The 116,968-nt window shown below is 46.1% G+C and overlaps 1 protein-coding gene, 2 long non-coding RNA genes, 1 other non-coding gene and 8 pseudogenes across 4 annotated transcripts; 6 read left to right on the top strand and 6 right to left on the bottom strand.

The window, feature by feature from the left end:
• Positions 1 to 4,743: 4,743 nt before the first annotated feature.
• Positions 4,744 to 20,030, bottom strand: LOC121444213 (annotated as a pseudogene).
• Positions 20,031 to 25,957: 5,927 nt separating this feature from the next.
• LOC121444259 lies at positions 25,958 to 26,064 on the bottom strand. Its single transcript, XR_005973763.1, has one exon. It is a non-coding gene; the product is annotated as a U6 spliceosomal RNA (small nuclear RNA).
• Positions 26,065 to 32,108: 6,044 nt separating this feature from the next.
• On the bottom strand, positions 32,109 to 39,060 carry LOC121444212 (annotated as a pseudogene).
• A 3,088-nt stretch (positions 39,061 to 42,148) lies between these two features.
• Positions 42,149 to 45,074, top strand: LOC121444211 (sperm motility kinase 2B-like). The gene is made up of 2 exons (XM_041645995.1): positions 42,149 to 42,195; positions 43,370 to 45,074. Exons 1-2 carry the CDS (start codon positions 42,149 to 42,151, stop codon positions 45,072 to 45,074), a joined length of 1,752 nt encoding a protein of 583 aa, XP_041501929.1.
• Positions 45,075 to 56,111: 11,037 nt separating this feature from the next.
• Positions 56,112 to 59,630, bottom strand: LOC121444210 (annotated as a pseudogene).
• A 7,412-nt stretch (positions 59,631 to 67,042) lies between these two features.
• Positions 67,043 to 69,956, top strand: LOC121444209 (annotated as a pseudogene).
• A 4,520-nt stretch (positions 69,957 to 74,476) lies between these two features.
• LOC121444171 lies at positions 74,477 to 75,710 on the top strand. The gene is made up of 3 exons (XR_005973756.1): positions 74,477 to 74,495; positions 75,402 to 75,557; positions 75,645 to 75,710. It is a non-coding gene; the product is annotated as an uncharacterized LOC121444171 (long non-coding RNA).
• A 5,223-nt stretch (positions 75,711 to 80,933) lies between these two features.
• LOC121444208 lies at positions 80,934 to 84,454 on the bottom strand (annotated as a pseudogene).
• Positions 84,455 to 93,088: 8,634 nt separating this feature from the next.
• Positions 93,089 to 94,028, top strand: LOC121444207 (annotated as a pseudogene).
• A 5,285-nt stretch (positions 94,029 to 99,313) lies between these two features.
• On the top strand, positions 99,314 to 100,547 carry LOC121444170. Its single transcript, XR_005973755.1, has 3 exons — positions 99,314 to 99,332; positions 100,239 to 100,394; positions 100,482 to 100,547. It is a non-coding gene; the product is annotated as an uncharacterized LOC121444170 (long non-coding RNA).
• Positions 100,548 to 105,764: 5,217 nt separating this feature from the next.
• Positions 105,765 to 109,282, bottom strand: LOC121444206 (annotated as a pseudogene).
• Positions 109,283 to 116,695: 7,413 nt separating this feature from the next.
• Positions 116,696 to 116,968, top strand: part of LOC121444205 — a 2,914-nt pseudogene continuing 2,641 nt past the window's right edge.

The raw sequence follows: 116,968 nt of genomic DNA, 5'->3' as shown, positions 1-116,968 counted from the left end.
AAGAGAGATAATGGAATATTTTCTCTGAATTTTCCAGATACAAATAGACTGGACATTGTGAATATAATTCTTATCTGATAATTGATCTTACTTTCTATATTTTACTGTGTTAGAGTTAAAACCTTTCCTTTTTATTTAGACAGAAGGGTTGGAAATGTGGGAGATCAGTTTGTATTGTGACTTTGAAACTCCCAGTGGAACTAAACCTTGATCAAGAGAGCAGAGTGCACATTCAGCTGGCCGGGAATAAACCCGAGAGTTTTCTGGTGGGCCCAGATGAAGATAGAGAGACACGGGGAGGAAAATGAGGGGCTTGGAAAGATTGGGCTTTATATCTGGGAAAGTAGAGAGTAGGGTCAGCTGAACCTTTTCTCTGTCACTCTGTGGACCTGTCATGCTTTACCTTAATATCTGACTCCTCAGCTTTATTTATTAATAGAACAATAAAAGAAGCTGCTATATGTATCCTCTCAAGACAAACATTTTACTAACCGAGCTATCTCCAGCCAGTCTGCTAACACTGCATGAGGCTGTTCAGGACCTGACTACCCACTTCATGAGAGTCCACTCAGACAATCCCCGCTTGTGTCGACCTCTTGCAGTGTTCCTTCCTCACCCGTCCCCATCAGGTTGAGTTCTTACAGCGAGGTCTTTGATCCATTTGGGCTATTTCTGCACAAGGGAGAGGACTCGGCTTCAGTTTCTCTATGTGGATATGCAGTTTTGCTGGTGCCATTTGTTTTGAAGTTGACTTTCTCCCAAGTGTGCTTTTCAGTAACTTCGTCAGAATTCGGGTGGCTACAGAAGCATGATTTTATACCTGGACACTCTGTCTGCTTCCACTGAGTGTGTTTCTGTGCCAATGCCACACTGGTTTTGTTGCTTTGGCTTTGCAGTAGAACTTGAAGAAAATGTGGCCATCCCTCCAGTGGTTTTCTTCTCTCTTGAGATCTCTTCTATCTTTATGGCCTTTGGTGCCTCCATGTACAGTTTAGGATTGTTTTTCTAGTTCTGAGAAGAATGGTATCGGAATTTTGACGAGAACGCTATTGAATGGTTGAAATTTGCTTGTGTTTCTGGCACTTTCAACTAAAAGGATACGACAAAAGAATAATGGGAATGATTATACTAACATTGCTATAGGGAAGTAGGATAACAATAAATCAAAGAATAACATCAAGAGAGTTGATTTTGTGTATGTTCACTCAAACTCAGGTCCAGTGAAGAGGAAACATAGGAAATGAGGCCTCTGATCCACAGGCCCTGAGCAGTCACTCACACTGTAGGAGTGACCTGCTGTCCTTCGAGGCTATGAACCAAGCAAATCCCTAGGTCTTAGCAGTGGACGGAAGACTGGGGAAGTGGTCACCATGGAAGGTGAGCAGAGGTGATCTTCAAATAGAGAGGCTGATCCAGAGTATACAGAGTCTGCCCACCTACCTCTCTGTGTGGGGATCCCTGCAAACACTATAGCCAGCTGTGCCAGCTGTGCTGTGACCGAGGATGTCAGGAAAGAAATTGGTTCAGCGTGGTTGAACCTAGACTGGCTCAAACTGACTCTGACTCCTCGTAGTTTATTTTTGGTCTATTTAGGCACAGCACAGATTTGGAAGAAAGATTCCTTGTGACAATTATCACAACAAAGCTTAAGGCGTGGGCACATCAAAACTCCTTTGCAAAGTACCTGTGACCTCTTCTGCAAGAATAGGCTCTGGGGCTGGAGAGATGGCTCAGAGCACTGGCCGCTCTTCCAGAGGACCTGAGTTCAATTCCCAACACCCACAAGGCAGCTTACAACTGTCTGTAATTCCTGTCACACAAGCACACCTGTGGGCAAAACACCAGTGCACATAAAATACAAATAAACAAATTGTGTCTATTGACTGACAATGCTGGGAGTGTGGGGGATTCAGGGGATGCCTAGCTCTACAGACAGCAAATGATCACCAGGCTATAAAGAACATCCACACCAGCCTTCGCAGTAGAAACCAGGTGAGATCCCTTTTGCTGAAGAGAAAAGCCTGCCTGTATAACATTCTTTCTTTCTTTACTGCTTCCTGTGAGCAGGAGGTGGACATTGTGCTCTCTGCACATCAGGGCACCCTCTTGCTGGAAATCACCGTTCCCATTTCCTTAGGAGCGTGGACTCTGTGTTGTGGATGTTCCGTGAAACTCCTCATTCCTGGCCCTTGTGGGGGTCTCCTCTACTGTACATAAGTGGTTTTTCTGTAACTTGCATTGTGTGTAGGTATGGTCATGGCTGTAACGATCCCTGCCTTTTTTTCCCCGTTTCTTTCTTTTGGGTGCTGGCTGGAGCTTAAGTATGTTCCTCTGGAGCCCGGCAGTGGTGGCGCATGCCTTTAATCCCAGCACTCGGGAGGCGGAGGCAAGCAGCTCTCTGTGAGTTCGAGGCCAGCCTGGTCTACAAGAGCTAGTCCAGCACAGGCACCAAAGCTACAGAAAAACGTTTTCTCAAAAAACAAGCAAAAAAAAAAAAAAAAAAAACCAACCCAAAATGTAAACAACAAACACAAAAACAAAAACCCAAAACAAGTATGTTCCTCTGGTAGTTTGGGCATTTGCACTCTTCCTCTGAGATGTAAACCCTGCCCTCACCCTCTTCTCACTGTCTCCTGTGTGGCCACAGGCACACAGCATGGCTCTCTCCCTCTCTCCCTCCTTTTCCCTCCTCCCCCAGCTGCTATGATTTACAGCTTGCTTGCCTTGGTGCTGTCCTTCTAACTCTGTCAGAATTATCCTCAAGATTAAAAAAACCCAAACCAACCAACATCAAGAAAACAAAACGAAACTTACCGCCCATAAAAACAAAACTAAAAATAGTTCATAATGATTTTGATTCGCACTCCATGCGTAAACATTATCCATTTGTAGAAAAAAGATGTGAAAAGTTCCTGTCATTATCAATTAGAGGGTTAATTGCTGGATAATGAATGTAAGAGAAGAGTTATTCAGAAAAACAGACCCAAGTCACAGTATTGCAATAAATTCAATTAAGGTGGCAAGTATGGCTGGAGTGTGGTAGATCATATGGCATTAAACAAATCGGGCTTTGTGTCTCCCTGGAGACACACAGGACAGAAAACAGCAGAGGTGATGTACGAGGGTTATGAGCCTGTTTCCTATCTATCTCAAAAGTAGGAAGTAAGGTAGTCGTGTATATCAGTCTGCTTCCTGTTGCATAAACACCATGACACCAAAAGAAACTCAAGAGGAAAGGGTTTGTTTACCTTACAGCTTACAGTCCACTATGAAGAGAAGCCAGGGAGGAACCTGAAAAAGGACCTGAGGCAGAGGCCCAGGGGTGACTCTGCTTGCAGTGAGCTGAGCCCTTGCACATCAATCATAATCAGGAAAATACCCAATAGACATGCCTCCAGCCAGTTCAACAATGGAGGCCTTTTCTTCATTGAGGGTCTTCACATTTAACTCTTTCTGCATTAAGTTGACAAAAAACACAGCAACAAAGTCCAGGCAGGACACAGCAGGCACAGCAGGTGGGCACGGCAGCACGGGCACACCACAGGCACTGCAGTGCCTGCAAGGCAGCAGGCATAGGCACATTTGTTCCTGTAGAAATGGCCATAAGAAGCGGGAATGTGCACTCCTAGGTCATAGGTTTCCTGCCTCCTGATAGTAAGTTTCTCTACTAATGCAGTGGGCCAGGTGAAGCTGAACCAAAAATATGACAATAGGTTTATTAGAGCAAAGTAACTCCCAGGTGAGTTCTCTGGTCCCAGAGATTGAGGCCCAACAAGTTGCACCTCCAAGCTAAAGCACAGACACTTTATAGGTTTTAGGTGAGGAGCAATGATGTGTTCACCACAAGCTGGGCTTGTGCCCAAGTATGGTCAAAAGTTGACAGCTTAGGTGGGGATTTGGGCTGCTGGTGGCAACAGGGAAGGAAACTGCATAATTGCCAAGAATGTGGAAGTGCAAGGCAGAGAAACAAGGCCAGTAAGCAGCCTCCATCCATGTTCTCTGCTTCAGTTCCTGCCTCCAGCTTTGAACCTCAGCTTTCCTCATTGATGGATGGTGAAGTGTAGTAGAAAACAAACCCCAGTCTATCCGAGTTGCTATCAGTCATGGCATTATCACAGCAGTGGAAACCTAACTAGGAAAGACCCAAAATGAGACTAGATCCCTCATCTTTTCAAGTCCCTTGAGGGAGACTCCCATTGACTATCACAATAAAGACCAGTATTTAGTGAGGGTCTAATTCTCTACAGTGGTGCAACCACCCTAGAAGATTCCAGCCAGGGCTTGTTAAGATTAACCCCTTCTGGTCCTGACTGAAGGCAGGTTTTGCTGTGAGGCCACTCTACCTTGAGACCAAAGCAGGCTTGGTCCCAGCCATCCATCCCAGAAGGCTGTTCACGTCACCCCTGAGAGATAAGCAAAGTCAAAGCACTGACAAGAGTCAAAGGTCACCTTCCAGAGCAGATCTAGAGCTGGGAGTGGCTCTAGCAGATGTGATAACTCAAATGGACTTAACAGACATCGATAGAAAATTCCATCCAAACAGAAAAGAAAATACCTTCTTCTCAGCACCTCATGGAACCTTCTCAAAAATTGAGCACATACTAGGTAACAAAGCAAACCTCAACAGACACAAAAAATTTGACATACACCATGCATCTTATCGGATCTGCATGGCTTAAAATTAGACTTCAACAGCAATGCTAATTTCAGAAAGCCCACAAACACATGGAAATTAAACAATGCTCACCAGCCACAGGTCTCCTTGCCTGCCAGGTTGCTGGATGAAAGCAGGCTATGTAGATTCAGGTAGGGGTTCAGGGAGATGCGGTAGTCCTTTGGGGGCTCCTCCAACAGTGACACCCCAGGGGTGTTGGCAGGGGCACATTGTCTTTCAGGAGGCCTCTAATAAAGACTGGGGCCTCAGAGCCCCACAGGGTCTGGGTGTGGAGTGAGCTGGGATGCTGGGGGATGCAGACTCATGTGCTCCCGGTCACCCAAGAAGGGCCCAACAATGGAGGTAGTAAGGGATATGGCTTCCCTCTGTGGGTTGCAGTTCCAAAGCCAGCACCACCACCTGCAGACAGCTCCCCAAGGAGGAAATTGACAGGTTGCGCCCCAGCTTGGAGGGTACCCAGAGGGGCGTCTCCTAGGATCCCAGGCTTCTTCTGGCTCTGGGTGTGCAGGACTAACAGAAGCAGTGCAGTGGACAGGGCAGATCCATGAGCCTTGGCATGGAGGGGGCACACCCAAAAGGCCCTGCTGGCCACAGGCACTTCATGCAGCAGAGGATTGAGCAGCAGCTGGAGGGAGGCTGATGGGCCCAGATTGTTCAACAGCTGCAGGATGTTTGGCTCAGGCGGGAGTCCCTTGCCTCGATTGGGAGCCATGCCCTGGCAGCAATGAATGCTGTCAGCTTGGTGCGGCCAGTAGGACCTGGAGCACAGAAGGACACACGAAGGTGACTGCCACCCAGGGCCAGGCCATCTGCCTGCTGTTCTGCAGCCTCTGCCATCTCTGCTGTCTCATACTCCAGTACTGCAAAGCCCCTCAGCTGCCCACCCTGGCCACATGGCAGGTGAAAGAATGTGGGCATATAGACCGCGGACAGTGCCTTGCGCAGGGCATCCACATCATTGAAGCCAGGTGGCAGGTGGTCCACACAGAGGCACCGGGAGTGCAACAAGGCAGGGGGCAGCTGCCCAGCATCTGTGAGATGCACATACAGTGTGCGTGGGGGACTGTGGGAACTGCAGCCCCGAGTTGATATCCCTGCCCCCATTTGAGGTGCTTATCTGCAAGGAAAACATAATAAATTCCTTCTGCTCCTGGAGTGGGGAAGGAAGGAATTTTAAGTGCATTGTGACCAGTCCTTGATCCCTGCCAGGATCAGGTTACAGTCTCTTTGCAGCCCCCTCCTCATTTGGTGCCAAGTTATTAAACCAACCCAGCAGACAATAAAGAAAAGCTGTTCCACCTCAAGATCGTGCTCTGTGTATTCATTCAACCTGGACACCCTCTGCCTGAGACTCTTGGTTCCAGCCCACGCTGGCGTGGCATCTGAAGGTCCCAACTGAGATCGGAAAGTGAGGTAAGTGGACTGGGTCGTCCCATAAGCCGGCCGGGATGCATTGGGGAATTATATAGAATTAATTAATTAAGGGGCTGGAGAGATGGCTCAGAGGTTAAGAGCATTGCCTGCTCTTCCAAAGGTCCTGAGTTCAATTCCCAGCAACCACATAGTGGCTCACAACCATCTGTAATGGGATCTGGTGCCCTCTGCTGGCCTGCAGGCATACACACAGACAGACTATTGTATATATAATAAATAAATAAAAAAAGAATTAATTAATTAAGAAATATGGGAAATATTACGAGTAAATCGGAGTTAAAGTTTCAGTTAAAGAGATTGTTGAAAGAGCAGGGAACAGCTGTAAAATCTGACTTTAGAAGATTTTCTTAAAACTATAGAGACGTGGAGTCCCTGGTTCGTCACCAGTGGAGCCCTCAATATTTCTGAATGCGAACAGGTCCTCAGGGATCTTCAGAAAACGTTGAGAGAGGAAGGGCCAGAGGTCCTGCCCATGGCCACATTCTCCCTTTGGAGACTGATCAGGAATGCTTTGCTTACAGAGGAAGTCCAAGTTAAGCAGGCTTTGGAAGCTAGAAAAAAAGGTGTTATCTGAGATCCAAGATTGTGAGACTAAGGCTTCCTTTTGTTCTGAGATTGCCTCTGACACGGAGGCAGAACAGCTATCTTAGCCAGCTAAGGGAAGGCCCGGTAAGGTAGAGGAGAGAAAGATTAAAAGAAAGCGCAAACCTCCAGACGAGGGAGGGAAGTGAGTCCTGGGACGAGTTTCCTCTCAGAGCTTAGGGGCTCATCCCAAGCAAAATTCTTTGGTGCAAACACGCCTCTACCCTTCTTTGTCTGACTTTGAAGAGAGCTTGGGGGAATCAACAGGTTCAGAAGAAGTTTTGGAGGGAGAAATTGCAGACAAAGACAAAGAAAGGGGACCTCTGGGGAGCAGGAAAAGCCCCCTCCCTATCCTCTTTCTGACCAGTTCAGGACCTCTCCAGCCCCTCCCACTTGGTTGGGCTCAGAGGTGGCTTTGCTAGGAGGAGGCTCCCCGCGGAGGCATTAAGTGCTACCCAGTGATTGCCCCTGTTGTAAAAATTCCTGACCCTAACAATCCAGGACAGGGCTGCCAGTACTTCAATTTGTTAAATGTATGTTGCAGCTTGTTTGGATCCACTTAGGCATAAGTTTTCCTCCTTCCATATTGTCCATTATATGGACGATATACTTCTGGCAGCACCAACAAAAGAGGAAAGTTTATTAATGTTTGCAGAGTTACAGACCCTTCTAGAGGGACATGAGTTCATTTTGGCCCCAGAGAAGGTGCAGAGGCAGCCCCCCTATTCCTATCTGGGCTTTCAAATCCAATCCATTGGGCTTCAGCCTCAGAGGCTGCAGCTGGATTGCTCACATTTGCAGACCCTCCATGACTGGCAGCGATTATTGGGAGATGTTCAGTGGATCCGTTCCTCCCTTTCCATTCCTACGGGAGCTCTTAAGCCCCTGTATGACATGCTACCTGGGGACCCTTCCCCTGCCTCCCCCAGGATCATGACTCCAGCAGCAAAAGAAGCCCTATATGCCTTGCTTAATGCTCTTGAGCGAGCACATCTCTGCTGCCTTGATTATGCGCACCCTTTTTATTTCATGGTCTTTTCTTCACAATTTTCTCCTACTGCTGTTTTTTGGCAAGGGGAACCCATTTATTGGCTGCATTTACCTGCTTCCCCTAAGAAGGTGGTGACCCCATATTATGAAATGGTTCTACAGCTCCTATGGAAGGCATATGATTTTAGTTTACAAGTTTTTGGCAGAATTCCAAATAAATTTCTAATTCCTTATCAAAAAGAGGAAATAACAAGGCTACAGAGGGTTCGAGATGGATGGACCTTGTTCATTGCCACCGCTGGAGCGATTTTGATAACCATTATCCTGATTCCCATTTAATTTCCTTTTTTAAGAATCATCCTGTTATTTTTCCAAGAATTATTAAAACCTCCCCCCTTAAGGGAGTGTGCTCAGTGTTCACTGATGGTTCTTCCAAGGGCTATGCAGTGGTAGTCTCTGATTCGATTAAAGAAAAGCAGCCCCTAGATCCAATTTCTGCCCAAGCTGCAGAACTCACAGCCTGCCTTATGGCCTTTTCTCTTTTCAAGGATCAACCCTTCGACTTGTATACTGATAGATAGTATATATGTGGCAAGGATTGTTGGGCCATTGGAAACCTCACCATACATATTACCTGCCTCTCAGGTTTCCCACCTTTTGGTTCAGCTGCAAAGTCTTATATGCCAAAGAGTGTTTCCTGCCTTTGTTGGCCACATTCGGGCCCATACTGATCTGCCAGGGCCCTTGGCAGAGGGAAATAAGCTTGCTGATTCCCTCACTCGCCCAATGGCATTGTTCGTTTCTGAGGAACAACGAGCCCGTCATCTTCATGAAAAGTATCATTTAAATGTCTCTTCTCTAAAGTTTCACTCTGGCTGTTCTCAAGCCATGGCTACTCAAACCACGTCCCAATGTCCAGCTTGTGCTCCATTTCATAATGCCCTCAACGCAGGTGTTAATCCTCGAGGCCTCCGTCCTAACCACCTTTGGCAGATGGATGTTACCCATTTGTCCCAAGCTGGTAGACTTAAATTTTTACATGTCTCTGTAGATACTTATTCCAAGGTAATTTATGCCTCCCTACATTCAGGGGAAAAGATTAAGGACGTTATTGCCCATTGCCTACAGGCTTTTGCCTATATGGGCATCCCAGACTTTCTTGGACCAGCTTATACCAGCCAACGGTTTGCAAAATTTTGCCAAGAACAACAAATTACACATACCTTTGGAATTCCACATAATCCTACAGGACAGGCCATAGTGGAGCGCACACATGCTACCCTTAAACAGTTCTTTTGTAAAATAAAGAAGGGGGAGTATATCACCTCCCCAAATACCCAATTATCTACAATTTTATACATTTTAAATTTTTTAACAGTAGATAAACAAGGTCTATCAGCAATGGAAAGACATTGGCAGAAACCCTCCCAATCTCTGGGCTGGGTTATATGGAAGGATAGTATCACAGGACAATGGCAATCACCCACACCTATGCTGGCTAGGGTGAGGGGAGCCATTTGTGTCTTCCCTCCAGGAACCAAAAAACCCATCTGGGTGCCAGAGCGGAATGTTCGGCCGGTGGAGTCGAGCCCTACTGGCCTTGATAATATGGGTTCAAGTGAAGAACATCCAGGGAGGCCTGAGATGGGCACTGGTGAGGAATCCACCCATACTGATGCCGGTAAGTAAAATAAGCTCTGTTTTCCATCCTTTTACTCCACCAATTATACCTTGGGAGTTCCTGCAGCAAATACAGCATTAGAAAGAGGGGTAATTTAACGTTTGATATATCCCATGCCCTCTGCCTCCAGAGGATTAACAATATTTCAGTGATGCCTAGTGTCTCCCTTTCTGGACCGTGTGTGGTCCTTAGTAATTATTCTCTGGGAGACTTCTCTTCTAATTCTTCTGGGCATCCCTGTTTTGGATTGAGAGATATCTTTTACCCAATAAATTTTAAAAGAAGTGTTTAGGGACTCCCTACCCCTCTGAGACCGGCTCCTTTATGTTGGAAGACGCCACAGTCCTTCAAATTATATTTACCATTGCCTTGGGGAAATTGTGCTCCTAAGGAACCATGGAAATTGGAGGGAGATAAATATTTATGGTGGTTTGGTCACCGATCTACCTTTAAAAACTCCTTGGGAGGGGCCTTTGATTTTTCCTATAGAAATCCAAATATGGCAGGAGTTTCACCTACGTTCGCAGGCATGTTTCTCTGTGGCCCTCATGCATGTACAGATATTAGACCTTTAGCCCTTCAAAGGGGCTTGGCCTTCAATGCCACAGCCCGATGGAACACATCGGACGTCTTTGAAACCTCCCTCCAGATTAATTATGCAGCAGGAATGAATTTCTCTATTGTCAGCCTAGCTTGTGTTCTACCTCCCTTTATGTTTGTCTCCTTTAATGGGTCGGTCAGGGAGGATGGTGTCCTTAATTGTTCTTCCAGCTCCTGCTTTTTGAGCAACTGCTGGTCTCCGACGATGAGTCCGTGCTGATGGTGAGAATTCCTGCCCTGGTTCCCCTGGTGGTAGAAGACCCACATGATGGACGAGAGCTTATCTTGTATAGAGAAAGAAGAGACTTTGGGATCACCGCCGCTGTCATCGCAGCTATCGCCATATCAGCCACAGCCGCCACCATTGCAGGAATCACCGTGTCCCAGAGTGCAGTTACTGCAGAGACTGTTCCTCTTGCTGCCCTTGTTGCCCAGGCCTTAGAAACTCAAAATACCATTAACTCACATATTCAGTTGGGGATGTTAAATTTAAATCAGCAAACGGCCTTATTATAGGAACAGATTAATGTGCTGTGGATGGTGCAACAAGCCTCTTGTTCTCATTTTTATCATTCTGCCTGTGTGACCCTTATGGAAGTGAAAAATATGTCCTTTGAGGTGCAACGCCTTAATGCTTACCTTAGGGGGCCTTGGGATGATTCCTTTGTAAACTTTACCCACTCTTTGGTACATCAAATTATTGCAATTAATGAAACTCGTGTTGAACCTGTATCTGCTGAGGGATGGTGGAATACCATGGCCCAGATTGGGGGTTGGGCACAGCAATGGGGAGGTGCCTTAAACTTGGAGATCTTGGGACTAGTAGGGGTGGCAGTAGGCCTGCTCCTCTTAAAAGGAGTCTTAAATATCTTCACCCTGACTGAGCTTGTCCACCGTCAGGTGTTACTCAGTCTGGCGCATGACTCTTCCAGAAGTCATGAAGTGTGGCTACAGATGCTGAAAAAATGAGGGTCTCTAAGGACGGGCAACCTGTGGGAGACCCACCACCTAAGACAGGGCATCGGGGGCCCTATGACGGGTAAGGGAAGGTATTTCTCTCGCAGGACCTAAGACAGGACCCCTCATTATAAAATAAAATAGGGGGAATTGTGGGAACTGCAGCCCCGAGTTGATATCCCTGCCCCTATTTGAGGTGCTTATCTGCAAGGAAAACACAATAAATTCCCTCTGCTCCTGGAGCGGGGAAGGAAGGAATTGTAAGTGCATGGTGACCAGTCCTTGATCCCTGCCAGGATCAGGTTACAGTCCCTTTGCAGCCCCCTCCTCATTTGGTGCCATGTTATAAAAGCAGCCCAGCAGACAATAAAGAGAAGCTGTTCCACCTCAAGATCGTGCTCTGTATATTCATTCAACCTGGACACCCTCCGCCTAGACTCTTGGTTCCAGCCCAGGCTGGCACGGCAGGGGGCCCCAGGGGCTTGCCCAGCAAATCAGACTTGGCCCTGGCAGCCGAGTCTTTCTTCATGTACTCTGCAAAGCCATAATCCTTAGAGTGGCCTGTGTGCTTGCTGTACACTACGAAGTAGCGCTCCAGGCTGCCAAAGGGCCGCACCAGCTCCTCACACTGCCTGGGTCACGCTGGGTGGCAGCTTGGCCACATACAACAGAGCATCTGTAGGCTGCAGCTGAACTGACAGCTCCCGCTCTCGAAAGCAGCTTTGGTGTAAGGCCTTGATGGCAGCTTCAGCGTGCTCCCTGTTCATCATGGTCACGAAAGCTGTCCCTTTGTATTTGTCCACCAACTGTCCTTGAGTTTGTAGTCCCTCAGAAGATCGTGATTGCCTACTTCCTGGTTGGTCAAGTCCCCCTGAAGACCTCGGATCAGTATCATGGCAGTGATTACTTGGAACTGGCACTCAGTACGTTCCAGGCACTTCTGGATCTCTTCCGGATCCAAGGACAGCAGCTCCTGTTCAGGTGCTCATCAATAGGTGGTCCAAAAATTTCCCCTTTGGCCTCTGCCTCCAGGTTGAGCAGCGGCCAGTGAGTCAAGAACTTTAAATCTTTGAAGAAAGAATTTGAAGAAGACACTAGAAGATGGAAAGATGTACCATGCTCTTGGGTAGGCAGAATTAACATAGTAAAAATGACAATCTTACCAAAAGCAAATTACAGATTCAAAGCCATGTCTATCAAAATCCCAGCAAAATTCTTCACAGACCTCAAAAGAACAATACTCAACCTCATATGGAAAAGCAAAAAATCCAGGATAACCAAAAGAATCCTGTACAATAAAGAAACTTCTGAAGGCCTCACAATCCCTGACTTCAAATTCTACTACAGAGCTACAATACTGAAAACAGCCTGGTATTAGCATAAGAACACACAGGAGGACCAATGGAACTGAATCAAAGAATGGATATCAATCCACACACCTACAAACACCTGATTTTTGACAAAGAAGTAAAACATAAAATGGAAAAAAGAAAGCATATTCAACAAGTGGTGCTGGCATAACTGAATATCAATATGTAGAGGAATGAAAATAGATCCATATCTATCACCATGAACAAAGCTCAAATCCAGAAGGATCAAAGACCTCAACATGACACCAACCACACTGAACCTCATGGAAGAGAAAGTGGGAAATACACTTGAACAGATTGACACAGGAGACCACTTCCTAAATATTACCCCAGTAGCACAAACACTGAGAGCAACAGTAATAAATGGGACGTCCTGAAACTGACAAGCTTCTGTAAAGCAGAGAACATGCATGGTCAACAAGACAAAATAGCAAGCTACAGACTGGGAAAAGATCTTTACCAACCCCCACCCCCATCAGAAGGGCTGTTCTCCAAAATATACAGAGAACTCAAGAAATTGGTCATCAAAAGAACAAATATTCCAGTAAAAAATGTGATGCAGACCTAAACAGAGAACTCTCTACAGATGAATCTAAAATGGCTGCAAGACACTTAAGGAAATGCTCATCATCCTTAGCCTTCAGAGAAATGCGAATGAAAATAACTCGGATATAACATCATATACTTGTCAAAATGGCCAAGATCAAAACACTGATGACAGCATATTCTGAAGAGGATATATGGTGGGGTAAATGCTACACTCCTGCATTGCTGGTGGGAGTGCAAGCTGATACAGCCACTTTGAGCATCAGTATGGTGATTTCTCTGAAAAATAGAAAACAACCTTTCTCAAGACCCAGTAATACTACTTTTGGATATACATACATATACATTATGTATATACAAAGGATGATCAGTCATACCGCAAAGACATGTGCTCAACTATGTTCATAGCAGTATAGTTTGTCAAAGCCAGCACCTGGAAACAACCTAATGCCCCTCGACTGAAAAATGGATAAGGAAAATGTGGCAAATTTACACAATGGACTACTACGCAGCAGAAAAAATAATGACATCTTGAAATTTGCAGGCAAAAGGATGGATGTAGAAAGCATCATTTTGAAGGAAGTAACCCAGACCCAGAAAGACAAATATCATGCACTCCCTCATGACCTGACATAAAGCAAAGAAAACCCAGCCAATCGTTTACAAACCAGAGAGCCTGGACAACAAAGAGGACCCTAAGAGTGACACACATGGATCTAATGGACATGGCAAGTAGGAAAAGACAAGTCCTGAGTAAATTGTGAGCATGGGGGTCATAGGAGAGGGTAGAGGGGAGGGGGAGGCTGGGAGGGGAAAGGAGAAAATTATATCTTACTAAATGATAAATGATTGAAAAAAGTAGAGCTGGGAGTGGATAGCTGATCTTGTGGTTTGGTTTTGGATTCGACTGGCAAGACAAACAGGCAGGTGGAGGCATTTGGAGAAGGTGGGGTGTGGCTCTGAGGGACTGGAGGTCAGAGGGTAACAACAATGAGAGCCCTAGCAGTAGGAGATGGCTCAATGCAGGTGTCCATAGCTGGTATTTCTGAGGCACGAGGAATTAAAGGCCTGGAACTAGGACAGCACCAATTGTACCAGGGTTTAGAATCCACATAGACAGAGACACAAAACAGAACTAAAATCATCAAAGGGGCCATGAGAGCCAAAGGAGTCTAAACACACTCAGACAAGCTACTTGGGAGTTTCCCAAGCTCCAAGGTCTGCTCTGAATTTTCATATGCATTCTCAACGATTTTGGTGGTTATTTGGTTTGTTTTGAGAGGATTTTCCCCTCTACTTTTCCTAAAATATTGGCCCAGAACATCAGGTTTCATTAAAGAAACCACATGTGCCTCCTCCTTCAGGGGTGCGGATTCTAGGACCACTAATGGAGTTTTTTCCTCTGATCACTTTGAACATATCAACCCACTGCCCGAAGGGGACCTAGTTTTCTGTGTGGTGGGAAATTGGATGAAGAGTTTATGGAGAAAATGTGACAAAGTCTATTACTCTCAGCCCCGTAGAAGTTTGTAATTGCCCAGGAGTGTCCTGGGAAACAGAGCATTGCCACAGCATCCCAGAGTCAGTCAGAGGCTACCATGTTACTCTGATAAATCTGAATCTACTAAAAAAGGAATTGATTGCTTTGAGGATGGATGTGATGGGTTCCATGAGCCAAAAGTCATGACAGCATGTTAGGGTCTGTGAGAAGTGGACCATGCTCCCCATCCACTAATAGATGGGTGTCAGTGTGTGCCAGTTGGATTTTGTCAACTTGACACAAGTTGGAGTAATCTGAGGAAGAAGGAACTTAACTATCTAATAGGTAAGTTTATGGGGAATTTCAATCAGTGACTGATGTCCCTGGGCTGGAGGTCATGACTGTATGTATAAAATAAGCTGGCTTAGAGAGTCAAGGAGAGCAAGTCAGTAAGTGACTTTACTCCATGGTAACTGCTTTGGTTCTGCCTCGAGGTTCTGGTCATGACTTCCTGCCCTGACTTCCACTCATGGTAACTTCTGATAGGAAAGTGAAAGGGAAGTATGGCTTCCTTCCTCAAGTTGTTTTTGGTCATGATGTTTTTCACAGGAAGAGAAAGCAAGTATATTTACCTGCCCAGCAGGTCCAGTTATTCCAGGGTCTAGAGAGGTGCTACCTGAAAGAACATGGGCGCGTGAGAAGAATCAGGCCAAGCCAAATTCTCTTGTCAAAGCCTCCGTTTATTAGCCTAATGGCAGCGGCTTATATAGCCCCTGGATCGGGGACCTGAATTCGGGTGGAGGGCTTTGCCAGGGCAGCAAATGTCACTATTCATCACACCTGGTTAGTGGAAACATTATTTTTGTGGCTCTCAAGGTAGTTGGGATGTGGGGGCTCTCTACAAACATTCTTTGGACAATGGTCCCTGCTATCAAGATAGTTGGGATGTTAGGCAGGTTCTGTGAGCAAATAGCTCTCAAGGTAGAGGGGCTTTCTGCAAACATTCTTAGGACAATGGTCCCTTCTATCATCTTTGGGAAAATGGCTCCTGACAAATCCCTCTTCCTTGTATAAGGCAGGCAGCTATTAAGTGGAGGGCACCAGGTCAGAGTCTAACCACATTGTCAGACCTAAAATAGAAGGGACTTGAACAAGGAGAGACCCTCCTCTCGAGTGGTGGAGCATTTTTTCCTCTCCTGGGAACAGAGGGGTGTCTCATGGGTCACATTAGTTCCTCAGAGCTCCTCAAATAAGCAGGTCTTTGACTGCAGGGTCCCTGTCTTAGGCTATGTGGAGGGCGATCCTCGACATCTGACATCATGCCATGTTGAGCCGGCCTGTACGGCCTCTGTATGATGTGCTGTTCAGGGGAGGGCTCCACAATATTCCCGTCATTGGGCCTCTGCGTGAATCATTAATGAAAAGACTGCGAGGAGCTCCTCAAATAAAAGGTATCTCCTATAGTTGAGTAAAAGTATAATTTGGACACTAATGGCTTGATCTCTGGACCAGAAGAAAGAACACCTTCCAAACCCAGTATACACCTTTAGTCTGGCCTATGGTATATACTCCTTCCTAAGTACCTACTCCAACATAAAATTGTGAGTGCTGCCTGCCAAAAATTAAGGTAATGTAAAGGGATCAAAATCTAAAATTCTTAACATATGCATTAAACCCAAACATTTTACAGTGTGTGTCAAACTTTTCCCAACATCTATAAGCAGTTACAAATATCATTAGGTCAATTCCAGTAAGAGCACAACGACAGACGTTGTTAAACACCACCAGTTCCAGTCTCTGAGCAACAGTTAAAACCCCAATCTTCCCCCTTCTACGTGAAGAGGGGTTAATATTTTAATCCAAATGAGTTCTGTGTCCCAAAGATTAAAACAGTCAGATGTTTAGTCTGCATCTTAGCTCCAAACCAAACAGAATTTAGACTGCAGAAAATTATAGTCTCCATGGTCAGGTCATCTCAGCAGGGCATCTGTGTCTGCTCCCAGGTTTGGAAGCAGCTCAGCATTTGTGCTTCAGGGCAGGTGGGATTCCTGGGTGAGGCGAGCTGGATTCAGCTACCTGAAGCACATCTTGGCAATTCTCTCAAGCTTTGTTTGGACTCTGGAGGCAGAATGACACCCTGTAGAGAGGTGCAGCAGGTCCTGTTATCAGGCATTCCTCTCCATGGGGGCAGGGAAGACTGGATCAAGGATTCCTTTCCAACTCGTTTCTGGAACTCCTTTATGGGGTGTTTGCAGCTACAACATCATCGGGTCCAGCTTTTATTTTCTTTCTGTGAAAAAAGCATAAACATATCCTCGACCCCAAATATATATATATATATATATATATATATATATATATATATATATATATGTCGGGTCTTTTCAAAATTCATTGCAGACCCTTTCTTTTTTACCTTGCCTTAATAAAGGTCAGCTTGGTGTCATCATGTCAGATCTGTTTGCATCAGGGTCTGTTTGCAACTTTTATAAGTTGCTTTCAAGGAGCCTTGGTATGCTCCATAAATTCTTTTTATTATTAACCATATATGCAGTTCTTCCATTGGAAGAGCCATTTATAAAATATAGTATAAAATCTTTTAAGGGATTTTTAGCTATAACATTAGCAAAATACAGTTGTGTGAATTGTAGCAATGAACATCTGGGAAAAGATTATTGTTCTGGCCTTTGAATTGAGCAAACACAATTGTCCAGGAATCAATCTTAAAATTATCAATGAATTTATTGTTTAGTTTAAGAAACATTGATCATAGTCAATATTCTGTCAAACCATCTTCCAGATTTTTCTCTGCCCTTTTGTATCAGACAGGCTACTGTTCTAAATTAAGAGTTTAATATCTTAACTGGCTAAACTGGGAAGGTTTAGCCATAAAAAGGATTTTGTCTTTTCATAAAACTGTTGTAGAATAAGTTTACATTTACTACACATACTTGCCATAGCTGTAATATACTGTACTTGTTGATTATTGTATACTTTACCTGTGATTTATACTTTACTTGCTTGAGTACCTGTTAGGCAGCTTTTATAAGCTCTCTATTGGAAACTGGCTCATTGTTGTTTGTAAGAATTTTACCTAGTGGCTCAAGGTCTCCCATAAGAATATTATAACTAGGGCTTTAACCATTGAATATCTAATTAAAAATTTATAAGCTATCCTCCTCTTAAGTTATAAGTCTGCCTAGCAGATAGGAAAATGGGGAAAGGAAGCATTTTAACTAATGATTTAGACCACATTAGACATCAACATGTAGAAGAATAAAAATAGATCCACATCCATCTCTGTGTATAAAATTCAAGTTTAAATGAGTCAGAGGCCTCAACATATAAAAATTACATTGAAACTCACAGAGAAAAAATTAGAAGTACACTTTGCCACATCTCAAACACAGCCTCAGTGGCATAAACACAGAGAGAAATAATAAATTAGATCTCCTGAATTGAGAAACTTCTGTATAACAAGACTATAGAGTGGGAAAAGATCTTTACTTATCATAAACCCACTCCAAAAACATATGAAGAACTCAGGAAATTACTTATCAAAAAGTTAATCCAATAAAAATATATGTTACAGACCTAAACTGAAGACTCTCAACACACGAACTTAAAAATGACTGAGAGACACTTAAAAAATGCTCAAACATAACATCCTTTAGCCATCAGAGAAATGCAAATCAAAACCCTGAGATTCCATCTTATCCTTGTACAAATGACCAAGGTTAAAAATTACTACTAACAGTTTATCCTTAAGAAAATGTGGGTAGGGGGCTGGAGAGATGGCTCAGAGGTTAAGAGCATTGCCTGCTCTTCCAAAGGTCCTGAGTTCAATTCCCAGCAACCATATGGTGGCTCACAACCATCTGTATTGGGGTCTGGTGCCCTCTTCTGGCCTGCAGGCATACACACAGAATATTGTATACACAATAAATAATAAATAAATATTTAAAAAAAAAAGAAAATGTGGGTAAAGAAAAAACTCCATTGCTGGAAGTGCAAATTGACACAGCCACTTTTGGATCATACATAGTATTGAAAGACCTGGATAAATCCAGACCCCCCCCCCCAGCAGGAAGAGAAGAATCAAAAATCCAGGACCAGCCAGCTAAGCGACTGGGTTTCAGGAACTAGCTGAAGACAAAGCCAGACTGCAATCCCAAGAACAATCCCGAGAAACAGGGAGTCTCCCCCTTGCGACCATCACCATACTGTTCTAGGAACTAGCTGATCACGACCCTGGGAGTGGTCCTGAGAGGCAGGGAGTTGCCCCCTTGTGACCATCACTGGATTTTAGGAACTTTCCATGACCCCTCTGGATTACTGGGCAGTGGCTTCTTCCCTCAAAAACTCCTTCTCCAGGTCACTCAGGGTCGAACTCCTTCCCTGCGTGGGCTATGAGCCCAGGCCCCAGTGCACCGGTCCCCGTGCCATCCCATCAACCAAAGCCCCGTGTGACCACAGCAAGGACGGTCTCCTGTGAGTCACCTGGGGGGCCGTGCCATCCCGAGACCTGAGTGAGAGACTCCCCAGCACTGGAGGCCCCTCATTATGGCTATTTTTTTTTAAATTAGGCAAATATCTACCTTAAAACTCAGCAATACCCCTTTTTGGGCCTAAATACAAAAGTTGTTCAACCATATTATAAGGACATGTAGAATTACTTTATCATAGCCAGAATCTGAAAACAACCCAAATGTATCTCTTTTACACCTAGCATAAATGAGACATCATCCTTCTAAATAGCCATAAATACCACAAAATATCTTGGAGTAACTCTAAGCAAGTAGGACTGAAGTTTGGGTCCTGTTATCTCTGCTTGTGAAGGGGGAAATGTTTTTTTATTTTTAACCATTATCACTTGCTAGAGTATAACTCTGGCCCTTGATAAATTTAGTAAGAAGTCCGAGTCTCAGCAGTCCACCCTGAAGCAACACCTGGCAGCAGGAAAGGACCACAAGCTGAGACAACTCGACTCCCACCCAAGAGCAGACCATACAAATGGAAAAACTTGTATGATAAGAACTTTAACTCTTTTAAGAAAAAAATTTAAGACATTAGAAACTAAAAAGATCTCCTATTTCTTTGGGAAAGTAGAAGAATCACAGCAAAAATGACAGTCTCACTGAAAGCAATCTACAGATTCAGTGTAAATGTCCATTAAAAATTATAGCGACATTCCTCACAGAACTCACCTACAGATTTAATGTAAAAGTTCATTAAAATTATAGAAAAATTTCTCATAGAACTCAAAAGAACAATCCTCAACTTTATAAGAAAGAAATCAAAACTCAGGATAGCCTAAACAATGTTAAAATCCTCTGAATGTATGACAGTCTTATTTTAAAACTTTCCTAAAGACCCACAGTACTGAAATTAATCTACCTTGGATATAAATTTATATGCCTACAAACTAAAGACTTTTGACCAAGAAGCAAAATTAAAAAATGGATAAGAAGCATATTTAACCTCCTTTTACTGTCCTGAAGCTGTAGTTTTCTGAGTCTAGTTCCCTTTATAGCAAACCTGCCTGACAGCTTTTGCTCCCTATGGCAGGGGGTTAACACATAGGCTCTCTAGGCCTGGCAGCCAGCCTGCTTGGCAGGCATACCTGTGTGGATTGTATTATTACTTCTGGCATCTAGAGGGACTCCTTTTTGAGTCTGCAACAAACACATCCTGTTTACCGAATGCCTGCCCCATGTTTGAGGGTGAATTTCTGGCCCTGTCAACACCAACCAAGGGCATTTTATATCAATAAAATAAAAAGACGTCTACTAAATCTTTCTGTTTAACTCTTACTCCTCTCTCCCTGAGTGACTATTTAAATTCTTGTATGAATTTCTCTTCCTTTGAAATTGACTGTCCCATGTGTATTGGGCGACAGTGAACCTGCACCTACCTCGTCCTGCAGAACTGTCCGAGTCCTACAGCCAGCAGAACCTTCTTTTATTTCTTGTTGTCGTGCCGGGACTGCGATTTCATAGTCCAATAGTTGGCTGTTCGTCAGTTCCCTGTTCAGGTGCCACTGTACCCACCCAGCAGGTCCAGTTATTCCAGGATCATCAGAGGCGCTACATGAAAGAACATGGGCAAGAGAGAGGAACGAGGCCAAGCAACATTCTCTTGTCAAAGCCTCCGTTTTTTAGGATAATGGCAGCGGGTTATATAGCCCCTGGATGAGAAACCTGGGTTGAGGTGGGGGACTTTGCGGGAGCAGCACACACCGGGTAAGCAGAAACATTCTTTTTGTGGCTCTGCTTAACAAACAGCTGCAAGGTAGTTGGGATGTGGGGACTCACTACAAACATTCTTAGGACAATGGTCCCTGCTATCAATAGTTGGGATGTGAGGCAGGTTCCATTAGCAAATAGCTCTCAAGGTAGTGGGGCTTTCTGCAAATATTCTTAGGACAATGGTCCCTGCTATCATATTTGGGAAAATAGCTACTGACAAGTATACAGTGTCCATACCGGATGAAGGACAACATCCACAGCCTTGATATTTTCAACGTAATCATGGAAATCTTCATGATCAGCCACAACAGGAGGCCAACCATCAGTCAAATGCTGACACGCCCCAAGATCAGGGACAGCCAGGCACGGGCATCCATCCAGAGTCTCCCAGGCACCCCGAGCCCTAGCATTGTCGGCACCATGGCAGGCATGGGGTACCAAAGTGAAGAAACGATTGAGTGTCTAGAAGACCAAAAACTTAATCAGGCGATGGCCACACACCTGAGTCTGCAACACCAGGCACCCGGGGGAGACAGCTGCCATCACCGGGTGAAACCAACAAAACCCATGGAGCCAGGCCTTGTCCTCAACCTGGCCGATCTTCACACCTTTTCTGGGACTCTCAGGAGAGCTGCCGAGACTACTTCCCCAACCTTCATCGTGCCATCTGAGCCCCAGGAGAAAGAAGATGAGAATTCCAGGCAGGGTGGCAGAAGGCATAGCATGCCTGCCACCCTGTGCTGCCAGCCAAGGAGGATCCACCTTGCCCACCTATCCCACCTGCGCTGTCCTGTGGTTGATTCCCTCATGAGCAGAAGCCTGGACAGCAGCAAGAGTTACTGGCAATCAAAGATCGGGTTGTATGGCAGCCTAATGGCGAGTGCCCAACCATCCTGCTCTCTGTACCACCCTCATGGGGCAGACCACAATGAGGCTGCAAATGATGCAGAGAAACTCTGGAGCTCGCTGGGGACGGCTCTGCATGTAACCCCCAGAGGCTCCTCTCTTGGAGACACACTCCAGGAAGAAGTGACCTCCAGACAGGAAGAGGCCATCAGCCATGGTCATCCTCAGGATGCCGGGCCAATTTCCTCCTGACACCAGAGGCATCAACGCTGGAAGACGGTCAAGAAAACCATTGTCAATTGCTTCTGACACCTATGTTGCTGCCTGCCTCCTGCAGAGAGTAACCATGCCTCCCGTGAGAACCAGGCTCCACAGTCAGGGGATCCTAGAGGCATCCACAGAACCAGGTGAGCACCTTTCTCACTTCATCTGATTTGTACTTTTCCTCCTGTACTTTGTGATAAATGGTGCCTGTGTCCACTCGTGGCACACTGTGAGCATAACAATCTGTCACTTCAGAAAGACCAGGTGTTCCCTGTAGTGTGACCTCAGGCTTGTTGAGCAACAGGGGGACAGCAGAGATGCTGAGTGAAGCAGGGAGAGGTGGGGCAAGGCCAAAGAAGGCAAAGATTCCTTGGAGGACCAGTCGGGTACTTGGGCGCTGCAGGGCAGTACACTAAGTCTTGTGTGTTTTGAAGTCACTAAGAGTCTCCTTCCTGTGCCTTTCTCTTTGAAGGCCCGAAGAGGTCAAGCCCCAGCTCAGTGGCTTCTGAGCCACGGGTTGGGGATGGGTCTGGATGAGATTCAGATAGCCCCTCTGGGGACCCATGCCAGATGCCCAGGACACCATCTGGCCACAGGCACCTCCCGCAGAGGAAGAGCTGTCTACCCCAGAGAACATCTATCTCTCCAGGTAAAATCCCAGGCAGGAAGGGTAGGCTTCCCACAGGGTCTAGCTCAGTGTGGAGGACTGAGGTGCAAAGGTGCCCTAGGCTGTCTTGTGGAACAATAGCACCTTGCCCTCTCCCCATGCCTGCAGAAACATCAGAAGAGGTGCTCTGGGTAGTGACTGTCCTTTGCCCCGTTTCTTGGCAGAGAACACGGTCTTCTCCATAGGGTGAGACTTCCCTCCCCCAAGGAGAGTATTCCTAGTCAGCCTGCCCTAAGTTGAGTTGCCAGGTTGAAAATGTGTCCTGCAAGCAGCCCTGTAGAGGGCTCCCCTAGAGGGCAGGCTCCTGCAAGAACCTTTAGCAGGAATGCCCACAAGTCATCCCAGCAGGTTCCATTGCTTGAGTCCTCAGACCCAAAGCTTGGGAAAATCTGAGCTGGGGAGTGAGTGACCCCAGGGCAGCAGAGTCCCCCTCTCCACCAATTCTGCCTTCCAGCTACTCACCTCCTGCCTCTGCCTGCTTGCTCCTTCAAGGCCACCATTCTCATCAGTGACAACCAGCTCCTGCACTTACCACCATGTGCCACACCATGAGGGACTGGTAGGTGTCAGATTGGAGTGAAACCTGAAAACCTAATGAGGGGTCAGCAACCTGCTGTGCCTCCTGACTCCAGCTTGCCTGAGTCTGCCTGAGTCTGCACTGGCCAGTGAAATTCTTTAAGAAGGCTTCTGTTTTTCTCAGCCTTTTAAAGGTGAGCAGGGTTTTCCACTTCTTTTGGAGATGGGTGGGGTGTGCTTCCCAGAAGCTGCCTCGTCCATGCCACAGTCACATTGGTAAAATCTCATCTCGTGTTCTTTCTGCCTAGACCTTGTCAACCTGTGACAGCAAGAGACCCAGAGAAGACTGTGCGACTGGTCCATCTCTCCAGCTGTCTTCCTCATTAGAACCATCCTGGGTATCTTCTATATTCAAGAATGTGTCCCAGCATTCAGCGCAGGTCGTTGTGGTGGCGGATATCCCGGCCTCTGGTGCCACTCTATTCTCCTGCCCCCCCCCCAAATTTTATGGCGAAGTCTCCAGACTCATATCCCTCTCATTTCCCCTTGGAGTAGCTGTCGTTTCCAGATACAGAAGTGTGGCTTATCTGAGCCCCTCCCGACTTTGCCACACAGTGGTGAGTGGTCACTCTCACCCCACCTGCTGTGAGTACCCCCCACACACACCATAGAACCTGAACCCACCCCACACTGTGAACCTAGAACTGTAGACAGCCTTTCTGACAACCCGGAGAGTCAGCCTCATTCTGTCTAGCCCAGGCTGGTTTCTTAAGTCCCAGCATCGTCTAGCCTCAGTTTCTTGAGTTCTGGAACTACAAGTGGGTGTCACATGTTCTTTTGTTTTGGTGAATTTTTCTGTTATTTGTTTGTATTAAATCATCTACGTCGAGGAGGATATTCTTGATCTTTTAATCCTTCTGCCTCCGCTTACAAATGTAGGGATTACAGGAATTCCACACCAAGCCTGGTTTGTTTGGTTCTGGAATCCAAACCCAAGTTTCTGCATGGTAGCCAAGAGTTACCCCAACTGAGTCACACCTGAAGCTCAGGCAGGCTAGCCTCAGACTAGGTATTTCTCTCTGTAGCTGAGAAATACCTCCTGATGGAACTGCAGATCTTACCCATTGACCCTGATTTTTCTCTTGCTTCTCTCTCTCTCTCTGTCTCTCTCTGTCTTTGTCTCTGTCTCTCTCTTTTAGCCTTTCTAGATGACCTTTTCTTCTGACTGAGAGTCTTTAGAAGTTGCACACACACGGGGTGTTGCTGGACATAACTCTTCTTCTGAAGCTAGTGAGCTGTGTTCTGGGTGGTAGGGAGGGACAGGAGGCTGTCCCAGTCATGTGTCATCTCACAGTCCCCAGACTCTCCCCTGTGTGTCCAGGCAGCGTTGAAGGTATGTTCTGACCAGAAGCCCTCGAGTCGGCCTCCTCTAACTTCCTATGCTCTTCCATGTGACAAAATGGAAGTCACCAGCTCTAACCAGCCCATGTCCTATCCTCAGGCTGATGAAACTAGGAAGATGGAGACTCACTCCCACTGCTTGAAGGTTTTGTCACCTCACCCCTTGGGGCAATCTCCTATCCCTCACATTTAGACAGTTCTAGGGAGTTTGTGGATTTGTCTTAAAACTAGATGATAGAGCTAGGGTGAAGGTGTATGCCTATAATCCCAGGACTCTGGAGGTTAAGACTAGTGACTAGCCATAAATTCAAGGCCAACCTGTTCTCCATGAGGAACAGTAGTCTAGGCTTTGGTGGCTCTCTGTCTAAAACACAGAAAGTGAACGACAGGACTAATGCTCAGTGTGCCTAGCATACACACTGGCTCTGGGCCTGGCTTCTTTAGCATAAAATGAAACCAGGTGGAGCATGCCGCGAATCCTGGTATTGGGGGGCAGACACAAGAGGAAAGGAGAGTCAAGGCCATCTTCCAACACAGAAAGTTGGAGGCCAGTCTAGGAGGAATGCCACTCTTCTTGAAAAACCAACAGCACCTACCCCCAAATCTTCATGCCCCAGTCTGAGAAAACAGTGACATAGCAGCCCATTCCAACCATGTATTCCTTGTGAATCAAAAGATCTTTCTGACAGAGAAAAGAAAGTATGGCATCCGGATGTGCAGGGCTATTTCCTGTGACTCACATCTGGAATTGGCCTGAGCCAATTGAGTTCATCCTTGTGCACAGCACTGAGGAGCTGTTGGGTAAGTACTCCCTGCTGGCCCTGTGGGAGGCACTGACAGGAAGGTTTGGGGAGCATGGAGACCCCCACCTATGCCAAAAAGAAAGGCAGGAAGGCTGCTGGCCCTGCCACCCCTCAGAAACTCTGATGTTGTGCTGCCCCCTTGTGGCACTTCTGTACCAGTTCCGTTTTAGAGCCCCTGGTTTAATGGGGTCTCTGCTTCAATTCCTGCCACAAACTGAGGTTACTGGGTTTTCTCAGAGGTGGGATGGGGGGAAGGCTTCCACTTCTCTGTACAAATCTGACGTGATTCTGTCCTTCTTTACTTCATTCCATTTGTACAGTATTCTAATGAAAGAACAAAATAGCTGTCATAGATGTTCTGCCCAGGGGATATTTCTGAAGAAACTTTGTAAACCACATTGCTGGTTCTTCTTGGCCTTCTGTTTATAATGAGAAACGATTGGCACTAAGCAAGAGTGTGAAATCGACGCCCTGGGTGAGATTCAGAAGCACAAGAAGCCTGACAGTGACTGTCTGTCTGTACAGTGTCTAGTTACCTTGTTTGGTATGTGTTCATGTGCAGAATCCAAGAAAAGGACCGGCAGGCTTGCTGAAGCTGGTTAATTTGAAAATTTTACCATCATTTGCTTTCACAGGACCCCCTACGAAGAACGTCGCCCCCATATCATCTAGAAGCAATCTTAGAGGATGACGTCCCCTCTCCCAACAGAGTTTGCCCTCAGGGTTAGGGACATCATTTAGTGGTTGGTTTTTGGTTGAGGGGATGGGGAGATATTTTTTGAAATTAGGGGTATTTTCAAAAAAAGGGGGGGATTAACTGGTTTAATGGGATGATTGGTATTTGTGAATTACTGTTTTTAGAAAATTGTATTGGTACTGTTTCTTGTATATTGATATATTGAATATTAACGCTTCACGAATTTGCGTGTCATCCTTGCGCAGGGGCCATGCTGATCTTCTCTGTATCATTCCAATTTTAGTATATGTGCTGCCGAAGCGAGCACTGATATATTGAATATTAAATGTGAGTGTTCCTACCTCTATTTTTGTATAAGAATATGCTTATAACTTTGCCTATATTGTATTCATACATCTACCATATTACAATGTACATTTCTACCTCTGATACTATTTATATAATAACATTTTTTACAGTTGAAGATCATTGTCTTCATATATTGCACAGTAGTTTATTCTCTTAGTCTCCAGATTAGATAGGTATTGAGAATTATATGTTTGTCATATTTATTTTTAGGTTAATCAGGTCTTTTAGATCCATAGAGATTATATTTAGTATAGATAGTATAATCTTCAGACACTTCGAAGAGCTGTAAAAAATGGCCTTTAATCTAACCTAAAATCTTCTTAATCTAACCTAGAATCTCTGTGCCAACAAGACACAATCACTCCTGGCAACACCACTCTACTCCCGAGAGAACATTGAGCACCAAAGACACTCCACTGGGAGCTTGTGTTCTTGGCAGAACTGGCCTTTGGGTTAAAAAAAGCACATACCTCAACTACTGACAAAGATACAGAATATCCATAAGTGGATAAAACAGGATTGTCTTATCTTGCCAAGACAGGATAGGATAGTTCTAAAAAAGTTCCTTGCCTTTAATAATGGCATGTCAGTTATGTTAGGCTTTAACCAAAGTTGGTTGACTCAACATTACAAACAAGACTTTAGGTGATTGCCCAGATAGTCAGTTGTCTCTGTCATTTGTTGCACATTTTGGATATCTCTGGTTTGTTAAGTAATATTTGTTCCCTTCTCAGATCTTTGACGGAGTTAAAGATTATATAATTGTAGTTACTCTCTACATTATTTAGACTCCTTGAATTAGAATGTTTAGCAAAACTTTTGTTCTCAATATTGTTTGTTATAATTATGATTTGTTATTATTGTATATAGTTGTATTTGGTTTAGTTCTGACTTATTTAGACAAAAGGGGGAGATGTAAGGATAGCCCAACACCCTTAGGGGGCGTGTTCGCCTCGGGCTAATGTTTACATAGAAATCTGGCTAGCTTGAGCCTACAGTCCATCTGCTTTCCTGTTCTCTGCGGGAACCTGTGGTTCTGTAAGTCTATTTCCCCATTAAAGCTGTATATATTATTACAATCTGTCTACATTCATTTTCGCCAGTATATGAGTGCATCCCCACACACTTAAGTCAAAATAGTGTAAGGAAGCACAAGGTCAGCCTGGGGCGCTGTGGACCTTCAGTCCCAGCACTTGGGAGGCAGAGGCAGGCAGATCTCTGTGACGTCAGCTTGATCTACAACTGCAGAACTTGCTGTCCCAGGAATCCTGGGCTACCCACAGAAGTCGGTCTATAAAAAAACAAACAAGGTGAAGGGAAAAGAGGAAGCAGCACAAAGTTAGTTGAAGAAGCAGGTAGAAGACCTGACCTCCTCTGCAGGAGCATCCTGCTGGCCAGACCTAGGAGAACGAGACAGGACGCTGCTGCTGAGAACACTTGGTGGTCCTCTCTGGATGCTAGATGGTTGGCAGAACCCAGCAAGCCAAGCCCTGGGGAATCTTACTACTGCTGAGTAGAATTCAGTTGGTGGGCTGACAAGGTGATCCCAGCTTTGTTAGCACTGTGGGTCACCTGGATGTCTCACCTCTCTGCAGCACAGGACTAGGCGCCTCTCAGAAGCCAAGGTCCTGCACTAGGGAGAAAAGAAGGCCATCTTGATCAATTCTACTGGTGCTAACCCCTGCTTCTTCCCCAATCATGGCAATATATGTTTTCTATGTTGGAAATAAAATGGCATTGTTAAATGAGCTAGCTTTTGGTTGTTTGGATGCAGGGCCTGTTGTCTGAGAAATCACATCTCCATCACACACAGGAAGTAGAGAGGGGGAATTAGCTGTAAGTAGAGAGGGCAAGGCTTTAAGTTCTCTAAGCCCACCGACAGTGACATACTTCCCCTAAGAGGCTCTTGTGCTACAAGTTCCATAATCTCCTGAAACTGCACCACCAACTGAATTTATAGAAGACATTTCTCTTTCAAACTACCATGCCCACTGGGCTAATCCACAAGCCCCAGGGTAATCTTTAGTTCTAAGGAACCCTTTGCTACAAAATTAAGTCTCAAAAAAAAAAAATCCAAAAGGAAGGCTGGGCATGTGGGTGCATCACTTTAATCCCAGCATTCAGGAGGCAGTGGCAGATAGCTCTCTGTGAGTGCCAGGTCTACATAGTGAGACTCGGTCTCCAAAATAAATAAATAAATAAATCAGGCGGTTACCACCTGTAAATTGAAAAGAGAGAGAGATTTTTGCCAAGTGAGATGGTGTGCACTCTAGTCCTTGTACTGGGGAGTGGAGGGAGGGAGATTTATTGGACGTTATCCTTTGCTAATTAGTAAGCTCAACAAGTCTAGGATTTGTGAGATTTTTCTGTCTCCACATAAAAGAAAGAGCCGGGTGGGGGTGATGCACGTCTTTAATCCCAGCACTTGAGAGGCAGAGGCAGGAGGATCTCTGTGATTTGTAGAGGAGGTCTAGGAAGAAAGACCTTTTCGTGCCTTTCCTGATGATCCCTTGGACTCTCAGAGCAACAGGAAAGCAGTAGCCAGGTGTAAATGCCTATAATCCCAGCTCTGTGGAGCCCAAGCAGGAGGATCACAAACTCAATGGCAGCCTAAGAGCCCGTCTCAAAACAAAAGCCGGAGGTGGAATTCAACAGCAGAATGCTTGTGTTGCATGCCTGCAGCCCCGGGTTTGAGCCCCAGCAGAGCAGAAACTACAGGAAATAGCGGCCTTTGTGCCCATGGGCTGATAAACTGCTCTGCAGACAATATTCCTGCCAAGAAGAACCATGTCTATAACATATGTTTAAATGTTTCAGGGAATATAAAATAAGTGATTAGAAATGTAAATATTTAGGGAATTGTAAATGACTTTTGTACGTTCAGGGCTTCTTCTTCTTCTTCTTCTTCTTCTTCTTCTTCTTCTTCTTCTTCTCCTTCTCCTTCTCCTCCTCCTCCTCCTCCTCCTCCTTCTCCTTCTTCTTCTTCTTCATCTTCATCTTGGTATTTTGAGGGAAGGTTTCTGTGTAGCTTTGGTGACCGTCCTAGAACTAGCTCTTGTAGACCCGGTTGGTCTTCTGCCTCCCGAGTGCTGGGATTAAAGGCATGTGCAACCAACAGCCAACCATACAGGGCTTCTTTTTCTGCCTTTCAGGGTTTTTTTGTTTGTTTGTTTGTTTGAATTTCATGTTGTCAAGGCTGGCCTTGAACTCACTATGGAATGAGGCTGGTTTTGATTTCCTTGCGTCCATTTGCTCAGTATTTTGAGTTCAGACATGTGGCAGCAGCCTACCTTGTGTGTATGTGTGTGTGCACGGGTGGTCATGCGTGTATGAAAGTGAGGGAATCTTGTGGGTGTCTTCCTCTTCTCTCCCCAGCTTACATTTTGAGACAAGGACTCTCACTGACCCTGGAGCTCACAGACTGGCTAGACTGCTGGGGAGGAGCTTCAGGGATCTGCCTGTCCCAACTGTCCCCAGCTTTTACATGATGCAAGGAATCTGAACTCCAGTCTTCATGCTTACACAGCAGGCATTTTACTGACCGAGGCTTCTCCCTCGCCCCTCTTTCCAACCTTTGCAAAGTCTGAAGTTGCTTCTCAATAAGAAAGTGTTTTAAAACTGAACTGTATAACTCGGCGGTGGTGGCACAAGGTCTTTGGAGGCAGGCAGAGGCAGGCAGATTTCAGTGAGTTCAAGGCCAGCCTGCTCTACAGAGTGAGTCCTAACTGCTTCCATCACTACTTAGATGCCATGTCTTGAAAAAGCAAAATTACATAGATAGATAAAATAAAATAAAAAAGCTCCAAATTTAGACCATACAAGATAGCAACACACTGTCTCTTGAGTGGTAGGATTGCACGCATGTGCTACCACATCTGGCTTTATACAGAAACTTTGAAGGGCTCAGTGGGGGAAGGCGCTTGCTACCAAGCCTGATGAATTCCGTCCTCTAGACCTCCATTGTGAGAGGTGAGAACAGACTCCCTTGGGTTGTCCTCTGGCTTCCACATATGCTCCATGCCACGAATATTCACTCATAAACAAATAAGCACATAATAAAATGATGATAAAAGGAAACAGGACCAAGCTGGGCATGGCGACACGTAGCTTTAATCCCAGCACTTAGACATGATCCTTATACTTTTAGACCTTGAACTTCTGATTCTTCTAAGTTGAAGGAGAAGGATCAGAACTCTCAGGCCAACCTTGGCTCAACATTTCCCAGTTGGAGGCTAGCCTGGGTTATATGAGACATGGTCGTAAGTAATAAACAAGTGGACCTAGAACCCGTGTGATGCCCGTATGCCTGAAATCTCACCAGCTGGGAGGCAGACAGAAGGATTATAAATTCAAAGCCAGCCTGAGTTACATACCAAGTTCCATGCCTGCCTGGACTGTATAGTAAGATCCTGTCTCCACAAAAAAACCCAACAAGGATTAGTTGAATATGGCAGCACATGCCTTTAATCCCCGCACTCAGAAGCAAGAGATCTTTGTGGGTTCAAGATCAGTGAATATATGGAGTTTCAGGACTACAAAGAGACCCTGTCAAAGCAATGACAAAAAACAAAATCAATAATTGACTGAGGGAAGAAAAGGGAGAAGGAGGTAAAGACATCACGCACTAATTGAGTATACGTACACACACATGACCACACATGTTACATACATACATACACACACACAAGCTGGGGTGGTGGCACATGTGTATACTTGGGTTCTTCACAAGGTCCTGCAAATATGATGTCCCTATTGCAAAATAAAGACATACGTAAATAAAAGAAAAGATTTAAAGTAAGGACAGTTAAATGCACCATGGGATCCACTACATTATGGAATAATATGGATCTGGAAAGATGAATAAAAATTTCTTAGCCAGCCTCAGTGGCACATGCCTGTAACTCCAACACCTGAGAGGCAGAGACAGGAAGATCAGAAGTTCAAAGTCATCCTCAGTTAAATATTGAATTTGAGGTCAATTTGGGTTTCAAGAAATCATCTCTCAAAAATGAATAAAACCATGCAGTAATAGCCTCAGTTTTTAAGTAGACACACCTGGCGAGACAGAACCTCAAAGAGTTGCCTTCACCAGATTGGCCTGCAGACATGACTACAGGGTGTGTTCTTAATTGTTAATTCATGCAGGGGAGCCTAGGCTCATTGTGGTGGATAATGTGATCCTGGGACAGGTGGTTCTGTTGTACAAGGAAGGTAGAGGCAGAGAGACAAAGCCAGTAAGCAGCCTTCATCCATGGTCTCTGCTTCAGTTCCTGTCTCCAGCTTTGAACCTCAGCTTTCCTCATTGATGGATGGTGAAGTGTAGGAGAAAACAAACCCCAGTCTATCCGAGTTGCTATCAGTCATGGCGTTTATCACAGCAGTGGAAACCTAACTAGGAAAGACCCAAAATGTGAGTAGACCTCTCAGCCATTTCAGTCCCTTGGGGGAGCCTCCCATTGACTATCACAATAAAGACCAGTATTTCCTGAGGGTCTAATTCTCTACAGTGGTGCAACCACCCTAGAAGATTCCAGCCAGGGCTTGTTAAGATTAACCCTTTCTGGTCCTGACTGAAGGCAGGTTTTGCTGTGAGGCCACTCTACCTTGAGACCAAATAAGGCTTGGTCCCAGCCATCCATCCCAGAAGGCTGTTCACGTCACCCCTGAGAGATAAGCAGGGTCAAAGCACTGACAAGAGTCAAAGGTCACCTTCCAGAGCAGATCTAGAGCTGGGAGTGGCTCTAGCAGATGTGATAACTCAAATGGACTTAACAGACATCTATAGAAAATTCCATCCAAACAGAAAAGAAAATACCTTCTTCTCAGCACCTCATGGAACTTTCTCAAAAATTGAGCACATACTAGGTAACAAAGCAAACCTCAACAGATACAAAAAATTTAACATACCTCATGCATCTTATCGGATATCCATGGCTTAAAATTAGACTTCAACAGCAATGCTAATTCCAGAAAGCCCACAAAGACATGGAAATTAAAAAATGCTCACCAGCCACAGGTCTCCTTGCCTTCCAAGTTGCTGGATGAAAGCAGGCTATGTAGATTCAGGTAGGGTTTGGGGAGATGCGGTAGTCATTTGGGGTCTTAACCAACAGTGACACCCCGGGGGTGGTTGGCAGGGGCACATTGTCCTTCAGGAGGACTCTAACAAAGACTGGGGCCTCAGAGCCCCACAGGGGCTGGGTGTGGAGTGAGCTGGGATGCTGGGAGATGCAGACTCATGAGCTCCCGGTCACCCCAGAAGGGCCCAGCAGTGGTGGTAGTAAGGGATTGTGGCTTCCCTCAGCACGTTACAGTTCCAGAGCCGGCACCACCACCAGCAGACATCTCCCCAAGGAGGGAATTGGCAGGTTCGGCACTGACTGGAGGGTACCCAGAGGGGAGTCTCCCAGGATCCCCCGTTTCTTCTGGCTCTGGATGTGCAGGGCTAACTGGATTAGTGCAGTGGACAGGGAAGGTCTGTTGAGATGTAGAATGAGGGGGCACACCCAAAAGGCCCTGCTGGCCACTGGCACTTCATACAGCAGAGGATTGAGCAGCAGCTGGAGGGAGGCAGATGGGCCCAGAATGTCCAACAGCTGCAGGATGTTTGGCTCAGGCGGGAGTCCCTTGCCTCGATTGGGAGCCATGGCCTGGGCAGCAATGAGTGCTGCCAGCATGCTGCAGCCAGTAGGACCTGGAGCACAGAAGGACACACGAAGGTGACTGCCACCCAGCGCCAGGCCACCTGCCCTCTGTTCTGCAGCCTCTGCCATCTCTGCTGTCTCATACTCCAGTACTGCAAAGCCCCTCATCTGCCCACCCTGGTCACATGGCAGGTGAAAGAAGGTGGGCATATCGACCGGGGACAGTGCCTGGCGCAGGGCATCCACATCATTGAGGCCAGGTGGCAGGTGGTCCACACAGAAGCACCGGGAGTGCAACAAGGCAGAGGACAGCTGCCCAGCATCTGTGCGATGCACATACAGTATTTGGGGGCTCCAGTGGTTTGCCCGGTAAATCAGCCTTGCCCTGGCAGCCAAGTCTTTCTTCATGTACTTGCAAAGCGGCCTGTGGGCTCTCTGTAACTACGAAGCAGCGCTCCAGGCTGCCAAAGGGCCACACCAGCTTCTCACACTGTGCCTGGGTCACGCTGGAGGCAGCTTGGCCACACACAACAGAGCATGTGTAGGCTGCAGCTGAACTGACAGCTCCCGCTCTCGAAGCCGGCTCTGGTGGAAGGCCCCGATGGCAGCTTCACCCTTCTCCTCTTCCAGCAGGGTCACGAAAGCTGTCCCTTTGTATTTGTCCACCAACTGTCCTTGAATTCATAGTCGCTCAGACGATCGCGATCGCCTACTTCCTGGTTGATCAAGTCCCCCGGAAGTCCCCTATTAGTATCATGGCGGCAGTTACGGAACTGGCACTCAGTAAGGTCCAGGCGCTTCCGGATCTCTTCCGGTTCCAAGGACAGCAGCTCCTGTGCAGGTGCTCATCGATAGGCGGTCCACAAAGTTTCCCCTTTGGCCTCCGCCGCCAAGTTGACCAGCGGCCAGTGAGTCAAGAACTTTAAATCTTTGAAGAAAGAATATGAAGAAGACACTAGAAGATGGAAAGATGTCCCATGCTCTCGGGTAGGCAGAATTAACATAGTAAAAATGGCAATCTTGCCAAAAGCAAATTACAGATTCAAAGCCATGTCTATCAAAATCCCAGCAAAATTCTTCACAGACCTCAAAAGAACAATACTCAACCTCATATGGAAAACCAAAAAGTCCAGGATAACCAAAAGAATCCTGTACAATAAAGGAACTTTTGAAGGCCTCACAATCCCTGACTCAAACTCTACTACAGAGCTACAATACTGAAACCGCCTGGTATTGCCATAAGAACACACAGGAGGACCAATGGAACTGAATCAAAGAATGGATATCAATCCACACACCTACAAACACCTGATTTTTGACAAAGAAGTAAAACATAAAATGGAAAAAAGAAAGCATATTCAACAAGTGTTGCTGGCATAACTGAATATCAATATGTAGAGGAATGAAATAGATCCATATCTATAGCCATGCACAAAGCTCAAATCCAGAAGATCAAAGATCTCAACGTGACACCAACCACTCTGAACCTCATGGAAGAAAAAGTGGGAAATATACTTGAACAGATTGACACAGGAGATCACTTCCTAAATAGAACCCCAGTAGCACAAACCCTGAGAGCAACAGTAAATAAATGGGACCTCCTGAAACTGAGAAGCTTCTGTAAAGCAGAGAACATGCATGGTCAACAAGACAAAATGGCAAGCTACAGATTTGGAAACGATCTTCACCAACCCCACCACACCGCAATCAGACAAAGGGCTTTTTCCAAAATATACAGAGAACTCAAGAAATTGGTCATCAAAGGAACAAATATTCCAGTAAAAAATGTGGTATGGACCTAACAGAGAATTCTCAACAGGTGAATCTAAAATGGCTGAAAGACACTTAAGGAAATGGTCACATCCTTTGCCTTCAGAGAAATGCAAATGTAAATAACTCTGATATAACATCTTATACCTGTCAGAATGGCCAAGATCAAAACACTGATGACAGCATATTCTGGAGAGGATATATGGTGGGGTAAATGGTACACTCCTGCATTGCTGGTAGGAATGAAAGCTGATACAGACACTTTGAGCATCAGTATGGTGATTTTTCCAAAAATTAGGAAACAACCTTCCTCAGGACCCAGCAATACCATATATATATCCAAAGGATGAGCAATCATACCACAAGGGCATGTGCTCAACTATGTTCATAACAGTATTGTTTGTCATAGCCAGAACCTGGAAACAACCTAAATGCCCCTCGACTGAAAAATGGATAAAGAAAATGTGGTACATTTACACAATGGAACAAAAAAAAATGACATCTTGAAATTTGCAGACAAATGGATGGATGTAGAAAGCATCATATTGAAAGAGGTAACCCAGACCCAGAAAGACAAATATCATGCACTTCCTCATGAGTGGACATAAAGCAAAGAAAACCCAGCCAATCATTCACAAACCAGAGAACATGGACAACAAAGAGGACCCTAAGAGTGACACACATGGATCTAATGGACATGGCAAGTAGGAAAAGATACCTCCTGAGTAAATTGTGAGCATGGGGGTCGTAGGAGAGGGTAGAGGGGAAGGGGAGGCTGGGAGAGGAAGGGAGAAAATTATATCTCACCAAAAACGATAAATGATTGCATAAAGTAGAGCTGGGAGTGGATAGCTGATCTTGTGGTTTGGTCTTGGGTTCTACTGCAGGACAAACAGGCAGTGGAGACATTTGGAGAAGGTGGGGTGTGGCTGTGAGGGACTGGAATTCACATTTTGACAACAATGAGAGCCTTAGCAGTAGCAGATGGCTTAATGAAGGTGGCAATGGATGGTATTTCTGAGGCATGAAATCATAAAGGCCTGGAATTGGAACAACACTAACTGTTCCAGGGTTTAGGATCCACATAGACAGAGACACAAAACAGAATTCAAATCGTCAAAGGAGCCATGAGAGCTAAAGGAGTCTAAGAACACTCAAAAAGGTACTTTGGAGTTGCCCTAGCTCTGAGGTCTGCTCTAAATTTTTCATTTGCATTCTCAACGATTTTGGTGGTTATTTGGTTTATTTTGGGAGGATTTTCCCCTCTACTTTCCCTAAAATATTGGCCCAGAACATCGAGTTTCATTGACGAAACCACATGTGCCTCCCCCTTCAGGGGTGAGGATTCTGGGACCACTGATGGATTTTTTCCTCTGATCACTTTGAACACATCAACCCACTGCCTGCTGGGGTCCTAGTTTTCTGTCTGGTGGGAAATTGGATGAGGAGTTTATGGAGAAAATGTGATAAAGTCTATTCTTCTCAGCCCCGTAGAAGTTAGTCACTTGCCCTGGAGTGTCCTGGGAAACAGAGCATTGACACAGCATCCCAGAGTCAGTCAGAGGCTACCATGTTACTCTGATCAATCTGAGTCTACTACAAAAGGAAATGATTGCTTTGAGGATGGATGTGATGGGTTCCATGAGCCAAAAGTCATGACAGCATGTTAGGGTCTGTGAGAAGTGGACCATGCTCCCCATCCACTAATAAATGGGTGTCAGTGTGTGCCAGTTGGATTTTGTCAACTTGACACACGCTGGAGTAATCTGAGGAAGAAGGAACTTAACTATCTAATAGGTAAGTCTATGCGGAATTTCAATCAGAGTCTGATGTCCCTGGGTTGGAGATCATGGGTGTATCTATAAAATAAGCTGGCTTAGAGAGTAAAGGACAGCAAGTCAGTAAGTGGCTTTACTCCATGGTACCTGCTTTGGTTCCTGCCTCGAGGTTCTGGTCTTGACTTCTTGCCCTGACTTCCACTCATGGTAGCTTCTGATAGGAAAGTGAAAGGGAAGTAAAGCTTCCTTCCTCCAGTTGTTTTAGGTCATGATGTTTCTTCACAGGAAGAGTAAGCAAGTATACAGTGTCCATACCCATTGAAGGACAACATCCAGAACCTGTTACAATTCACACTATTCCACCTACTGTGATTATTAAAGTTGAAAGGGTTTCTATTAATGTTTGGATGTGTAATACCCAAGAAGGATCCTGTGTTTGAACTCTGATCTCTAGCATGTGGCTATGTTTCAAAGTTGGGGAAAACCTGGTAAATAAACCCAGAAGGAAAAGGTAGGTCATGGGGTGTTGTAGAATATTAATTTAAGGTGTGTGACTTCTGTTTAGGTTGCACTTGTTGAACTCTGTGAAGCTGTGATGCTTTGCCTGTCTAAAACACCTGGTAGGCTAATGAAGATTTTAATGGCCAAACGTAAGGCAGGAGAAAAGATAGGTTGGTCAGTCACACAGAGAGTATAAATGGAAGGAGAAATCGTAGAGGAAGGAACAGAGAAAGAGCAAGAGAACAAGGAGAGGAGGATGCTAGGGGAAGCTATCCAGTTACCCAGCCACTGAGTAATAATCAAAGTAAGATACACAGAGTTTGTTTTTTTTTTTTTTAAGTAAAAAGCCCAGAGCCAGAGTCAAAGGTGGACAGAATAATTCAAAGATAAGAAAAACTTGAAAGGAAAAAGCCAAGCCAAGGCTAGGCATTGTAAGTAAGAAGAAGCTACTGTGTATAATTTAATTGGGAGCTGGGTGTCAGGTCCCCAAAGGAACAAAAGAATGAAAGAACAAACATGATCAACAAAACAAAGGTAGATATCGTGAATGCTAACTGGGTATAACCAGCCTTCCCAGGCCCCTACCTGCCAACTGACCAGGGCAGCCTTCCTGTACTTAGGGACAGAATGTGAAGAAAACCAGTGATCTAAGCCAAGCCATCATTGGTCCATTTCTTGCTCTGACCTCACAATGACAGAACCCTGTTTCTTAACTGCTCTGGCTGAGGCTGCCTCATCTCCTTACAGTTGAGAGGCTCCTGACAGATCTGCAGTTGAAACAGTGATTTAGATAGAAGTGAGATGGTTGCACTTGGTGGATATTCATGAGCTGTTGAATCTGAACACAGTGAGTTTCCTTCTAAGGTCACATATTTGGGGTTTAGAGGTTTGTGTTTCCAGGATTGAAAATAACCCTTTCTTCCTTTCTTTCTTCCTCGGTCTGGGGTGTAATTTGGGGCAATTTTTATCATCTGCATCAATTAGATGTTTACTCTATTTTAACCTTTAGTTTTAATATTTTCTCTGGGTTCATTCCTTTTTTCACCATTTTAAAACATCTGTTTACATGGACTCTCCAACATGAGTATTCTCACAGTGACATTGACCTTCACGCACATGGAAAGCTTTGACCACATTCCCCTGATCTCACTGCCTCCTGCCCACCCTTTTCAAGTCCCTTGGTGTTCTCACTTAATAACTCAGTCAGGTACTTTCCGAGTCCAGGCCAAGTCATGTGAACTCCTATCCAGAGGACTGACAGGCACACTGGATGGTGTCCTAAGGAAGGGCAGAGATGGATTTCTGCCTGTGCTCTAGCAGAAAGCCTCCTACTAAGAGGTTGTCTTAGGATCTTCCTGGCAGTTCAAAGTCAGGGCTGGAGAGGGCCAGAGGTAAGAGTTAGATCCCATTTTGTGATGCTAATGATGGAACAGGGCAGCTGAAAAGGATTCATGAACAGAAAAAGTGAAAGTCTAAAAAGAACCTGTTCTTTGAGGAAGAGAGGAAGTTTCCTTGGTGGGACATAGCACACCAGGTCCCTCCACCATCTTCTGTCCTTCTGTGTGCCTGAACTGGCCTTTTGTGGTACAGTTTCATTTTCTATCAGGGGGCAGGGCGATTGCTCGTGTGTTATCAGGCACGGGGTGGGGGCAATAATCATTTGGAAGCAAAGGATCAGTTCTGCTGGCCAGAGACCTCAAGGAACACATTCTTGAACAAAACTACCTAGTGCTGGGATGTTCTGCCCAGCACTCCAGAGACCCACCCCAAATACCTGTCCTTTTGGAAAAACAGGGGGACATTTTGTTGACAAGGACTGCCTTTATTTGATTATCACAAGCCTGGGCTAGAGGAAAACTCTTTCATCTCATCCTTTCTTTATTTTTGCAGACAGGGAGCCTCTCAGTGTGGCTCTGGCTGTTATGGATCTTGGTTTGTACACCAGGCTGGCCTCGACCTCACAGAAAGCTGCTAGCCAGTAACTAAGTGTGTAATGTTTGTACATACGATGCCCTAGGGGTGTGAACGTTCTATTGACAGAGTACGAACATCCTGCTTGAACTCTCATAAACTTCCATCTAGTTTCTTTGGCTTATGCCCCATAGCTGGCTCTGCGTGGGTCCTGTGAGGTCCATTTAAAGGGTAAATCTTTTGATTACTTAGGCAAGGTGAAGGCAGCATACCTTCAAGAACACAAAAAGGCTGAGTGCCACCCTCCCACCTCAGGCATTGATGTCATACTCATGACATACTTGTCTCCATTGTGATGAGGAGCAGCGGGCCGCTTCCTGCCACCCGGCTAGCTTTGCCTGAAATAATTATACAGAAACTGTATTCTTTTAAACACTGACTGGCCCATTAGTTCCAGCCTCTTATTGGCTAGCTCTTACATATTGATCTAACCCATTTCTAACGATCTGTGTAACACCACAAGGTGCCTTACCAGGAAAGATCTTCACCTGCTTCTGTCTGGAGTGGGAGAATCATGGTGACTACTTGACTCAGCTTCTAGCTCCCAGCATTCTGTTCTGTTTACTCCGCCTACCTAATTTCCTTTTCCATTAAAGGGCCATGGCAGTCTCTTTATTTAAACCAATGAAATTAACACAAAATAGAAGACTCTCCCCCATCATTTCTGCTTTTTCTGTTTAAACAAAAGAAAGGCTTTCACTTTAACATAGTAAGATTACATATAACAAAACAGTTATCAAGTAAAAATTACAATTACGATATCTATTTTATCCTTTATCATAACTAAGGAAAACTATAACTATCTATCTATTCTTCAACTCCATCAAAGACTCCAGAAGGATATAATATTACCTAAGTAAATGAGAAGTAAGCAACTTACAAAACTCTAGAAATCACAGAGACATCTCGCTGCCTGGACAGTCACCCAAAGTTCCTCTGTACCGTTGGGGCATCCATCTTCGGCCTACAGGCCCATGGTATCCAGAGCCATTTCCATGAAGCAGGAAATTTCAAAGGCAGTTCAGTCACTATCTGTTGTGTCCTGCAGAATGTCTCACAGACACTTTCATGAATCAGGAACCCCGAAAGATCATCTCACCTTTAGGCAAGTTCAGCAGTCCTCTTTCTGTGGGTTCTTTGTGTCCAGTCCAGTTTATGCAACAGTCCAGGCAAGAGCAGTTTCTGGCCGAAATGGCTATCAAACTCCATAAGGAGCCTCTTCGATGCCCATCTTCCTCTTGAAGTAGATTGGTGCTGCCAGAAGCAGACGTGTCTCATTGTCATAAATTATTAAAACATCAAATGCCATATTCTGCAGTCTTTGAAAGATATGAAGAATGTCTATCTAATTGAAATGTATCTATATATATCTAGAAAATCTAATGAACATGACTACAAATTTGACTATTATAGATGATTATCCATTAACAACCTATATACATTACATTTTTAAATGAACTACACAATCACAATACCTTAATCAAGCTTAGAAATACATATACATATAACAAAATTGACCTTAAAATCCACAAAACTGCAAATTATTCATATCTCTATCAGTCCATGTCCTGTGTCTCACAGCCAAGGTTACTTTTGAAGCACTGGGACCCTCAATATGTACAAGACAAAAGCAGTCCTTGCCCTTCTGTTTGCTTTTGCTTTTTGGTTTGGTGAGAGAGGGTCTCCTGTAGTACAGGCTGGCCTCAAGACCACTGTGTAGCCAACGATGACCTGAACTGCTGGTCCTCCTGCCTCAACTTTCCTAGCTTTAATAATTGCCATGTGCCGGGCCACAGTGGTGCATGCCTTTAATCCCAGCAATCCGGAGGCAGAGGCAGCTGAACCTCTGTGACTTTGAGGCCAGTCTGGTCTACAGAGTGACTTCCAGGACAGCCGTGATTGTTAAATAGAGAAACCCATCCTGACAAACCAATAAAAAAAGCCAAGTGCTCACCTTTATAAGACTTTTCTTGTTTTTCTGTCAATTTAATGGCCTAACCCGAATCTACCTGTATTTTAATTACTATCTTCTCCCCAGGGCCTGACAGTCAACACCTCACCACATAGGTTGAGGCCTAGTGGGATTTCTGGTCCCGCTGGTACCAGCTTGGCCACAGTCACCAAATGTAAGTTTTAACTAAGCCTCTTTTCTTCTGTTTACCAATAAAGACTTGGGAGTCAGAGCCGGGCAGTGTTGGCGCACGCCTTTAATCCCAGCACTCAGGAGGCAGAGGCAGGCGAATCTCTGTGAGTTCGAGGCCAGCCTGGTCTACAAGAGCTAGTTCCAGGACAGGAATCAAAAGCTACGGAGAAACCCTGTCTCAAAAAAATCCAAAAAAAACAAAAAAAAACAAAAAAAACCTTGGGAGTCAGATGTTGGGGTGATAACCTGCTAGCTCAGAGAGGCCAAGAAGCAACGAATCTACTTTCCTATTTGGACAGAGACCCAGCAAGAAAAGCATCTCTTCACTCATCCCAAACTAAAAAGACCCCGAATAGCTAAGTGCCTCCCTACACTTGTGTAGCTATGGCCTTCCTGGAACTCAGTCTGTAGATATGGCTGGCCTCAAACTAAAAGATTACCTGCTTTGCCTTCTGAGTGTTGGGATTAATAGCATGTGCCACCACAGCCCGGTAGTTTTTATATTTAAGTTGTGCATCTTGGAGTATAACTTTTATTATTATTATTTTATGTGTATGAGTATATTGTTTTCTTTCTTCGTGTGTACCAAGAGCCTCACACTTGTGGAGGTCACAAGAAGAAGACAGATGAGCTAGAACTCGAATAACAATTGATTGTGAGCACCATGTGTGTTGGGCCTCGAACCAGGGCTCTCTGAAAGAGCAGGAGGTGCTGTTAAACACTAACTCATCTCTCCAGAACCTCTCTCTTTAGTTTTGCTTCTTCATTTACTTTTGTTACGTGTTCTTTGGTCCGTTTCTCTTTTCTCATTTCAAGCCTTTCCTTGTTATTGCGTACCATATCATAGGAACAATTTAGTCCTGGCAATCGCAGGAACATCTCTAATGCATTCTGAGCACTTGATCATGTGATTAACCCACGCAGCTATGCTTTCTTCTCACACGACCTCCTCCACATTCCTAGGAGCCTCCTCTTATGTTGAGGACCTCCTCCTGCTCCCATGTTCCACATATGAGAGAAGAAAAGTGACACATTTGAAGGACTGGCTTTTCCCATGTAGAGCGATCTTCTCCAGTGACAACCATGTTCTTGAGAGCCCCACAGATTCATCCTTCTCTATGGCCGTCCTTCTGTATGACTGTGGCACTCTTGCCCTTAATTCTGTTTCAATGTTGTGTTGTCAGGCTAAATGCGTAGAGATATCCTTGCAAGGATCCTTGGGAGCATATTGTAACCATGAAGTATGGCCTGACTTACGTGAATTTGGTGAAAAGTATTAAGTGGTATTATTAAGGACTTTACATCTATGTTCATCATGGAAATAGCCTCTATTATTCTTCATTGTTTTTTCCTGGTTTGGGCATGAATGAGTTTGGAACTGCTAAGGACCTTTCTATTTTGTGGAGTATTGAGGAACACTGACATTTGATTTCAAGAGATTGGAAGGATTCATCAGTAGGTTTGCCTGCTCCTGGGCTTTCCTATGCAGATTCTTTCCTCATAAATATTTCAATCTTGTTCTTTATCATATCTTCTTACTTGAATTTATATCAAGAAGTTTCTCAATTCCATCCACATTTTCCAGTCCATGAGAAGGACTCTCAGGGTTTTCAAAAACAGATTTCTTTGGGAGATGGGTTAGCCTGGAGAGACAGCCCAGCAGTTAGGAGCATGGACTCTTCTTGCAAAAGACCAGGTCTGCAATCCCATGACAACATAACTTCCTGAAGTGCCGCACCTAGGGGATCTGTTGCCGTCTTATGTCTTTCCAGGTCATAGAAATAAAATTAATCAAAAAGACTTATATCACTATTATATATAGTACACGTGAGTATACATTTAGGCGACCTCAAGTGTGTGTTTGTGTGTATACATATGTGTGTGTGTGCGTGGGCGTGTGTGTGTCTGTGTTTGCCCTTGTGATCGTCCACGCATGTGTTTGGATGCCCTCAGAGGTCAGAGGTATAGGATCTCCTAGAACTGGAGGCAGTGATCCACCTGACCTGGGTCCTGAGAACCAAACACAGGTCCTCTGCTGAAATAATAAACCTTCTGACCTCCTGAGCCATCTCCCCACCAAGACACTCTGGGTTTTCGGGGTTTCTGTTGTCTCATCAACTTCTCATGCATATGATTTTATTAGTATCTTGTCTCTCAATGAGTGTTCAGCTCAAGTAAGAGGATGATTCTCCTGTCCAATCAGTGGCTCGTAGCTTCTGCGACCCTTTGTTTTATTCTCTCCATTTCTGGGTGAATCCGGCCAACCTGACCTGTGTTATGTTCTGCTGTCCACTGCTTTGGAAGGTACTTCCTTCCCTTCCTGAGCACTACGTAGCTGGTTAGGTTGCCTGAAATATCGGTGACTCTTTTTCTCTTTGGAATGTAGGAATTGATAGTGATAAACATTCTCATTGGTGTGATTTAAACTGTTTGTTTAAAGTTCCCGTTGTGTTTCAGCGAGAACCTGGCCATGGAGGAGGTCAGAGAGACCCTCTACTGTGACAAGGAGACATTTAGCAGTATCTATCAAATGCTGACAACTCTGGGACGAGGAACCTTTGCCACAGTCAAACTGGCCTTTCACATGCCCACTGTCAGCTACGTGGCTGTGAAGATTCTGGCAAATGTGAATGGGGACTGCGCCCGGAACAACAATGAGGTTGATATAATGAGATCCCTCGTTCATCCGCATATAATCAGGTTCCTTCAGGAGGTGCAGACACGGGACATGACGTATCTCATAATGGATTACGCCTCCAAAGGGGACCTGTTGCGTCAGATTCGCAAACCGGGAGGCTTACAGGAGTGCGAGGCTCGAAGGCTGTTTGGACAGGTAGTACAGGCAGTGAAGTACTGCCACGACAACTGTATCGTCCACAGGGACATTAAGGCAAATAACATCTTGATCGAAGCCTCTGGAAATGCCAAGCTCTGTGATTTTGGCCTGGCAGTCAGAGTTGTCCCTGGGACAAAACTAAAGACTTTCTGCGGCACTCTGGCCTACTGTGCCCCGGAACTCTTTGGAGTGGAGCCATACGATGGCTATGCCAGCGATGTTTGGAACTTAGGCGTGCTCCTCTACTACATGGTGGCCAGGCACCTTCCGTTCCAAGCGAGCTCTCCTATGGGGTTGAAGCAGCAAATTTTGGCTGCAAACTTCAGCGTTCCTCATCATGTCCCACTTGATATTTTCAATGTAATCGTGGAAATCTTCATGATCAGCCCCAACAGGAGGCCCACCATCAGTCAAATCCTGACGCGCCCCATGATCAGGGACAGCCAGGCACGGGCATCCATCCAGAGTCTCCCAGGCACCCTGAGCCCTAGCATTGTCGGCACCATGGCAGGTGAAGAAATACTTGAGTGTCTAGAAGACCAAAAATTTAATCAGGCGACGGCCACACACCTGAGTCTGCAACACCAGGCACCCGGGGGAGACAGCTGCCATCACTGGGTGAAACCCACAAAACCCATGGAGCCAGGCCTTGTCCTCAACCTGGCCGATCTTCACACCTTTTCTGGGACTCTCAGGAAAGCTGCTGAGCCTACTTCCCCAACCTTCATCGTGCCATCTGAGCCCCAGGAGAAAGAAGATGGGAATTCCAGGCAGGGTGGCAGAAGGCATAGCGTGCCTGCCACCCTGTGCTGCCAGCCAAGGAGGATCCACCTTGCCCACCTATCCCACCTGCGCTGTCCTGTGGCTGATTCCCTCATGAGCAGCAGCCTGGACAGCAGCAAGAGTTTCTCTCCATCGATGATCAGGTTGTGTGGCAGCCTGACGGCGAGTGCCCAGCCATTTTGCTCTCTGTACCACCCTCTTGGGGCAGACCACAATGAGGCAGCAAATGATGCAGAGAAACTCTGGAGCTCGCTGGGGACGGCTCTGCGTGTAACCCCCAAAGGCTCCTCCCTTGGAGACACACTGCAGGAAGAAGTGACCACCAGACAGGAAGAGGCCATCAGCCATGGTCAGCGCCAGGATGCCGGGCCAGCTTCCTCCCGAAACCAGATGTGTCAACGCTGGAAGAGGGTAAAGAAAACCATTGTCAATGGCTTCCGACACCTATGTTGCTGCATGCCTCCTGCAGAGAGTAACCATGCCTCCCGTGAGAACCAGGCTCCACAGTCAGGGGATCCTAGAGGCACCCACAGAACCAGGTGAGCACCTTTCTCATTTCATCTGATTAGTACATTTCCTCCTGTCCTTTGTGATAAATGATGCCTGTGTCCACTCGTAGCACACTGTGAGCATAACAATCTGTCACTTCAGAAAGACCAGGTGTTCCCTGTAGTGTGACCTCAGGATTGTTGAGCAACAGGGGGATAGCAGAGATGCTGAGTGAAGCAGGGAGAGGTGGTGGCAAGGCCAAAGGAGGCAAAGATTCCTTAAAGGAACAGTCGGGTACTTGGGCGCTGCAGGGCAGTGCACTAAGTCTTGTGTGTTTTGAAGTCACTAAGAGTCTCCTTCCTGTGCCTTTCTCTTTGAAGCCCCGAAGAGGTCAAGCCCCAGCTCAGTGGCTTCTGAGCCACGAGTTGGGGATCGGTCTGGATGAGATTCAGACAGCCCCTCTGGGGACCCATGCCAGATGCCCAGGACACTGTCTGGCCACAGGCCCCTCCTGCAGAGGAAGAGCTGTCCACCTGAGAGAACATCTATCTCTCCAGGTAAAATCCCAGGCAGGAAGGGTAGGCTTCCCAGAGGGTCTAGCTCAGTGTGGAGGACTGAGGTGCAAAGGTGCCCTAGGCTGTCTTGTGGAACAATAGCGCCTTGCCCTCTCCCCATGCCTGCGGAAACATCAGAAGAGGTGCTCTGGGTAGTGACTGTCCTTTGCCCCTTTTCTCTGCAGAGAACATGGTCTTCTCCATAGGGTGAGCCTTCCCTCCCCCAAGGAGAGTATTCCTAGTCAGCCTGCCCTAAGTTGGGTTGCCAGGTTGAGAATGTGTCCTGCAAGCAGCCCTGTAGAGGGCTCCTCTAGAGGGCAGGCTCCTGCAAGAACCTTTAGCAGGAATCCCCACAAGTCATCCCAGCAGGTTCCATTGCTTGAGTCCTCAGACCCAAAGCTTGGGAAAATCTGAGCTGGGGAGTGAGTGACCCCAGGGCAGCAGAGTCCCCCCTCTCCACCAATTCTGCCTTCCAGCTACTCACCTCCTGCCTCTGCCTGCTTGCTCCTTCAAGGCCACCATTCTCATCAGTGACAACTAGCTCCTGCACTTACCACCATGCGCCACACCATGAGGGACTGGTAGGTGTCAGATTGGAGTGAAACCTGAAAACCTAATGAGGGGTCAGCAACCTGCTGTGCCTCCTGCCTCCAGCTTGCCTGAGTCTGCCTGAGTCTGCAACTGGCCAGTGAAATTCTTTAAGAAGGCTTCTGTTTTTCTCAGCCTTTTAAAGGTGAGCAGGCTTTTCCACTTCTTTTGGAGATGGGTGGGGTGTGCTTCCCGGAAGCTGCCTCGTCCATGCCACAGTCACATTGGTAAAATCTCATCTCGTGTTCTTTCTGCCTAGACCTTGTCAACCTGTGACAGCAAGAGACCCAGAGAAGACTGTGCGACTGGTGTGGTGGTCCATCTCTCCAGCTGTCTTCCTCATTAGAACCATCCTGGGTATCTTCTGTATTCAAGAATGTGTCCCAGCATTCAGCGCAGGTCGTTGTGGTGGCGGATATCCCGCCTCTGGTGCCACTCTATTCTCCTGCCTCCCTTCCCAAATTTTATGGCGAAATCTCCAGACTCGGATCCCCCTCATTTCTCCTTGGAGCGCTGCGGTTACAAGATACAGAATTGTGGCTTATTCGAGCCCCTCCAGACTTTACCCCACAGTGGTGAGTCGTCACTCCCACCCTGCCCGCTAGGAGAATCCCCCAAACACACACACACACTGGAAACTGAACCCACCCCACACTGTGAACCTAGAACTGTAGACAGCCTTTCTGATAACCCGGATAATCAGCCATGTTCTGTCTAGCCCAGGCTGGTTTCTTACGTCCCAGCATCGTCTGGCCTTGGTTTCTTGAGTCTGGAACTACAAGTGGGTGTCACATGTTCTTTGGTTTTTTAGAATCATTTTTAGTTTGTTTGTTTGTTTGTTTGTTTTTCAAGACAGGGTTTCTCTGTAGCTTTGGAGTCTGTCCTGCTGTCCTGGAACTAGCTCTTTTAGACCAGGCTGGCCCTCAAATCACCTGCCTCCCGAGTGCTAGGATTAGAGGCGAGCACAGCCACCACTGCCTGGCTTTGTTTTGGAGAATCTTAACATCCTATGCAGTAGTTAAACTCGGATCTTTCTGCTTCTACCTCCCAAGGGCAGCTACCGAGCCCAATTTTATACAATGCTGGTGATGAAATCCAGGGCCCATTCATACTAGGCACAAACTCCATATCTGAGCCTGCCTCGTCCCTCGCCTGCCTGCCTTAAACATTACTTAGCCATTTTGATGGGGATTAGATTTAATGTCAGCACTCAGGAGACTGAGGCAGGAAAATGGTAGGCTTCGCGGCCAGCATGAGATAGGGAATACCAAGCTAGCATCACACACAAAGGGTCTGTCTCAAGAAACAGCCAGGAGCCGGGTAAAGCCAGGTCGTGATGGTGCAGCACATGGGAGGCAAAGGCTGGTGGATCTCCGAGTTCCCTGCCAGCCTGGTCTACAGAGTGAGTTCCAGGACAGACAGGGCTACACAGAGAAACCCTGTTTTGAAAAGCAAATATTAAAAAACGAAGCAAGCAAGCCAGGAACGGTGGCACGTGTCTGTTTGCAGTACCTGGGAGGTGATGCAGGCTGATCAGGAGTTCTAGGCCTCACACAAGCCCCACACAACAGAAGTTAGTTGAGACAAAACTCAGGGTTTTAGCACCCTAGCCTAGAAAAGCTGCTTCTTCTAGCCCCGGCCTCCCGCTTTGCAAAGGATCTAGCCAGCCTCTGCCTTCTCCCTTTCTTTCCTCAGCCTCAATGGGTGGCATGTGCCTCTCTCTGGCTCAAAGACTGTTAAGGGCAAACTGGATGGCAAGAGGTGCCGATGCCGGGTCCTTACCGGCAGCCCTCAAGCTGGAGAAGCCACCTTGCTGGCATCGTCAACAGAGGTGGGAGGAAGACTCACTTGCCTTTTGTAGAGTTCTTCACCCTGTCCTTGTCTGTTCCCCTTCACTGCTGACTGTCTGTACCTTGTACTCATGGTCGTCTATTTTCTTTGCGAAAGCATATGACTCTTAAACCCCACAGTGGCATATCTATTGTTTCCTTCTAATGAAGAATCCTTTCTTTTTCTCTCCTCTTGTTTGGACTCCGGTTTACTGTATGTAGTCCCGGCTGCCAAGGACCGTCGATCCTCCTGCCCTCAGCCAACTGAGTGTAGGTGGTATAGGTATGTAACTTGTCTCAGTGTATTTTAGAAGTTTTACTTTTTAAATCATCTATGTAGGGTTGGATATGCTTGGTCTTTTAATTCTTCTGCCTCCGTGTACAAATGTAGAGATTACAGGAATTCCACACCAAGCCTGGTTTGTTTGGTTCTGGAAACCAAACACAGGTTTCTGCATGGTGGACAAGAGTTACCCCAACTGAGTCACACCTGGAGCTCAGGAGGGTAGCCTCAGACTAGGTATTTCTCTCTGTAGCTGAGAAATACCTCCTGATGGAACTGCAGATCTTACCCATTGACCCTGATTTTTCTCTTGCTCTCTCTCTCTCTCTCTCTCTGTCTCTCTCTCTCTCTGTCAATTTTTTTTCTTTTAGCCTTTCTAGATGACCTGTTTTTCTGACTGAGAGTCTTTAGAAGTTGCACACACAAGGGGTGTAGCTGGACATCACTCTTCTTCTGAAGCTAGTGAGCTGTGTTCTGGGTGGGAGGGAGGAAGAGGAGGCTGTCCCAGTAATGTATCATCTCAGAGTCCCCAGACTCTCCCCTGTATATCCAGGCAGCATTGAAGGTATGTTCTGACCAGAAGCCCTCGAGTCGCCCGCAACTAACTCCCTATGAACCTGCATGAAGCAAAATGGAAGTCACCAGCCCTAACCAGCCCGTGTCCCGAACTCAGGCTGATGAAACTAGGAAGATGGAGACTCACTCCCACTGCTTGAAGCTTTAGTCACCTCACCCCTTGGGGCAATCTCCTATCCCTCACATTTAGACAGTTCTAGGGAGTGTTCGGTTTTGTCTTAAAACTAGATGGTAGAGCTAGGGTGAAGGTGTATGCCTATTATCCCAGGACTCTGGAGGTTTAGACTAGTGACTAGCCATGAATTCAAGGCCAATCTGTTCTCCATGAGGCACAGTAGTCTAGGCTTTGGTGGCTCTCTCTCTAAAACACAGAAAGTGAACGACAGGACTAATGCTCAGTGTGCCTAGCATACACACTGGCTCTGGGCCTGGCTTCTTTAGCATAAAATGAAACCAGGTGGAGCATGCCACAAATGCCGGTATTGGGGGGCAGACACAAGAGGATCAGAGAGTCAAGGCCATCTTCCAACACAGAAAGTTGGAGGCCAGTCTAGGGGGAATGCCACTCCTTTTGAAAACCAACAGCACCTACCCAGAAATCTTAATGCCCCAATCTGAGAAAACAGTGACATAGCAGCCCATTCCAACCACGTATTCCTAGTGAGTCAAAAGATCTTTGTGACAGAGAGAAGAAAATATGGCTTCCAGATGTGCAGGGTTATTTTCTGCGACTCACATCTGGAATTATCCTGAGCCAATTGAGTTCATCCTTGTGCACAGCGCTGAGGACTGTTGGGTAAGTACTCCCTGCTGGCCCTGTGGGAGGCACTGACAGGAAGGTTTGGGGAGCATGGAGACCCCCACCTGTGCCAAAAAGAAAGGCAGGAAGGCTGCTGGCCCTGCCACCCATCAGAAACTCTGATGTTGTGCTGCCCCCTTGTGGCACTTCTGTACCAGCTCCGTTTTTTTTTATTTATTATGTATACAATATTCTGTTTGTGTGTATGTCTGCAGGCCAGAAGAGGGCACCAGACCTCATTACAGATGGTTGTGAGCCACCATGTGGTTGCTGGGAATTGAACTCAGGACCTTTGGAAGAGCAGGCAATGCTCTGAACCGCTGAGCCATCTCTCCAGCCCAGTTCTGTAGTAATAAGAGCGGCGGGGCTTTGTTCCCAGCACCCCGGCCGCCTGCCCGGCTAGCTTATGCCCGAAATAACAACACACAAACTGTATTCATTTAAACACTGCTTGGCCCATTCTCTTCTAGGCTAATTCTCAAATATTAATTTAGCCCATTTCTAATCATCTGTGTATGGCACCCCAAGGTGTGCTTACCAGGAAGATTCTAGCCTATGTCCATCCTGGGTCGGAGCTTCATCCCGGGAGCCGGGCTTGGCATCTCTCTCAGGCGTCTGCTCCCGAGAGGAGAGCTGTCGAGACTCTGACCTCACTTCCTCTTCCTCCCAGCATTTTGTTCTGTTTACTCCACCTACAGGGCCAAGCAGTTTCTTTATTGGCCGATGAGCTTCCTCCATCACAGTTCCGTTTTAATGCGCCTGGTTTGCTGGGGTCTCTGCTTCAATTCCTGCCACAAACTGGGGTGAGTGGGTTTGTTCAGAGTTGGGGTGGAGGGACGCTTCCACTGCTCTGTACCCATCTGACGTGATTCTATCCTTCTTTACTTCATTCCATTTCTACAGTATCCTAATAAAAGAACAAAGTAGCTGTCATAGATGTTCTGTCCAGGGGTTGTCCCTGAAGAAACTTCGTAAACTACATTGCTGCTTCTTCCTGGCCCCGCTGTCTATAATGAGAAATGATTGGCACTAAGCAAGAGTGTGAAATCGACGCCCTGGGTGAGATTCAGAAGCATAAGAAGCCTGACAGTGACTGTCTGTCTGTACAGTGTCTAGTTACCTTGTTTGGTATGTGTTCATGTGCAGAATCCAAGGAAAAGACCCGGCAGGCTTGCTGAAGCTGGCCACCCCAGCAACTGGAGATGGAGACAGGTGAATCTCCATTTTTGTTCTGTTGTTGTGATTTTTTTCTTTTGGGGACAGGGTTTTTCTGTTTGGCCCTTCCACTCTAGACCAGGCTGGCCTTGAACTCATAGAGATCTGCCAGCTTCTGACTCCTGAATGCCAGGATTGTGGGTGTGTGCCACCATTTGAGGCAGATGCATTTCCTCCTCAGTGGCCTTGAGAAAGCCTGTGTTAAAAAACAAGGTGCCCAGCATTCGTGAAGTGACATCTGACACCGAACACCTGTGCTACACACACATCCCTTGAGCTTGCAAGTGTGTGTGTCTACGGACACCGCTGCACACTTACACAGTGTTAGCATATAGTGTGTGAGTGCATCTGCACACACTTAAGTCAAAATAGTGTGAGGAAGCACAAGGACAGCCTGGGGCGCTGTGGACCTTTAGTCCCAGCACTTGGGAGGCAGAGGCAGGCAGATCTTTGTGACGTCAGTTTGATCTACAACTGCAGAACTTGCTGTCCCAGGAATCCTGGGCTACCCACTGAAGTTGGTCTATAAAAAAAACAAACAAGGTGAAGGTAAAAGAGGAAGCAGTACAAAGTTAGTTGAAGAAGCAGGTAGAAGATCTGACCTCCTCTGCAGGAGCATCCTGCTGGCCAGACCTGGGAGAACGAGACAGGACGCTGCTGCTGAGAACACTTGGTGGTCCTCTCTGGATGCTAGATGGTTGGCAGAGCCCAGCAAGCCAAGCCCTGGGGAATCTTATTACTGCTGAGTAGAATTCAGTTTGTGGGCTGACAAGGTGATCCCAGCTTTGTTAGCACTGTGGGTCACCTGGATGTCTCACTTCTCTGCAGCACGGGAGTAGATGCCTCTAGAAGCCAAGACCCTGCACTAGGGAGAAAAGAAGGCCACCCAGATTGATTCTACTGGTGCTAACCCCTGCTTCTTCCCCAATCATGGCAATATATGTTTTTCTATGTTGGAAATAAAATGGCATTGTTAAATGAGCTAGCTTTTGGTTGTTTGGATGCAGGGCCTGTTGTCTGAGAAATCACATCTCCATCACACACAGGAAGTAGAGAGGGAGAATTAGCTGTAAGTAGAGAGGGCAAGGCTTTAAGTTCTCTAAGCCCACCGACAGTGACATACTTCCCCTAAGAGGCTCTTGTGCTACAAGTTCCATAATCTCCCGAAACTGCACCACCAACTGAATTTATAGAAGACATTTCTCTTTCAAACTACCATGCCCACTGGGCTAATCCACAAGCCCCAGTGTAATCTTTAGTTCAAAGGAACCCTTTGCTACAAAATTAAGTCTCAAAAAAAAAAAAAATCCAAAAGGAAGGCTGGGCATGTGGGTGCATCACTTTAATCCCAGCATTCAGGAGGCAGTGGCAGATAGCTCTCTGTGAGTGCCAGGTCTACATAGTGAGACTCGGTCTCCAAAATAAATAAATAAATAAATAAATCAGGAGGTTACCACCTGTAAATTGAAAAAAGAGAGAGATTTTTGCCAAGTGAGATGGTGTGCGCTCTAGTCCTTGTACTGGGGAGTGGAGGGAGGGAGATTTATTGGACGTTATCCTTGGCTAATTAGCAAGCTCAACAAGTCTAGGATTTGTGAGATATTTCTGTCTCCACATAAAGAAAGAGCCGGGTGGGGGTGATACACATCTTTAATCCCAGCACTCGAGAGGCAGAGGCAGGAGGATCTCTGTGATTTGGAGAGGAGGTCTAGGAAGAAAGACCTTTTCGAGCCTTTCCTGATGATCCCTTGGACTCTCAGAGCAATAGAAAAGCACTAGCCAGGTGTAAATGCCTATAATCCCAGCTCTGTGGAGCCCAAGCAGGAGGATCACAAACTCAATGGCAGCCTAAGAGCCCATCTCAAAAGAAAAGCTGGAGGTGGAATTCAACAGCAGAATACTTGTGTTGCATGCCTGCAGCCCTGGGTTTGAGACTCAGCAGAGCAGAAACTACAGGATAAGAGCGGCCTTTGTGCCCATTGGGCTGATAAACTGCTCTGCAGACAATATTCCTGTCAAGAAGAACCATGTCTATAACATGTTTAAATGTTTCAGGGAATACAAAATAAGTGATTAGAAATGTAAATGTTTAGGGAAATGTAAATGACTTTTGTACAGTCAGGGCTGCTGCTTCTTCTTCATCGTCTTTGTCTCCTTCTTATTCTTATTCTTATTCTTATTCTTATTCTTATTCTTATTTTTCATCTTGGTATTGTGAGAGAAGGTTTCTGTGTAGCTTTGGTGGCGGTCCTAGCACTAGTTCTTGTAGACCCGGTTGGTCTTCTGCCTCGCGAGTGCTGGGATTAAAGGCATGTGCCACCAACAGCCAACCATACAGGGCTTCTTTTTCTGCCTTTCAGGTTTTTTGTTTGTTTTTTTGTTTGTTTTTTGGAATTTCATGTTGTCAAGGCTGGCCTTGAACTCACTATGGAATGAGGCTGGTTTTGATTTCCTTGCATCCAGTATTCATTTCCTTGCATTCAGTATTTTGAGTTCAGACATGTGGCAGCAGCCTACCTTGTGTGTATGTGTGTGTGCACCTGTGGTCATGCGTGTATGAAAGTGAGGGAATCTTGTGGGTGTCTTCCTCTTCTCTCCCCAGCTTACATTTTGAGACAAGGACTCTCACTGACCCTGGAGCTCACAGACTGGCTAGACTGCTGGGGAGGAGCTTCAGGGATCTGCCTGTCCCAACTGTCCCCAGCTTTTACATGATGCAAGGAATCTGAACTCCAGTCTTCATGCTTACACAGCAGGCATTTTACTGACCGAGGCTTCTCCCTCGCCCCTCTTTCCAACCTTTGCAAAGTCTCAAGTTGCTTCTCAATAAGAAAGTGTTTTAAAACTGGACTGATAACTCGGCGGTGGTGGCACAAGGTCTTTGGAGGCAGGCAGAGGCAGGCAGATTTCTGTGAGTTCAAGGCCAGCCTGCTCTACAGAGTGAGTCCTAACTGCTTCCATCACTACTTAGATGCCATGTCTTGAAAAGGCAAAATTACATAGATAGATAAAATAAAATAAAAAAGCTCCAAATTTAGACCATACAAGATAGCGACACATTGTCTCTTGAGTGGTAGGATTGCACGCATGTGCTACCACATCCGGCTTTATACAGAAACTTTGAGGGCTCAGTTGGGGTAGGCGCTTGCTACCAAGCCTGATGAATTCCGTCCTCTAGACCTCCATTGTGGGAGGTGAGAACAGACTCCCTTGGGTTGTCCTCTGGCTTCCACATATGCTCCATGCCATGAATATTCACTCATAAATAAATAAGCACATAATAAAATGATGATAAAAGGAAACAGGACCAAGCTGGGCATGGCGACACATAGCTTTAATCCCAGCACTTAGACATGATCCTTATACTTTTAGACCTTGAACTTCTGATTCTTCTAAGTTGAAGGAGAAGGATCAGAACTCTCAGGCCAACCTTGGCTCAACATTTCCCATTTGTAGGCTAGCCTGGGTTATATGAGACATGGTCGTAAGTAATAAAGAAGTGGACCTAGAACACGTGTGATGCCCGTATGCCTGAAATCTCACCAGCTGGGAGGCAGACAGAAGGATTATAAATTCAAAACCAGCCTGAGTTACATACCAAGTTCCATGCCTGCCTGGACTGTATAGTAAGATCCTGGCTCCACAAAAAAACCCAACAAGGATTAGTTGAATATGGCAGCACATGCCTTTAATCCCCGCACTCAGAAGCAAGAGATCTTTGTGGGTTCCAGATCAGTGTATATATGGAGTTTCAGGACTACAAAGAGACCCTGTCAAAGCAATGACAAAAAACAAAATCAATAATTGACTGAGGGAAGAAAAGGGAGAAGGAGGTAAAGACATCACGCACTAGTTGAGTATATGTACACACACATAACCATACATGGTACATACATACGTACACACACACACACACACACACACACACAAGCTGGGGTGGTGGCACATGTCTATACTTGAGTTCTTCCAAAGGTCCTGCTTATATGATGTCCCTATTGCAAAAATAAATCGAAACGTAAATAAAAGAAAAGATTTAAAGTAAGGACAGTTAAATGCACCATGGGATCCCCTACATTATGGAATAATATGGATCTGGGAACATGAATAAAAATTTCTTAGCCAGCCTCGGTGGCACATGCCTGTAACTCTAACACCTGAGAGGCAGAGACAGGAAGATCAGAAGTTCAAGGTCATCCTCAGTTAAATATTGAATTTGAGGTCAATTTGGGTTTCAAGAAATCATCTCTCAAAAATGAATAAAACCTTGCAGTAAGAGCCTCAGTTATTAAGTAGACACACCTGTGAAGACAGAACCTCAAAGAGTTGCCTTCACCAGATTGGCCTGCAGACATGACTACAGGGTGTGTTCTTAATTGTTAATTCATGCAGGGGAGCCTAGGCTCATTGTGGTGGATAATGTGATCCTGGGACAGGTGGTTCTGTTGTACAAGGAAGGTAGAGGCAGAGAGACAAAGCCAGTAAGCAGCCTTCATCCATGGTCTCTGCTTCAGTTCCTGCCTCCAGCTTTGAACCTCAGCTTTCCTCATTGATGGATGGTGAAGTGAAGTAGAAAACAAACCCCAGTCTATCTGAGTTGCTATCAGTCATGGCGTTTATCACAGCAGTGGAAACCTAACAAGGAAAGACCCAAAATGTGAGTAGACCTCTCAGCCATTTCAGTCCCTTGGGGGAGCCTCCCATTGACTATCACAATAAAGACCAGTATTTCCTGAGGGTCTAATTCTCTACAGTGGTGCAACCACCCTAGAAGATTCCAGCCAGGGCTTGTTAAGATTAACCCTTTCTGGTCCTGACTGAAGGCAGGTTTTGCTGTGAGGCCACTCTACCTTGAGACCAAATAAGGCTTGGTCCCAGCCATCCATCCCAGAAGGCTGTTCACGTCACCCCTGAGAGATAAGCAAGGTCAAAGCACTGACAAGAGTCAAAGGTCACCTTCCAGAGCAGATCTAGAGCTGCAAGTGGCTCTGGCAGATGTGATAACTCAAATGGACTTATAACAGACATCTATAGAAAATTCCATCCAAACAGAAAAGAAAATACCTTCTTCTCAGCACCTCATGGAACCTTCTCAAAAATTGAGCACATACTAGGTAACAAAGCAAACCTCAACAGATACAAAAAATTTTAAACACACCATGCATCTTATCAGATCTCCATGGCTTAAATTTAGACTTCAACAGCAATGCTAATTCCAGAGCCCACAAACACACGGAAATTAAACAATGCTCACCAGCCACAGGTCTCCTTGCCTTCCAGCGTGCTGGATGAAAGCAGGCTATGTAGATTCAGGTAGGGGTTCGGGGAGATGCGGTAGTCATTTGGGAGCTCAACCAACAGTGACACCCCAGGGGTGGTTGGCAGGGGCACATTGTCCTTCAGGAGGCTTCTAACAAAGACTGGGGCCTCAGAGCCCCACAGCGGCTGGGTGTGGAGTGAGCTGGGATGTTGGGGGATGCAGACTCATGAGCTCCCGGTCACCCCAGAAGGGCCCAGCAGTGGTGGTAGTAAGGGATTGTGGCTTCCCTCAGCAGGTTGCAGTTCCAGAGCCAGCATCACCACCTGAAGACACCTCGCCAAGGAGGGAATTGGCAGGTTGGGCACCTGCCTGGAGGGTACCCAGAGGGGAGTCTCCCAGGATCTCAGGTTTCTTCTGGCTCTGGGTATGCAAGGCTAACTGGAGCAGTGCAGTGGACAGGGAAGGTCCGGTGAGCCGTAGAATGAGGGGGCACACCCAAAAGGCCCTGCTGGCCACTGGCACTTCATGCAGCAGAGGACTGAGCAGCAGCTGGAGGGAGGCAGATGGGCCCAGAATGTCCAACAGCAGCAGGATGTTTGGCTCAGGCGGGAGTCCCTTGCCTCGATTGGGAGCCGTGGCCTGGGCAGCAATGAGTGCTGTCAGCTTACTGTGGCCAGGAGGACCTGGAGCACAGAAGGACACACGTAGGTGACTGCCACCCATGGCCAGGCCACCTGCCCTCTGTTCTGCAGCCTCTGCCATCTCTGCTGTCTCATACTCCAGTACTGCAAAGCCCCTCAGCTGCCCACCCTGGTCACATGGCAGGTGAAAGAAGGTGGGCACATCGACCGCGGACAGTGCCTGGTGCAGGGCATCCACATCATTGAAGCCAGGTGGCAGGTGGTCCACACAGAGGCACCGGGAGTGCAACAAGGCAGGGGGCAGCAGCCCAGCATCTGTGCGATGCACATACAGTGTTTGGGGGCCCCAGTGGTTTGCCCGGTAAATCAGCCTTGCCCTGGCAGCCGAGTCTTTCTTCATGTACTCTGCAAAGCCATAGCCCAGAGAGCGGCCTGTGGGCTCTCTGTAAAATACGAAGCAGCGCTCCAGGCTGCCAAAGGTCCACACCAGCTTCTCACACTGTGCCTGGGTCACGCTGGGCGGCAGCTTGGCCACACACAACAGAGCATGTGTAGGCTGCAGCTGAACTGACAGCTCCCGCTCTCGAAGCCGGCTCTGGTGGAAGGCCGCGATGGCATCTTCACCCTGCTCCCCTTCCAGCAAGGTCACGAAAGCTGTCCCTTTGTATTTGTCCACCAACTGTCCTTGAATTCATAGTCGCTCAGACGATCGCGATCGCCTACTTCCTGGTTGATCAAGTCCCCCGGAAGACCCCTATTAGTATCATGGCGGCAGTTAAGGAACTGGCACTCAGTAAGGTCCAGGCGCTTCCGGATCTCTTCCGGTTCCAAGGACAGCAGCTCCTGTGCAGGTGCTCATCGATAGGCGGTCCACAAAGTTTCCCCTTTGGCCTCCGCCGCCAAGTTGACCAGCGGCCAGTGAGTCAAGAACTTTAAATCTTTGAAGAAAGAATTTGAAGAAGACACTAGAAGATGGAAAGATGTCCCATGCTCTCGGGTAGGCAAAATTAACGTAGTAAAAATGGCAATCTTACCAAAACCAATCTACAGATTCAAAGCCATGTCTATCAAAATCCCAGCAAAATTCTTCACAGACCTCAAAAGAACAATACTCAACCTCATATGGAAAAGCAAAAAGTCCACGATAACCAAAAGAATCGTGTACAATAAAGGAATTTCTGAAGGCCACACAATCCCTGACTCAAACTCTACTACAGAGCTACAATACTGAAACCGCCTGGTATTGCCATAAGAACACACAGGAGGACCAATGGAACTGAATCAAAGAATGGATCAATCCACACACCTGCAAACACCTGATTTTTGACAAAGAAGTAAAACATAAAATGGAAAAAAGAAAGCATATTCAACAAGTGGTGCTGGCATAACTGAATATCAATATGTAGAGGAATGAAAATAGATCCATATCTATTGCCATGCACAAAGCTCAAATCCAGAAGGATCAAAGACCTCAACATGACACTAACCACACTGAACCTCATGGAAGAAAAAGTGGGAAATACACTTGCACAGACTGACACAGGAGACCACTTCCTAAATATTACCCCAGTAGCACAAACACTGTGAGCAACAGTAATAAATGGGACGTCCTGAAACTGACAAGCTTCTGTAAAGCAGAGAACATGCATGCTCAACAAGACAAAATGGCAAGCTACAGATTTGGAAACGATCTTCACCAACCCAACCACCCCCCATCAGACAAAGGGCTGTTCCACAAAATATACAGAGAACTCAAGAAATTGGTCATCAAAGGAACAAATATTCCAGTAAAAAATGTGGTATGGAACTAAACAGAGAACTCTCAAAGGATGAATCTAAAATGGCTGAAAGACACTTAAGGAAATGTTCACCATCCTTAGCCTTCAGAGAAATGCAAATGAAAATAACTCTGATATAACATCTTATACCTGTCAGAATGGCCAAGATCAAAACACCGATGACAGCATATTCTGGAGAGGATATATGGTGGGGTAAATGCTACACTCCTGCATTGCTGGTGGGAGTGCAAGCTGATACAGCCACTTTGAGCATCAGTATGGTGATTTTTCCAAAAATTAGAAAACAACGTTCCTCAAGACCCAGCAATACCACATTTGTATATATATATATATATATATATACATATATATATATACACAAATATTTATATTTTGGATATATATATATCCAAAAGATGAGCAATCATACCACAAGGGCATGTGCTCAACTATGTTCATAACAGTATTGTTTGTCATAGTCAGCACCTGGAAACAACCTAAATGCCCCTCGACTGAAAAATGGATAAGGAAAATGTGGTACATTTACACAATGGAGTAATACAGCGCAGAAAAAAATAATGACATCTTGAAATTTGCAGACAAATGGATGGATGTAGAAAGCATCATTTTGAAGGAGGTAACCCAGACCCAGAAAGACAAATACCATGCACTCCCTCATGAGTGGACATAAAGCAAAGAAAACCCAGCCAATCATGCACAAACCAGAGAACCTGGACAACAAAGAGGACCTTAAGAGTGACATACATGGATCTAATGGACATGTCAAGTAGGAAAAGACAACTCCTGAGTAAATTGTGAGCATGGGGGTCATAGGAGAGGGTGGAGGGGAAGGGGAGGCTGGGAGGGGAAGGGAGAAAATTATATCTCACTAAAAACGATAAATGATTGAAAAATGTAGAGCTTGGAGTGGATAGCTGATCTTGTGGTTTCGTCTTGGGTTCGACTGGCAGGACAAACAGGCAGTGGAGACATTTGGAGAAGGTGGGGTGTGGCTGTGAGGGACTGGAGGTCAGACGGTGACAACAATGAGAGCCCTACCAGTAGGAGAAGGCTCAATGCAGGTGTCCATAGCTGTTATTTCTGAGGCATGAGATCATAAAGGCCTGGAATTGGAACAACACTAACTGTACCAGGGTTTAGAATCCACAAAGACAGAGACACAAAACAGAATTAAAATCATCAAAGGGGCCATGAGAGCTAAAGGAGTCTAAGAACACTCAAAAAGGTACTTGGGAGTTGCCCTAGCTCTGAGGTCTGCTCTAAATTTTTCATTTGCATTCTCAAGTATTTTGGTGGTTATTTGGTTTATTTTGGGAGGATTTCCCCCTCTACTTTCCCTAAAATATTGGCCCAGAAGATCAGGTGTCATTGAAGAAACCACATGTGCCAACCCCCTTCAGGAGGTGCGGATTCCGGGACCACTGATGGATTTTTTTCCTCTGATCACTTTGAACATATCAACCCACTGCCTGCTGAGGTCCTAGTTTTCTGTCTGGTGGGAAATTGGATGAAGAATTTATGGAGAAAATGTGACAAAGTCTATTCCTCTCAGCCCCGAAGAAGTTAGTCACTTGCCCTGGAGTGTCCTGGGAAACAGAGCATTGCCACAGCATCCCAGAGTCAGTCAGAGGCTACCATGTTATTCTGATCAATGTGAGTCTACTAAAAAAGGAATTGATTGCTTTGAGGATATATGTGATGGGTTCCATGAACCAAAAGTCATGTCAGTATGTTAGGGTCTGTGAGAAGTGGACCATGCTCCCCATCCACTAATAGATGGGTGTCAGTGTGTGCCAGTTGGATTTTGTCAACTTGACACACGCTGGAGTAATCTGAGGAAGAAGGAACTTAACTATCTAATAGGTAAGTCTATGGGGAATTTCAATCAGTGACTGATGTCCCTAGGCCGGAGATCATGGGTGTATATATAAAATAAGCTGGCTTAGAGAGTCAAGGACAGCAAGTCAGTAAGTGGCTTTACTCCATGGTACCTGCTTTGGTTCATGCCTCGAGGTTCTGGTCTTGACTTCCGGCCCTGACTTCCACTCATGGTAGCTTCTGATAGGAAAGTGAAAGGGAAGTAAAGCTTCCTTCCTCCAGTTGTTTTAGGTCATGATGTTTCTTCACAGGAAGAGAAAGCAAGTATACAGTGTCCATACCCGGTGAAGGACAACCTCCAGTGCCTGTTATAATTCACATGATTCTACCTACTGTGATTATTAAAGTGGAAAGGGTTTCTATTAGGGATTGGATGTGTAATACCCAAGGAAGGATCCTGTGTTTGAACTCTGATCCCTAGCATGTGGACATGTTTCAAAGTTGGGGAAAACCTAGTAAATAAACCCAGAAGGAAAAGGTAGGTCATGGGGTGTTGAAGAATATTATTTTAAGGTGTGTGACTTCTGTTTAGGTTGCACTTGTTGAACTCTGTGAAGCTGTGATGCTTTGCCTGTCTAAAACACCTGGTAGGCTAATGAAGATTTTAATGGCCAAACGTAAGGCAGGAGAAAGGATAGGTTTGTCAGTCACACAGAGAGTATAAATGGAAGGAGAAATCGTAGAGGAAGGAACAGAGAAAGAGCAAGAGAACAAGGAGAGGAGGATGCTAGGGGAAGCTATCCAGTTACCCAGCCACTGAGTAATAATCAAAGTAAGATACACAGAGTTTTGTTTTTTTTTTATTAAAAAAAAAGCCTAAAAAGCCCAGAGCCAGAGTCAAAGGTGGACAGAATAATTCAAAGATAAGAAAAACTGGAAAGGAACAAGCCAAGCTAAGGCTAGGCATTGTAAGTAAGAAGAAGCTACTGTGTATAATTTAATTGGGAGCTGGGTGTCAGGTCCCCAAAAGAACAAAAGAATGAAAAGAACAGACACGATCAACAAAAAAGGGAGATACAGTGAAGGCTAACTGGGTGTAACCAGCCTCCCCAGGCCCCTACCTGCCAACTGACCAGGGTAGCCTTCCTGTACTTAGGGACAGAATGTGAAGAAAACCAGTGATCTAAGCCAAGCCATCATTGGTCCATTTCTTGCTCTGACCTCACAATGACAGAACCCTGTTTCTTAACTGCTCTGGCTGAGGCTGCCTCCTCTCCTTACAGTTGAGAGGCTGATCTTCAGTTGAAATAGTGATTTAGATAGAAGTGAGCTGGTCCACTTGGTGGATATTCATTAGCTGTTGAATCTGAACACAGTGAGTTTCCTTCTAAGGTCACAGATTTGGGGTTTAGAGGTTTGTGTTTCCAGGATTGAAAATAACCCTTTCTTCCTTTCTTTCTTCCTCGGTCTGGGGTATAATTTGGGGCAATTTTTATTATCTGCATCAATTAGATGTTTACTCTATTTTAATCTTTAGTTTTAATATTTTCTCTGGGTTCATTCCTCCGTTCACCATTTTAAAACATTTGTTTACATTGACTCTCCAACATGAGTATTCTGACAGTGACATTGACCTTCACGCACATGGAAAGCTTTGACCACATTCCCCTGATTTCACTGCCTCCTTCCCACCCTTTCCAAGTCCCTTGGGGTTCTCACTTACTAACTCAGTCAGGTACTTTTCTAGTCCAGGCCCAGTCATGTGGACTCCTGTCCAGAGGACTGACAGGCACACTGGATGGTGTCCTAAGGAAGGGCAGAGATGGATTTCTGCCTGTGCTCTAGCAGAAAGCCTCCTTCAAAGTGGTTATCTTAGGATCTTCCTGGCAGTTCAAAGTCAGGGCTGGAGAGGGCCAGAAGTAAGAGTTAGATCCCATTTTGGGATGCTAATGATGGAACAGGCAGCTGAAAAGGATTCAAGAACAGAAAACGTGAAAGTCTAAAAAGAACCTGTTCTTTGAGGAAGAGAGGAAGTTTCCTTGGTGGGACATAGCACACCAGGTCCCTCCACTATCTTCTGTCCTTCTGTGTGCCTGAAACTGGCCTTTTGTGGGACGTTTTCATTTTCTATCAGGGGGCAGGGCGATTGCTCGTGTGTTATCAGGCACGGGGTGGGGGCAATAATCATTTGGAAGCAAAGGATCAGTTCTGTTGGCCAGAGACCTCAAGGAACACATTCTTGAACAAAACTACCTAGTGCTGGGATGTTCTGCCCAGCACTCTAGAGACCCACCCCAAATACCTGTCCTTTTGGAAAAACAGGGGGACATTTTGTGGACAAGGACTGCCTTTATTTGATTATCACAAGCCTGGGCTAGAGGAAAACTCTTTCATCTCATCCTTTCTTTATTTTTCCAGACAGGGAGCCTCTCAGTGTGGCTCTGGCTGTTATGGAACTTGGTTTGTAGACCAGGCTGGCCTGGACCTCACAGAGAGCTGCTAGCCAGTAACTAAGTGTGTAATGTGTGCATATACGATGCCTTAGGGGAGTGAACTTTGTATTGACAGAGAAGGAAAGTCCTGCTTGAACTCTCATAAACTTCCATCCAGTTTCTTTGGCTTCTGCCCCATAGCTGGTTCTGGGTGGGTCCTGTGAGGTCCATTTAAAGGGTAAATCTGTTGATTACTTAGGCAAGGTGAAGACAGCATAGCTTCAAGAACACAAAAAGGCTGAGTGCCACCCTCCCACCTCAGGCGTTGATGTCACACTCATGACACACTTGTGTCCATTGTGATGAGGAGCAGCGGGCCGCTTCCTGCCACCCGGCTAGCTTTGCCTGAAATAATTACACAGAAACTGTATTCTTTTAAACACTGCCTGGCCCATTAGTTCCAGCCTCTTATTGGCTAGCTCTTACATACTGATCTAACCCATTTCTAATAATCTGTGTAACACCACAAGGTGGCTTACAAGGAAAGATCTTAACCTGCATCTGTCTGGAGTGGGAGAATCATGGCGACTACTTGACTCAGCTTCTTCCTCCCAGCATTCTGTTCTGTTTACTCTGCCTACCTAATTTTCTGTCCTTTGAAAGGGCCAAGGTTAAATTTCATTTAACCAATGAAATTAACACAAAACAGAAGACTCTCCCCCATCATTTTCCCTTTTTCTGCTTAAACAAAAAAGAAAGGCTTTCACTTTAACATAGTAAGATTACATATAACAAAACAGTTATCAAGCAAGAATTACAGGTACAATATCTATTTTGTCCTTTATCATAACTAAGGAAAACTATAACTATCTATCTATTCTTCAACTCCATCAAAGACTCCAGAAGGATATAATATTACCTAAGTAAATGAGAAGTAAGCAACTTACAAAACTCTAGAAATCACAGAGACATCTCGCTGCCTGGACAGTCACCCAAAGTTCCTCTGTACCGTTGGGGCATCCATCTTCAGCCTACAGGCCCATGGTATCCAGAGCCATTTCCATGAAGCAGGAAATTTCAAAGGCAGTTCAGTCACTATCTGTTCTGTCCTGCAGAATGTCTCACAGACTCTTTCATGAATCAGGAACCCCAAAAGATCATCTCACCTTTAGGCAAGTTCAGCAGTCCTCTTTCTGCGGGTTCTTTGTGTCCAGTCCAGTTTATGCAACAGTCCAGGCAAGAGCAGTTTCTTGCCAAAATGGCTATCAAACTCCATAAGGAGCCTCTTCGATGCCCATCTTCCTCTTGAAGTAGATTGGTGCTGCCAGAAGCAGACGTGTCTCATTGTCATAAATTATTAAAACATCAAATGCCATATTCTGCAGTCTTTGAAAGATATGAAGAATGTCTATCTAATTGAAATGTATCTATATATATCTAGAAAATCTAATGAACATGACTACAAATTTGACTATTATAGATGATTATCCATTAACAACCTATATACATTACATTTTTAAATGAACTACACAATCACAATACCTTAATCAAGATTAGAAATACATATACATATAACAAAATTGACCTTAAAATCCACAAAACTGCAAATTATTCATATCTCTATCAGTCCATGTCCTGTGTCTCACAGCCAAGGTTACTTTTGAAGCACTGGGACCCTCAATATGTACAAGACAAAAGCAGTCCTTGCCCTTCTGTTTGCTTTTGCTTTTTGGTTTGGTGAGAGAGGGTGTCCTGTAGTACAGGCTGGCCTCAAGACCACTGTGTAGCCAACGATGACCTGAACTGCTGGTCCTCCTGCCTCAACTTTCCTAGCTTTAATAATTGCCATGTGCCGGGCCACAGTGGTGCATGCCTTTAATCCCAGCAATCGGTAGGCAGAGGCAGCTGAACCTCTGTGACTTTGAGGCCAGTCTGGTCTACAGAGTGACTTCCAGGACAGCCGTGATTGTTAAATAGAGAAACCCATCCTGACAAACCAATAAAAAAAGCCAAGTGCTCACCTTTATAAGACTTTTCTTGTTTTTCTGTCAATTTAATGGCCTAACCCGAATCTACCTGTATTTTAATTACTATCTTCTCCCCAGGGCCTGACAGTCAACACCTCACCATATAGGCTGAGGCCTAGCGGGATTTCTGGTCCCGCTGGTACCAGCTTGGCCACAGTCACCAAATGTAAGTTTTAACTAAGCCCCTTTTCTTCTATTTACCAATAAAGACTTGGGAGTCAGAGCCGGGCAGTGTTGGCGCACGCCTTTAATCCCAGCACTCAGGAGGCAGAGGCAGGCGAATCTCTGTGAGTTCGAGGCCAGCCTGGTCTACAAGAGCTAGTTCCAGGACAGGAATCAAAAGCTACGGAGAAACCCTGTCTCGAAAAAATCCAAAAAAAAAAAAAAAACACAAAAAAACTTTGGACTCAGATGTTGGGGTGATAACCTGCTAGCTCAGAGAGTCCAAGAAGCAACGAATCTACTTTCCTATTTGGACAGAGACCCAGCAAGAAAAGCATCTCTTCACTCATCCCAAACTAAAAAGACCCCGAATAGCTAAGTGCCTCCCTACAACTTCCTGTGCATCCCTCTCTTCCTATATTGCTGGCTGGTTTGTTCTTCCTTGGCTAATTCTTGTCAACTAGTTGCTCACTCCACTCCCTGAGTTTCTTTGTTTTTCTTTTCTTTCTTTATTTCAGCTTGTTGAGACAGATGGATAGGTACGCCTTGCAGAGTGAGGTTGGATATTTATTTAGTGGGTATGGAGAGAAGGGGAAAGAGGAGAGGAGCAGAGAGGAAGAGGAAGACAGAAACAGAAGAGGGAAGAGGAGTAGTGGGGAGAATGGAGCAAGGCAGAAGCTGCGTCTTCGGGAGTTGAGATGGGAAAAGCCATATTCTCCTGATCGCACTGCCTCCTGCCCACCCCTCCCAAGTCCCTTCGTGTTCTCATTTTTTCACTCAGCCGTCCTGTACATGGTGACAGAAGGGGAAAAACAACCCGTGAGCCGTGAAAAGCCACCATTTGTCCTTTTCTGTTCTGACCTCACAATGACAGGTGCCAGTGCCATCACAGCTCTGGCTGAGGTTGCCTCCTCTCCTTACAGTGCAAGCGGGCTCGTGAGGTGGAAAGTGGTTGGAGCTCTGTGCTGGTGAAAGAGACTATTTGGACTTTCAAGATCTGCTGGACTCCAACATAGTAAGTTTCCCTCCAGCTTTGTTGCCTTTGATTGTTGTTGTTGTTGTTGTTGTCTGTGTATTTATTCATTTTCTGGCTTGATTTATTAGCTTACTTTTTCATGTTTTTTTTTTTACTCTGTTTATTTTGTAAGTGTATAGGAGGAGAATTCAAGACAGAAAGTCTCTGTGTAGCTATGGCCTTCCTGGAACTCAGTCTGTAGATATGGCTGGCCTCAAACTAAAAGATTACCTGCTTTGCCTTCTGAGTGTTGGGATTAATGGCATGTGCCACCACAGCCCGGTAGTTTTTATATTTAAGTTGTGCATCTTGGGGTATAACTTTTATTATTTTTATTTTATGTGTATGAGTATATTGTTTTCTTTCTTTGTGTGTACCAAGAGCCTCGCACCTGTGGAGGTCACAAGAAGAAGACAGATTAGCTAGAACTCAAATAACAATTGATTGTGAGCACCATGTGTGTTGGGCCTGGAACCAGGGTTCTCTGAAAGAGCAGGAGGTGCTGTTAAACACTAACTCATCTCTCCAGAACCTCTCTCTTTAGTTTTGCTTCTTCATTTACTTTTGTTATGTGTTCTTTGGTCTGTTTCTCTTTTCTCATTTCAAGCCTTTCCTTGTTATGGCGTACCATATCATAGGAACAATTTAGTCCTGGCAATCGCAGGAACATCTCTAATGCATTCTGAGCACTTGATCATGTGATTAACCCACGCAGCTATGCTTTCTTCTCACACGACCTCCTCCACATTCCTAGGAGCCTCCTCTTATGTTGAGGACCTCCTCCTGCTCCCATGTTCCACATATGAGAGAAGAAAAGTGACACATTTGAAGGACTGGCTTTTCCCATGTAGAGCGATCTTCTCCAGTGACAACCATGTTCTTGAGAGCCCCACAGATTCATCCTTCTCTATGGCCGTCCTTATGTATGACTGTGGCACTCTTGCCCTTAATTCTGTTTCAATGTTGTGTTGTCAGGCTAAATGCGTAGAGATATCCTTGCAAGGATCCTTGGGAGCATATTGTAACCATGAAGTATGGCCTGACTTACGTGAATTTGGTGAAAAGTATTAAGTGGTATTATTAAGGACTTTACATCTATGTTCATCATGGAAATAGCCTCTATTATTCTTCATTGTGTTTTCCTGGTTTGGACATGAATGAGTTTGACCTTTCTATTTTGTGGAGTATTGAGGAACACTGACATTTGATTTCAAGAGATTGGAAGGATTCATCAGTAGGTTTGCCTGCTCCTGGGCTTTCCTATGCAGATTCTTTCCTCATAAATATTTCAATCTTGTTCTTTATCATATCTTCTTACTTGAATTTATATCAAGAAGTTTCTCAATTCCATCCACATTTTCCAGTCCATGAGAAGGACTCTCAGGGTTTTCAAAAACAGATTTCTTTGGGAGATGGGTTAGCCTGGAGAGACAGCCCAGCAGTTAGGAGCATGGACTCTTCTTGCAGAAGACCAGGTCTGCAATCCCATGACAACATAACTTCCTGAAGTGCCGCACCTAGGGGATCTATTGCCGTCTTATGTCTTTCCAGGTCATAAAAATAAAATTAATCAAAAAGACTTATATCACTATTATATATAGTACACGTGAGTATACATTTAGGCGACCTCAAGTGTGTGTTTGTGTGTATACATATGTGTGTGTGTGCGTGGGCGTGTGTGTGTCTGTGTTTGCCCTTGTGATCATCCACGCATGTGTTTGGATGCCCTCAGAGGTCAGAGGTATAGGATCTCCTAGAACTGGAGGCAGTGATCCACCTGACCTGGGTCCTGAGAACCAAACACAGGTCCTCTGCCGAAATAATAAACCTTCTGACCTCCTGAGCCATCTCCCCACCAAGACACTCTGGGTTTTCGGGGTTTCTGTTGTCTCATCAACTTCTCATGCATATGATTTTATTAGTATCTTGTCTCTCAATGAGTGTTCAGCTCAAGTAAGAGGATGATTCTCCTGTCCAATCAGTGGCTCGTAGCTTCTGCGACCCTTTGTTTTATTCTCTCCATTTCTGGGTGAATCCGGCCAACCTGACCTGTGTTATGTTCTGCTGTCCACTGCTTTGGAAGGTACTTCCTTCCCTTCCTGAGCACTACGTAGCTGGTTAGGTTGCCTGAAATATCGGTGACTCTTTTTCTCTTTGGAATGTAGGAATTGATAGTGATAAACATTCTCATTGGTGTGATTTAAACTGTTTGTTTAAAGTTCCCGTTGTGTTTCAGCGAGAACCTGGCCATGGAGGAGGTCAGAGAGACCCTCTACTGTGACAAGGAGACATTTAGCAGTATCTATCAAATGCTGACAACTCTGGGACGAGGAACCTTTGCCACAGTCAAACTGGCCTTTCACATGCCCACTGTCAGCTACGTGGCTGTGAAGATTCTGGCAAATGTGAATGGCGACTGCGCCCGGAACAACAATGAGGTTGATATAATGAGATCCCTCGTTCATCCGCATATAATCAGGTTCCTTCAGGAGGTGCAGACACGGGACATGACGTATCTCATAATGGATTACGCCTCCAAAGGGGACCTGTTGCGTCAGATTCGCAAACCGGGAGGCTTACAGGAGTGCGAGGCTCGAAGGCTGTTTGGACAGGTAGTACAGGCAGTGAAGTACTGCCACGACAACTGTATCGTCCACAGGGACATTAAGGCAAATAACATCTTGATCGACGCCTCTGGAAATGCCAAGCTCTGTGATTTTGGCCTGGCAGTCAGAGTTGTCCCTGGGACAAAACTAAAGACTTTCTGCGGCACTCTGGCCTACTGTGCCCCGGAACTCTTTGGAGTGGAGCCATACGATGGCTATGCCAGCGATGTTTGGAACTTAGGCGTGCTCCTCTACTACATGGTGGCCAGGCACCTTCCGTTCCAAGCGAGCTCTCCTATGGGGTTAAAGCAGCAAATTTTGGCTGCAAACTTCAGCGTTCCTCATCATGTCCCACTTGATATTTTCAATGTAATCGTGGAAATCTTCATGATCAGCCCCAACAGGAGGCCCACCATCAGTCAAATCCTGACGCGCCCCATGATCAGGGACAGCCAGGCACGGGCATCCATCCAGAGTCTCCCAGGCACCCTGAGCCCTAGCATTGTCGGCACCATGGCAGGTGAAGAAATACTTGAGTGTCCAGAAGACCAAAAATTTAATCAGGCGACGGCCACACACCTGAGACTGCAACACCAGGCACCCGGGGGAGACAGCTGCCATCACCGGGTGAAACCCACAAAACCCAAGGAGCCAGGCCTTGTCCTCAACCTGGCCGATCTTCACACCTTTTCTGGGACTCTCAGGAGAGCTGCTGAGCCTACTTCCCCAACCTTCATCGTGCCATCTGAGCCCCAGGAGAACGAAGATGGGAATTCCAGGCAGGGTGGCAGAAGGCATAGCGTGCCTGCCACCCTGTGCTGCCAGCCAAGGAGGATCCACCTTGCCCACCTATCCCACCTGCGCTGTCCTGTGGCTGATTCCCTCATGAGCAGCAGCCTGGACAGCAGCAAGAGTTTCTCTCCATCGATGATCAGGTTGTGTGGCAGCCTGACGGCGAGTGCCCAGCCATTTTGCTCTCTGTACCACCCTCATGGGGCAGACAACAATGAGGCAGCAAATGATGCAAAGAAAGGCTGGAGCTCACTGGGGATGGCTCTGCATGTAACCCCCAAAGGCTCCTCCCTTGGAGACACACTGCAGGAAGAAGTGACCACCAGACAGGAAGAGGCCATCAGCCATGGTCAGCGCCAGGATGCCGGGCCAGCTTCCTCCCAAAACCAGAGGCATCAACGCTGGAAGAGGGTCAAGAAAACCATTGTCAATGGCTTCCGACACCTATGTTGCTGCATGCCTCCTGCAGAGAGTAACCATGCCTCCCATGAGAACCAGGCTCCACAGTCAGGGGATCCTAGAGGCACCCACAGACCCAGGTGAGCACCTTTCTCACTTCATCTGATTTGTACTTTTCCTCCTGTCCTTTGTGATAAATGATGCCTGTGTCCACTCGTGGCACACTGTGAGCATAACAATCTGTCACTTCAGAAAGACCAGGTGTCCCCTGCAGTGTGACCTCAGGCTTGTTGAGCAACAGGGGGACAGCAGAGATGCTGAGTGAAGCAGGGAGAGGTGGGGCAAGGCCAAAGGAGGCAAAGATTCCTTGGAGGACCAGTCAGGTACTTGGGTACTGCAGGGCAGTGCACTAAGTCTTGTGTGTTTTGAAGTCACTAAGAGTCTCCTTCCTGTGCCTTTCTCTTTGAAGCCCCGAAGAGGTCAAGCCCCAGCTCAGTGGCTTCTGAGCCACGAGTTGGGGATCGGTCTGGATGAGATTCAGACAGCCCCTCTGGGGACCCATGCCAGATGCCCAGGACACTGTCTGGCCACAGGCACCTCCCGCAGAGGAAGAGCTGTCTACTCCAGAGTACATCTATCTCTCCAGGTAAAATCCCAGGCAGGAAGGGTAGGCTTCCCACAGGGTCTAGCTCAGTGTGGAGGACTGAAGTGCAAAGGTGCCCTAGGCTGTCTTGTGGAACAATAGCGCCTTGCCCTCTCCCCATGCCTGCGGAAACATCAGAAGAGGTGCTCTGGGTAGTGACTGTCCTTTGCCCCTTTTCTCTGCAGAGAACATGGTCTTCTCCATAGGGTGAGCCTTCCCTCCCCCAAGGAGAGTATTCCTAGTCAGCCTGCCCTAAGTTGGGTTGCCAGGTTGAGAATGTGTCCTGCAAGCAGCCCTGTAGAGGGCTCCTCTAGAGGGCAGGCTCCTGCAAGAACCTTTAGCAGGAATCCCCACAAGTCATCCCAGCAGGTTCCATTGCTTGAGTCCTCAGACCCAAAGCTTGGGAAAATCTGAGCTGGGGAGTGAGTGACCCCAGGGCAGCAGAGTCCCCCCTCTCCACCAATTCTGCCTTCCAGCTACTCACCTCCTGCCTCTGCCTGCTTGCTCCTTCAAGGCCACCATTCTCATCAGTGACAACTAGCTCCTGCACTTACCACCATGTGCCACACCCTGAGGGACTGGTAGGTGTCAGATTGGAGTGAAACCTGAAAACCTAATGAGGGGTCAGCAACCTGCTGTGCCTCCTGCCTCCAGCTTGCCTGAGTCTGCCTGAGTCTGCAACTGGCCAGTGAAATTCTTTAAGAAGGCTTCTGTTTTTCTCAGCCTTTTAAAGGTGAGCAGGCTTTTCCACTTCTTTGGAGGTGGGTGGGGTGTGCTTCCCGGAAGCTGCCTCGTCCATGCCACAGTCACAATGGTAAAATCTCATCTCGTGTTCTTTCTGCCTAGACCTGTCAACCTGTGACAGCAAGAGACCCAGAGAAGACTGTGCGACTGGTGTGGTGGTCCATCTCTCCAGCTGTCTTCCTCATTAGAACCATCCTGGGTATCTTCTATATTCAAGAATGTGTCCCAGCATTCAGCGCAGGTCGTTGTGGTGGCGGATATCCCGCCTCTGGTGCCACTCTATTCTCCTGCCTCCCCACCAAATTTTATGGCGAAATCTCCGACTCGGATCCCCCTCATTTCTCCTTGGAGCGCTGCGGTTACAAGATACAGAATTGTGGCTTATTCGAGCCCCTCCAGACTTTACCCCACAGTGGTGAGTCGTCACTCCCACCCTGCCCGCTAGGAGAATCCCCCAAACACACACACACACTGGAAACTGAACCCACCCCACACTGTGAACCTAGAACTGTAGACAGCCTTTCTGATAACCCGGACAATCAGCCATGTTCTGTCTAGCCCAGGCTGGTTTCTTACGTCCCAGCATCGTCTGGCCTCAGTTTCTTGAGTCTGGAACTACAAGTGGGTGTCACATGTTCTTTTGTTTTTTAGAATCATTTTTAGTTTGTTTGTTTGTTTGTTTTTCAAGACATGATTCTCTGTAGCTTTGGAGTCTGTCCTGCTGTCCTGGAACTAGCTCTTTTAGACCAGGCTGGCCCTCAAATCACCTGCCTCCCGAGTGCTAGGATTAAAGGCGAGCACAGCCACCACTGCCTGGCTTTGTTTTGGAGAATCTTAACATCCTATGCAGTAGTTAAACTCGGATCTTTCTGCTTCTACCTCCCAAGGGCAGCTACCGAGCCCAATTTTATACAATGCTGGTGATGAAATCCAGGGCCCATTCATACTAGGCACAAACTCCATATCTGAGCCTCGTCCCTTGCCCGCCTGCCTTAAACATTACTTAACCATTTTGATGGGGATTAGATTTAATGTCAGCACTCAGGAGACTGAGGCAGGAAAATGGTAGGCTTCGCGGCCAGCATGAGATAGGGAATACCAAGCTAGCATCACACACAAAGGGTCTGTCTCAAGAAACAGCCAGGAGCCGGGTAAAGCCAGGTCGTGATGGTGCAGCACATGGGAGGCAAAGGCTGGTGGATCTCCGAGTTCCCTGCCAGCCTGGTCTACAGAGTGAGTTCCAGGACAGACAGGGCTACACAGAGAAACCCTGTTTTGAAAAGCAAATATTAAAAAACGAAGCAAGCAAGCCAGGAACGGTGGCACGTGTCTGTTTGCAGTACCTGGGAGGTGATGCAGGCTGATCAGGAGTTCTAGGCCTCACACAAGCCCCACACAACAGAAGTTAGTTGAGACAAAACTCAGGGTTTTAGCACCCTAGCCTAGAAAAGCTGCTTCTTCTAGCCCCGGCCTCCCGCTTTGCAAAGGATCTAGCCAGCCTCTGCCTTCTCCCTTTCTTTCCTCAGCCTCAATGGGTGGGGTGTGCCTCTCTCTGGCTCAAAGACTGTTAAGGGCAAACTGGATGGCAAGAGGTGCCGATGCCGGGTCCTTACCGGCAGCCCTCAAGCTGGAGAAGCCACCTTGCTGGCATCGTCAACAGAGGTGGGAGGAAGACTCACTTGCCTTTTGTAGAGTTCTTCAACCCTGTCCTTGTCTGTTCCCCTTCACTGCTGACTGTCTGTACCTTGTACTCATGGTCGTCTATTTTCTTTGCGAAAGCATATGACTCTTAAACCCCACAGTGGCATATCTATTGTTTCCTTCTAATGAAGAATCCTTTCTTTTTCTCTCCTCTTGTTTGGACTCCGGTTTACTGTATGTAGTCCCGGCTGCCAAGGACTGTCGATCCTCCTGCCCTCAGCCAACTGAGTGTAGGTGGTATAGGTATGTAACTTGTCTCAGTGTATTTTAGAAGTTTTACTTTTTAAATCATCTATGTAGGGTTGGATATCCTTGGTCTTTTAATTCTTCTGCCTCCGTGTACAAATGTAGAGATTACAGGAATTCCACACCAAGCCTGGTTTGTTTGGTTCTGGAAACCAAACACAGGTTTCTGCATGGTGGGCAAGAGTTACCCCAACTGAGTCACACCTGGAGCTCAGGCAGGCTAGCCTCAGACTAGGTATTTCTCTCTGTAGCTGAGAAATACCTCCTGATGGAACTGCAGATCTTACCCATTGACCCTGATTTTTCTCTTGCTCTCTCTCTCTCTCTCTCTCTCTCTCTCAATTTTTTTTCTTTTAGCCTTTCTAGATGACCTGTTTTTCTGACTGAGAGTCTTTAGAAGTTGCACACACAAGGGGTGTAGCTGGACATCACTCTTCTTCTGAAGCTAGTGAGCTGTGTTCTGGGTGGGAGGGAGGAAGAGGAGGCTGTCCCAGTAATGTATCATCTCAGAGTCCCCAGACTCTCCCCTGTGTATCCAGGCAGCGTTGAAAGTATGTTCTGACCAGAAGCCCTCGAGTTGCCCGCAACTAACTCCCTATGAACCTGCGTGAAGCAAAATGGAAGTCACCAGCCCTAACCAGCCCGTGTCCCGAACTCAGGCTGATGAAACTAGGAAGATGGAGACTCACTCCCACTCCTTGAAGGTTTAGTCACCTCACCCCTTGGGGCAATCTCCTATCCCTCACATTTAGACAGTTCTAGGGAGTTTGTGGATTTGTCTTAAAACTAGATGGTAGAGCTAGGGTGAAGGTGTATGCCTATTATCCCAGGACTCTGGAGGTTTAGACTAGTGACTAGCCATGAATTCAAGGCCAATCTGTTCTCCATGAGGCACAGTAGTCTAGGCTTTGGTGGCTCTCTCTCTAAAACACAGAAAGTGAACGACAGGACTAATGCTCAGTGTGCCTAGCATACACACTGGCTCTGGGCCTGGCTTCTTTAGCATAAAATGAAACCAGGTGGAGCATGCCACAAATGCCGGTATTGGGGGGCAGACACAAGAGGATCAGAGAGTCAAGGCCATCTTCCAACACAGAAAGTTGGAGGCCAGTCTAGGAGGAATGCCACTCCTTTTGAAAAACCAACAGCACCTACCCCCAAATCTTAATGCCCCAATCTGAGAAAACAGTGACATTCCATTCACGTATTCCTAGTGAATCAAAAGATCTTTCTGACAGAGAGAAGAAAATATGGCTTCCAGATGTGCAGGGTTATTTTCTGCGACTCACATCTGGAATTATCCTGAGCCAATTGAGTTCATCCTTGTGCACAGCGCTGAGGACTGTTGGGTAAGTACTCCCTGCTGGCCCTGTGGGAGGCACTGACAGGAAGGTTTGGGGAGCATAGAGACCCCCACCTGTGCCAAAAAGAAAAGCAGGAAGGCTGCTGGCCCTGCCACCCATCAGAAACTCTGATGTTGTGCTGCCCCCTTGTGGCACTTCTGTACCAGCTCCGTTTTTTTTTATTTATTATGTATACAATATTCTGTTTGTGTGTATGTCTGCAGGCCAGAAGAGGGCACCAGACCTCATTACAGATGGTTGTGAGCCACCATGTGGTTGCTGGGAATTGAACTCAGGACCTTTGGAAGAGCAGGCAATGCTCTGAACCGCTGAGCCATCTCTCCAGCCCAGTTCTGTAGTAATAAGAGCGGCGGGGCTTTGTTCCCAGCACCCCGGCCGCCTGCCCGGCTAGCTTATGCCCGAAATAACAACACACAAACTGTATTCATTTAAACACTGCTTGGCCCATTCTCTTCTAGGCTAATTCTCAAATATTAATTTAGCCCATTTCTAATCATCTGTGTATGGCACCCCAAGGTGTGCTTACCAGGAAGATTCTAGCCTATGTCCATCCTGGGTCGGAGCTTCATCCCGGGAGCGGGGCATGGCATCTCTCTCAGGCGTCTGCTCCCGAGAGGAGAGCTGTCGAGACTCTGACCTCACTTCCTCTTCCTCCCAGCATTTTGTTCTGTTTACTCCACCCACAGGGCCAAGCAGTTTCTTTATTGGCCGATGACCTTCCTCCATCACAGTTCCGTTTTAATGCGCCTGGTTTGCTGGGATCTCTGCTTCAATTCCTGCCACAAACTGGGGTGAGTGGGTTTGCTCAGAGTTGGGGTGGAGGGACGCTTCCACTGCTCTGTACCCATCTGACGTGATTCTATCCTTCTTTACTTCATTCCATTTCTACAGTATCCTAATAAAAGAACAAAATAGCTGTCATAGATGTTCTGTCCAGGGGTTGTCCCTGAAGAAACTTCGTAAACTACATTGCTGCTTCTTCCTGGCCCCGCTGTCTATAATGAGAAATGATTGGCACTAAGCAAGAGTGTGAAATCGACGCCCTGGGTGAGATTCAGAAGCACAAGAAGCCTGACAGTGACTGTCTGTCTGTACAGTGTCTAGTTACCTTGTTTGGTATGTGTTCATGTGCAGAATCCAAGGAAAAGACCCGGCAGGCTTGCTGAAGCTGGCCACCCCAGCAACTGGAGATGGAGACAGGTGAATCTCCATTTTTGTTCTGTTGTTGTGATTTTTTTCTTTTGGGGACAGGGTTTTTCTGTTTGGCCCTTCCACTCTAGACCAGGCTGGCCTTGAACTCATAGAGATCTGCCAGCTTCTGACTCCTGAATGCCAGGATTGTGGGTGTGTGCCACCATTTGAGGCAGATGCATTTCCTCCTCAGTGGCCTTGAGAAAGCCTGTGTTAAAAAACAAGGTGCCCAGCATTCGTGAAGTGACATCTGACACCGAACACCTGTGCTACACACACATCCCTTGAGCTTGCAAGTGTGTGTGTCTACGGACACCGCTGCACACTTACACAGTGTTAGCATATAGTGTGTGAGTGCATCTGCACACACTTAAGTCAAAATAGTGTGAGGAAGCACAAGGACAGCCTGGGGCGCTGTGGACCTTTAGTCCCAGCACTTGGGAGGCAGAGGCAGGCAGATCTTTGTGACGTCAGTTTGATCTACAACTGCAGAACTTGCTGTCCCAGGAATCCTGGGCTACCCACTGAAGTTGGTCTATAAAAAAAACAAACAAGGTGAAGGTAAAAGAGGAAGCAGTACAAAGTTAGTTGAAGAAGCAGGTAGAAGATCTGACCTCCTCTGCAGGAGCATCCTGCTGGCCAGACCTGGGAGAACGAGACAGGACGCTGCTGCTGAGAACACTTGGTGGTCCTCTCTGGATGCTAGATGGTTGGCAGAGCCCAGCAAGCCAAGCCCTGGGGAATCTTATTACTGCTGAGTAGAATTCAGTTTGTGGGCTGACAAGGTGATCCCAGCTTTGTTAGCACTGTGGGTCACCTGGATGTCTCACTTCTCTGCAGCACGGGAGTAGATGCCTCTAGAAGCCAAGACCCTGCACTAGGGAGAAAAGAAGGCCACCCTGATTGATTCTACTGGTGCTAACCCCTGCTTCTTCCCCAATCATGGCAATATATGTTTTCTATGTTGGAAATAAAATGGCATTGTTAAATGAGCTAGCTTTTGGTTGTTTGGATGCAGGGCCTGTTGTCTGAGAAATCACATCTCCATCACACACAGGAAGTAGAGAGGGAGAATTAGCTGTAAGTAGAGAGGGCAAGGCTTTAAGTTCTCTAAGCCCACCCACAGTGACATACTTCCCCTAAGAGGCTCTTGTGCTACAAGTTCCATAATCTCCCGAAACTGCACCACCAACTGAATTTAGAGAAGACATTTCTCTTTCAAACTACCATGCCCACTGGGCTAATCCACAAGCCCCAGGGTAATCTTTAGTTCTAAGGAACCCTTTGCTACAAAATTAAGTCTCAAAAAAAAAATCCAAAGGGAAGGCTGGGCATGTGGGTGCATCACTTTAATCCCAGCATTCAGGAGGCAGTGGCAGATAGCTCTCTGTGAGTGCCAGGTCTACATAGTGAGACTCGGTCTCCAAAGTAAATAAATAAATAAATCAGGCGGTTACCACCTGTAAATTGAAAAGAGAGAGAGATTTTTGCCAAGTGAGATGGTGTGCGCTCTAGTCCTTGTACTGGGGAGTGGAGGGAGGGAGATTTATTGGACGTTATCCTTGGCTAATTAGCAAGCTCAACAAGTCTAGGATTTGTGAGATATTTCTGTCTCCACATAAAGAAAGAGCCGGGTGGGGGTGATACACGTCTTTAATCCCAGCACTCGAGAGGCAGAGGCTGAGGATCTCTGTGATTTGGAGAGGAGGTCTAGGAAGAAAGACCTTTTCGAGCCTTTCCTGATGATCCCTTGGACTCTCAGAGCAATAGAAAAGCACTAGCCAGGTGTAAATGCCTATAATCCCAGCTCTGTGGAGCCCAAGCAGGAGGATCACAAACTCAATGGCAGCCTAAGAGCCCGTCTCAAAACAAAAGCTGGAGGTGGAATTCAACAGCAGAATACTTGTGTTGCATGCCTGCAGCCCTGGGTTTGAGACTCAGCAGAGCAGAAACTACAGGATAAGAGCGGCCTTTGTGCCCATTGGGCTGATAAACTGCTCTGCAGACAATATTCCTGTCAAGAAGAACCATGTCTATAACATGTTTAAATGTTTCAGGGAATACAAAATAAGTGATTAGAAATGTAAATGTTTAGGGAAATGTAAATGACTTTTGTACATTCAGGGCTGCTGCTTCTTCTTCATCGTCTTTGTCTCCTTCTTATTATTCTTATTCTTATTCTTATTCTTATTCTTATTCTGCATCTTGGTATTTTGAGAGAAGGTTTCTGTGTAGCTTTGGTGGCGGTCCTAGCACTAGTTCTTGTAGACCCGGTTGGTCTTCTGCCTCGCGAGTGCTGGGATTAAAGGCATGTGCCACCAACAGCCAACCATACAGGGCTTCTTTTTCTGCCTTTCAGGTTTTTTGTTTGTTTGTTTGTTTGTTTTTTGGAATTTCATGTTGTCAAGGCTGGCCTTGAACTCACTATGGAATGAGGCTGGTTTTGATTTCCTTGCATCCAGTATTCATTTCCTTGCATTCAGTATTTTGAGTTCAGACATGTGGCAGCAGCCTACCTTGTGTGTATGTATGTGTGCATCTGTGGTCATGCGTGTATGAAAGTGAGGGAATCTTGTGGGTGTCTTCCTCTTCTCTCCCCAGCTTACATTTTGAGACAAGGACTCTCACTGACCCTGGAGCTCACAGACTGGCTAGACTGCTGGGGAGGAGCTTCAGGGATCTGCCTGTCCCAACTGTCCCCAGCTTTTACATGATGCAAGGAATCTGAACTCCAGTCTTCATGCTTACACAGCAGGCATTTTACTGACCGAGGCTTCTCCCTCGCCCCTCTTTCCAACCTTTGCAAAGTCTCAAGTTGCTTCTCAATAAGAAAGTGTTTTAAAACTGGACTGATAACTCGGCGGTGGTGGCACAAGGTCTTTGGAGGCAGGCAGAGGCAGGCAGATTTCAGTGAGTTCAAGGCCAGCCTGCTCTACAGAGTGAGTCCTAACTGCTTCCATCACTACTTAGATGCCATGTCTTGAAAAAGCAAAAATACACAGAGAGATAAAATAAAATAAAAAAGCTCCAAATTTAGACCATACAAGATAGCGACACATTGTCTCTTGAGTGGTAGGATTGCACGCATGTGCTACCACATCCGGCTTTATACAGAAACTTTGAGGGCTCAGTTGGGGTAGGCGCTTGCTACCAAGCCTGATGAATTCCGTCCTCTAGACCTCCATTGTGAGAGGTGAGAACAGACTCCCTTGGGTTGTCCTCTGGCTTCCACATATGCTCCATGCCACGAATATTCACTCATAAACAAATAAGCACATAATAAAATGATGATAAAAGGAAACAGGACCAAGCTGGGCATGGCGACACGTAGCTTTAATCCCAGCACTTAGACATGATCCTTATACTTTTAGACCTTGAACTTCTGATTCTTCTAAGTTGAAGGAGAAGGATCAGAACTCTCAGGCCAACCTTGGCTCAACAATTCCCAGTTGGAGGCTAGCCTGGGTTATATGAGACATGGTCGTAAGTAATAAACAAGTGGACCTAGAACCCGTGTGATGCCCGTATGCCTGAAATCTCACCAGCTGGGAGGCAGACAGAAGGATTATAAATTCAAAGCCAGCCTGAGTTACATACCAAGTTCCATGCCTGCCTGGACTGTATAGTAAGATCCTGGCTCCACAAAAAAACCCAACAAGGATTAGTTGAATATGGCAGCACACGCCTTTAATCCCCGCACTCAGAAGCAAGAGATCTTTGTGGGTTCAAGATTAGTCTATATATGGAGTTTCAGGACTACAAAGAGACCCTGTCAAAGCAATGACAAAAAAACAAAATCAATAATTGATTGAGGGAAGAAAAGGGAGAAGGAGGTAAAGACATCACGCACTAATTGAGTATACGTACACACACATGACCACACATGTTACATACATACATACACACAAACACACACAAGCTGGGGTGGTGGCACATGTCTATACTTGAGTTCTTCAAAGGTCCTGCAAATATGATGTCCCTATTGCAAAATAAATAGATACGTAAATAAAAGAAAGAATTAAAGTAAGGACAGTTAAATGCACCATGGGATCCACTACATTATGGAATAATATGGATCTGGAAAGATGAATAAAAATTTCTTAGCCAGCCTCGGTGGCACATGCCTGTAACTCCAACACCTGAGAGGCAGAGACAGGAAGATCAGAAGTTCAAGGCCATCCTCAGTTAAATATTGAATTTGAGGTCAATTTGGGTTTCAAGAAATCATCTCTCAAAAATGAATAAAACCTTGCAGTAAGAGCCTCAGTTTTTAAGTAGACACACCTGGCGAGACAGAACCTCAAAGAGTTGCCTTCACCTGATTGGCCAGCAGACATGACTACAGGGTGTGTTCTTAATTGTTAATTCATGCAGGGGAGCCTAGGCTCATTGTGGTGGATAATGTGATCCTGGGACAGGTGGTTCTGTTGTACAAGGAAGGTAAAGGCAGAGAGACAAAGCCAGTAAGCAGCCTTCATCCATGGTCTCTGCTTCAGTTCCTGCCTCCAGCTTTGAACCTCAGCTTTCCTCATTGATGGATGGTGAAGTGTAGTAGAAAACAAACCCCAGTCTATCCGAGTTGCTATCAGTCATGGCGTTTATCACAGCAGTGGAAACCTAACTAGGAAAGACCCAAAATGTGAGTAGACCTCTCAGCCATTTCAGTCCCTTGGGGGAGCCTCCCATTGACTATCACAATAAAGACCAGTATTTCCTGAGGGTCTAATTCTCTACAGTGGTGCAACCACCCTAGAAGATTCCAGCCAGGGCTTGTTAAGATTAACCCTTTCTGGTCCTGACTGAAGGCAGGTTTTGCTGTGAGGCCACTCTACCTTGAGACCAAATAAGGCTTGGTCCCAGCCATCCATCCCAGAAGGCTGTTCACGTCACCCCTGAGAGATAAGCAAGGTCAAAGCGCTGACAAGAGTCAAAGGTCACCTTCCAGAGCAGATCTAGAGCTGCAAGTGGCTCTAGCAGATGTGATAACTCAAATGGACTTATAACAGACATCGATAGAAAATTCCATCCAAACAGAAAAGAAAATACCTTCTTCTCAGCACCTCATGGAACCTTCTCAAAAATTGAGCACATACTAGGTAACAAAGCAAACCTCAACAGATACAAAAAATTTTAAACACCCCATGCATCTTATCAGATCTCCATGGCTTAAAATTAGACTTCAACAGCAATGCTAATTCCAGAGCCCACAAACACACGGAAATTAAACAATGCTCACCAGCCACAGGTCTCCTTGCCTTCCAGCTTGCTGGATGAAAGCAGGCTATGTAGATTCAGGTAGGGGTTCGGGGAGATGCGGTAGTCCTTTGGGGTCTTAACCAACAGTGACACCCCAGGGGTGGTTGGCAGGGGCACATTGTCCTTCAGGAGGCTTCTAACAAAGACTGGGGCCTCAGAGCCCCACAGCGGCTGGGTGTGGAGTGAGCTGGGATGTTGGGGGATGCAGACTCATGAGCTCCCGGTCACCCCAGAAGGGCAGAGCAGTGGTGGTAGTAAGGGATTGTGGCTTCCCTCAGCAGGTTGCAGTTCCAGAGCCAGCATCACCACCTGAAGACACCTCGCTAAGGAGGGAATTGGCAGGTTGGGCACCTGCCTGGAGGGTACCCAGAGGGGAGTCTCCCAGGATCTCAGGTTTCTTCTGGCTCTGGGTATGCAAGGCTAACTGGAGCAGTGCAGTGGACAGGGAAGGTCCGGTGAGCCGTAGAATGAGGGGGCACACCCAAAAGGCCCTGCTGGCCACTGGCACTTCATGCAGCAGAGGACTGAGCAGCAGCTGGAGGGAGGCAGATGGGCCCAGAATGTCCAACAGCAGCAGGATGTTTGGCTCAGGCGGGAGTCCCTTGCCTCGATTGGGAGCCGTGGCCTGGGCAGCAATGAGTGCTGTCAGCTTACTGTGGCCAGGAGGACCTGGAGCACAGAAGGACACACGTAGGTGACTGCCACCCATGGCCAGGCCACCTGCCCTCTGTTCTGCAGCCTCTGCCATCTCTGCTGTCTCATACTCCAGTACTGCAAAGCCCCTCAGCTGCCCACCCTGGTCACATGGCAGGTGAAAGAAGGTGGGCACATCGACCGCGGACAGTGCCTGGTGCAGGGCATCCACATCATTGAAGCCAGGTGGCAGGTGGTCCACACAGAGGCACCGGGAGTGCAACAAGGCAGGGGGCAGCAGCCCAGCATCTGTGCGATGCACATACAGTGTTTGGGGGCCCCAGTGGTTTGCCCGGTAAATCAGCCTTGCCCTGGCAGCCGAGTCTTTCTTCATGTACTCTGCAAAGCCATAGCCCAGAGAGCGGCCTGTGGGCTCTCTGTAAAATACGAAGCAGCGCTCCAGGCTGCCAAAGGTCCACACCAGCTTCTCACACTGTGCCTGGGTCACGCTGGGCGGCAGCTTGGCCACACACAACAGAGCATGTGTAGGCTGCAGCTGAACTGACAGCTCCCGCTCTCGAAGCCGGCTCTGGTGGAAGGCCGCGATGGCATCTTCACCCTGCTCCCCTTCCAGCAAGGTCACGAAAGCTGTCCCTTTGTATTTGTCCACCAACTGTCCTTGAATTCATAGTCGCTCAGACGATCGCGATCGCCTACTTCCTGGTTGATCAAGTCCCCCGGAAGACCCCTATTAGTATCATGGCGGCAGTTAAGGAACTGGCACTCAGTAAGGTCCAGGCGCTTCCGGATCTCTTCCGGTTCCAAGGACAGCAGCTCCTGTGCAGGTGCTCATCGATAGGCGGTCCACAAAGTTTCCCCTTTGGCCTCCGCCGCCAAGTTGACCAGCGGCCAGTGAGTCAAGAACTTTAAATCTTTGAAGAAAGAATTTGAAGAAGACACTAGAAGATGGAAAGATGTCCCATGCTCTCGGGTAGGCAAAATTAACGTAGTAAAAATGGCAATCTTACCAAAACCAATCTACAGATTCAAAGCCATGTCTATCAAAATCCCAGCAAAATTCTTCACAGACCTCAAAAGAACAATACTCAACCTCATATGGAAAAGCAAAAAGTCCACGATAACCAAAAGAATCGTGTACAATAAAGGAATTTCTGAAGGCCACACAATCCCTGACTCAAACTCTACTACAGAGCTACAATACTGAAACCGCCTGGTATTGCCATAAGAACACACAGGAGGACCAATGGAACTGAATCAAAGAATGGATCAATCCACACACCTGCAAACACCTGATTTTTGACAAAGAAGTAAAACATAAAATGGAAAAAAGAAAGCATATTCAACAAGTGGTGCTGGCATAACTGAATATCAATATGTAGAGGAATGAAAATAGATCCATATCTATTGCCATGCACAAAGCTCAAATCCAGAAGGATCAAAGACCACAACATGACACTAACCACACTGAACCTCATGGAAGAAAAAGTGGGAAATACACTTGCACAGACTGACACAGGAGACCACTTCCTAAATATTACCCCAGTAGCACAAACACTGAGAGCAACAGTAATAAATGGGACGTCCTGAAACTGACAAGCTTCTGTAAAGCAGAGAACATGCATGCTCAACAAGACAAAATGGCAAGCTACAGATTTGGAAACGATCTTCACCAACCCAACCACCCCCCATCAGACAAAGGGCTGTTCCACAAAATATACAGAGAACTCAAGAAATTGGTCATCAAAGGAACAAATATTCCAGTAAAAAATGTGGTATGGAACTAAACAGAGAACTCTCAAAGGATGAATCTAAAATGGCTGAAAGACACTTAAGGAAATGTTCACCATCCTTAGCCTTCAGAGAAATGCAAATGAAAATAACTCTGATATAACATCTTATACCTGTCAGAATGGCCAAGATCAAAACACCGATGACAGCATATTCTGGAGAGGATATATGGTGGGGTAAATGCTACACTCCTGCATTGCTGGTGGGAGTGCAAGCTGATACAGCCACTTTGAGCATCAGTATGGTGATTTTTCCAAAAATTAGAAAACAACGTTCCTCAAGACCCAGCAATACCACATTTGTATATATATATATATATATATATATACATATATATATATACACAAATATTTATATTTTGGATATATATATATCCAAAAGATGAGCAATCATACCACAAGGGCATGTGCTCAACTATGTTCATAACAGTATTGTTTGTCATAGTCAGCACCTGGAAACAACCTAAATGCCCCTCGACTGAAAAATGGATAAGGAAAATGTGGTACATTTACACAATGGAGTAATACAGCGCAGAAAAAAATAATGACATCTTGAAATTTGCAGACAAATGGATGGATGTAGAAAGCATCATTTTGAAGGAGGTAACCCAGACCCAGAAAGACAAATACCATGCACTCCCTCATGAGTGGACATAAAGCAAAGAAAACCCAGCCAATCATGCACAAACCAGAGAACCTGGACAACAAAGAGGACCTTAAGAGTGACATACATGGATCTAATGGACATGTCAAGTAGGAAAAGACAACTCCTGAGTAAATTGTGAGCATGGGGGTCATAGGAGAGGGTGGAGGGGAAGGGGAGGCTGGGAGGGGAAGGGAGAAAATTATATCTCACTAAAAACGATAAATGATTGAAAAATGTAGAGCTTGGAGTGGATAGCTGATCTTGTGGTTTCGTCTTGGGTTCGACTGGCAGGACAAACAGGCAGTGGAGACATTTGGAGAAGGTGGGGTGTGGCTGTGAGGGACTGGAGGTCAGACGGTGACAACAATGAGAGCCCTACCAGTAGGAGAAGGCTCAATGCAGGTGTCCATAGCTGTTATTTCTGAGGCATGAGATCATAAAGGCCTGGAATTGGAACAACACTAACTGTACCAGGGTTTAGAATCCACAAAGACAGAGACACAAAACAGAATTAAAATCATCAAAGGGGCCATGAGAGCTAAAGGAGTCTAAGAACACTCAAAAAGGTACTTGGGAGTTGCCCTAGCTCTGAGGTCTGCTCTAAATTTTTCATTTGCATTCTCAAGTATTTTGGTGGTTATTTGGTTTATTTTGGGAGGATTTCCCCCTCTACTTTCCCTAAAATATTGGCCCAGAAGATCAGGTGTCATTGAAGAAACCACATGTGCCAACCCCCTTCAGGAGGTGCGGATTCCGGGACCACTGATGGATTTTTTTCCTCTGATCACTTTGAACATATCAACCCACTGCCTGCTGAGGTCCTAGTTTTCTGTCTGGTGGGAAATTGGATGAAGAATTTATGGAGAAAATGTGACAAAGTCTATTCCTCTCAGCCCCGAAGAAGTTAGTCACTTGCCCTGGAGTGTCCTGGGAAACAGAGCATTGCCACAGCATCCCAGAGTCAGTCAGAGGCTACCATGTTATTCTGATCAATGTGAGTCTACTAAAAAAGGAATTGATTGCTTTGAGGATATATGTGATGGGTTCCATGAACCAAAAGTCATGTCAGTATGTTAGGGTCTGTGAGAAGTGGACCATGCTCCCCATCCACTAATAGATGGGTGTCAGTGTGTGCCAGTTGGATTTTGTCAACTTGACACACGCTGGAGTAATCTGAGGAAGAAGGAACTTAACTATCTAATAGGTAAGTCTATGGGGAATTTCAATCAGTGACTGATGTCCCTAGGCCGGAGATCATGGGTGTATATATAAAATAAGCTGGCTTAGAGAGTCAAGGACAGCAAGTCAGTAAGTGGCTTTACTCCATGGTACCTGCTTTGGTTCATGCCTCGAGGTTCTGGTCTTGACTTCCGGCCCTGACTTCCACTCATGGTAGCTTCTGATAGGAAAGTGAAAGGGAAGTAAAGCTTCCTTCCTCCAGTTGTTTTAGGTCATGATGTTTCTTCACAGGAAGAGAAAGCAAGTATACAGTGTCCATACCCGGTGAAGGACAACCTCCAGTGCCTGTTATAATTCACATGATTCTACCTACTGTGATTATTAAAGTGGAAAGGGTTTCTATTAGGGATTGGATGTGTAATACCCAAGGAAGGATCCTGTGTTTGAACTCTGATCCCTAGCATGTGGACATGTTTCAAAGTTGGGGAAAACCTAGTAAATAAACCCAGAAGGAAAAGGTAGGTCATGGGGTGTTGAAGAATATTATTTTAAGGTGTGTGACTTCTGTTTAGGTTGCACTTGTTGAACTCTGTGAAGCTGTGATGCTTTGCCTGTCTAAAACACCTGGTAGGCTAATGAAGATTTTAATGGCCAAACGTAAGGCAGGAGAAAGGATAGGTTTGTCAGTCACACAGAGAGTATAAATGGAAGGAGAAATCGTAGAGGAAGGAACAGAGAAAGAGCAAGAGAACAAGGAGAGGAGGATGCTAGGGGAAGCTATCCAGTTACCCAGCCACTGAGTAATAATCAAAGTAAGATACACAGAGTTTTGTTTTTTTTTTATTAAAAAAAAAGCCTAAAAAGCCCAGAGCCAGAGTCAAAGGTGGACAGAATAATTCAAAGATAAGAAAAACTGGAAAGGAACAAGCCAAGCTAAGGCTAGGCATTGTAAGTAAGAAGAAGCTACTGTGTATAATTTAATTGGGAGCTGGGTGTCAGGTCCCCAAAAGAACAAAAGAATGAAAAGAACAGACACGATCAACAAAAAAGGGAGATACAGTGAAGGCTAACTGGGTGTAACCAGCCTCCCCAGGCCCCTACCTGCCAACTGACCAGGGTAGCCTTCCTGTACTTAGGGACAGAATGTGAAGAAAACCAGTGATCTAAGCCAAGCCATCATTGGTCCATTTCTTGCTCTGACCTCACAATGACAGAACCCTGTTTCTTAACTGCTCTGGCTGAGGCTGCCTCCTCTCCTTACAGTTGAGAGGCTGATCTTCAGTTGAAATAGTGATTTAGATAGAAGTGAGCTGGTCCACTTGGTGGATATTCATTAGCTGTTGAATCTGAACACAGTGAGTTTCCTTCTAAGGTCACAGATTTGGGGTTTAGAGGTTTGTGTTTCCAGGATTGAAAATAACCCTTTCTTCCTTTCTTTCTTCCTCGGTCTGGGGTATAATTTGGGGCAATTTTTATTATCTGCATCAATTAGATGTTTACTCTATTTTAATCTTTAGTTTTAATATTTTCTCTGGGTTCATTCCTTCGTTCACCATTTTAAAACATTTGTTTACATTGACTCTCCAACATGAGTATTCTGACAGTGACATTGACCTTCACGCACATGGAAAGCTTTGACCACATTCCCCTGATTTCACTGCCTCCTTCCCACCCTTTCCAAGTCCCTTGGGGTTCTCACTTACTAACTCAGTCAGGTACTTTTCTAGTCCAGGCCCAGTCATGTGGACTCCTGTCCAGAGGACTGACAGGCACACTGGATGGTGTCCTAAGGAAGGGCAGAGATGGATTTCTGCCTGTGCTCTAGCAGAAAGCCTCCTTCAAAGTGGTTATCTTAGGATCTTCCTGGCAGTTCAAAGTCAGGGCTGGAGAGGGCCAGAAGTAAGAGTTAGATCCCATTTTGGGATGCTAATGATGGAACAGGCAGCTGAAAAGGATTCAAGAACAGAAAACGTGAAAGTCTAAAAAGAACCTGTTCTTTGAGGAAGAGAGGAAGTTTCCTTGGTGGGACATAGCACACCAGGTCCCTCCACTATCTTCTGTCCTTCTGTGTGCCTGAAACTGGCCTTTTGTGGGACGTTTTCATTTTCTATCAGGGGGCAGGGCGATTGCTCGTGTGTTATCAGGCACGGGGTGGGGGCAATAATCATTTGGAAGCAAAGGATCAGTTCTGTTGGCCAGAGACCTCAAGGAACACATTCTTGAACAAAACTACCTAGTGCTGGGATGTTCTGCCCAGCACTCTAGAGACCCACCCCAAATACCTGTCCTTTTGGAAAAACAGGGGGACATTTTGTGGACAAGGACTGCCTTTATTTGATTATCACAAGCCTGGGCTAGAGGAAAACTCTTTCATCTCATCCTTTCTTTATTTTTCCAGACAGGGAGCCTCTCAGTGTGGCTCTGGCTGTTATGGAACTTGGTTTGTAGACCAGGCTGGCCTGGACCTCACAGAGAGCTGCTAGCCAGTAACTAAGTGTGTAATGTGTGCATATACGATGCCTTAGGGGAGTGAACTTTGTATTGACAGAGAAGGAAAGTCCTGCTTGAACTCTCATAAACTTCCATCCAGTTTCTTTGGCTTCTGCCCCATAGCTGGTTCTGGGTGGGTCCTGTGAGGTCCATTTAAAGGGTAAATCTGTTGATTACTTAGGCAAGGTGAAGACAGCATAGCTTCAAGAACACAAAAAGGCTGAGTGCCACCCTCCCACCTCAGGCGTTGATGTCACACTCATGACACACTTGTGTCCATTGTGATGAGGAGCAGCGGGCCGCTTCCTGCCACCCGGCTAGCTTTGCCTGAAATAATTACACAGAAACTGTATTCTTTTAAACACTGCCTGGCCCATTAGTTCCAGCCTCTTATTGGCTAGCTCTTACATACTGATCTAACCCATTTCTAATAATCTGTGTAACACCACAAGGTGGCTTACAAGGAAAGATCTTAACCTGCATCTGTCTGGAGTGGGAGAATCATGGCGACTACTTGACTCAGCTTCTTCCTCCCAGCATTCTGTTCTGTTTACTCTGCCTACCTAATTTTCTGTCCTTTGAAAGGGCCAAGGTTAAATTTCATTTAACCAATGAAATTAACACAAAACAGAAGACTCTCCCCCATCATTTTCCCTTTTTCTGCTTAAACAAAAAAGAAAGGCTTTCACTTTAACATAGTAAGATTACATATAACAAAACAGTTATCAAGCAAGAATTACAGGTACAATATCTATTTTGTCCTTTATCATAACTAAGGAAAACTATAACTATCTATCTATTCTTCAACTCCATCAAAGACTCCAGAAGGATATAATATTACCTAAGTAAATGAGAAGTAAGCAACTTACAAAACTCTAGAAATCACAGAGACATCTCGCTGCCTGGACAGTCACCCAAAGTTCCTCTGTACCGTTGGGGCATCCATCTTCAGCCTACAGGCCCATGGTATCCAGAGCCATTTCCATGAAGCAGGAAATTTCAAAGGCAGTTCAGTCACTATCTGTTCTGTCCTGCAGAATGTCTCACAGACTCTTTCATGAATCAGGAACCCCAAAAGATCATCTCACCTTTAGGCAAGTTCAGCAGTCCTCTTTCTGCGGGTTCTTTGTGTCCAGTCCAGTTTATGCAACAGTCCAGGCAAGAGCAGTTTCTTGCCAAAATGGCTATCAAACTCCATAAGGAGCCTCTTCGATGCCCATCTTCCTCTTGAAGTAGATTGGTGCTGCCAGAAGCAGACGTGTCTCATTGTCATAAATTATTAAAACATCAAATGCCATATTCTGCAGTCTTTGAAAGATATGAAGAATGTCTATCTAATTGAAATGTATCTATATATATCTAGAAAATCTAATGAACATGACTACAAATTTGACTATTATAGATGATTATCCATTAACAACCTATATACATTACATTTTTAAATGAACTACACAATCACAATACCTTAATCAAGATTAGAAATACATATACATATAACAAAATTGACCTTAAAATCCACAAAACTGCAAATTATTCATATCTCTATCAGTCCATGTCCTGTGTCTCACAGCCAAGGTTACTTTTGAAGCACTGGGACCCTCAATATGTACAAGACAAAAGCAGTCCTTGCCCTTCTGTTTGCTTTTGCTTTTTGGTTTGGTGAGAGAGGGTGTCCTGTAGTACAGGCTGGCCTCAAGACCACTGTGTAGCCAACGATGACCTGAACTGCTGGTCCTCCTGCCTCAACTTTCCTAGCTTTAATAATTGCCATGTGCCGGGCCACAGTGGTGCATGCCTTTAATCCCAGCAATCGGTAGGCAGAGGCAGCTGAACCTCTGTGACTTTGAGGCCAGTCTGGTCTACAGAGTGACTTCCAGGACAGCCGTGATTGTTAAATAGAGAAACCCATCCTGACAAACCAATAAAAAAAGCCAAGTGCTCACCTTTATAAGACTTTTCTTGTTTTTCTGTCAATTTAATGGCCTAACCCGAATCTACCTGTATTTTAATTACTATCTTCTCCCCAGGGCCTGACAGTCAACACCTCACCATATAGGCTGAGGCCTAGCGGGATTTCTGGTCCCGCTGGTACCAGCTTGGCCACAGTCACCAAATGTAAGTTTTAACTAAGCCCCTTTTCTTCTATTTACCAATAAAGACTTGGGAGTCAGAGCCGGGCAGTGTTGGCGCACGCCTTTAATCCCAGCACTCAGGAGGCAGAGGCAGGCGAATCTCTGTGAGTTCGAGGCCAGCCTGGTCTACAAGAGCTAGTTCCAGGACAGGAATCAAAAGCTACGGAGAAACCCTGTCTCGAAAAAATCCAAAAAAAAAAAAAAAACACAAAAAAACTTTGGACTCAGATGTTGGGGTGATAACCTGCTAGCTCAGAGAGTCCAAGAAGCAACGAATCTACTTTCCTATTTGGACAGAGACCCAGCAAGAAAAGCATCTCTTCACTCATCCCAAACTAAAAAGACCCCGAATAGCTAAGTGCCTCCCTACAACTTCCTGTGCATCCCTCTCTTCCTATATTGCTGGCTGGTTTGTTCTTCCTTGGCTAATTCTTGTCAACTAGTTGCTCACTCCACTCCCTGAGTTTCTTTGTTTTTCTTTTCTTTCTTTATTTCAGCTTGTTGAGACAGATGGATAGGTACGCCTTGCAGAGTGAGGTTGGATATTTATTTAGTGGGTATGGAGAGAAGGGGAAAGAGGAGAGGAGCAGAGAGGAAGAGGAAGACAGAAACAGAAGAGGGAAGAGGAGTAGTGGGGAGAATGGAGCAAGGCAGAAGCTGCGTCTTCGGGAGTTGAGATGGGAAAAGCCATATTCTCCTGATCGCACTGCCTCCTGCCCACCCCTCCCAAGTCCCTTCGTGTTCTCATTTTTTCACTCAGCCGTCCTGTACATGGTGACAGAAGGGGAAAAACAACCCGTGAGCCGTGAAAAGCCACCATTTGTCCTTTTCTGTTCTGACCTCACAATGACAGGTGCCAGTGCCATCACAGCTCTGGCTGAGGTTGCCTCCTCTCCTTACAGTGCAAGCGGGCTCGTGAGGTGGAAAGTGGTTGGAGCTCTGTGCTGGTGAAAGAGACTATTTGGACTTTCAAGATCTGCTGGACTCCAACATAGTAAGTTTCCCTCCAGCTTTGTTGCCTTTGATTGTTGTTGTTGTTGTTGTTGTCTGTGTATTTATTCATTTTCTGGCTTGATTTATTAGCTTACTTTTTCATGTTTTTTTTTTTACTCTGTTTATTTTGTAAGTGTATAGGAGGAGAATTCAAGACAGAAAGTCTCTGTGTAGCTATGGCCTTCCTGGAACTCAGTCTGTAGATATGGCTGGCCTCAAACTAAAAGATTACCTGCTTTGCCTTCTGAGTGTTGGGATTAATGGCATGTGCCACCACAGCCCGGTAGTTTTTATATTTAAGTTGTGCATCTTGGGGTATAACTTTTATTATTTTTATTTTATGTGTATGAGTATATTGTTTTCTTTCTTTGTGTGTACCAAGAGCCTCGCACCTGTGGAGGTCACAAGAAGAAGACAGATTAGCTAGAACTCAAATAACAATTGATTGTGAGCACCATGTGTGTTGGGCCTGGAACCAGGGTTCTCTGAAAGAGCAGGAGGTGCTGTTAAACACTAACTCATCTCTCCAGAACCTCTCTCTTTAGTTTTGCTTCTTCATTTACTTTTGTTATGTGTTCTTTGGTCTGTTTCTCTTTTCTCATTTCAAGCCTTTCCTTGTTATGGCGTACCATATCATAGGAACAATTTAGTCCTGGCAATCGCAGGAACATCTCTAATGCATTCTGAGCACTTGATCATGTGATTAACCCACGCAGCTATGCTTTCTTCTCACACGACCTCCTCCACATTCCTAGGAGCCTCCTCTTATGTTGAGGACCTCCTCCTGCTCCCATGTTCCACATATGAGAGAAGAAAAGTGACACATTTGAAGGACTGGCTTTTCCCATGTAGAGCGATCTTCTCCAGTGACAACCATGTTCTTGAGAGCCCCACAGATTCATCCTTCTCTATGGCCGTCCTTATGTATGACTGTGGCACTCTTGCCCTTAATTCTGTTTCAATGTTGTGTTGTCAGGCTAAATGCGTAGAGATATCCTTGCAAGGATCCTTGGGAGCATATTGTAACCATGAAGTATGGCCTGACTTACGTGAATTTGGTGAAAAGTATTAAGTGGTATTATTAAGGACTTTACATCTATGTTCATCATGGAAATAGCCTCTATTATTCTTCATTGTGTTTTCCTGGTTTGGGCATGAATGAGTTTGACCTTTCTATTTTGTGGAGTATTGAGGAACACTGACATTTGTTTTCAAGAGATTGGAAGGATTCATCAGTAGGTTTGCCTGCTCCTGGGCTTTCCTATGCAGATTCTTTCCTCATAAATATTTCAATCTTGTTCTTTATCATATCTTCTTACTTGAATTTATATCAAGAAGTTTCTCAATTCCATCCACATTTTCCAGTCCATGAGAAGGACTCTCAGGGTTTTCAAAAACAGATTTCTTTGGGAGATGGGTTAGCCTGGAGAGACAGCCCAGCAGTTAGGAGCATGGACTCTTCTTGCAGAAGACCAGGTCTGCAATCCCATGACAACATAACTTCCTGAAGTGCCGCACCTAGGGGATCTATTGCCGTCTTATGTCTTTCCAGGTCATAAAAATAAAATTAATCAAAAAGACTTATATCACTATTATATATAGTACACGTGAGTATACATTTAGGCGACCTCAAGTGTGTGTTTGTGTGTATACATATGTGTGTGTGTGCGTGGGCGTGTGTGTGTCTGTGTTTGCCCTTGTGATCATCCACGCATGTGTTTGGATGCCCTCAGAGGTCAGAGGTATAGGATCTCCTAGAACTGGAGGCAGTGATCCACCTGACCTGGGTCCTGAGAACCAAACACAGGTCCTCTGCCGAAATAATAAACCTTCTGACCTCCTGAGCCATCTCCCCACCAAGACACTCTGGGTTTTCGGGGTTTCTGTTGTCTCATCAACTTCTCATGCATATGATTTTATTAGTATCTTGTCTCTCAATGAGTGTTCAGCTCAAGTAAGAGGATGATTCTCCTGTCCAATCAGTGGCTCGTAGCTTCTGCGACCCTTTGTTTTATTCTCTCCATTTCTGGGTGAATCCGGCCAACCTGACCTGTGTTATGTTCTGCTGTCCACTGCTTTGGAAGGTACTTCCTTCCCTTCCTGAGCACTACGTAGCTGGTTAGGTTGCCTGAAATATCGGTGACTCTTTTTCTCTTTGGAATGTAGGAATTGATAGTGATAAACATTCTCATTGGTGTGATTTAAACTGTTTGTTTAAAGTTCCCGTTGTGTTTCAGCGAGAACCTGGCCATGGAGGAGGTCAGAGAGACCCTCTACTGTGACAAGGAGACATTTAGCAGTATCTATCAAATGCTGACAACTCTGGGACGAGGAACCTTTGCCACAGTCAAACTGGCCTTTCACATGCCCACTGTCAGCTACGTGGCTGTGAAGATTCTGGCAAATGTGAATGGCGACTGCGCCCGGAACAACAATGAGGTTGATATAATGAGATCCCTCGTTCATCCGCATATAATCAGGTTCCTTCAGGAGGTGCAGACACGGGACATGACGTATCTCATAATGGATTACGCCTCCAAAGGGGACCTGTTGCGTCAGATTCGCAAACCGGGAGGCTTACAGGAGTGCGAGGCTCGAAGGCTGTTTGGACAGGTAGTACAGGCAGTGAAGTACTGCCACGACAACTGTATCGTCCACAGGGACATTAAGGCAAATAACATCTTGATCGACGCCTCTGGAAATGCCAAGCTCTGTGATTTTGGCCTGGCAGTCAGAGTTGTCCCTGGGACAAAACTAAAGACTTTCTGCGGCACTCTGGCCTACTGTGCCCCGGAACTCTTTGGAGTGGAGCCATACGATGGCTATGCCAGCGATGTTTGGAACTTAGGCGTGCTCCTCTACTACATGGTGGCCAGGCACCTTCCGTTCCAAGCGAGCTCTCCTATGGGGTTAAAGCAGCAAATTTTGGCTGCAAACTTCAGCGTTCCTCATCATGTCCCACTTGATATTTTCAATGTAATCGTGGAAATCTTCATGATCAGCCCCAACAGGAGGCCCACCATCAGTCAAATCCTGACGCGCCCCATGATCAGGGACAGCCAGGCACGGGCATCCATCCAGAGTCTCCCAGGCACCCTGAGCCCTAGCATTGTCGGCACCATGGCAGGTGAAGAAATACTTGAGTGTCCAGAAGACCAAAAATTTAATCAGGCGACGGCCACACACCTGAGACTGCAACACCAGGCACCCGGGGGAGACAGCTGCCATCACCGGGTGAAACCCACAAAACCCAAGGAGCCAGGCCTTGTCCTCAACCTGGCCGATCTTCACACCTTTTCTGGGACTCTCAGGAAAGCTGCTGAGCCTACTTCCCCAACCTTCATCGTGCCATCTGAGCCCCAGGAGAAAGAAGATGGGAATTCCAGGCAGGGTGGCAGAAGGCATAGCATGCCTGCCACCCTGTGCTGCCAGCCAAGGAGGATCCACCTTGCCCACCTATCCCACCTGCGCTGTCCTGTGGCTGATTCCCTCATGAGCAGCAGCCTGGACAGCAGCAAGAGTTTCTCTCCATCGATGATCAGGTTGTGTGGCAGCCTGACGGCGAGTGCCCAGCCATTTTGCTCTCTGTACCACCCTCATGGGGCAGACAACAATGAGGCAGCAAATGATGCAAAGAAAGGCTGGAGCTCACTGGGGATGGCTCTGCATGTAACCCCCAAAGGCTCCTCCCTTGGAGACACACTGCAGGAAGAAGTGACCACCAGACAGGAAGAGGCCATCAGCCATGGTCAGCGCCAGGATGCCGGGCCAGCTTCCTCCCAAAACCAGAGGCATCAACGCTGGAAGAGGGTCAAGAAAACCATTGTCAATGGCTTCCGACACCTATGTTGCTGCCTGCCTCCTGCAGAGAGTAACCATGCCTCCCATGAGAACCAGGCTCCACAGTCAGGGGATCCTAGAGGCACCCACAGACCCAGGTGAGCACCTTTCTCACTTCATCTGATTTGTACTTTTCCTCCTGTCCTTTGTGATAAATGATGCCTGTGTCCACTCGTGGCACACTGTGAGCATAACAATCTGTCACTTCAGAAAGACCAGGTGTCCCCTGCAGTGTGACCTCAGGCTTGTTGAGCAACAGGGGGACAGCAGAGATGCTGAGTGAAGCAGGGAGAGGTGGGGCAAGGCCAAAGGAGGCAAAGATTCCTTGGAGGACCAGTCAGGTACTTGGGTACTGCAGGGCAGTGCACTAAGTCTTGTGTGTTTTGAAGTCACTAAGAGTCTCCTTCCTGTGCCTTTCTCTTTGAAGCCCCGAAGAGGTCAAGCCCCAGCTCAGTGGCTTCTGAGCCACGAGTTGGGGATCGGTCTGGATGAGATTCAGACAGCCCCTCTGGGGACCCATGCCAGATGCCCAGGACACTGTCTGGCCACAGGCACCTCCCGCAGAGGAAGAGCTGTCTACTCCAGAGTACATCTATCTCTCCAGGTAAAATCCCAGGCAGGAAGGGTAGGCTTCCCACAGGGTCTAGCTCAGTGTGGAGGACTGAAGTGCAAAGGTGCCCTAGGCTGTCTTGTGGAACAATAGCGCCTTGCCCTCTCCCCATGCCTGTGGAAACATCAGAAGAGGTGCTCTGGGTAGTGACTGTCCTTTGCCCCTTTTCTCTGCAGAGAACATGGTCTTCTCCATAGGGTGAGCCTTCCCTCCCCCAAGGAGAGTATTCCTAGTCAGCCTGCCCTAAGTTGGGTTGCCAGGTTGAGAATGTGTCCTGCAAGCAGCCCTGTAGAGGGCTCCTCTAGAGGGCAGGCTCCTGCAAGAACCTTTAGCAGGAATCCCCACAAGTCATCCCAGCAGGTTCCATTGCTTGAGTCCTCAGACCCAAAGCTTGGGAAAATCTGAGCTGGGGAGTGAGTGACCCCAGGGCAGCAGAGTCCCCCCTCTCCACCAATTCTGCCTTCCAGCTACTCACCTCCTGCCTCTGCCTGCTTGCTCCTTCAAGGCCACCATTCTCATCAGTGACAACTAGCTCCTGCACTTACCACCATGTGCCACACCCTGAGGGACTGGTAGGTGTCAGATTGGAGTGAAACCTGAAAACCTAATGAGGGGTCAGCAACCTGCTGTGCCTCCTGCCTCCAGCTTGCCTGAGTCTGCCTGAGTCTGCAACTGGCCAGTGAAATTCTTTAAGAAGGCTTCTGTTTTTCTCAGCCTTTTAAAGGTGAGCAGGCTTTTCCACTTCTTTGGAGGTGGGTGGGGTGTGCTTCCCGGAAGCTGCCTCGTCCATGCCACAGTCACAATGGTAAAATCTCATCTCGTGTTCTTTCTGCCTAGACCTGTCAACCTGTGACAGCAAGAGACCCAGAGAAGACTGTGCGACTGGTGTGGTGGTCCATCTCTCCAGCTGTCTTCCTCATTAGAACCATCCTGGGTATCTTCTATATTCAAGAATGTGTCCCAGCATTCAGCGCAGGTCGTTGTGGTGGCGGATATCCCGCCCTCTGGTGCCACTCTATTCTCCTGCCTCCCCACCAAATTTTATGGCGAAATCTCCGACTCGGATCCCCCTCATTTCTCCTTGGAGCGCTGCGGTTACAAGATACAGAATTGTGGCTTATTCGAGCCCCTCCAGACTTTACCCCACAGTGGTGAGTCGTCACTCCCACCCTGCCCGCTAGGAGAATCCCCCAAACACACACACACACTGGAAACTGAACCCACCCCACACTGTGAACCTAGAACTGTAGACAGCCTTTCTGATAACCCGGACAATCAGCCATGTTCTGTCTAGCCCAGGCTGGTTTCTTACGTCCCAGCATCGTCTGGCCTCAGTTTCTTGAGTCTGGAACTACAAGTGGGTGTCACATGTTCTTTTGTTTTTTAGAATCATTTTTAGTTTGTTTGTTTGTTTGTTTTTCAAGACATGATTCTCTGTAGCTTTGGAGTCTGTCCTGCTGTCCTGGAACTAGCTCTTTTAGACCAGGCTGGCCCTCAAATCACCTGCCTCCCGAGTGCTAGGATTAAAGGCGAGCACAGCCACCACTGCCTGGCTTTGTTTTGGAGAATCTTAACATCCTATGCAGTAGTTAAACTCGGATCTTTCTGCTTCTACCTCCCAAGGGCAGCTACCGAGCCCAATTTTATACAATGCTGGTGATGAAATCCAGGGCCCATTCATACTAGGCACAAACTCCATATCTGAGCCTCGTCCCTTGCCCGCCTGCCTTAAACATTACTTAACCATTTTGATGGGGATTAGATTTAATGTCAGCACTCAGGAGACTGAGGCAGGAAAATGGTAGGCTTCGCGGCCAGCATGAGATAGGGAATACCAAGCTAGCATCACACACAAAGGGTCTGTCTCAAGAAACAGCCAGGAGCCGGGTAAAGCCAGGTCGTGATGGTGCAGCACATGGGAGGCAAAGGCTGGTGGATCTCCGAGTTCCCTGCCAGCCTGGTCTACAGAGTGAGTTCCAGGACAGACAGGGCTACACAGAGAAACCCTGTTTTGAAAAGCAAATATTAAAAAACGAAGCAAGCAAGCCAGGAACGGTGGCACGTGTCTGTTTGCAGTACCTGGGAGGTGATGCAGGCTGATCAGGAGTTCTAGGCCTCACACAAGCCCCACACAACAGAAGTTAGTTGAGACAAAACTCAGGGTTTTAGCACCCTAGCCTAGAAAAGCTGCTTCTTCTAGCCCCGGCCTCCCGCTTTGCAAAGGATCTAGCCAGCCTCTGCCTTCTCCCTTTCTTTCCTCAGCCTCAATGGGTGGGGTGTGCCTCTCTCTGGCTCAAAGACTGTTAAGGGCAAACTGGATGGCAAGAGGTGCCGATGCCGGGTCCTTACCGGCAGCCCTCAAGCTGGAGAAGCCACCTTGCTGGCATCGTCAACAGAGGTGGGAGGAAGACTCACTTGCCTTTTGTAGAGTTCTTCAACCCTGTCCTTGTCTGTTCCCCTTCACTGCTGACTGTCTGTACCTTGTACTCATGGTCGTCTATTTTCTTTGCGAAAGCATATGACTCTTAAACCCCACAGTGGCATATCTATTGTTTCCTTCTAATGAAGAATCCTTTCTTTTTCTCTCCTCTTGTTTGGACTCCGGTTTACTGTATGTAGTCCCGGCTGCCAAGGACTGTCGATCCTCCTGCCCTCAGCCAACTGAGTGTAGGTGGTATAGGTATGTAACTTGTCTCAGTGTATTTTAGAAGTTTTACTTTTTAAATCATCTATGTAGGGTTGGATATCCTTGGTCTTTTAATTCTTCTGCCTCCGTGTACAAATGTAGAGATTACAGGAATTCCACACCAAGCCTGGTTTGTTTGGTTCTGGAAACCAAACCCAGGTTTCTGCATGGTGGGCAAGAGTTACCCCAACTGAGTCACACCTGGAGCTCAGGCAGGCTAGCCTCAGACTAGGTATTTCTCTCTGTAGCTGAGAAATACCTCCTGATGGAACTGCAGATCTTACCCATTGACCCTGATTTTTCTCTTGCTCTCTCTCTCTCTCTCTCTCTCTCTCTCTCTCTCTCTCTCAATTTTTTTTCTTTTAGCCTTTCTAGATGACCTGTTTTTCTGACTGAGAGTCTTTAGAAGTTGCACACACAAGGGGTGTAGCTGGACATCACTCTTCTTCTGAAGCTAGTGAGCTGTGTTCTGGGTGGGAGGGAGGAAGAGGAGGCTGTCCCAGTAATGTATCATCTCAGAGTCCCCAGACTCTCCCCTGTGTATCCAGGCAGCGTTGAAAGTATGTTCTGACCAGAAGCCCTCGAGTTGCCCGCAACTAACTCCCTATGAACCTGCGTGAAGCAAAATGGAAGTCACCAGCCCTAACCAGCCCGTGTCCCGAACTCAGGCTGATGAAACTAGGAAGATGGAGACTCACTCCCACTCCTTGAAGGTTTAGTCACCTCACCCCTTGGGGCAATCTCCTATCCCTCACATTTAGACAGTTCTAGGGAGTTTGTGGATTTGTCTTAAAACTAGATGGTAGAGCTAGGGTGAAGGTGTATGCCTATTATCCCAGGACTCTGGAGGTTTAGACTAGTGACTAGCCATGAATTCAAGGCCAATCTGTTCTCCATGAGGCACAGTAGTCTAGGCTTTGGTGGCTCTCTCTCTAAAACACAGAAAGTGAACGACAGGACTAATGCTCAGTGTGCCTAGCATACACACTGGCTCTGGGCCTGGCTTCTTTAGCATAAAATGAAACCAGGTGGAGCATGCCACAAATGCCGGTATTGGGGGGCAGACACAAGAGGATCAGAGAGTCAAGGCCATCTTCCAACACAGAAAGTTGGAGGCCAGTCTAGGAGGAATGCCACTCCTTTTGAAAAACCAACAGCACCTACCCCCAAATCTTAATGCCCCAATCTGAGAAAACAGTGACATTCCATTCACGTATTCCTAGTGAATCAAAAGATCTTTCTGACAGAGAGAAGAAAATATGGCTTCCAGATGTGCAGGGTTATTTTCTGCGACTCACATCTGGAATTATCCTGAGCCAATTGAGTTCATCCTTGTGCACAGCGCTGAGGACTGTTGGGTAAGTACTCCCTGCTGGCCCTGTGGGAGGCACTGACAGGAAGGTTTGGGGAGCATAGAGACCCCCACCTGTGCCAAAAAGAAAAGCAGGAAGGCTGCTGGCCCTGCCACCCATCAGAAACTCTGATGTTGTGCTGCCCCCTTGTGGCACTTCTGTACCAGCTCCGTTTTTTTTTATTTATTATGTATACAATATTCTGTTTGTGTGTATGTCTGCAGGCCAGAAGAGGGCACCAGACCTCATTACAGATGGTTGTGAGCCACCATGTGGTTGCTGGGAATTGAACTCAGGACCTTTGGAAGAGCAGGCAATGCTCTGAACCGCTGAGCCATCTCTCCAGCCCAGTTCTGTAGTAATAAGAGCGGCGGGGCTTTGTTCCCAGCACCCCGGCCGCCTGCCCGGCTAGCTTATGCCCGAAATAACAACACACAAACTGTATTCATTTAAACACTGCTTGGCCCATTCTCTTCTAGGCTAATTCTCAAATATTAATTTAGCCCATTTCTAATCATCTGTGTATGGCACCCCAAGGTGTGCTTACCAGGAAGATTCTAGCCTATGTCCATCCTGGGTCGGAGCTTCATCCCGGGAGCGGGGCATGGCATCTCTCTCAGGCGTCTGCTCCCGAGAGGAGAGCTGTCGAGACTCTGACCTCACTTCCTCTTCCTCCCAGCATTTTGTTCTGTTTACTCCACCCACAGGGCCAAGCAGTTTCTTTATTGGCCGATGACCTTCCTCCATCACAGTTCCGTTTTAATGCGCCTGGTTTGCTGGGATCTCTGCTTCAATTCCTGCCACAAACTGGGGTGAGTGGGTTTGCTCAGAGTTGGGGTGGAGGGACGCTTCCACTGCTCTGTACCCATCTGACGTGATTCTATCCTTCTTTACTTCATTCCATTTCTACAGTATCCTAATAAAAGAACAAAATAGCTGTCATAGATGTTCTGTCCAGGGGTTGTCCCTGAAGAAACTTCGTAAACTACATTGCTGCTTCTTCCTGGCCCCGCTGTCTATAATGAGAAATGATTGGCACTAAGCAAGAGTGTGAAATCGACGCCCTGGGTGAGATTCAGAAGCACAAGAAGCCTGACAGTGACTGTCTGTCTGTACAGTGTCTAGTTACCTTGTTTGGTATGTGTTCATGTGCAGAATCCAAGGAAAAGACCCGGCAGGCTTGCTGAAGCTGGCCACCCCAGCAACTGGAGATGGAGACAGGTGAATCTCCATTTTTGTTCTGTTGTTGTGATTTTTTTCTTTTGGGGACAGGGTTTTTCTGTTTGGCCCTTCCACTCTAGACCAGGCTGGCCTTGAACTCATAGAGATCTGCCAGCTTCTGACTCCTGAATGCCAGGATTGTGGGTGTGTGCCACCATTTGAGGCAGATGCATTTCCTCCTCAGTGGCCTTGAGAAAGCCTGTGTTAAAAAACAAGGTGCCCAGCATTCGTGAAGTGACATCTGACACCGAACACCTGTGCTACACACACATCCCTTGAGCTTGCAAGTGTGTGTGTCTACGGACACCGCTGCACACTTACACAGTGTTAGCATATAGTGTGTGAGTGCATCTGCACACACTTAAGTCAAAATAGTGTGAGGAAGCACAAGGACAGCCTGGGGCGCTGTGGACCTTTAGTCCCAGCACTTGGGAGGCAGAGGCAGGCAGATCTTTGTGACGTCAGTTTGATCTACAACTGCAGAACTTGCTGTCCCAGGAATCCTGGGCTACCCACTGAAGTTGGTCTATAAAAAAAACAAACAAGGTGAAGGTAAAAGAGGAAGCAGTACAAAGTTAGTTGAAGAAGCAGGTAGAAGATCTGACCTCCTCTGCAGGAGCATCCTGCTGGCCAGACCTGGGAGAACGAGACAGGACGCTGCTGCTGAGAACACTTGGTGGTCCTCTCTGGATGCTAGATGGTTGGCAGAGCCCAGCAAGCCAAGCCCTGGGGAATCTTATTACTGCTGAGTAGAATTCAGTTTGTGGGCTGACAAGGTGATCCCAGCTTTGTTAGCACTGTGGGTCACCTGGATGTCTCACTTCTCTGCAGCACGGGAGTAGATGCCTCTAGAAGCCAAGACCCTGCACTAGGGAGAAAAGAAGGCCACCCTGATTGATTCTACTGGTGCTAACCCCTGCTTCTTCCCCAATCATGGCAATATATGTTTTCTATGTTGGAAATAAAATGGCATTGTTAAATGAGCTAGCTTTTGGTTGTTTGGATGCAGGGCCTGTTGTCTGAGAAATCACATCTCCATCACACACAGGAAGTAGAGAGGGAGAATTAGCTGTAAGTAGAGAGGGCAAGGCTTTAAGTTCTCTAAGCCCACCCACAGTGACATACTTCCCCTAAGAGGCTCTTGTGCTACAAGTTCCATAATCTCCCGAAACTGCACCACCAACTGAATTTAGAGAAGACATTTCTCTTTCAAACTACCATGCCCACTGGGCTAATCCACAAGCCCCAGGGTAATCTTTAGTTCTAAGGAACCCTTTGCTACAAAATTAAGTCTCAAAAAAAAAATCCAAAGGGAAGGCTGGGCATGTGGGTGCATCACTTTAATCCCAGCATTCAGGAGGCAGTGGCAGATAGCTCTCTGTGAGTGCCAGGTCTACATAGTGAGACTCGGTCTCCAAAGTAAATAAATAAATAAATCAGGCGGTTACCACCTGTAAATTGAAAAGAGAGAGAGATTTTTGCCAAGTGAGATGGTGTGCGCTCTAGTCCTTGTACTGGGGAGTGGAGGGAGGGAGATTTATTGGACGTTATCCTTGGCTAATTAGCAAGCTCAACAAGTCTAGGATTTGTGAGATATTTCTGTCTCCACATAAAGAAAGAGCCGGGTGGGGGTGATACACGTCTTTAATCCCAGCACTCGAGAGGCAGAGGCTGAGGATCTCTGTGATTTGGAGAGGAGGTCTAGGAAGAAAGACCTTTTCGAGCCTTTCCTGATGATCCCTTGGACTCTCAGAGCAATAGAAAAGCACTAGCCAGGTGTAAATGCCTATAATCCCAGCTCTGTGGAGCCCAAGCAGGAGGATCACAAACTCAATGGCAGCCTAAGAGCCCGTCTCAAAACAAAAGCTGGAGGTGGAATTCAACAGCAGAATACTTGTGTTGCATGCCTGCAGCCCTGGGTTTGAGACTCAGCAGAGCAGAAACTACAGGATAAGAGCGGCCTTTGTGCCCATTGGGCTGATAAACTGCTCTGCAGACAATATTCCTGTCAAGAAGAACCATGTCTATAACATGTTTAAATGTTTCAGGGAATACAAAATAAGTGATTAGAAATGTAAATGTTTAGGGAAATGTAAATGACTTTTGTACATTCAGGGCTGCTGCTTCTTCTTCATCGTCTTTGTCTCCTTCTTATTATTCTTATTCTTATTCTTATTCTTATTCTGCATCTTGGTATTTTGAGAGAAGGTTTCTGTGTAGCTTTGGTGGCGGTCCTAGCACTAGTTCTTGTAGACCCGGTTGGTCTTCTGCCTCGCGAGTGCTGGGATTAAAGGCATGTGCCACCAACAGCCAACCATACAGGGCTTCTTTTTCTGCCTTTCAGGTTTTTTGTTTGTTTTTTTGTTTGTTTTTTGGAATTTCATGTTGTCAAGGCTGGCCTTGAACTCACTATGGAATGAGGCTGGTTTTGATTTCCTTGCATCCAGTATTCATTTCCTTGCATTCAGTATTTTGAGTTCAGACATGTGGCAGCAGCCTACCTTGTGTGTATGTATGTGTGCATCTGTGGTCATGCGTGTATGAAAGTGAGGGAATCTTGTGGGTGTCTTCCTCTTCTCTCCCCAGCTTACATTTTGAGACAAGGACTCTCACTGACCCTGGAGCTCACAGACTGGCTAGACTGCTGGGGAGGAGCTTCAGGGATCTGCCTGTCCCAACTGTCCCCAGCTTTTACATGATGCAAGGAATCTGAACTCCAGTCTTCATGCTTACACAGCAGGCATTTTACTGACCGAGGCTTCTCCCTCGCCCCTCTTTCCAACCTTTGCAAAGTCTCAAGTTGCTTCTCAATAAGAAAGTGTTTTAAAACTGGACTGATAACTCGGCGGTGGTGGCACAAGGTCTTTGGAGGCAGGCAGAGGCAGGCAGATTTCAGTGAGTTCAAGGCCAGCCTGCTCTACAGAGTGAGTCCTAACTGCTTCCATCACTACTTAGATGCCATGTCTTGAAAAAGCAAAAATACACAGAGAGATAAAATAAAATAAAAAAGCTCCAAATTTAGACCATACAAGATAGCGACACATTGTCTCTTGAGTGGTAGGATTGCACGCATGTGCTACCACATCCGGCTTTATACAGAAACTTTGAGGGCTCAGTTGGGGTAGGCGCTTGCTACCAAGCCTGATGAATTCCGTCCTCTAGACCTCCATTGTGAGAGGTGAGAACAGACTCCCTTGGGTTGTCCTCTGGCTTCCACATATGCTCCATGCCACGAATATTCACTCATAAACAAATAAGCACATAATAAAATGATGATAAAAGGAAACAGGACCAAGCTGGGCATGGCGACACGTAGCTTTAATCCCAGCACTTAGACATGATCCTTATACTTTTAGACCTTGAACTTCTGATTCTTCTAAGTTGAAGGAGAAGGATCAGAACTCTCAGGCCAACCTTGGCTCAACAATTCCCAGTTGGAGGCTAGCCTGGGTTATATGAGACATGGTCGTAAGTAATAAACAAGTGGACCTAGAACCCGTGTGATGCCCGTATGCCTGAAATCTCACCAGCTGGGAGGCAGACAGAAGGATTATAAATTCAAAGCCAGCCTGAGTTACATACCAAGTTCCATGCCTGCCTGGACTGTATAGTAAGATCCTGGCTCCACAAAAAAACCCAACAAGGATTAGTTGAATATGGCAGCACACGCCTTTAATCCCCGCACTCAGAAGCAAGAGATCTTTGTGGGTTCAAGATTAGTCTATATATGGAGTTTCAGGACTACAAAGAGACCCTGTCAAAGCAATGACAAAAAAACAAAATCAATAATTGATTGAGGGAAGAAAAGGGAGAAGGAGGTAAAGACATCACGCACTAATTGAGTATACGTACACACACATGACCACACATGTTACATACATACATACACACAAACACACACAAGCTGGGGTGGTGGCACATGTCTATACTTGAGTTCTTCAAAGGTCCTGCAAATATGATGTCCCTATTGCAAAATAAATAGATACGTAAATAAAAGAAAGAATTAAAGTAAGGACAGTTAAATGCACCATGGGATCCACTACATTATGGAATAATATGGATCTGGAAAGATGAATAAAAATTTCTTAGCCAGCCTCGGTGGCACATGCCTGTAACTCCAACACCTGAGAGGCAGAGACAGGAAGATCAGAAGTTCAAGGCCATCCTCAGTTAAATATTGAATTTGAGGTCAATTTGGGTTTCAAGAAATCATCTCTCAAAAATGAATAAAACCTTGCAGTAAGAGCCTCAGTTTTTAAGTAGACACACCTGGCGAGACAGAACCTCAAAGAGTTGCCTTCACCTGATTGGCCAGCAGACATGACTACAGGGTGTGTTCTTAATTGTTAATTCATGCAGGGGAGCCTAGGCTCATTGTGGTGGATAATGTGATCCTGGGACAGGTGGTTCTGTTGTACAAGGAAGGTAAAGGCAGAGAGACAAAGCCAGTAAGCAGCCTTCATCCATGGTCTCTGCTTCAGTTCCTGCCTCCAGCTTTGAACCTCAGCTTTCCTCATTGATGGATGGTGAAGTGTAGTAGAAAACAAACCCCAGTCTATCCGAGTTGCTATCAGTCATGGCGTTTATCACAGCAGTGGAAACCTAACTAGGAAAGACCCAAAATGTGAGTAGACCTCTCAGCCATTTCAGTCCCTTGGGGGAGCCTCCCATTGACTATCACAATAAAGACCAGTATTTCCTGAGGGTCTAATTCTCTACAGTGGTGCAACCACCCTAGAAGATTCCAGCCAGGGCTTGTTAAGATTAACCCTTTCTGGTCCTGACTGAAGGCAGGTTTTGCTGTGAGGCCACTCTACCTTGAGACCAAATAAGGCTTGGTCCCAGCCATCCATCCCAGAAGGCTGTTCACGTCACCCCTGAGAGATAAGCAAGGTCAAAGCGCTGACAAGAGTCAAAGGTCACCTTCCAGAGCAGATCTAGAGCTGCAAGTGGCTCTAGCAGATGTGATAACTCAAATGGACTTATAACAGACATCGATAGAAAATTCCATCCAAACAGAAAAGAAAATACCTTCTTCTCAGCACCTCATGGAACCTTCTCAAAAATTGAGCACATACTAGGTAACAAAGCAAACCTCAACAGATACAAAAAATTTTAAACACCCCATGCATCTTATCAGATCTCCATGGCTTAAAATTAGACTTCAACAGCAATGCTAATTCCAGAGCCCACAAACACACGGAAATTAAACAATGCTCACCAGCCACAGGTCTCCTTGCCTTCCAGCTTGCTGGATGAAAGCAGGCTATGTAGATTCAGGTAGGGGTTCGGGGAGATGCGGTAGTCCTTTGGGGTCTTAACCAACAGTGACACCCCAGGGGTGGTTGGCAGGGGCACATTGTCCTTCAGGAGGCTTCTAACAAAGACTGGGGCCTCAGAGCCCCACAGCGGCTGGGTGTGGAGTGAGCTGGGATGTTGGGGGATGCAGACTCATGAGCTCCCGGTCACCCCAGAAGGGCAGAGCAGTGGTGGTAGTAAGGGATTGTGGCTTCCCTCAGCAGGTTGCAGTTCCAGAGCCAGCATCACCACCTGAAGACACCTCGCTAAGGAGGGAATTGGCAGGTTGGGCACCTGCCTGGAGGGTACCCAGAGGGGAGTCTCCCAGGATCTCAGGTTTCTCCTGGCTCTGGGTATGCAAGGCTAACTGGAGCAGTGCAGTGGACAGGGAAGGTCCGCTGAGCCGTAGAATGAGGGGGCACAACCAAAAGGCCCTGCTGGCCACTGGCACTTCATGCAGCAGAGGACTGAGCAGCAGCTGGAGGGAGGCAGATGGGCCCAGAATGTCCAACAGCAGCAGAATGTTTGGCTCAGGCGGGAGTCCCTTGCCTCGATTGGGAGCCGTGGCCTGGGCAGCAATGAGTGCTGTCAGCTTACTGTGGCCAGGAGGACCTGGAGCACAGAAGGACACACGTAGGTGACTGCCACCCATGGCCAGGCCACCTGCCCTCTGTTCTGCAGCCTCTGCCATCTCTGCTGTCTCATACTCCAGTACTGAAAAGCCCCTCAGCTGCCCACCCTGGTCACATGGCAGGTGAAAGAAGGTGGGCACATCGACCGCGGACAGTGCCTGGTGCAGGGCATCCACATCATTGAAGCCAGGTGGCAGGTGGTCCACACAGAGGCACCGGGAGTGCAACGAGGCAGGGGACAGCTGCCCAGCATCTGTGCGATGCACATACAGTGTTTGGGGGCTCCAGTGGTTTGCCCGGTAAATCAGCCTTGCCCTGGCAGCCGAGTCTTTCTTCATGTACTCTGCAAAGCCATAGCCCAGAGAGCGGCCTGTGGGCTCTCTGTAAAATACGAAGCAGCGCTCCAGGCTGCCAAAGGGTCACACCAGCTTCTCACACTGTGCCTGGGTCACGCTGGAGGCAGCTTGGGCACACACAACAGAGCATGTGTAGGCTGCAGCTGAACTGACAGCTCCTGCTCTCGAAGCCGGCTCTGGTGGAAGGCCGCGATGGCAGCTTCACCCTGCTCCCCTTCCAGCAGGGTCACGAAAGTTGTCCCTTTGTATTTGTCCACCAACTGTCCTTGAATTCATAGTCGCTCAGACGATCGCGATCGCCTACTTCCTGGTTGATCAAGTCCCCCGGAAGACCCCTATTAGTATCATGGCGGCAGTTAAGGAACTGGCACTCAGTAAGGTCCAGGCGCTTCCGGATCTCTTCCGGTTCCAAGGACAGCAGCTCCTGTGCAGGTGCTCATCGATAGGCGGTCCACAAAGTTTCCCCTTTGGCCTCCGCCGCCAAGTTGACCAGCGGCCAGTGAGTCAAGAACTTTAAATCTTTGAAGAAAGAATTTGAAGAAGACACTAGAAGATGGAAAGATGTCCCATGCTCTCGGGTAGGCAAAATTAACGTAGTAAAAATGGCAATCTTACCAAAACCAATCTACAGATTCAAAGCCATGTCTATCAAAATCCCAGCAAAATTCTTCACAGACCTCAAAAGAACAATACTCAACCTCATATGGAAAAGCAAAAAGTCCACGATAACCAAAAGAATCGTGTACAATAAAGGAATTTCTGAAGGCCACACAATCCCTGACTCAAACTCTACTACAGAGCTACAATACTGAAACCGCCTGGTATTGCCATAAGAACACACAGGAGGACCAATGGAACTGAATCAAAGAATGGATATCAATCCACACACCTGCAAACACCTGATTTTTGACAAAGAAGTAAAACATAAAATGGAAAAAAGAAAGCATATTCAACAAGTGGTGCTGGCATAACTGAATATCAATATGTAGAGGAATGAAAATAGATCCATATCTATTGCCATGCACAAAGCTCAAATCCAGAAGGATCAAAGACCACAACATGACACTAACCACACTGAACCTCATGGAAGAAAAAGTGGGAAATACACTTGCACAGACTGACACAGGAGACCACTTCCTAAATATTACCCCAGTAGCACAAACACTGAGAGCAACAGTAATAAATGGGACGTCCTGAAACTGACAAGCTTCTGTAAAGCAGAGAACATGCATGCTCAACAAGACAAAATGGCAAGCTACAGATTTGGAAACGATCTTCACCAACCCAACCACCCCCCATCAGACAAAGGGCTGTTCCACAAAATATACAGAGAACTCAAGAAATTGGTCATCAAAGGAACAAATATTCCAGTAAAAAATGTGGTATGGAACTAAACAGAGAACTCTCAAAGGATGAATCTAAAATGGCTGAAAGACACTTAAGGAAATGTTCACCATCCTTAGCCTTCAGAGAAATGCAAATGAAAATAACTCTGATATAACATCTTATACCTGTCAGAATGGCCAAGATCAAAACACCGATGACAGCATATTCTGGAGAGGATATATGGTGGGGTAAATGCTACACTCCTGCATTGCTGGTGGGAGTGCAAGCTGATACAGCCACTTTGAGCATCAGTATGGTGATTTTTCCAAAAATTAGAAAACAACGTTCCTCAAGACCCAGCAATACCACATTTGTATATATATATATATATATATATACATATATATATACACAAATATTTATATTTTGGATATATATATATCCAAAAGATGAGCAATCATACCACAAGGGCATGTGCTCAACTATGTTCATAACAGTATTGTTTGTCATAGTCAGCACCTGGAAACAACCTAAATGCCCCTCGACTGAAAAATGGATAAGGAAAATGTGGTACATTTACACAATGGAGTAATACAGCGCAGAAAAAAATAATGACATCTTGAAATTTGCAGACAAATGGATGGATGTAGAAAGCATCATTTTGAAGGAGGTAACCCAGACCCAGAAAGACAAATACCATGCACTCCCTCATGAGTGGACATAAAGCAAAGAAAACCCAGCCAATCATGCACAAACCAGAGAACCTGGACAACAAAGAGGACCTTAAGAGTGACATACATGGATCTAATGGACATGTCAAGTAGGAAAAGACAACTCCTGAGTAAATTGTGAGCATGGGGGTCATAGGAGAGGGTGGAGGGGAAGGGGAGGCTGGGAGGGGAAGGGAGAAAATTATATCTCACTAAAAACGATAAATGATTGAAAAATGTAGAGCTTGGAGTGGATAGCTGATCTTGTGGTTTCGTCTTGGGTTCGACTGGCAGGACAAACAGGCAGTGGAGACATTTGGAGAAGGTGGGGTGTGGCTGTGAGGGACTGGAGGTCAGACGGTGACAACAATGAGAGCCCTACCAGTAGGAGAAGGCTCAATGCAGGTGTCCATAGCTGTTATTTCTGAGGCATGAGATCATAAAGGCCTGGAATTGGAACAACACTAACTGTACCAGGGTTTAGAATCCACAAAGACAGAGACACAAAACAGAATTAAAATCATCAAAGGGGCCATGAGAGCTAAAGGAGTCTAAGAACACTCAAAAAGGTACTTGGGAGTTGCCCTAGCTCTGAGGTCTGCTCTAAATTTTTCATTTGCATTCTCAAGTATTTTGGTGGTTATTTGGTTTATTTTGGGAGGATTTCCCCCTCTACTTTCCCTAAAATATTGGCCCAGAAGATCAGGTGTCATTGAAGAAACCACATGTGCCAACCCCCTTCAGGAGGTGCGGATTCCGGGACCACTGATGGATTTTTTTCCTCTGATCACTTTGAACATATCAACCCACTGCCTGCTGAGGTCCTAGTTTTCTGTCTGGTGGGAAATTGGATGAAGAATTTATGGAGAAAATGTGACAAAGTCTATTCCTCTCAGCCCCGAAGAAGTTAGTCACTTGCCCTGGAGTGTCCTGGGAAACAGAGCATTGCCACAGCATCCCAGAGTCAGTCAGAGGCTACCATGTTATTCTGATCAATGTGAGTCTACTAAAAAAGGAATTGATTGCTTTGAGGATATATGTGATGGGTTCCATGAACCAAAAGTCATGTCAGTATGTTAGGGTCTGTGAGAAGTGGACCATGCTCCCCATCCACTAATAGATGGGTGTCAGTGTGTGCCAGTTGGATTTTGTCAACTTGACACACGCTGGAGTAATCTGAGGAAGAAGGAACTTAACTATCTAATAGGTAAGTCTATGGGGAATTTCAATCAGTGACTGATGTCCCTAGGCCGGAGATCATGGGTGTATATATAAAATAAGCTGGCTTAGAGAGTCAAGGACAGCAAGTCAGTAAGTGGCTTTACTCCATGGTACCTGCTTTGGTTCATGCCTCGAGGTTCTGGTCTTGACTTCCGGCCCTGACTTCCACTCATGGTAGCTTCTGATAGGAAAGTGAAAGGGAAGTAAAGCTTCCTTCCTCCAGTTGTTTTAGGTCATGATGTTTCTTCACAGGAAGAGAAAGCAAGTATACAGTGTCCATACCCGGTGAAGGACAACCTCCAGTGCCTGTTATAATTCACATGATTCTACCTACTGTGATTATTAAAGTGGAAAGGGTTTCTATTAGGGATTGGATGTGTAATACCCAAGGAAGGATCCTGTGTTTGAACTCTGATCCCTAGCATGTGGACATGTTTCAAAGTTGGGGAAAACCTAGTAAATAAACCCAGAAGGAAAAGGTAGGTCATGGGGTGTTGAAGAATATTATTTTAAGGTGTGTGACTTCTGTTTAGGTTGCACTTGTTGAACTCTGTGAAGCTGTGATGCTTTGCCTGTCTAAAACACCTGGTAGGCTAATGAAGATTTTAATGGCCAAACGTAAGGCAGGAGAAAGGATAGGTTTGTCAGTCACACAGAGAGTATAAATGGAAGGAGAAATCGTAGAGGAAGGAACAGAGAAAGAGCAAGAGAACAAGGAGAGGAGGATGCTAGGGGAAGCTATCCAGTTACCCAGCCACTGAGTAATAATCAAAGTAAGATACACAGAGTTTTGTTTTTTTTTTATTAAAAAAAAAGCCTAAAAAGCCCAGAGCCAGAGTCAAAGGTGGACAGAATAATTCAAAGATAAGAAAAACTGGAAAGGAACAAGCCAAGCTAAGGCTAGGCATTGTAAGTAAGAAGAAGCTACTGTGTATAATTTAATTGGGAGCTGGGTGTCAGGTCCCCAAAAGAACAAAAGAATGAAAAGAACAGACACGATCAACAAAAAAGGGAGATACAGTGAAGGCTAACTGGGTGTAACCAGCCTCCCCAGGCCCCTACCTGCCAACTGACCAGGGTAGCCTTCCTGTACTTAGGGACAGAATGTGAAGAAAACCAGTGATCTAAGCCAAGCCATCATTGGTCCATTTCTTGCTCTGACCTCACAATGACAGAACCCTGTTTCTTAACTGCTCTGGCTGAGGCTGCCTCCTCTCCTTACAGTTGAGAGGCTGATCTTCAGTTGAAATAGTGATTTAGATAGAAGTGAGCTGGTCCACTTGGTGGATATTCATTAGCTGTTGAATCTGAACACAGTGAGTTTCCTTCTAAGGTCACAGATTTGGGGTTTAGAGGTTTGTGTTTCCAGGATTGAAAATAACCCTTTCTTCCTTTCTTTCTTCCTCGGTCTGGGGTATAATTTGGGGCAATTTTTATTATCTGCATCAATTAGATGTTTACTCTATTTTAATCTTTAGTTTTAATATTTTCTCTGGGTTCATTCCTTCGTTCACCATTTTAAAACATTTGTTTACATTGACTCTCCAACATGAGTATTCTGACAGTGACATTGACCTTCACGCACATGGAAAGCTTTGACCACATTCCCCTGATTTCACTGCCTCCTTCCCACCCTTTCCAAGTCCCTTGGGGTTCTCACTTACTAACTCAGTCAGGTACTTTTCTAGTCCAGGCCCAGTCATGTGGACTCCTGTCCAGAGGACTGACAGGCACACTGGATGGTGTCCTAAGGAAGGGCAGAGATGGATTTCTGCCTGTGCTCTAGCAGAAAGCCTCCTTCAAAGTGGTTATCTTAGGATCTTCCTGGCAGTTCAAAGTCAGGGCTGGAGAGGGCCAGAAGTAAGAGTTAGATCCCATTTTGGGATGCTAATGATGGAACAGGCAGCTGAAAAGGATTCAAGAACAGAAAACGTGAAAGTCTAAAAAGAACCTGTTCTTTGAGGAAGAGAGGAAGTTTCCTTGGTGGGACATAGCACACCAGGTCCCTCCACTATCTTCTGTCCTTCTGTGTGCCTGAAACTGGCCTTTTGTGGGACGTTTTCATTTTCTATCAGGGGGCAGGGCGATTGCTCGTGTGTTATCAGGCACGGGGTGGGGGCAATAATCATTTGGAAGCAAAGGATCAGTTCTGTTGGCCAGAGACCTCAAGGAACACATTCTTGAACAAAACTACCTAGTGCTGGGATGTTCTGCCCAGCACTCTAGAGACCCACCCCAAATACCTGTCCTTTTGGAAAAACAGGGGGACATTTTGTGGACAAGGACTGCCTTTATTTGATTATCACAAGCCTGGGCTAGAGGAAAACTCTTTCATCTCATCCTTTCTTTATTTTTCCAGACAGGGAGCCTCTCAGTGTGGCTCTGGCTGTTATGGAACTTGGTTTGTAGACCAGGCTGGCCTGGACCTCACAGAGAGCTGCTAGCCAGTAACTAAGTGTGTAATGTGTGCATATACGATGCCTTAGGGGAGTGAACTTTGTATTGACAGAGAAGGAAAGTCCTGCTTGAACTCTCATAAACTTCCATCCAGTTTCTTTGGCTTCTGCCCCATAGCTGGTTCTGGGTGGGTCCTGTGAGGTCCATTTAAAGGGTAAATCTGTTGATTACTTAGGCAAGGTGAAGACAGCATAGCTTCAAGAACACAAAAAGGCTGAGTGCCACCCTCCCACCTCAGGCGTTGATGTCACACTCATGACACACTTGTGTCCATTGTGATGAGGAGCAGCGGGCCGCTTCCTGCCACCCGGCTAGCTTTGCCTGAAATAATTACACAGAAACTGTATTCTTTTAAACACTGCCTGGCCCATTAGTTCCAGCCTCTTATTGGCTAGCTCTTACATACTGATCTAACCCATTTCTAATAATCTGTGTAACACCACAAGGTGGCTTACAAGGAAAGATCTTAACCTGCATCTGTCTGGAGTGGGAGAATCATGGCGACTACTTGACTCAGCTTCTTCCTCCCAGCATTCTGTTCTGTTTACTCTGCCTACCTAATTTTCTGTCCTTTGAAAGGGCCAAGGTTAAATTTCATTTAACCAATGAAATTAACACAAAACAGAAGACTCTCCCCCATCATTTTCCCTTTTTCTGCTTAAACAAAAAAGAAAGGCTTTCACTTTAACATAGTAAGATTACATATAACAAAACAGTTATCAAGCAAGAATTACAGGTACAATATCTATTTTGTCCTTTATCATAACTAAGGAAAACTATAACTATCTATCTATTCTTCAACTCCATCAAAGACTCCAGAAGGATATAATATTACCTAAGTAAATGAGAAGTAAGCAACTTACAAAACTCTAGAAATCACAGAGACATCTCGCTGCCTGGACAGTCACCCAAAGTTCCTCTGTACCGTTGGGGCATCCATCTTCAGCCTACAGGCCCATGGTATCCAGAGCCATTTCCATGAAGCAGGAAATTTCAAAGGCAGTTCAGTCACTATCTGTTCTGTCCTGCAGAATGTCTCACAGACTCTTTCATGAATCAGGAACCCCAAAAGATCATCTCACCTTTAGGCAAGTTCAGCAGTCCTCTTTCTGCGGGTTCTTTGTGTCCAGTCCAGTTTATGCAACAGTCCAGGCAAGAGCAGTTTCTTGCCAAAATGGCTATCAAACTCCATAAGGAGCCTCTTCGATGCCCATCTTCCTCTTGAAGTAGATTGGTGCTGCCAGAAGCAGACGTGTCTCATTGTCATAAATTATTAAAACATCAAATGCCATATTCTGCAGTCTTTGAAAGATATGAAGAATGTCTATCTAATTGAAATGTATCTATATATATCTAGAAAATCTAATGAACATGACTACAAATTTGACTATTATAGATGATTATCCATTAACAACCTATATACATTACATTTTTAAATGAACTACACAATCACAATACCTTAATCAAGATTAGAAATACATATACATATAACAAAATTGACCTTAAAATCCACAAAACTGCAAATTATTCATATCTCTATCAGTCCATGTCCTGTGTCTCACAGCCAAGGTTACTTTTGAAGCACTGGGACCCTCAATATGTACAAGACAAAAGCAGTCCTTGCCCTTCTGTTTGCTTTTGCTTTTTGGTTTGGTGAGAGAGGGTGTCCTGTAGTACAGGCTGGCCTCAAGACCACTGTGTAGCCAACGATGACCTGAACTGCTGGTCCTCCTGCCTCAACTTTCCTAGCTTTAATAATTGCCATGTGCCGGGCCACAGTGGTGCATGCCTTTAATCCCAGCAATCGGTAGGCAGAGGCAGCTGAACCTCTGTGACTTTGAGGCCAGTCTGGTCTACAGAGTGACTTCCAGGACAGCCGTGATTGTTAAATAGAGAAACCCATCCTGACAAACCAATAAAAAAAGCCAAGTGCTCACCTTTATAAGACTTTTCTTGTTTTTCTGTCAATTTAATGGCCTAACCCGAATCTACCTGTATTTTAATTACTATCTTCTCCCCAGGGCCTGACAGTCAACACCTCACCATATAGGCTGAGGCCTAGCGGGATTTCTGGTCCCGCTGGTACCAGCTTGGCCACAGTCACCAAATGTAAGTTTTAACTAAGCCCCTTTTCTTCTATTTACCAATAAAGACTTGGGAGTCAGAGCCGGGCAGTGTTGGCGCACGCCTTTAATCCCAGCACTCAGGAGGCAGAGGCAGGCGAATCTCTGTGAGTTCGAGGCCAGCCTGGTCTACAAGAGCTAGTTCCAGGACAGGAATCAAAAGCTACGGAGAAACCCTGTCTCGAAAAAATCCAAAAAAAAAAAAAAAAACACAAAAAAACTTTGGACTCAGATGTTGGGGTGATAACCTGCTAGCTCAGAGAGTCCAAGAAGCAACGAATCTACTTTCCTATTTGGACAGAGACCCAGCAAGAAAAGCATCTCTTCACTCATCCCAAACTAAAAAGACCCCGAATAGCTAAGTGCCTCCCTACAACTTCCTGTGCATCCCTCTCTTCCTATATTGCTGGCTGGTTTGTTCTTCCTTGGCTAATTCTTGTCAACTAGTTGCTCACTCCACTCCCTGAGTTTCTTTGTTTTTCTTTTCTTTCTTTATTTCAGCTTGTTGAGACAGATGGATAGGTACGCCTTGCAGAGTGAGGTTGGATATTTATTTAGTGGGTATGGAGAGAAGGGGAAAGAGGAGAGGAGCAGAGAGGAAGAGGAAGACAGAAACAGAAGAGGGAAGAGGAGTAGTGGGGAGAATGGAGCAAGGCAGAAGCTGCGTCTTCGGGAGTTGAGATGGGAAAAGCCATATTCTCCTGATCGCACTGCCTCCTGCCCACCCCTCCCAAGTCCCTTCGTGTTCTCATTTTTTCACTCAGCCGTCCTGTACATGGTGACAGAAGGGGAAAAACAACCCGTGAGCCGTGAAAAGCCACCATTTGTCCTTTTCTGTTCTGACCTCACAATGACAGGTGCCAGTGCCATCACAGCTCTGGCTGAGGTTGCCTCCTCTCCTTACAGTGCAAGCGGGCTCGTGAGGTGGAAAGTGGTTGGAGCTCTGTGCTGGTGAAAGAGACTATTTGGACTTTCAAGATCTGCTGGACTCCAACATAGTAAGTTTCCCTCCAGCTTTGTTGCCTTTGATTGTTGTTGTTGTTGTTGTTGTCTGTGTATTTATTCATTTTCTGGCTTGATTTATTAGCTTACTTTTTCATGTTTTTTTTTTTACTCTGTTTATTTTGTAAGTGTATAGGAGGAGAATTCAAGACAGAAAGTCTCTGTGTAGCTATGGCCTTCCTGGAACTCAGTCTGTAGATATGGCTGGCCTCAAACTAAAAGATTACCTGCTTTGCCTTCTGAGTGTTGGGATTAATGGCATGTGCCACCACAGCCCGGTAGTTTTTATATTTAAGTTGTGCATCTTGGGGTATAACTTTTATTATTTTTATTTTATGTGTATGAGTATATTGTTTTCTTTCTTTGTGTGTACCAAGAGCCTCGCACCTGTGGAGGTCACAAGAAGAAGACAGATTAGCTAGAACTCAAATAACAATTGATTGTGAGCACCATGTGTGTTGGGCCTGGAACCAGGGTTCTCTGAAAGAGCAGGAGGTGCTGTTAAACACTAACTCATCTCTCCAGAACCTCTCTCTTTAGTTTTGCTTCTTCATTTACTTTTGTTATGTGTTCTTTGGTCTGTTTCTCTTTTCTCATTTCAAGCCTTTCCTTGTTATGGCGTACCATATCATAGGAACAATTTAGTCCTGGCAATCGCAGGAACATCTCTAATGCATTCTGAGCACTTGATCATGTGATTAACCCACGCAGCTATGCTTTCTTCTCACACGACCTCCTCCACATTCCTAGGAGCCTCCTCTTATGTTGAGGACCTCCTCCTGCTCCCATGTTCCACATATGAGAGAAGAAAAGTGACACATTTGAAGGACTGGCTTTTCCCATGTAGAGCGATCTTCTCCAGTGACAACCATGTTCTTGAGAGCCCCACAGATTCATCCTTCTCTATGGCCGTCCTTATGTATGACTGTGGCACTCTTGCCCTTAATTCTGTTTCAATGTTGTGTTGTCAGGCTAAATGCGTAGAGATATCCTTGCAAGGATCCTTGGGAGCATATTGTAACCATGAAGTATGGCCTGACTTACGTGAATTTGGTGAAAAGTATTAAGTGGTATTATTAAGGACTTTACATCTATGTTCATCATGGAAATAGCCTCTATTATTCTTCATTGTGTTTTCCTGGTTTGGACATGAATGAGTTTGACCTTTCTATTTTGTGGAGTATTGAGGAACACTGACATTTGTTTTCAAGAGATTGGAAGGATTCATCAGTAGGTTTGCCTGCTCCTGGGCTTTCCTATGCAGATTCTTTCCTCATAAATATTTCAATCTTGTTC

Source organism: Microtus oregoni, unplaced genomic scaffold (assembly GCF_018167655.1).
Source record: "Microtus oregoni isolate MIOR12 unplaced genomic scaffold, Mior012 000118F_ref0000498, whole genome shotgun sequence".
Taxonomy (NCBI): domain Eukaryota; kingdom Metazoa; phylum Chordata; class Mammalia; order Rodentia; family Cricetidae; genus Microtus; species Microtus oregoni.
Note: the sequence above shows the minus strand (reverse complement) of the source record. Positions and strands in the feature narration are given on the sequence as shown.

What these genes read in the sequence shown, in the direction of transcription:
- LOC121444211 (XM_041645995.1), top strand. Translation starts at nt 42,149, where the DNA reads ATGAAGTATGGCCTGACTTACGTGAATTTGGTGAAAAGTATTAAGTG. An exon ending in TTGGTGAAAAGTATTAAGTG is followed by an intron (nt 42,196 to 43,369) that starts GTATTATTAAGG and finishes GTTGTGTTTCAG; the next exon opens with CGAGAACCTGGCCATGGAGG.